The 144,179-nt window shown below is 43.4% G+C and overlaps 4 protein-coding genes across 4 annotated transcripts; all 4 read left to right on the top strand.

Moving 5' to 3' along the window:
• The first annotated feature begins 20,303 nt into the window (after nt 1-20,303).
• Nucleotides 20,304-24,322, top strand: agrp (agouti related neuropeptide). Its single transcript, XM_068049548.1, has 4 exons — nt 20,304-20,384; nt 20,581-20,760; nt 21,412-21,497; nt 24,007-24,322. The coding sequence occupies exons 2-4, from the start codon at nt 20,586-20,588 to the stop codon at nt 24,193-24,195; spliced, it is 450 nt and encodes a 149-aa protein (XP_067905649.1). The 5' UTR covers nt 20,304-20,384; nt 20,581-20,585; the 3' UTR covers nt 24,196-24,322.
• Nucleotides 24,323-45,966: 21,644 nt separating this feature from the next.
• On the top strand, nt 45,967-59,179 carry LOC137378984 (chymotrypsinogen A-like). The gene is made up of 8 exons (XM_068049547.1): nt 45,967-46,010; nt 53,355-53,475; nt 53,598-53,701; nt 56,134-56,213; nt 56,554-56,635; nt 57,768-57,948; nt 58,763-58,896; nt 58,989-59,179. The coding sequence occupies exons 2-8, from the start codon at nt 53,364-53,366 to the stop codon at nt 59,148-59,150; spliced, it is 855 nt and encodes a 284-aa protein (XP_067905648.1). The 5' UTR covers nt 45,967-46,010; nt 53,355-53,363; the 3' UTR covers nt 59,151-59,179.
• Nucleotides 59,180-90,399: 31,220 nt separating this feature from the next.
• LOC137379209 (chymotrypsinogen A-like) lies at nt 90,400-95,216 on the top strand. The gene is made up of 7 exons (XM_068049924.1): nt 90,400-90,457; nt 90,551-90,654; nt 91,265-91,344; nt 91,435-91,513; nt 93,561-93,741; nt 94,834-94,967; nt 95,048-95,216. Exons 1-7 carry the CDS (start codon nt 90,400-90,402, stop codon nt 95,207-95,209), a joined length of 798 nt encoding a protein of 265 aa, XP_067906025.1. The 3' UTR covers nt 95,210-95,216.
• A 19,375-nt stretch (nt 95,217-114,591) lies between these two features.
• Nucleotides 114,592-129,864, top strand: LOC137378983 (chymotrypsinogen 2-like). The gene is made up of 7 exons (XM_068049546.1): nt 114,592-114,659; nt 114,759-114,862; nt 120,871-120,950; nt 121,046-121,124; nt 123,219-123,399; nt 129,419-129,552; nt 129,664-129,864. Exons 1-7 carry the CDS (start codon nt 114,602-114,604, stop codon nt 129,823-129,825), a joined length of 798 nt encoding a protein of 265 aa, XP_067905647.1. The 5' UTR covers nt 114,592-114,601; the 3' UTR covers nt 129,826-129,864.
• The last annotated feature ends 14,315 nt before the right edge of the window (nt 129,865-144,179 follow it).

Below are 144,179 nucleotides of genomic sequence, written 5' to 3'. Positions count from 1 at the left end.
TAAGTCAAACAACATAATGCTCCATTCAACTCTGACAAACCTAGATCTATCAGCTCTGAGCACCAACTGGAATGAGCTGATAACAAATGAAAGATCCTTTATTCACAAAATGTTGTTTGAAATACCCATGGTTCTTAGCAACAACTCCTTTTGTTTTCCAAGAATTCATCATGATTATTGCAAATCCCATTCTGTAGCATTTTTAGGCCATTTTCCCGACATTAACTTTAAAGGAGGATGTCACAGTCCGAAAGGATGCAGTGTATAGTTTCCCAGACTGTATCAGTAGAATTTTCTCATTGGTGTTTGCCCTGTATAGAATTTGCAATGAACACATGCTATGTCGAATGATGATTTTTAATCCATCGGTTGGAAACCTGAATTAAACTTTAAAAAACGGGAGAAAAAAAACAGATAAGGTCACTGCTGGTAGCTAAAATGGCCACCACGATTTGCATCTAAATAACTTACATACCAAGGTATTGAGGTGGAGACACATGCCTGGACATTACTAAGGAGGGATCTGTCTTCAGAATATCATGAAGTAGAATCGGTTTGGGTGGAAATTAGGAATAGCAGGAATCAGAAAACACTGGTGGGAGTAGTTTACAGGCCCCCTAACAGTAGTTTTATTATTGGGCAGAACATTAAATGGGAGATTATTGGAGCATGTAAAAAAGGTAATGTATTAATTGTGGGGGGACTTTGTGGGGCAATCAAATGGGCAACAGTGGTCTTGAAGATAAATTTGTAGAATGCTTTTGTGACAGTTTCTTGGAGCAATACATTGTAGAACCGACTAGGGACAAAGCTATCTTGGATCTTGTATTGTGTAATGAAGCCGGGTTACTAAGCAATGTTGTAGTAAAAGAACCACAGGGAAATAGTGATCATAATACCATTGAATTTCATGTTAAACTTGAAAGTGACACATTTCAATCACAAATAAGAATCTTAAACTTAAACAAAGTCAATTACGAAGGTATGAGGGGAGAACTGGCTAAGGTTAATTGGGTAAATAGACTGGAAAGTATGGCGGTAAATGAACAGTGGGAAACGTTTAAAGAAACAATTCAAAGGGTTCAACAAAAGTACATTCCATTCAAAAACAAAAACTCATCAAGAAAGACCCATCCGTGGCCCACTCAAGAAGTTAAGGAGAGTATTTGACTAAAAAGAGAGGCTTTTAATGTTGCAAAAATTAGTAGCAAGTCTGAGGATTGGGAGTGTTTTAGAAACCAGCAAAGGACCACCAAAAAGTTGATAAAAAGGGAAAAAATAGAATATGAGAGTAAACTAGCCAGCAAAATAAAAACAGATTGTAAGAGCTTTTGTAAGTACATAAAAAGGAAGAGAGTAGCTAAAGTAGACTTTGGTCCCTTAGAGGCAGAGACAGGAGAAATCATCACAGGGAATGAGGAAACGACAGAGGCATTGAACAAATATTTTGTGTCTTCACAGCAGAAGACACAAGTTCCATACCAGAAATAGGCAGTAACATAGGGACTAATAAAAGTGAGGAAATTAAGGATATTGATATCAGCCAAGAAAATTATTGGCGAAACATGAGGGACTAAAATCTGACACGTCCTCAGGACCAGATATCCTACATCCTATGGTTCTAAAAGAGATAGCTGCAGAGATAGTGGATGCACTGGCTATGATTTTCCAGAATTCCTTAGATTCAGGAATGGTCCCACCAGATTGGAAGTTGGCAAATGTTATAGAGTCATAGAGAGATACAGCACTGAAACAGGCCCTTCGGCCCACTGAATCTGTGCTGACCATCAACCACCCATTTATACTAATTCTACATTAATCCCACATTCCCCACCACATCTCCACATTCTCCGACCACCTACCTACACTAGGGGCAATTTACAATGGCCAATTTACCTATCAACCTGCAAGTCTTTGGCTGTGGGAGGAAACTGGAACACCCGACAGAAACCCACGCGGTCACAAGGAGAACTTGCAAACTCCACACAGGCAGCACGCAGACCCGAACCCAGGTCACTGCAGCTGTGGTGCTAACCACTGCACCACTTACACTGCTTTTCAAGAAAGGAGGAAGAGATAAAACAGTGAACTACAGGCCAGTTAGCCTAAGATCAGTTGTTGGGAAGATGCTGGAAACTATTATTAAAGAAATCTTAATATTGCACTTGGAAAAGCATAGTATGATTAGAACAAATCAGCATGGTTTTACTAAAGGGAGATCCTGTTTGACAAACTTATTAGAGTTTTTTGAGGATGTAACTAGTAGGGTAGATAAAGGGAAACCAGTAGATGTTGTATACCTGGATTTTCAAAAGGCATTCAATAAGGTGCCACATAAAAGATTAATAGGCAATATAAGGGCTCATGGTGTTGGGGTAATATATTAGCATGGATAGAGGATTGGTTAACAGACAGGAAGTAGAGAGTGGCAATAAATGGGGCATTTTCAAGTTGGCAGGCAGTGAATAGTGGGCTGCTGCACGGATCAGTGCTGGGGCCTCAGCTATTTACACTCTATATTAATGACTTGGAAGAAGACACAGAAAATAATGTATCTAAGTTTGCTGATGATACAAAGCTCGGTGGAAAGGTAAGCTGCGGAGAGGATGTAGAGAGGCTGCAAAGAGATATAGCCAGGTTAATTGAGTGGGCAACAAGATGGCAAATGGAGTATAATGTACGGAAGTTTGAAGTTGTTCACTTTGGTCATAAAAATAGAAAAGCAGAATGTTTTTAAAAAGATGTGAAACTGGTAAGTGTTGATATTCAGAGAGACTTGGGGGTACTCGTACAAGGAACGCACAAAGTTTACATGCAGATGCAGCAGGCTCATGTTGGCCTTTATTGCAAAGGGATTGGAGTACAGGAATAAAGAAGTCTTACTAAAATTGTACATGGCTTTGGTGAGACCGCACCTGGAATACTGTGCGCAGTTTTGGTCTCCACATTTAAGAAAGAATATACTTGCACTGGAGGCAGTGCAGTGCCGATTTACTAAATTGGTCCCTGGGATGAGGGGGTTGCCCAATGATGAGAGGCTGAGTAAATTGGGCCTATATTCTCTGGAGTTTAGAAGAATGAGGGGCGATTTAATTGAGACATGCAAGATTCTGAAAGGGCTTGATAGGGTAGAAACTGAGAGATTGTTTCCACTGGTTAGGGAATTTAGAACATGGGGTCATGGTCTCAGGATGAGGGGCCAATTATTCAGGACTGAGATGAGGAGAAATTACTTCACTCAAGGGGTTGTGAATCTTTGGAATTGTCTACCCCAGAGGGTTGTGGATGCTCTATCATTGAATATACTTAAGGCTGAGATAGACAGATTTTTGACCTTGCAGGGAATCAAGAGATATAGGGAGCAGGCAGGAAAGTGAGATTGAAGCCCAAGATCAGCCATGATCATATTGAATGGTGGAGCAGGCTCAATGGGCCATATGGTCTACGTCTGCTCCTATTTCTTGTGTTCTTGTGTCTGAATAGCCCTAACCAGAAAAATAGTTTGAGCAGTTGAATGAGCTACCTGGTCTCACCTCCATTAGCAAGACATTCAAAGCCATCTTGGAATATTAACATTGGTGGAGATGAATCCCTCAAGGGATAAACACTGAAACAATGAGACAAGAGAGATTGAAATTCTTAGACTTGGATCTCATTAAGTGCAAATGAGAGAATACACTGGATCATCATGTGACTGCCCCTCCATCTGGGTGAAACCTTGCAGTTTCTTCTTGCTACAGGAGACAAGCTGCTGAGTTTTGACAAGTGCAGGACCTAAGGGGGGTGTCTCCCTCTCTCTCTCTCCAGGTGACCTTGGATGTCCAAACCCTATCTGCTGGCTGCAAAACATCTAAGTCTCCCATTGCTGCAGACAGAGACTCTGGGAAGAAAACCATCTGTACCACTGTCTCTAAAAAAACCTTGAACCAGTTGGCCACATTTTCCAGCCAGGAACTTCAGGACCACAAATTCAACTGGAAGACCACTGAATTACCAATCTCCACAGACTGAATATTTTTTATTTGTTCTGGACTCTAATCCAACCAATCTATTCTTCTCCACTCTGTGTGTGTGATTCTTGCATGTGTGTGTATGTGTGTGAGTGAGTGTGTGTGTGTGTGTGTGTGTGTGTGTGTGTGTGCGCGTATGTGTGTGTGTGTGTGTGTGTGTGTGTGTGTGTGTGTGTGCGCGTATGTGTAAATGTTGGAGCATAGTTTATTATTTTTACTTAGATCAGGTTTTGTTTAAATACATAAACTAACCTCTTTCTTGTTTAAACTCAAGAAAACCTGTCCGATTGATTCTTTTACGATCATTGCACAAAAAAGGGTCAAACACTCACTGAATTGGTGAACACATCCACAGTTTAAAATAAATAAACCCTGTTGTGGTCAAACAAGGAGAGGGACAAGAGGGGAGCCTTTTGACCCCTCCTCACCTGATCGTAACAAATTTCTGACTTTAGTTTGTTCAACTCAATCCAAAACACAGTTGAAGTATTGGATTTATTTATTTTTTGTCAGATATTGTTTATCTTTTAATTATAATCCATTGTTGAATGAAACTCACTTACCACAGCTATCCTTCTATTATCAGCCATGGTTCAGTGGTAGCACTCTTACCTCTGCATTGGAAATTTCTGGGTTTAAGCCCCATTCCAGAGATAGACACACACCTAGGCTCCAGTGCAGTAATTCACATTCTTAAAGCAACACTTCCACAACTAACCCTTCATGGTGTTCTCTCTTTAACAGAAGTGCCAACTCAGCATCTTGCAAAATGGCTACTCTGCTCCCTCCCTACTTATGTTCACAACCTGAAAACCACGTCCTTCACTTTTAATAGCCTTCCCAGTTATCCTCACCATGCTTGTGGGTTGCTGCAGCCTGAAATATCCAAGTGCTGGTGTGCTTCTCTGAAACATGCCATGGCCCCTTTAAACAGAAATCCTTCCTCTGATAAAATGGCCACGTCATCCTGTTCATCTCCCTAATTAGTCAGGGTGCCCGACGCACAGTGGCAGCAGTATGTACCATCTACAAGATGCACTGCAGCAATGCACCAAGGCTCCTTAGACAGCACCTTCCAAACCCGCGACCTCTACCAACTAGAAGGACAAGGGCAGCAAATACATGGGAACATCACCACCTGCAAGTTCCCCTCCAAGTCACACACCATCCTGACTTGGAACTATATCGCCGTTCTTTCACTGTTGCTGGGTCAAAATCCTGGAACTCCCTTCCTAACAGCACTGTGGGTATATCTACCCCAAATGGACTGCAGCGGTTCAAGAAGGCAGCTCACCACCACCTTCTCAAGGGCAATTAGGGATGGGCAATAAATGCTGGCCTGGCCAGTGACGCATACATCTCATGAATGAATTAAAAAAAAAATACAACTCCAATATGACCTCCCTGCTTTTGTAATCTATGCCTCGATTGATAAAGGCAAGTGTCCCATATGCCTTTTTCACCACCCTATTAACCTGCCCTTCTGCCTTCAGCGATCTATGGACAAACACGCTAAAGTCCCTTTGTTCCTCGGAACTTCCCAATGTCAGGCCATTCATTGAATACTTCCATGTCACATTACTCTTTCCAAAGTGTATCACCTCACACTTTTCAGTGTTAAATTCCATCTGCCACATTTCTGCCCATTTGACCATCCCGTCTATATCTTCCTGTAACCCAAGACACTCCACCTCACTTTTAAACACTGGACCAATCTTTGTGTCATCCGTGAACTTACTGATCCTACCCCCCACATAGTCATCTATGTCGTTTATATAAATGACGAACAATAGGGGACCCAGCACAGATCCCTGTGGTACGCCACTGGACACTGGCTTCCAGTCACTAAAACAGCCATCTGTCATCACTCTCTGTCTCCTACAGCTAAGCCAATTTTGAATCCACCTTATCAAGTTACCCTGTATCCCATGTGCATTTGCTTTCTTGAGAAGTCTCCCATGTGGGACCTTGTCAAAGGCTTTGCTGAAATCCATGTAAACTACATCAACTGCACTACCCTCATCTATACATCTGATCACATGCTCAAAAAATTCAATCAAATTTGTTAGGCATGACCTCCCTCTGACAGAGCCATGCTGACTATTCCTAATCAAATTTTGCCTCTCCAAGTGGAGATAGATTCTCTCCTTCAGAATTTTCTCCAATAGTTTCCTTACCACTGACGTGAGACTCACTGGTCTGTAGTTCCCTGGCTTATCTCTACAACTTTTCTTAAATAGTGGGACCACATTAGCTGTTCACCAGTCCTCTGGCACCTCCCCCGTGGAAAGAGAGGAATTAAAAATTTGGGTCAGAGCCCCTGCAATCTCCACCCTCGACTCCCACAGCATCCTGGGACACAAATCATCTGGCCCTGGAGATTTGTCCACTTTTAAGCCTGCCAAAACCTCCAATACCTTTTCACTCCCTATGACAATTTGCTGAAGAACCTCACAGTCTCTCTCTCTGAGTTCCATAAATACATCCTCATTCTCTTGGGTGAATACAGATGTGAAGTATTCATTCAACACCTTACCAATGTCCTCTGGCTCCACCCAGAGATTTCCTCCTTGGTCTCTAATGGGTCCTACTCTTTCCCTGGTTATCCTCATCCCATTGATATACTTATCGAGTATCTTGGGATTTTCCCTACTTTTACCAGCCAGAGCTTTCTCATATCCCCTCTTTGCTCTCCTAATTGCTTTCTTAAACTCCATCCTACACTTTCTGTACTCCACTAATGCTTCCGTTGATTTGCTCTCCTTGTATTTGCTAAAAGCCTCTCTTTTCCTTCTCATCGTACCCTGAATGTTTCTGGTCATCCATGGTTCTCTGAGCTTGTTGCTCCTAATACCCTAGAGGGAACATGTTGGTCCTGTACCCTCCCCATTTCCTTTTTGAAGGCCCCCCACTGCTCTTTTGTAGATTTCCCAACAAGTAACTCTTTCCAGTCTACCTTGGCCCGATCCTGCCTTATTTTACTAAAATTCGCTCTCCCCCAATCCAAAACCTTTTTTTGCAACTTGTCTATTTCTTTCTCCATAACAAGCTTAAATTGTACCATGTTGTGGTCGCTATCACCAAAATGCTCCGCCACCAACACATCAACCACCTGTCTGGCTTCATTCCCCAGAATTAGGTCCAGCACTGCACCCTCCCTTGTTGGATCCTCTACATATTGAGCGAAAAAGTTCTCCTGTATACATTTTAAGAACTCCACTCCATCTAAGCTAAGGGAAAAGGGAGGTGGGTGGCAGTACTGATTAGGGAAGACATTGTAGTATTGGAAAGAAAGGATGTCCTTGACGGTCAAGGATAGAATACATTTAGTTAGAGTTGAGAAACAAGAAAGTTACGATCACAGTACTGGGGCTCTTCTATAGGCCTTCAAATTGCGAGAGAGAGAGAGGAGCAAATCTGCAGAGAAATCACAGAGCTGTGCACAAACTATAGAGTGGTGATATTGGGGATGTTGATTACCCAAATATAGATTGGGGTAATGTAAGAGTAAAGGGAAAGGAGGAGGAGGAATTTCTGAAATGTGTTCAGAACTTCCTTGACTGGTATGTTCTCGGTCCAACCAGGAAAGAGGCATTGCTGGATCTGGTGCTGGTGAATGAGGTGGGCCAAGTGGACCAAGTGTATGTGATGGAACACTTGGGTAAGAATGATCACTGTACCATAAAGTTTAGATTAGTAATGGAGAAGAGCAAGGAACAATCTAAAGTAGAACTTCTAAATTGGAAGAGGGATAACTTCAATGGAATGAGAGGAGATCTAGCCAGGGTAAAATTGAACCAAAGCTGACAGGAAAAACAGTAATGGCATAATGGGTGATCTTTGTGGCGGATAACAAATATGATGAAGAGGATGAAAAAAGAGGGTGTATGATGCACGTCAGGTGAATTCTTCAAGCGAAAAGCAGGCCAAATACAATAAGCTAGGAGGGGAAGTGTAGAGGAAAGTAAAACTGGCAAAGAAAGAATATGAGAATTGAATGGCCTTTAACATAAAAGGGAATCCAAAAGTCATGTAAATAGTAAGCAGGTAGTAAGATTTACCGGAATGGCTCCAGAGATGAAGGATTTTAGCCACAAGGTCAGGTTGGAGAAGCTGGAGTTGTTCTGCTTGGAGCAAAGGAGATTGATGGGAGGTTTGATAGAGGTGTAGAAGATTATGACGGGTTTAGATAAGGTAGACAAAGAAAAGCTGTTCTCATTAGCTAATGATACAAGGACTAGGGGACACAGATGTAAGGTTTTGGGCAAGAGATGCAACAACAACAGCAATATCTTGTATTTATATAGCACCTTTAAGGTAATAAAACATCCCAAGGTACTTCACAGGAGCATTATAAAACAAAGTATGACACTGAGGCACAAAAGGAGATATTAGGCCAGATAACCAAAAGCTTGGTCTAAGAGGTAAGTTTTAAGGAGTGTCTTAAAGGAGGAAGGCAAGGTGGAGAGGTGTAGGGAGTGTATTCCAGGAAATTGGATGGGCACTTGAGGAAATAAACTTGCAGGGCTATGGGGATAGAATGGGGAAATGGGGCTGACTAGATTGCTCTCGAGAGAGCCAGCATAGACTCAATGGGCTGAATGTCCTCCTCCTGTGCTGTACTGATTCTATAACTCTATGCCTAGGCAGTTGAAGACATGGCCACCAATGGTGGAGTGATTAAAATCAGAGATGCACAAGTAGCCAGAAATTGAGAAGCACAGATATCTTGGAGGGTTGTGGGACTGGAGCTGATTACAGAGATAGGGAGGGGCGAGGCCATAGAGAGATTTGAAAACAAGCATGAAAATGTTAAAGTCAAGACGTTGCTTGACCGGGAGACAGTGTAGGTCAGCAAGCACAGGAGTGATAGGGGAATGGGATTTAGTGTGAGTTAAGATGTGGGCAGTGGGGGGATGTGAGGAAGAACATTTTTATGCGGCAAGTCATAATGACCTGGAACCCGCTACCCTACGAGGATGGTGGAAGCAGAGACACTCAATGATTTCAAAAGGAAATTGGATGGGCACTTGAGGAAATAAACTTGCAGGGCTATGGGGATAGAAAGGGGGAATGGGACTGACTAGATTGCTCTCGAGAGAGCCAGCATGGACTCAATGGGCTGAATGTCCTCCTCCTGTGCTGTACTGATTCTATAACTCTATGACTAATTGCCCGCCACAGACAGGGCATCAGAAGGGGCTTCCCTAACCCCAACACCTCATCCCTACAAGGAAAAACCAATTGAGTTTATGGGGAGTCAATCAGCTCTTGCTGTGGGGGAATGGCAAGATCGTCTACAACTTGTTGGCAGCAGGTTAGTGACTTAGTGCCTATGTTGTCACCATGGCCTTCCTGTGAAGCAGCACACAGCCGAAACCTTGCACCTCCTGCTCTGTCTCTTCAATCTCAAGGGGATAATGTTTATCCAATATTTACCCAAACTTTGCTTCTACTTTCTTTTCCTGCAGATCCACCAAAGGAGGAGGAAGAAGAGCTTTAGCTCCACAATACTGACATTGCTCAGGACAGTAGTGCATGCTCGACCTCCAGCCATCTCTGCGTGGCACTACATCAGTGGAAAATGAGAAGCAATGCCAACTTGCCAAGGAGCATCTGACACCAGACAAGGGCCACCTCAGGCCCGTGAGCCTTTGGTACAATAGGACTAGGCAATCATCTCCTGCCATCCTAGCCTTCAGGTGGCACCTAAAAACACGAGAACAGATGCCACAGGGAACCCCATACTTGTTCCTGAGAAGCCCTGACTGTGGGTGAAGACAAGGAGGCAGTGGATAGCAATCTTCCAGTGGCCTGAGCCTGTGAGAAGCAGTCAGATGATTTTGCAGAGTAAAAAAAATCAATATGAAATATTGGCACCCGGCATTTTGAATATCACTTGTACATAGATTGCTGATGATTAGTTTATTTTATATACATATTGTTAGAAATTTGCTCCGTTCTTAAGATGTTTTGAGAACTTGTGATAAAAAGTGTGGACATTGGTTCATTTGGAAACCTGAAAAGATTACATGGATGTGTTTTTTCTGCAAGGGTCATTGGGAAGACACTTGAGGTTTTGTTTGAAAACAAACCTTTACTGGATATCACATGCCTAAGCTAAATAAACAACAGAAGCCTTGGTGACTTGGGGGAGATGTTTATAGAGAAGTGACATGTCAAGATTTATGGTGGTCAGGAGTTTTTGACTTTCTGGATGGGGTGTGGACTGTTTTGAATGTCAGTTGGGTTTGTAGCCTGCTGAAACACCCAACTCATCTTTCTCCACCTCTTTGAGAGACGCTGAAAAAGATCCAATGTATGATAGCTAAAACCCCTAAAGCCTCATTTCTCCTGAGAAGCTCCTGGGAAGCCTGCCAGATTAATTCTGGACACCGCTTGAAAAAAACTGCTCCAGAAAAGATCCCAGTGACCCATCTATGTGTACTCATATGCCAGACTGTATGCCATTTGGGACACAACATATCTTATCCTTTTTCTTCAAGAATTAACAAGTATTTGGCTAAAGTTTTTTTTTTGTAAAAGACCTCTGCAGAGAATTTTTTTTTTATCTGACCGGTGTGCGTGTGTTTGTGTGTGTGCATGCGCACGCACGTGTGTTGGGTATCTAGAAGGGAATATCTATTTACAATCATATTTCAAACTGTGTTAATGCTTTGCTTTGTTACTGGATGAGTCTTGTTTTATAATAAACTGATAAAAGAAACCTGGCTGGTAAATTTTATTCTGGGATAAAGAGTAAAGTATAGGATTGACCATGGGTAAACATTTAAATATATGTTGTGGCCTGTGGAGAAGTGGAACTAGAAAAGACAGTGCACTCCTCCCGCCTCGGGCATAACTATATATATGTTTGCACACAGTTAGGTTAATTTGGATGCTCTGTTTAATTTTGTGCCTCTTTTTGAATTTTAAATAAAGAGGATGACAGCAGTAGTCAAATATATATTGGAACGGAAAAAATAGTCCTGAAAGTAAATGGTCTCATGCTGATGTTAACATTGCTCCTGACACCAACCACGTTGTATATATGCTGTGTTAAAGAGAAATCAATACACGCAAGTAAAACATATTTTACCAGATGAATCAGACCTTCAACATTTTGTTTAATGGATTTCAAAATGACCTGTACGATAACAACAAAGTACCTTTCAGGTCCTCTCTCATTAAACACTTACTTATCCACGTTGAGCGGGAAAAATAATTACCTCAGTCACATGCCTAGAGAAAACAAACTCCCTTTTCAGTTCTAAATGGATTTCTGATCATTTGCAATTTAAACGTTTTGGTCTAGCTGAATTGTTCAGAAAGCAGATGTACAGTGCCCTTTTCCACTTTATTTCCTATGACTTTTTAAACATATATTTGTCCTTCAGTTTCATGAAGGGAATTTATTGTGCCTTCAGTCTTCCCAGGTAAAGTAGTTCATCTAATTGTTGATATTTTACACTGAAATTTGTGTAACAATACCTATCAGAATAACATGAAGCAAAAGGGGAATCTTTAGCTATCAATCTGGCAGTGGACATGTTAAACTCTGATCATCCGATTGGATGGTTTTGATTTTAGTTTCTACAACAACAACAACAACTAGTATTTAAATCAAACCTTTAATGTAATAAAATGCCCCAAGGTGCTTCACAGGAATGTTTTGAAGTATAATCGGACACTGAGCCACATAAGACAATATTAGGACAGACAGCCAAAAGCTTGGTCAATGAGTTAGGTTTTAAGGAGCATCTTAAAAAGGAAAGAGAGGCGGAGAGGTTTAGGGAGAGAATTCCAGTGTTTACGGCCTAGACAGCAATGGTGCAGCAATTAAAATTGAGGATGCTCAAGAGGTCAGAACTAAATGAACGCAGATATCGCAAAGGGTTGTGGGGCTGGAAGAGATTACAGAAATAGGAAGGGGTGTGGCCACGGAGGGATTTGGAAACAAGGATGGGAATTTTAAAATCGAAGCACTGCTTGACTGGGAACCAATGAAGGTCAGTGGGCACAGGGGCGTTGGGTGAACTGGTCTTGGCACAACTGTACAGAGAGTAGAATGTCAGAGATCAGCCAGGAGTGCATTGGAATAGCTACTTCCAGAGGTAACAAAGACATGCAAGTGGGTTTCAGCAGCAATGAGCTGAGGCAGGGCAGAGTCGGGAGATTTTATGGAGGTGGAAATAAGCAGTCTTGCTGATGGCACAGATATGTGGGGGTCGGAAGCTCACCTCGAGCTCAAATATGATTGCAAACAGTCTGGTTCATCCTCAGAAAGTCGACATGTAATGGTAAAATAGGAGGGGCCAAGGCTAGATCCTTGCCGAGTCAAATCGTCAGCTGATTGAATATCTTGAATCAGCTCTCCACTGGCAGATTAAAGCATTATGGGGCATAATTAAGTGATAAATGAAATGATCAACAGTTACAGGCTACACTGGTATTAAATGATGGACAATTAAGCAGTCCACAGGAGGAGGTGGCCCTATGAACATCCCCATCCTCTATGATGGTGAAACTGATGCAAAAGGCAAGGCTTAAGTATTTGCAACTATCTCCAGCCAGAAGGATGATCCTTCTCGACCTCCTCCTGTAGTCCCCACAATCAAAGTACCAGTCTTCAGCCAATTCGATTCACTCCACGTGGCATCAAGTAGTGGGTGAGTATACTGGATACAGCAATGGCTACAGGCTTTGATAATATCCTGGTTGTAATGTTCAAAACTTGTGCTCTCGAACTAACTACACCTCTAACTAAGCTGCTCCAGTACAGCTACAATATTGACATCTGTTAATTGTATATCAATTATTTGATTATATACAGGTGGAGGATGTTAACTGGGGTCTTACTTGAGCACTTAAAAGCAGACACTTACTGAGCTTGAGTGAGGAGCTATATATTTGTCATCCTTTTACTCTGTACAATAAATGTGAAACTGAGTAAAGATAGGCTCCAGCATTATCCTTCCATAACAAACTTTCTGGAGTTTAACAGCATCTACTCATCAATGTGGAAAATTGCCCAGGTATGTTCTATCCACAAAAAGCAGGAAAGATCCAATCCAGCAATTATTGCCCTATCAGCCTACTCTCAATTGTCAATAAAGTGATGGATGGAGTCATCCAATTTCTATCAAGTATCAATTACTCACCTACTCATTGATGTTCAGCTCTGGTTCCATGAGGGTCACTCAGCTCCAGACCACATTAAAGCCTTAGTCCGAACATGGCCATAAGAGCTGAAATCCAAGGGTGAGATGAGAGTTACTGACCTTTACATCAAGGCAGCATTTAACAGATAGAGGCATAAGCAAAACTGAAGTCAATGAGATCGGAAGAAAGCTGACACAAAGGAAGATGGTTGTGGTTTTTGGAAGCCAATCATCTCAGCCCCAGGACATTGCTGCAGGAATTCCTCAGGGCAATGTCCTTGGCCTAACTATCTTCAGCTGCTTCATCAATGATCTTACCTCCATCAGAAGGATAGATGTGGGGCTGCTCGCTGATGATTGCAGTGTTCAGCTCCCCTTGCAATTCCCCAGATAATGAAGCAGTGCATGCCAGAATGCAGTAAGATCTGGGCATCATCCAGGGGTTTAGGATGATAAAATGGTAAGTAACATTAGTGCCACACAAGTGCCAGAGAATCATCATTTCTAACAAGAGAGAACCTAATCACCTCCTCATAACAGTCAGTAGCATTCTTTGGCCTCCTTGTCTCGAGAAACAATGGGTAAGCGCCAAGAGGTGGTCAGTGGTTTGTGGAGCAGCACCTGGAGTGGCTATAAAGGACAATTCAAGAGTGACAGACTCTTCCACAGGTGCTGCAGATAAAATTGGTTGCTGGGGCTGTTACACAGTTGACTCTCTCCTTGCACTTTTGTCTTTTTTCCTGCCAACATCTAAGTCTTTTCGACTTGCCACTCTTTAGCCCCGCATTTATGACTGTCCGCCAGCTCTGCCGATCACTGGCAACTGACTCCCACGACTTGTGGTCAATGTCACAGGACTTCATGTCGCGTTTGCAGACGTCTTTAAAGCGGAGACATAGATGGCCGGTGGGTCTGATACCAGTGACAAGCTTGATGTACAATGTGTCCATGGGGATCCTGCCATCTTCCATGCAGCTCACATGGCCAAGCCATCTCAAGCGCCACTGGCTCAGTAGGGTGTATATGCCGGTGATGTTGGCCACCTCCAGGACTTCTGCATTGGAGATACAGTCCTGCCACCTGATGCCAAGGATTCTCTGGAAGCAGCCGAAGATGGAATGAGTTGAGACTTCGCTCTTGGCTGACATACGTTGTCCAGGCCTTGCTACCGTAGAGCAAGGTACTGAGGACACAGGCTTGAAACAGTCGGACTATTGTGTTCATTACCATAGCTGAATCCCTCATCATTAATATCCAGGGAGGCAGGGTGTCTCAATTGACTAGAAACCCAACCAAACAAGCCACATAAATGCATAGATAATAGAACAGGCCAGAGGTTGGGTATTCTGCAGTGAGTGGTTCACTTTCTGACCCAGCAAAGCCTCTTCAATATCTACAAAGCACAAGTCAGGTGTGTGATGGAATACTTTCCACTTGCCTGAATGGGCGAAGTCGCTATAATACTCAAGAAGCTTGGCACCGTGCAGGAAAAAGTCATTCACTTTATTGACAGCCCATCCACCAGATTAAATATCTATTCCCTCCATCACCACCATATCGTGGATACAGCATGTACTATCTGCACAATTCAGTACAGCTACTCGCCATGGCTTCTTTGACAGCTGCTCTCAAGACCTCCACTGTCTAGAAGGACAAGACCAGTAGGTGTATGGGAACACCATCACCTCCAAGTCACACGCCATCCTGACTTAAGACATATACAAGCTGTTCCTGGATCAAAATCCTGGAACTCCCTATCTAGAAGCATTGTGGAACTACCTTCATCATAAGACCTGCAGCATTTCAAGAAGAAGGCCCACCACCACTTCTCTTGTGTATCTAGGAATGGGCAATAAATGCCAGCCTTGCCAGTGATGCCCATATCTGAAAAATTAATAATAATTAAAACAAAACGGGACATTTGGGGGGCGGGGAGTATTTCCAATGACATGGTGTATGAAATATGAAAGCAGTCATAGTGAGGATGTAAGGCAAAAGAATGTTCCGATTTGGTAGGTGAATTCACTTAGTGTTGCTGTGTCCCAGCCATTTTACAATAACACACTTTCCACTCTCCCCTGTAGCACTATTATCTGCAGCAACAGTAAGTTAAATAGCCAAGTTCTGTATGTGGCCAGGTTGACTCATCCTGGGAACATTGCTATTCTCACTTAACAGCAGCATGGAATGAGTCCAGAATAGTTTGTTCCGCTGAACATCTGATGGTGCGTTACAGAGAAATGCAGGCATTACACCCATACACTTCCTGGCTAACAGTAGATATCAGCTATCTGCAGAATATTTATTTCTAAGAGTATAAATGCCCAGTGGAACCTAAATGCAACTATGGACGGAATTGAAGTTTACAGAATTATGGGGGGGAATTTTATGCTCTTCCCCCGCATTGAGTTTGGAGGCAGGGAGAGCATGTAATCAGGCAGGATGGTGGCAGTGAGGGGACCCCACCATCTTCCCGCTTCTACCCAAATTAAGTCCGGGACGGGAAGGCTTGTGACCGGCCTTCCTGCCCAGCCATCAATTGAAGACCTTAAGTGGGCAATGAATGCCCAATTAAGGACCTCATCCCACCACTGGCTTTATTATCCCAGCGGCGGGTGGACCTGTCGTCACATGGGGGAGCACGCCAAGCAAACCTGTGCAGGTTGCTTGCCAGCTCCGGAGGGGAGGGTGGTCCCTCATTAAAAGGTACTTAGTGCATGTTCGAGGGGCCTGGCATCAGGAAAGGTGGCACCTGCTGAGAGCTACCCCCTCGCCCTTGCTGCCAACCCCGCTACAACCCTCTCACCCATGACCCCCACCCCACAAACCACTGCCACCCTGTCTTTTCTGTGGGTCCAGCACTTCCAACGGTCCAGTACCTGCAGCAGCCACCGCCTCCCCAGTGGCACTGCTTAGTTAAAGAGTTGTTGGACTCTGATTGGCTGACAGCTCTCAGCAGGCGGGACTACCATTTCCTGGGTCCTTAAGCCTCGGGTAGGCCTGCTGCTGTTCACATAAGTGCCTAATTGACATGTATTCTGGCAGGCCTACCCCAGAAGAGGCAACGCAGGGCTCTCGCGGCGCTGGATTTTAACTGTCCAACGTGCAACGGGGGTACCCAGTAGTGTGTAGGGAACCCGGGAGTTTCAGCAGCTTGCTTGGCAGTGGCTTTTTAACCCAGCCACTGCATTTGCACCTGACTTTCGGGTTTCCTGACCAATTAGTGCAAGCAGGCGTGATGATGACTTGCATATGTCTATTTCAGCTGAACTATTTAAAGGGACCACACACAAGGATGACAGTTGAAGGATTGTCCAGGTGTTTTAAGAAACTGCAACAATGGATTCACATCATTGCAAGGCTCCACTTTGCTTCACAGATGTTTCCCTAGACCTGATGCTGTGGTCAGTAAGGACCCACAGGGAGATTCTCTTCCTGATGGGACAAGGAAGCCTGCCTCACAGAGCAAGAAGGCACCATTGGAGATTGTAGTGACAGTTAGCAGCAGGAATGTGATGCCAGTGAATACAGTGCCAGAGGCAGTTTAATGACTTAATCAGATCAAGACAGGTGAGGGCAATGGCACAGAACACCAGGGAGAGATAGAGAACCAGAGGAGGCCTTCCAGCAATCTCCTTACTGACAGCTGCAGTGGAGGAGTAACGAGATAAGCTGAGTCTGAGCATGCCTGGCCATTGGGAATGGGGAGATGGGGGTCTCCCAGCTACCTGGTGACAGAATTAAATATCACATAGCCACATGGCATACAGCACTCACCCATGTTGACTTGATGATAGCAGTCAGGGAAAGATGATCATGTGCACAATAATGGCTTAACACATTCTTATCTTGCCAGTTCAAAATAATGTCTTATAAATATAAAATATAAATATAAAATATGAAATATAAATATAAAAATAATAGTAACATCTACCACACACCCATGAAGCATCCTACAAGAGGTGGTGCAGGAGGAGGATGAAGACTCCTCAGAGATCACGCGCTCCGAGGATGCACTGTCACAGGACTCATGCAGCCGAACACGTCGAAGTTAAAGGTTGAAGTAGGCGGGATGCAGCTGCTTCCTGATGCACTGTCAGACTTTTTAACTAGCCGCCTGCTCCCAAATCCAATTACTTTTTTAGGTCAAAATTCCCGCCTGCTCCCAAATCCAATCAATTTTTTAGGTCAGAATTCCCACCTGCTCCCAAATCCAATCACTTTTTAGGTCAAAATTCCCACCTGTTCCCAAATCTAATCACTTTTTTTAGGTCAAAATTCCCGCCATAGGAATATGTGCACTAAGAATACATTAATCAAAGTTAAAACAATCCAAAATAAAAACAAAAAATGCTGGAACCACTCAGCAGGTCTGGCAACATCTGTGGAAAGAGAAGCAGAGTTAACATTTCGGGTCAGTGACCCTTCTTCGGAACCCTTCTTCCGAAGAAGAGTGACTGACCCGAAACATTAACTCTGCTTCTTTTTCCACAGATGCTGCCAGACCTGCTGACTGGTTCTAGCATTTCTTGTTTTTATTTCAGATTTCCAGCATCTGCAGTATTTTGCTTTTATTAAAACAATCCAAGTTCAGTTCTAGGGTTCATTATTTTATGACAAAACTATCATTTCTACTCTAGCATGCGGCTTCAAAAAAACAAGTTCCTGAACCATTATGATAAATCCATCAATTAACACTGCCACAGAGGGGTCAAAGATTAGATACAACACAGACTATTATTAATCAAAATTAAATTATTACACATGGAATAAGAATAGAAATGGGTGGGTCACAAAAAGTGTGTTATGCTGAATGATGATTTTATAACCCACCAGCAAGAAACCTGAATTAATTTTTTTTTAAAGAAAAAGAAACAGATAAAAAGTGACTTTGCTAACATCTAAGATGGCCACCGCAATTTGCATCATTATACCTGACATTTCAAAGCATCGAGGTAGAGGCAAGTTGTCTGCCCAGTCCCCTCAAGAACAAGAATTTGAGTGAACGACCTCTCCTGCTCCCATTAACAAGACATTAAGGCAATCACTTGGGACCTTAAACTGGTGAGATGAACTACTCAAGCCTAATCACTTGAACAATGGGATCCTGGTTAAGAGAAAGGAATTTGTAGACATGAACTGATTAAGTTGCAAGAGGGAATGCACAATAGTCATCATGTTGAATCACTGGGTGACAGTCATGTGACAGGCCCACCATCTGTGTGTTTGAGCCGAGACAAGCAGCTAGACACCAACAAGAGAAGTCCCAAGTGGGGTCCCTCCTCCCTCTCACTCTCTCTGTCTCTCCAGTCCACCTTACTAGCTACGAACCCTGTCTGCTGGCCATAACCACCCAGGCCTATCGTTACTGCAGACAGAGACCTCGTGAAGGAAATCATCTGCGTCACTATCACCAGGAGAACCACTGAATCAGTGGTCTACATCTGAAAACCAGAAACCTCAGGACCACTGAGTTCAGCCTGAAGCCAGCTGAATCACCAAACTCCACAAACTGAATATCCCTTTTTATTGCTCCGACCAATCTATCCTTCCCCACTCTGCAACTTACTGTGTGTGTGTGTGTGAGTGTGAAGCTCGAGTGTGTGTGTGTGAAAGTTGGAGTGTAGTTTATTATTTTACTTAGATTGGTTTAAGTACAATAAAGCCAATCTTTTTCTTTGTTAAACTCGATTGGTTCTTTTTATGATCATAGTACGTAAATAGTTAAACACTCACTGAATTGGCAAGTATATCTACTTGAAAAAAAGAAATAAACTTGTTGTGGTCAAACAAGGAGAGGGACAAGAGGGGAGCCCTTCAACCCCTCCTCATCTGATCGTAACAGGTGTCATAAGTAATCCCTGAATGGTCTCAAAATAGCTGAGAGTGAAGTTGAAAAAGATCCAGAAGTATTCATAGAGTTTCATGGTGTTTAGCATCAATTAATAAGGCAAATAGAATGCTGCATTGTATAATCAAACAGAGAACAAGACTGACTTATTGTTCGTACCAAAATGCACAACCTCACACTTTGCGATGTTAAAATGAATGACTAGGTAATCTGTTTTAGTGACATTGATTGAGGGATAAATATTAGTCTGGACACTAGGGAGAGCTCCCATGCTCTTCGAATCATGCCACAGGACCTTTTACACTACCCAGTGCAGATGGGGCTTTGGTTTAATGTTTCATATGAAAGATGATGGGCTGGATTTTAAGGAACACTCGATGTCGGGATTTATGGCGGTGGGGGGGGGGGGGGGGGGGGAGGGGGGTCCTGAAGATGGCCCCGGGTGAGGCCCACTATAGATCTCGACGCTGGCAGGGCCCGGCCTGATATTACCGGCAGCAGCGAGGCCTGGTGGTGGCCATCCCCCACTCCGCTTGGCGACGGGACTGCAATTTAAATAGTTAAATAAATTAAAATAATTGAATTAATGAATCTCACACCTCCTCCTGATGGCGCGTCGCGATCTTCATCCCAGTGGCTGGCACTGCCACGCCTTCAGAATCCTGTCCGGGGAAACGAGGTGAAATACTTGTGGCGAGGGGGGAGGAAGTAAGTTTATCAGGGTGGGGGGGGTGGGAAATGGGGTCAAATCAGCATCATGGGTGTAGAGGACGGTGGGAAGGGTTGAAGTTGAAAGTTTGTGGATTTTGCAGGCGGGGAGGAGCTCAGATGGTAAAGGTAAGTGTTTGGGGGCGGAGGGAAAATAATTAATTTAATTGTTATTGGGGGTGGGAGAGGGGCAAAAGAGATGTTTATATTTATTTTAATTCAATTTCCCTTTAAATATTTAAATTTCCCGGTAGGGCTGAATGGCATCAGCGCCTGCGCACAGGCAGTTGACACCGTTGCTGGGGACAGACAGCCCACCCCCTCCACGTGATCGGCGGGGGTGGTGGTCAGCCTGCCCCGGCTATTTAAATGAGCCGCCGCGATTCCTTTTTCGCCGCGGGCTTATAAAATTCAGTCCAATGCCTCTGGCAGTGGAGCACTCCCTCAGTACTGTACTGAAGTGTCAGGCTGGAGTGGGGCTTGAACCTTCAACCTTTTGAACGTTGAGTGAGGTGAGTACAAATACCACTCCTCCTCCTTTAATGATGGCGTCATAGTGACGCTGAAGTGAATCCAGTGGATATAAACCCCAGGCTCTGAGCACAGCTTCCCAAAAGCAGAAGCATTTCTCAGCAACCAGTGTCTGGACAAAAAGTTTGCTTTTGATTTTTTCAAATATTCTTTGGTAACTGAAGGTTATTTATTGGAAGTGGTCTCTTAAATCAAACTTTAGCATATGCACTTTATGAAAGATAAATTAACCTTTTTATGCAGTGTTGTCGATAGAAATAGAATTGTGGCTCGGACTTGGGTGTTTCTTCCAGCTGAATTTTGTGCCTTTACCTCCTAGGTATCATGTTTAACGCCGTGTTGCTGTGCTGCTGGGTTCTGCAGATGGTTCAGATCGTTTTCACCTCTGGTTCTACCAGAACTTCAGCGGATGAGTTGGATTCCAGCGCCGTGCGGAATGCAGCTACATACACTAACCTTGCTCTTCTGAGCAGGGTTAAACCACAAATGTCAGCCGCAGGTGTGTTTTAACAGTTTCTATCGAACTCTGCACTGACTGCGTTAATCTTGGGGGCAGGCTGTTCAAGTGAGTAAATATCCACCGCTTAAAAAGGCTGTGGGAATGGAATTGCTTGTAGTTGCATTTTTGCAGTCTAAGGAACGCAGAACAGTGAATGGGTTCATGGCTCCAATGGGGGACCTGTATTATTTTTGTATTCTGTTAACTTCAAATGTATCAACTGACAACTAACCAAGTTAATTTACCAATTGGTGGATCTCCTATGCTATTGCACACAAGACGATACTGTCTCTCTTCCCCTCTGTTTTTTCCTCCGCTCTTCTGAATTTGTCAGTTTTTCTGATTTCATTCTGGCATTTTTCTCTTGCTTCTATCAGTCTTGTTTTGTGCCTTCCCATTTGTCCTTTTCGATTTCTCCCACAATATTCAGCTGGGAAAATGTTGATGGTACGAAACATAATTCTTTTATCTGGCTGTCATTATTTTAAGCTATAACAATTGTTCAAGTCGAGAAAAAATGAATGATTTGCAAGAGTTAATTTTTAGTAAGATTTATTGAATCGACCAAATCAAGTTTCAAATTTGCCCTTGCATAAACAAAAAAGTGCAGCATTTTACAAACGGTTTTAACGTTGTGAATCTGTAATTCAGGTCCACTGGCAGGACCTGTATTAGATGGAGCAGTAGATTTCCTTAAGGAGGGTCGTATGTCAGAGAACATCATGCTGGATCCTGAGGTAACTACAATGTTCATATACCAACAAAGCAAAATTCGATGACATTTGCTGTGTGATAAATTGGTTAAAATTTTATTACATATAAGTTTCGACTTTTCAGAACAAATTGCAGTTTTTAAAATTTCATGCAAATGGCTCATTTGTATTGAAAAAGAAAGCATCAGTAGCTAGAATAAGTTCTTCCATTATCCTTTTGTCTCCCCAACTGGGTACACATTCTTGTGATATTCTCTCTTTTAATAGTGATTTCTCTCGAAGTTATGCGACTTGGTTAAAAGTAAAGCAGAATTAAGAACAGCCCAGCTTTCAAACAGCTGAACATTTTCAGACTCTCACTTCATATTAGTAAAAAGGTGGATTTTAACAGGGTGTGTGATTAATGAGACAGCAAGTTTCTGAAGGATCAGGTTGAGATATTCTATGTAATTGTTTATTTATTTTTTTTTAAATCAGATTTATAAATGGCAATAATAGGAGATAGAGCAAGGTCAACATTGAAGGTGAAAAGTCTCTCCAGACAAAATTTCTGGCAAGGGAGCCAAAGCGGCTGTAATTCATGTGGCAACTAACAAGCTAGGCAAGTGTGGTTTAAATGTCCTACAGTCAGATATTCAAGAGCTAGATGCTTTTAAATATACATTGCAAGATTTATAAAGGAAACAACGGAGGTAGTGCATGGAATAAGGGTAAAAAGGAGTGCGCTCTTCAAATTTAGACCTTCAGATTCAGTGATAGATTACAAGGATAGGGTGAAGACTTTTTTCACATTTAATTCATTCTTGAGATATGGGCATTGCTAGCAAGGCTGGCATTTTATTGCCAATCCCTAGTTGACGTTGAGAAGGTGGTGGTGAGCCTTCCTCTTGAACTGCTGTAGTCCATCTGATGAAGGTACCCCCACAGTTCTGTTAGGGAGGCAGTTCCAGGATTTTAACCTACCAACAATGAAAGAACAATGATATATGTCCAAATTGGGATGGTGTGTGGCTTAGAGGGGAACTTGGAGGTGATAATGTTCCCATGTGCATTGTCTTTCTAGGTGGTGGAAGTCGCAGGTTTGGGAGATGCTGCTGAAGTCGCCTTGGGAACTGCAGTGTATCTTGTAAATAGACACAATAGAGCTACAGTGCACCGGTGGTGGAGGGAGTGAATGTTTAAGCTTGTGGATGGTGTGCCTAATGGGACGCCAAATTATATGGGTAAGAATAGATAGAGATTGAAGGGAATATAAAGGCAAAATCTAAAGGCTTCTACAAATATATCTGGAGTAACCAGCACCAAAGAAATAGTATTCTCTTTGAGAGGTATGGGCATGGGGTATTGGGATGGCAGGAAAAGGCAGATATCCAGAATAACCGCATTCATGGAAGAAGCCACTGACTCGCTCCTGGATGTAAGGATTGATTTTTCAGAGAAATGAGCTGAAAATATTCAGGACAATAGTAACTATTGAAAAGTAAGTGATGGAAATGGTGAAGATGCTGAAAGAGGATTTGGTCAAGGTCCTCGCCTGTACTCAAGAGTACGTAAGGAAACAACCAATGAAGTTGGTTATGTTCTTGTGGGAAACATCAGGGAATCATTGAATTGGGAGTTGTACCAAAGAATTGGTGTGAAAAAGGACAAAAGGGCTGTCCTGGAAATTAAAAGCTGGTGAACCTGACACCTGTACTGTGTAAAATTTTAGACACCATCCTGAGGAAGGGTATTGCAAAACACCTGGAGATGTATGAAATAATCCATGGTCTTGTAGCAGGAAGAACATGCCTGGAAAACTGGTTAGAATTCTTTGAGGTGGCAATAGAGCTTTTGGATAGAGGGAAGTCCATAGTGAACATTTTACCCAGACTTTTAAATGCAGTTTAGCATAGGAGGTTGGTCCTTAAGGTAGAAAAGCATAAAATTGATGACATTAATCACTGGGGGAAAAACACTTTCATTTAACATATAGACCACTTTTTGTCTGGGTGCCTTTTCCAAAACAAAATTTGAGAGAATGGACATTGTTTAGAAAAAAACAGCATTAAATGTAATTTTTCTTTTCAATTTTGTCCTGAGAAAAATCATCAAAATCCTGAAATATATTTAAGATCCTTATAGGTAGTAACAAGTTGAATCCTGAAAGAAATAATTATTGTGATAGCACTCAGTAGGAAGGGAAGTGAGTGGATAGAACAAATATTCAAAAAAAAAGCTGCAGAAGGTAATGAATGTTTGGAAGAGCTGCCCAGGGAGGCTATCAAGGCTGGTAAACATCAGTAATTTTAAGAAGGATTTGGACAGGCATTTGGTGAGAATTCAGAGATATAGGTAATGAACTGTGTGCTTTGTTTTTGGCTGACATGATGTACCAAATGATCTTGTCAGATCCTGTATATTTGTATGCTGTGTGTGTATGTATATTGTATGTGTTTAACTATTAAATGGAATTGTTAATTAATTCAGTGCTGCAGTATGAAGAAATGGTATGCAGCTGTGATTTCCTAATCTTTTAAATTTAATCTTGCAGGTAATATCCAATGCACTGGAGATAGACAGATCAGAGCGTTCACCCAGGAGATGTGTCCGACACTTGGAATCCTGTTTCGGTCATACTCTGCCTTGCTGTGATCCATGTGCTATTTGTTACTGCAGGTTTTTTAATGCTATTTGTTACTGCAGGAAAATTGGCAACAGCTGTCACCAGGGCAAGAATTAGTTTTGTACTCGTGCTGTCTGCTGGAATATGTTTCTGTAAAGTATATATGAACAGATTTGTGTTGTGGTGTTTTTAGTGTGCAACTTGTAATTTTACAGTTGAAATAAACTTACTATATATATGATAAAGAAAAAAAAACTTGTTTTTGGCGTACCACCTAGATCTTTATTTGTGACAAGTAGATGTCACAAACTTTAAATTGACATTGCAGGACTTTGTAACCCTTTGGGGGAGTTCTAAAGCGACATCTTTTAAATGTGGTTAAGAAGTGTCAAAGTTATCAGGTTTGCTGCAAATAGACATATCAATCTCAAGCTTTGTTACATTGCAGGATACCAGTGGAGGGATGCTTAACACATTGTATGAAATTACTTTCTCTGCTGTTTTAATGGAGGCTTTAAACCACTTCTTTTACACAGATTGGTAGAGGAAGGAACTTAAAGTCCTCAATTTCTACCATTCTTCCAATTTATGCAATATTTTATAGTCTCTTGGGACTGTTCAAATGTTCGAATCCATCTCCATATTGATAAGTTACGATTTTTATTCAAGCATAAGTAAGACATGCAGTATTTGAGGAGCAGTTTGCAAGGAACAATTGATAGTTATATTACCCCATTGGTTCTTGGTTAGGGCTATGACTTTGTTCCAGGCACCTTCTGCAACCTGTCATTGCACCCTCAGTTTAAGCCTTTACATTGAAAGTGGCCCAAGCCGCTACAGTTAGACCCCAAAACTAAATTGCAGCAAAATTCATCCAATCATGTATCTTCCACATGACCAATCATGGGCCTGGCATGTACATGTCCAGGCACAGACAATGCCTCCTAACCCCTAATCTTTGTTTTCAACCTTTCTAAAAGCTTCCCATGTTTCTGTGGTTAATAGAAATCTTAAAACTAGCTGTAAATGAATCTTAATCTTTCTCTTTACTAATTCTAATAAAAGAGAAATAAAAAGTAAAATAGTCTAGCAAAGTTTAAACTGAAAAATAAAAACGATTATATTTGATATTTCAACACATAACAAGAATTCTCAGTTCACATGACTGCATCTGAAAAGGAATAAGAGGTAATGGTATGGATGGCTTTATGTCTCAACTGGTCCTCCCTCTCTTAGTGCGCAATAATAAAATACTGTGCACATCAATCATCCTCCACTTGCAACCAGTTGAGTTGAAAGCCTAAAAGCAGTCCATTTTTTGCAGAACAATAATTTCAGGCAAAGCTTTAGTTATTTAACCCTTTCAAGCTTAGTCCCAATAAGTGCTTTCCTAAACCTATATTCTTACATGAGATTCTAAATATTGTTTTGTCCTTAACTGAAAGCAATGACTTGATTCTGCAACATGTGTTCACTACTCTGCTTTTGACTGAAGACGGGAAACAAAATACAAGGCTGTGGATAGACCTTAGTCTATGTTACAAACCTGGAGTCTGCAATAGATAATCTCATGGGTTCAGCATCACCAGTCTCTGCCTTCAGGAAACACCACAATCCTTATGATCAGTATAACTCTTCTTTGACTTTTTCTGAACTACCTTCGTGTCTTAGGGATTTGATGGCATTGGTAATTTAAGTTTCAAAACTTGAAGCTTTATTCACAACTGAAGTGTTATGAAGCATAAATAAAGTAGTGGAACAGCATTCCATGTAAAGAATTGGTTCGATGTTCGACGTAAGCCTTCCGCCCCTGATGTATGTCGGATGATCTGGCATGTACCTCGACATTCCCCTTTTCCTACTTGTTCTATCTCTCAGACTGATTATATTATCCATGAACTTCCTTAGTCTTGGTTGATCAATAATCACTGCTTTCCATCCATTTGTGGAGATTTTATTTCTGATTTAACACCAATAGCACAACACACTGAAGTGAAATAAGGGAAATAATTTCATCAGAGGCAAGGCAATTAAAAGCTAAAGCAGTAGAAAAATAAAAGGACTGGATTTTGCCATGGAGGCAGAGGTGGGTTGGTGAGTGGGCGAGCTGGCAAATTTGTGATGCAGTGCAGCGTGCCGGTTCCCCAATGTGTTGCTGCCTCAGTGCGATTTTCTTCGGAGGCAACTTCTCTGGGAGGGCGGCAACTCACCCGGTAGAAGCGGGCAGGCAATTAGGGTCATTAACCAAGTACTTGGGAGGTTATTAAAGACGGGAATGCAATTTTATCAGAAACGCACATGCCCCACGCTGTATCAGCATCTCATCCAAGCAGCTGAGGTGGCTGCACAACACAAACCCCTTGAATAAAGTGGCAGCCATTAAAACCTCTGTATAATTGGGGGATTCAGCAACCAGGAACTCATGCACAGCCAGTGACTTGCCATGGTTAAAGCAGAGCTCTAGAATTAATATTGCTGACTGAAAGGAGGGGGTCTTGGAGAATGGCTCATTCATCAAGGTGAAAGGGAAATTTGGCAGCTGAGGTCCTGGTGCCTGAGACTGTATCTGATTATGAGAGCCACCTACTCAGAGGTGGCCTGGTGCAATGGAGAGAAGCAGCATCCCCAGCAACAAAGGCAGTCTCCTGATGCACATGGATGCAGAGGGGCAGGAGGGGCCAGAAGGCGATATCTGCAGAATCGAGTACACCACCAGAGGATCGGCTCCCTGAGCATGTTGGAGCAGCAGTACCACCAACAGCTTCACCAGCAAGGCACATAGTGACTGAGTTGTGTGCACTCCTGGAGGACCACCTAATACTTCAAGGCACAGGGCGACACCCTATGCCAGTAGCTGGCAAGCTGACAGTGACCTTGAACTTTCTAGCTTTAGGCTCATTTCAGAGGTCAGCAGCTGACCTATGGGGAATCTTGCAATCGGCAGCTTACAGCTGCATATCTCAGGTGATGGATGCCCTTTTTCTGAAGGTATCTGATGTCATCACGTTCAAAACTGATGCGGCCAGTCAGACACATAGGGCCATGGAGTTTGCCTCAATGGCAGGACTTCCTCAGGTGCAGGGTATGATTGACTGCACCCATGTGACCATCAAAGCCCCGTTGTCTCAGGCTGGAGCATTCATCAATGCGAAGAGCGTCCACTCATTAAACGTGCAGCTGCTATGCAACCATCGTAAGTGGTTCCTTCCAGTGTGTGCAAGGTATCCAAGCAGTTGTCATGATTCTTTCATCCTGAGGCAGTCGCAGGTGCTGCAACTGTTCATTCCACCCCATAGTCTCCATGGATGGCTCCTGGCTGACAAGGGGTACCTGTAGAGATGGCTGCTGACCCCTGTGTGAAACCCCACAACTGAGGCATGGAAGTGATATAACCGCTGCCATCTTAATACAAGGGCCACCATTGAGCAGGCTATCGGCCTCCTGAAGATGTGGTTTTGGTGCCTTGATTGATCGGGTGGTGCCCTCCAGTATGCACCTTCAAAGGATTCCCATATTGTTGTGGTCTGGTGCACTCTGTGCACCATGGCCACTGATAGAGGAGAGGAACCTAAGGAGGTCCCAGGAGAGAATGTGTCATCTCATCGGTGGATGAGGATTTCGATGAAGACCAGCCGGGGATGAGTCGAGACCACCCAGATACACGTACATGTGGCGACACACTGAGTAGGATGGCAGGGAAGCCCAGGATGCCATGATCCAGGAACACTTCTCCTGAGCACAGAAAATCCTGCAATTGAAGAATCTAATCTGGACTGCTGGTTTATAAATAACATTCCCTAACCAGGATACAATGACTGATCCACTTCTCATGGAGTTTAGCAATCATTAAGCAGCAAGTTTTCTGTGAGTGCACATGGCCACATTGCACTCTCAAACCTCAAACACAGGCAAGACCTAGTGACGATGTTGCAACTTCCCAGAACATCTGACACGAGAAAATCTAGTTTTCGACTGCAGCCATCTTACCTTAAAGTGCATTCATTGAACAAAAGGTGGAGGCCAATGTACTGCTATTGTCACTCCGCTGCCCACTTGCGAGAGTTCTTCCGTGGTTCTCCCCAGTATTGGAGTTGATGTGGAGGCAGGCGGCTTGAGAGGGTGAGCTGGTAGCTGAGATGCCCATGGTGCCCTTCCTTGGGGTCACATAGCACTTGATGGCACTGCGCCAGCCTGCACCAGCCGCATTTGTCCAGAAATTGCCTCTGTCATGGGTACATGAGGCTTATTGTGTGTCTCAGTCAGAGAGGTTGGCTTCAGAAGACGGGGTCTCTTGGGTAGTGGCACAATCTACATCATCCCTTCCTGGCCCAGCTGCACATCTGCGTTTACCAGGTACAGGAGAACAACTGAAATAAAACCAGGTATTTCTAGCACCTTTTGGCTTTATTACCTGATTGGCTGCCCATGCATCCACACACCATCACTGCAACAGACCGCTCAATGCTACAGAATGCATCATACAATCTTCTCATGCCAGTTCACTACTCCGGCATCCACTTGGCGGACTGCCACTTATGACTCTCTGTGAGAGTCACCATTCTTTCAATGGAGGAGCTCGTGCTCATATGCCTGAGAAAATGCAGTGCTCATGTCATGAATGGACTCTTCCATTTTTTGTGCACTGCCTCAGGAAACTCTTACAGATGTTCACAAACCTCCCGTTGCTGCTTCACAAGAACCTGCTTTGTATATAGCCCCCAAGGCTCAGCATCTCCAGCTAGACAAGCATGCCTGGAGTTGTCCTTCAACCTCCAGTGTGGACTGCCATAGCAGCCTCTGCCTCTATCACCTGCTCTTGTGTGCTGTGATGCTCACCTTGTGCCAAAGTTACCTGAGACTCCACTGAGGTGCATGTATCTGTGCTGGTAGAGGGTGTGCTTGACTTTTTTTCTATTCTTTCATGGAAGTGGATGTCGCTGGCAAGCCTTAATTGCCCTTGTCAATGGAACGGTTTGCTAGGCCAGAGGGCAGTTAAGAGTCAACCACATTCCTGTGGGTCTAGAGTCACATGTAGGCCAGACCAGGTAAGGACAGCAGATTTCCTCCCCGAAAGGGCATTAGTGAACCAGATGGGTTTTTATAACAATTGATGATAGCTTTCAATTCCATTAATTACTTGAATTTATTAACTGAATTTAAATTCCACCAGCTGCCTTGGTGGGATTTGAATCATTGCCCCGCCACGCCGGGCATTTGCCTGGACCTCTGGATCATTAGTCCAGTGGCATTACCATTACGTCACTGTCTCCCCACTGTACCAGTGGTTCTTCAGAGTGCAAGCCATCCTCTGAGGTTGCTGCAGCCTCCACACTCAGCTGCTGTCGATCCTCTGGCATTGGCCCTATGTAAGAGAGAAAACATCAATTACTCGTCCTCCTTTATCTCAGCAGATGCTTCATCAGACATCTATCAGCATATCAAGTGGCATCTACTGGAAACAACAGGGCTTACAATACCATCCTCCCAAGCATACACAGCTTTGATCCCCTCCCTTGGCTGAAGGTTGGCACTGGGCACTCATATCCTCAGTGTTCCTGTACATTGGCTGCCTTGAGGCCATCCTGCTCACAGGTGTTCTGTCCTTTAAGACCCTCATGGCTGATAGCTTGGCTTTGCATCTGACTCACCTTGCCAGGAACCAGACGGTCGTTGAAGCACTTCCTGCACCGGACCCAAGTCCTGCTAACCACGCTGCAGCTGCTGACCTCTCTGACAACCTCCAGCCATGCCTACTTTGTTTGAATCGCATGCCTCCTCCTGCCCTTCTCCATAAACAAAATGTTCCACCTGGCTCGGACCCCCTCTAGCATAACCTCCAAGAAGGTGTTGGTGAACCTTAGGCCTGCCCCACCATGACAGCCTGCCATCTTATCGATCTGAAAGTCTCTTCCTGAGGACTGACACCCTCTGGCTACATCCATTCTAGAGGTACCGGAAGACTGGAGGATAGCTAATGTTATGCCTTTATTTAAGAAGGGCAACAGGGATAAGCCAGGGAACTACAGGCCGGTGAGCCTTACATCAGTGGTGGGAACGTTATTGGAAGGGATTCTGAGAGACAGGATTTATATGCATCTGGAAAGGCATGGTCTGATTAGGGATAGTCAGCATGGCTTTGTGCGTGGGAAATCATGTCTCACAAATTTGATTGAGTTTTTCGAGGAGGTGACCAAGAGGATTGATGAGGGCAGGGCGATGGACGTTGTCTACATGGACTTTAGCAAGGCCTTTGACAAGGTCCCGCATGGTAGGCTGCTCCAGAAGGCTTGAACACATGGGATCCAGGGTGAGCTAGCAAATTGGATACAAAATTGGCTTGGTGAGAGGAGGCAGAGGGTGGTAGTGGAGGGTTGTCTTTCAGATTGGAGGCCGGTGACCAGTGGTGTGCCGCAGGGATCAGTACTGGGCCCTCTGTTGTTTGTCATATATATTAATGACTTGGATGTGAATGTAAGGGGCATGATTAGTAAGTTTGCAGATGACACCAAAATTGGTGGTATAGTGGACAGTGAAGAAGGTTGTCTAAGGTTACAACAGGATATAGATCAACTGGGAAAGTGGGCAAGGGAGTGGCAAATGAAATTTAATGCAGACAAGTGTGAAGTGATGCATTTTGGGAAGCTAAACCAGGGCAGGACACATACAGTGAATGACAGGTCCCTGGGGAGTGTTGTTGAGCAGAGAGACCTTGGGGTGCAAGTACATAGTTCCCTGAAAGTGGCAACACAGGTAGACAGGATGGTGAAGAAGACGTATGGCATGCCTGCCTTCATCGGTCGAGGCAGTGAGTACAAGTGTTGGGACGTCATGTTACAGTTGTACACAACGTTGGTTAGGCCGCATTTGGAGTACTGCGTGCAGTTCTGGTCGCCACACTACAGGAAAGATGTGATTAAGCTAGAGAGGGTGCAGAAAAGATTCACAAGGATGTTGCCTGGTTTGGAGGGCTTGAGTTATAAAGAGAGATTGGATAGGCTGGGTCTGTTTTCCCTGGAGCGAAGGAGGCTGAGAGGGGACATGATTGAGGTATATAAAATTATGAGAGGCATAGATAGGGTAGATAGCCAGAGTCTGTTTCCCATGGTAGGGGTGACTAAAACTAGAGGGCATAGATTTAAGGTGAGAGGGAGGAGGTTTAAAGGGGATCAAAGGGGTAAATATTTCACACAAAGAATAGTGGGTATCTGGAATGAGCTGCCTGAGGAGGTGGTGGAGGCAGGAACAGTAGCGACATTTAAGAGGCATCGGGACAGGTACTTGAATGAGCAAGGCATAGAGGGATATGGAATTAATGCAGGCAGGTGGGATTAATATAGATAGGCATTATGGTCGGCATGGACGCGGTGGGCCGAAGGGCCTGTTTCTATGCTGTACGACTCTATGACTCTATGAGAGGGAGACATCCATTACATGGACTAATCTTTGAAGGGGGTAGGACAAGTTGAGAAGATCCATGGCTTTATAAATAGAGGAATTTTTTTTTATATTCATTCCTGGAATGCGGGTGTCGCTGGCTAGGCCAGCATTTATTGCCCATCCCTAACTGCCCTTGAGAAGGTGCTGTTGAGCTGCATTCTTGAACTGTTGCAGTCCTTGGTGTGCAGGTACACCACAGTGCTGTTAGGAAGGGAGTTCCAGGATTTTTACCCAGTGACAGTGAAGGAACGGTGATATAGTTCCAAGTCAGGATGGTGTGTGGCTTGGAGGGGAACTTGCAGGTGGTGGTGTTCCCATGCATCTGCTGCCCTTGTCCTTCTAGTTGGTAGAGGTCACAGGTTTGGAAGGTGCTGTCTAAGAAGCCTCGGTGCATTGCTACAGTGCATCTTGTAGATGGTACACACTGCTGCCACTGTGCGTCGGTGGTGGAGGGAGTGAATGTTTGTAGATGGGGTGCCAATCAAGCAGGCTGCTTTGTCCTGGATGATGTCAAGCTTCTTGAGTGTTATTGGAGCTGCACCAATCCAGGCAAATGGAGAGTATTCCATCACACTCCTGACTTGTGCCTTGTAGATGGGGGACAGTCTTTGAGGAGTCAGGAGGTGAGTTACTTGTCGCAGAATTCCTAACCTCTGACCTGCTCTTGTAGCCATAGTATTTATATGGCTACTCCAGTTCAGTTTCTGGTCAATGGTCACCCTAGGATGTTAGTGGGGGATTCAGCGATCGTAATGCCATTGACCATCAAGGGGAGATGGTTAGATATTCTCTCTTGTTGGAGATGGTCATTGACTGGCACTTGTGTGGCATGAATGCTACTTGCCACTTATCAGACAAACTGGATATTGTCCAGGCCTTGCTGCATTTCTACACGGACTGCTTCAGTATCTGAGGAATTGCCAATGGTGCTGAACATTGTGCAATCATCAGCGAACCTCCCCACTTCTGACCTTATGTTTGAAGGAAGGTCATTGATGAAGCAGCTGAAGATGGTTGGGCCTAGGACACTACCCTGAGAAACTCCTCCAGTGATGTCCAGAAGCTGTGATGATTGACCTCCAACAACCACAGCCATCTTCCTTTGCGCTAGGTATGACTCCAACCAGCGGAGAGTTTTCCTCCGATTCCCATTGACTCCAGTTTTGCTCGGGCTCCATGATGCCATACTTGATCAAATGCTGCCTTGATGTCAAGGGCAGTCACTCTCATCTCACTTCTGGAGTTCAGCTCTTTTGTCCATATTTGAACCAAGGCTGTAATGAGGTCAGGAGCTGAGTGGCCCTGGCGGAGCCCAAACTGAGTGTGAGTGAGCAGCTTACTGCTAAGCCAATGTCGCTTGATAGCACTGTTAATGACACCTTCCATTACTTTACTGATGATTGAGAGTAGACTGATGGGGCAGTAATTGGCCGGGTTGGACATGTCCTTCTTTTTGTGTACAGGACATACCTGGGCAGTTTTCCACATTGCCAGGGAGATGCCAGCGTTGTAGCTGTACTGGAACAGCTTGGCTAGGGGCGCAGCAAGTTCTGGAGCACAGGTCTTCAGTACTATTGCCGGAATATTGTCAGTGCTCATAGCCTTTGCTGTATCCAGTGCCTTCAGTCGTTTCTTGATATCACACAGAGTGAATCGAATTGGCTGAAGACTGGCATCAGTGATGCTGGAGACTTCAGGAGGAGGCCGAGATGGATCATCCACTCGGCATTTCTGGCTGAAGATGGTTGCAAATGCTTCAGCCTTGTCTTTGCACTGGTGTGCTGGGCTCCCCCATTATTGCGGATGGGGATGTTTGACGAGCCTCCTCTTCCTGTCAGTTGTTTAATTGTTCAACATTATTCATGACTGGATGTGGCAGGACTGCAGAGCTTAGTTCTGATCCGTTGGTTATGGGATCGCTTAGCTCTGTCTACCGCATGCTGCTTATGATGTTTGACATGCAAGTAGTCCTGGGTTGTAGCTTCACCAGGTTGACACCTCACTTTGAGGTATGCCTGGTGCTGCTCCTGGTATGCCCTCTTGCACTCTTCATTGAACCAGGGTTGGTCCCCCAGCTTGATGGTAATGTTAGAGTGCAGGATATGCCAGGCCTTGGGGTTACAAATTGCGGTTGAGTACAATTCTGCTGCTGCTGTTGGTCCAGTTTTGCATTGCTAGATCTATTCAAAATCTATCCCATTTAGCACAGTGGTAGTGTCACACAACACAATGGAGGGTATCCTCTATGTGAAGACCAGACTTTGTCTCCACAAGGACTGTGCGGTGGTCACTCCTTCCAATACTATCATGGACAGATGCATCTGCAGCAGGCAAATTGGTGAGGGTGAGGTCAAGTATATTTTTCCCTCTTGTTGGTTCCCTCACCACCTGCTGCAGACCCAGCCTAGCAGCTATGTCCTTTAGGACTCGGCCAGCTTGGTCAGTAGTGGTGCTCCCGAGCTACTCTTGGTGATGGACATTGAAGTCCCCCACCCAGAGTACATTCTGCACCCTTGCCACTCTCAGTCCAACTGCTGTTCAGGGGAAAGAGCAAGGGAGTGGGACTAATTGGATAGTTCTTTTAAAGAGCCAGCACAGGTACGATGGACCAAATGGCCACAATAGAATTTGTAAAATTCTATGATTAGCATGTGAGTTATTAATGAATGGCATATACACTTTGAGGAAATCCTTGGTTTTCAGCAAATAACAGGACTGAAATTTCAGATAAACAGAGGTTGAGCCTAATACTTGTGATAGGCTAAGGCACCCAACTAAATGTTAAAGTTATTCAACGCCAGCTCTTCAATGAAGTCTATTATGTTAATAAATACATATAAATATAAGATGATATGCAACAGGAAGTAAAAGACTAAATTGGGGGACAGGAATCAGAGATAAGCACAGAGGACTATTTCCTTCCATGGAACAAAATTGTAAACTTGTTCTTTAGAAACAACAACAACCACCTTCATTTGTATAGTGCTTTTAACATAGTAAAACATCCTAAGGCACTTCAGAGGAGCCTTATCAGACAAAGTTTGACATTGAGCCACATCAAATAGATATTAGGACAGATGTCCAAAATCTTAGTCAATGAGAAAGCTATTAAGAACAGAAGAAATAGGAATAGGAGTAGGCCATATGTCCCCTCTAGCCTGCTCCACCATTCAATAAGATCATAGCTGATCTTCTGCCTCAATTTCACTTTCTCGCCCTATCCCCACCACCCCTTGATTCCCTTAGTGTCTATTGATTTTATTCTTGATTATACTCAATGACTGAGCATTCACTGCCCTCTGGGGTAGAGAATTCCAAAGAGTCACAACACGATGAGAGAAGAGATTTCTCCTCATCTCAGTCCTAATTGGCTGCCCCCCTATCTTGAAACTATACCCCCTAGTCCCAGACTCTTCAACTAGGAGAAACAGACTCTCAACATCAACCCTGTCAAACCTTTTAAAAATGTTATACGTTTCAATGAGATCACCTCTCATTCTTTTAAACTCCAGAGAATATAGACCCATTTTATTCAATCTCTCCCATACGAAAACCCTCTAATCCCAGGAACCGATTTAGTGAACCTTCGTTGCACTGCCTCCAATATCCTTCCTTACGTAAGGAGACCAAAACTGTACACAGTACTCCAGGTATGGTCTCACCAAAGCCCTGTACAATTGTAGAAGGTGCTCTTACTCTTATATACCAATCCCTTTGCAATAAAAGCTAACACACTATTTGCCTTCCTAATTGCTTACTGTTAACTTTCTGTGATTCACGTACAAACAGTGACTTAAAGGAGAAGAAAGAGGGGGAAAGGTTTAGGAAGGGAATTCAGACCTTAGGGCCTAGATGGCTGAAGGCATGGCTGGCAATGGTGCAGCAAAGGAAATTGATGATGTGTAAGAGGCCAGAATTGAAGTAGGGCATACAAGGGAAATTGTTCTCCTGCACAGCTCTGATGGCTAGTTACTTCACTTAAATAATTCTTAAAATGCAATGCAACATTTTCTGAACTCAACAATGTTACATACTCCAGAGAGCTAATCCTATATAGACCATGATAGCAAAACAGCTAACACAATATTGAAAATTATGGAATGGCTCCATAATTTCATACTGTGAATATCATATCACCAACCTCAAAAGGAATTGTGAGAAAGCAAACTGATTTCAATATTCAAATTTCCAAAGACATGAAAGAGGTTCAATTAAAAAAAAAACATTTGTGATATCAGACAATGTGACCACAAACATTGTCATTGAGCAAAAGCACATTCCACAAATTCTAAATGTTCACCCTTTAAATTTATGTGAAATGTAATTTTTAGTAGCGCATTATGGACCTCGTATTGCTTGACAATCAGATTATATAAAGGCACCATTATAGTACAGGACCTGATGGAGCTTGGTACCTATTGAGAGCAATATGGAGTTGACAGACTTAAGTTATACCTGTCATGCTCTAACCAAAAGAAACATGCTCTGTAAATTTTATGTTTTCCCAGAACTCTGCTCACAGGCATTTATACAATTTAAGTTTTAGCATTAGAGAGCCAACTGTTCTGTTAGTTCTAAGATTAAAACTGAAGTTCTGGGATAGGCCAATTGAGAATTTTTACATTTTTCTTCATGCAATCTTGTTATATATCAGTGGATGTAAAACCTAAGCAATGTGGAAGTACCTTGTGTTGGTGGCCTCACACTTCTTGTCCAAAGTGGCCACATGATATGGGGCATTCTGAGGGTGCATTGATGCCCGTGGAGGTATTCAGTTGGATACTTTAGAGCAGTGGATCTCAAACTGGGGTCCGCAGACCCCTGTCGGTCCGTAAAGACTTTCCAGGGCAAATAATCTCTCCAGTGGGAAAGAGAGGGAGAGAAAACAACAAGGGGAGCTGGGGAGAAGAAAATAAATAAAGACAATTTAGCCACTATGTGTGAATTAACAGTAGTTAGTGTAAGTCCTGCTCAAGTTGCAGGCAAAATGTTCATCCTCAGAGCTCCCAAACGCTCGCTGTTCTTCACAATGATGGGCACCTCGGCTGCCGTAGTCTTGCATTTACTTTCAGTGGGAGGAGGGGAGGTGGGAGGCCAACTGCTGCTGCGATACTCGGGTGCATTCAATTTGGACTCATGCAGTGAACAAGGCAGTGAATGCCTTTGTACAACATCTTTTATACCTTTTTTCCAGAGGTGGGCCTGAATGTTACATTGTTCTTCCTAATACAAAATATTCAATAGTAGGTTGAGTTTTTGTTGTCTAAAATCATGAAATAAAAGCCCGCCCTCAAGTTCAGTTCCCAATGAATATGAGTAACGGTCAAGAGTTGTTTGCCAGATATTCTCATCCACCTTATTAGCTTTAGGAATATCTTGTGCCAGTTAAAGTCTCAGCAGTCCACTCCTGCCCCAGGTCTTCCTTATCTGTGAAAAACAGCCTGAAGCATTCAGCAGTTCAGTTTGAAAAGGTCTTTTGACCATTGTGAAGTATGCTGGTAAAATCTGGTCAATTTTTGAGTTTAGTCAAGCTATATCAAACCTGTATTCTTACGGCACTCTGTAATAGAATTGAAGGGAAGGAAACTCGTGTATCCAGGATGTTCTTTGTTTTTAAATTAAAATAGTAACCTTCTTTGAGTCTGTTAAACATCCAAATAGGATGAGACTGCTGCTAATACTGACTTGAGCAATAGCTACTTGCATTGGATGTGATCTGTGAACTGATTGTGTGTAGATGCCATTAACAGAAATCTTTAGCCATATTAAAAGTAGTTAAATTGACATGCACCAGAGTTACACTTATCCTTTACCTCTGGTTTGTCTGGTTGGTCTTATCACTGCCTATATCAGTAAAATAGTCCTCAAATTGCCACTCTAAATAATTACCTGTTTTCTTAAATTCATTATTTAAACACTCCTTACACGCAGCATTTTCGTATTATAAGTGTTTTATAATTTAGATGACTAATTTAGATTACTGATCCATTTGAAAAGGGGTCAGTCAACCAAAAATTTTGAGAACCACCGCCATAAGGGACACTAAATCCATGTGGTGTGAGCTCCTCAGCAGGAGGATGCCTCACATTAGTTTGAATTTGCATTGAGTGCTATATAGCACATCTTTGGATGATCTCACACTTGAATCACAGCTTTTGTCAAAGCGAAGCTGAAACCACTTTTTTATTTATTTAGAGATACAGCACTGAAACAGGCCCTTCAGCCCACCGAGTCTGTGCCAACCAACAACCACCCATTTATACTAACCCTACAGTAATCCCATATTCCCTACCACCACTAGGGGCAATTTACAATAGCCAATTTACCTATCACCTGCAAGTCTTTGGGAGGAAACCAGAGTACCCAGCGAAAACCCACGCAGTCACAACTTGCAAACTCCGCACAGGCAGTACCTAGAATCGAACCCGGGTCCCTGGAGCTATGAGGCTGCGGTGCTAACCACTGCGCCACTGTGCCGTCACTTGACACTGATACAAACTGTAGTATAACGGACATTAATATAATTTCCTGGTCTTGATATGATTAAAGTGGTCCTGTTACTTCTGTAATGTGATCAATGTGGCAGTTTGGTTATGTTGGAATGTAGGAAAAGACCAAAATGCCTTCAGTGACTAACATCACTGGATTGTGTCAGGACCATTCTGCAAACACAGAATTTAGTATCTGGACTAAATCTTTAACAAAATTATAAATGTGTTGACAAAACAGAAAATGCTGGAAATACTCAGCAGGTCTGGCAGTATCTGTGGAGAGCGAAACATTGTTCATTTTTCAGGTCAATGACCTGTTATCAGAACTGCCCTGTCACTTTGTTACCTTATGCTCACTTCCCAAGTACATATTTTTGATGCTGATTTTAACTTTCAGCAGCAGAAGAAAAAGGGCAGAAGCTGCTCAGATACACATTGTACATCTCACCCAATTTGCATTTCCTGTGCCCTGGCTAATATTTATCCCCCAACTAACCACTAAAAACAGATCATCAATTATCTCATTATTGTTGGTGGGACCTTGCTGTGCGCAATGTGTCTGGCACATTTGCCTACATTACAACAGTGACTGCACTTCAAAAAAGTGCTTCACTAGTTGATAAGTGCTTTGGGACGTCTTGAGATTGTGAAAAGTGCCATAAAATGCAAATTCATTCTTAATTGGTAAAATGGTAAAATTGGTAAAATGTCATAAAGGTGCATGTTGGGTACTTTTTCAAGGTTGGAGCTGACGCATGTTGTTCAATTGGAGAAATAAAATCAAAAAGACTTGCATTTATATAGTGCCTTTCATGATCTCAAGACATCCAAAGTGTTTTATAGCCAATGAAGTAATCGAAGTGATTGTTGTAATTTAGATAGAGAGAGCTTTGCACTTCTAAGGAAGCATTGCACTGTCAGAAGTGCTGTCTGTCAGATGAGAGGTTAAATGAGGTCCCCTACCTGCTCTTTAAGCTGGACGTAAAAGATACTATCACACTATTTCAGAGAAGAGCAGGGGAGTTCTCCCTTGTGCCTTGGCCAATATTTATCTCTCAATCAGCATCATCAAAACAGATTATTCGTTCATTATCACATTGATGTTTGTGACAGCTTTGAGTTGGCTGCCATGTCTCCTACATTTCAACAGTGCCTACACTTCCAAAGCACTTTATTGGCTTTAAAGCAATTTGAGATGTCCTTGAGTCATGTAAGGTGCTATAAATGCAAGTCATTTTTTCTTTTTTTTATTAGCATAAAATTCATGAATGTTTTAAATTCTATCGTTGCCCAAATACGTGGTATTTAATTAAAGCTGCCACCAGATGGCACTCTAAAACAATTTAATATGGTCATTATTCCTCAGGTCCATCAAAGCCTCTTCAGTGCACTTTGGAATTTAATTACCTTCAACTGCCTTTTTTGCCAACTTTTTGAGATAATTTATACATTTTATGCAATCCTGTATACTCATTGAAATTTAGATATTTTATTAAGTAGATTTATTTTGCTTCTGGCACGTCACTGGCCCACACAGGGGACTTCTCTGGATTTTCTACTGTCCCTCTTTCACACAAATGTGCTCTCAGTGTGATTTGTGTCAAGCCCTGGCTAACAGAGTCTGTGGGAGGAGGCTGTTGTGGCGGTGGTAAGAAGCAGGATCTCCTTCACAGCACTGTAAAAGTCCTGGCACAGCTCCTTAAAGCTCCACTTGCATTTTCTGCTCTCTGCAACTGGTTGAATTTTGCTCTTTCTTGTCCCTATTGTGCTGAGAGAAGTAAGGAGCTCCCCAGTTCACAACAAAGAGAGGGAGGACAGCTCCTGTTTCTGAGGGAGCCTGGCAGGACATGCTGAAGAGTTGGTAATGACAAGGAGGACCTGGTTGCCTGCTTCGCCCTCCTCAGTAGAGGCTTCCTGGGAAGAAACGCAGTCTCAGCAGTAAAGGAATCGTCTTCCTGGATGAGGGAGAAATTCAACAGCTCAGTGAAACTTGCTGATAAGTGAGTCCTACACTTATCTATTAAGACAGTTCTGCAATGACATGCCTGCAACACGCACATGCAACACGCACACATAGTTTCCCCTCTACCCGCTGCACATTCACAGGGCATGTTTTCTTATCTTTATACAACCCTTTGAAAGAAGAAGGAAAGGCAGACTTGCATTTATACAGACAACGTTTCCTGACCTCAAGACAACCCAAAGTACTTCACAGCCAATGACATCAAGCACAAGGCAATACCTATTCATGCAAGACATACACTTCACCTTCCACAGACAGTGGGGGCGGCCGTTAACCCTCCCCCCCTCCCCCTGGCAGTACTCAATTTGCATGCTGTTTGCTTGCACACTTCTCTTTGGAAGCAAGTGACCCCTCTCCACCACCCCACCCCCACCCCCCACCCCCCCCCCACCGGGTAACTACTGCAGGCTTCAGGCCACAATCAGCATTTCAGCAATCTCTCTCTAAATAAAGTCCACAAAAGAACAACAATAACTTGTATTTAAACAACACCTTTTACATAGTAAAACACAGATGTCAGTCTTCAGCCAATCCGATTCACTCCGTGTGATATCAAGAAACAACTGAAGGCACAAGAGCTCTAATTAGACACCGAGCCACATAAGGAGACATTAGGACTTTAGGAGCATCTTAAAGGAGGAAAAGGGTAGAGAGGTGGAGAGAGAATACCAGAGCCTCGGCACTAGGCAGCGATTAAAATAGAGGATGCACAAGAGACTAGAACTGCAGGAGCACAGATATCGTGGAGGGTTGTAGAGCTGGGGAAAATTACAGAGATAGGGAGGGGCAAGGTAATAGAGGGATTTGAAAAGAAGAAGAACTTTAAAATTGAAGCATTATCAGCAATGTTCCCTCTAATTGCAATGTCCCAGACACCACCATCACCATCCCTGGGTATGCCCTGTGCCGCCGGCAGGACAGACCCACCAGAGGTGGGGGCACAGTGGCATACAGTCAGAGAGAGTTGCCCTGGGAGTCCTCAACATTGACTCCAGACCCCATGAAGTCTCTTGGCATCAGGTCAAACATGGGCAAGGAAATCTCCTGCTGATTACCACCTACTGCACCCCCCCTAACCACATCCCAACCCCCCCAACCGCCACCACCCTTGGCTGATGAATCAGTGCTTCGCCGTGTTGAACAATTAGAAGAAGCACTGTGGGTAGCAAAGGCATAGAATGTACTCTGGGTGGGGGACTTCAATGTCCATCACCAAGAGTAGCTCGGGAGCACCACTACTGATCAAGCTGGCCGCGTTCTAAAGGACACAGCTGCTAGACTGGGTCTGCGGCAGGTGATGGGGGAACGAACACGAGGGAAAAACCTACTTGACCCTGTATTCACGAATCTACCTGTCACAGATGCATCTGTCCATGACAGTATTGGTAGGAATGATCACCACACAGTCCTTGTGAAGATGAAGTCCCGTCTTCACAATGAAGATACCCTACATCGTGTTGTATGGCACTACCACTGTGCTAAATGGGATAGATTTCAAACAGATCGAGCAATGCAAAACTGGGCATTCATGAAGCGCTGCGGGCCATCAGCAGCAGCAGAATTGTACTCGATCACAACCTGTAACCTCATGGCCCGGCATATCCCCCACTCCACCATTACCATCAAGCTGGGAGACAACCTGGTTCAATGAAGACTGCAGGAGCAGCACCAGGCATACATAAAAATGAGGTGTCAGCCTGGTGAAACTACAACACAGGACTACTTGCATGCCAAACAGCAGAAGCAGCATGCAATAGACAGGGCTAAGCGATCTCACAACAAACGGATCAGAACCAAGCTCTGCAGTCCTGCCACATCCAGTCGTGAATGGTGGTGGACAATTAAACAACTGACAGGAGGAGGAGGCTCCACAAATATCCCCATCCTCAACACATCAGTGCAAAAGATAAGGCTGAAGCACTTGCATCCATCTTCAGCCAGAACTGCCAAGTGGATGATCCATCTCGGCCTCCTCCTGAGGTCCCCAGCATCACAGATACCAGTCTTCAGCCAATCCGATTTACTCCGTGTGATATTAAGAAATAACTGAAGGCACTGGACACGGCAATGGCTATGGGTCCTAACAACATTCCAGCAATAGTACTGAAAACCTATGCTCCAGAACTAGCCACGCCCCTAGCCTAGCTGTTCCAGTACAGCTACAGCACTGGCATCTACTCGGCAATGTAGAAAATTGCCCAGGTATATCCTGTGCACAAAAAGGACAAATTGAACCTGGCCAATTACCGCCCCATCAGTCTACTCTCGATCATTAGTAAAGTGAGGGAAGGGGTCATCGACAGTGCTATCAAGCGGCTCTTGCTCAGCAATAACTTGCTCAGTGACGCTCGGTTTGAGTTCCGCCAGGGCCACTCTGCTCCTGACCTCATTACAGCCTTGGCTCAAACATGGACAAAAGTGCTGAACTCCAAAGGTAAGGTGCTCTTGACATCAAGGCAGCATTTGACCGAGTATGACATCAAGGAGCCCTAGCAAAACTGGAGTCAATGGGAATCAGGAAAGCTCTCTGCAGGTTGGAGTCATACGTAGTGCAAAGGACGATGGTTGTGGTTGTTGGAGGTCAATCATCACAGCTCCAGGACATCACTGCAGGAGTTCTTCAGGGTAGTGTCCTAGGCCCAACCACCTTCAGCTGCTTCATCAATGACCTTCCCTCCATCATAAGGTCAGAAGTGGTGATGTTCGCTGATGATTGCACGATATTCAGCACCATTCACGACTCCTCAAATACCGAAGCAGCCCTTGTCCAGATATAGCAAGACCTGGACAACATCCAGGCTTGGGCTGATAAATGGCAAGTAGGATTTGCACCACACAAGTGCCATGCAATGACCATCTCAAACAAGAGAGAATGTAATCATCTCCGCTTGATGTTCAATGGCATTACCATCACAGAATCCCCAACTATCAACATTCAGGGGGTTACCATTGACCAGAAACTGAACTGTTCCAGCCACATAAATACTGTGGCTACAAGAGCAGGTCAGAGGCTGGGGAGTTCTGCAGTGAGTAACTCACCTCCTGTCTCTTCCCAAAGCCTGACAACCATATACAAGACACACCTCAGGAGTGTGATGGAATACTCTCCACTTGCCTGGATGGGTACAACTCCAACAACACTCAAGAAGCTCAGCACCATCCAGGACAAAGCAGCCCGCTTGATTGGCACCCCATCCACCTTCTTTAAGATTCACTCCCTCACCACTGATTCACAGTGACAGCAGTGTGTACCATTTACATTATGCACTGCAGAAACTCACCAAGGCTCCTTCAACAGCACCTTCCAAACCCACGACCTCTACCACTTAGAAGGACATGGGCAGGAGATGCGTGGAAACACCACCTGCAAGTTCCCCTCCAAGTCACACACATCCTGACTTGGAACTATATCACTGTTCCTTCACTGTCACTGGGTCAAAATCCTGGAACTCCCTTCCAAACAACACTATTGGTGTGTACAGGACATACTTGGGCAATTTTTTCACATTGTTGGGTAGATGCCAGTGTTGTAGCTGTACTGAAACAGCTCAGCTATGGGCACGACTAGTTCTGGAGCACAAGTCTTCAGTACTATTGCCAGAATGCTCAGCCAGATTGCAGTTCTTGGGTATCTGAAAGGAGAAATGCACACAAGGGTAGGGTTATGGCCACATGGTTGGAGGTGGGCTGGGGGGTGGGGGAAGTAGCTTGTAAGTCAGATTGTGGGATGAGAGGGAAGTGGAATGTGAAAAGGAGGATTAAGCATGAGGATACACTCATCTTCCAAGGTTTCAGCCCTACCATGGGTCCACAACCTTAGCTATGGGGGCCTTAATAATGGCGAGCACTGTCTCCTCCATGGGGGTAAGGACATGTAGCTGTGCCTGTTCCCTCACCCCAGTTAGCACCTGCTGCCTTTGGTTGTGCGCCACCTTGTCCTGTGAGAGAGAGGGAAGAATGTCTGAATGTGGAGCAATCTGTTTGGGTGATGTGACTGTGTGTACAAGCTGTGAGGTTTGTAGTGGTGCTATGTGTGTGAGGGTGAGGTGAATCGATGAAATTGAGGTATGAGTCTGACTGATAGAAATAATTGGTCAGTGAGTGATGGGGATGTGATGCATTGAGCAGTCTGTGAGTCTGGTGATGCAGTTGGTAATATATGGCATTTAAAGATGCATTCACTGAACTTGATCATTCGTGTGAGGTCATTGAACTTTATCCATGTCCTTGTGGCTTGACTCCTGGCATCGAGTGCCATGGCTATCTGGTCCCACTGTTTTCCAAGAGTTTGTCCAGAAGGCCTCCTGGCCCCCTGTGGATATACATCTCTCCTCCATATGCCTCCAGTTCACCGTTGGAAAATTTTGGAGGCACTCTCTCCCTTGTTGTGCTATTGTTGAGTGTTTCCCAAATCAGAATTAATTGCAGAATGGCTTCCAGCACTTGCTGCAGAGATAATACACCTCTCCTTTAAGCAGGCTAGCTTTAACTGGTGCTGGCCTCTAATGATTTCAGACCCTTGATGAGGTGTGCAACCACTCAACAGCCTGTCTTGCACTGGCTGCACACTGCAATCATGTTTATTAGCAGGCAGCATGAAGTAGGTGTGCATCCCACATCACATCACAAACCTCATGCCCATTTGCAGAGGCTATTGAATTTTGGCACCAGTTACTTTGTCTTTCCGAGACAAGTTGGAGGAAATTTCTGCTTATTTAGTACTGGATGTCAGAGAAGGAAGCTTGGCAAGCTGAAGGAGGCACACCAGATTCCAAGCCCTTGGAAATCCTGGTAGAACCTACCTTGGACATAGTGGTCTGCCATTCTGAGGTTCTCATTGGAAAGTGGCATGCTGAAGTGCCAACTTTATTTTCATTCATGGGGTGTGGGCACCACTGCTAAGGCTAGCTTTGTTGCCTCTCTCTACTTGCCCTTGAGAAGGTGGTGGTCACTGACAGCTTTCTTGCATACAACTGAGTGGATTGCTAAGTAATTTCAGAGGGCAGTTAAAAGTCAACCACATTGCTGTACCTCCTGAGTCACATGTAGGCCAGACCAGGTAAGGGCAGCAGATTTCCTTCCCTAAAGGGCATTAGTGAACCTGATGGATTTTTAATGACAATCTGGTAAGCTTTATGGTCACCATTACTGACACTAGCTTTTTAATTCCAGATTTTATGTAATTAATTGAATTTAAATTCCCAATTGCTGTGCTGGGATTTGAACTCATATCTCCAAATCATGCCCAGGACTCTGATTACTAGGCCAGTAACATAACCACTAAGTTACTGTACCCACCATCTGCCTCTGTTACTAGCTATAAAACTCCTCCTCCACTGTCTCCTTAATGGCATGGGGAAATCCCAAAAGGAATGCCCATGCTACCCACAGGGTGCTGCTGCTTATTTCAAGCAAACTATCTTCAATGGTAGGGAAAAAAAAATCTCAATTCCATTCAAAGAAAAGGCAACTATTTAAAGATCAACATAAACAATAAGCCACCAAAATTGCAACAAAGTGAGCTTTGTGCCAGCTTTGAAAGGCACACAGCATTAGTAATGGAGCAAAGTTTCAGAATTCTTGGGAGTACAAGCACCCACACCCGCAAATGGGTAATGAATAAAGCCACATCTGAAACCCTCGGGCTGATGTAAATCAGAGCAAAATGGGTACAAGATTAAAGCCTTTACTTTTTTAAATCTCCTGTGCACCTGGCACACACCCAAGCCATGGTCTGTGCATAAGTTTGACATCTGGTTGTTATCACAGATCCCATACTGAGGTGGCTTGGTGGGACTAATTTCCCAGATTCATTTCCACTGATTACTCCCATCTGCAGTTTTATTACGTTCCTGGTTTTTGTGACCACAATGGTTTGGCTCACAGTCGCTTTCACCTTTGAACGATCTGGAGCCATTTGTTGCAGGAAGCTGAAGACAAAATATCGCACCAAGAGAAGGGCAACTGTGGTTATTGGAACAGTGAGTGTGGTGGGCTCCTTAGAGAGTGTTCTCTGGTGCTTTATTTATGTACCTGAATATATAATTGATACTGTTCCAGGGGCTGGTATCCTTAAATCGAGCTACTTTACTGCCACCGTTTGGACTGCTTTTGAACTGTTTCACCGCATTTTAACTCCTTGTATCCCGTTCTTTCTGATTTTGGTGCTGAAACAATGTTTAGGACGGATTTTTTTTTATTTCATGGACTGTTTGATTAGAGAACACAATTTTAATTCAGTAAATGACGGTCATCTCTAACCACCTCCCCCATTCGCAACACCATTCATTAGTAGTTAGTTTAGATTAGCAGTCATAAAGTGGCCCCTTAAACTGGTATAGTCAAATAATTCCCCCTAAGTTCTGTTTATTACGTTCACCATCATACAATCTTTTTCCTGCATGGAGGTGAATAAAGTGGCATTAATGCAACTTGGAACAGGCCTGTATAAACTATATTTATTAAACAATGAGAAGAATTGGGCCATTCCAAAGAACACATGGTTCCTAACTTCTATTTAATTAAAATGTGCAAGAAAAACATCTAGTCATTTATAAAAGACAAGGCCATACTTATCAATCTGTTTACAAAGCTGTGGGTGAAGGATTTCTTCCTGCAGCTCTTTGGGAACTGACCATATGTGTGGAATATCTAATATGTTAATGATTCAATGAAGAATATATTTCATTCCCTTCCAAAAAGAGCAAGATTCCATCCACTTTACACCACTTCTCATCTAGTTGATGTTTTTGTTCATTTCATTTTTTTAAGACACATTCTGATATTGTCATGAGATAAAAGCTGGTACATGGTAATAGATATAGAACAGCTGAACGTTTGGCCATGAAATTCCTGGGAGTTTTCCTGGATGACTGCTGTGACTTCAGTGGAAGACTGGCCTAACCCCAGGGATATGTTAACAATCATTTACACAGGTTCCCTGGTGGTTCCGCCAGTCTCCTGCTGAAATACTGACAGCAGACAGGGACAATCTCAGTGAATTTCAGGGCCCAAATGTCCACAACCAAAGTGCCTTCAGGTATAAATGCCGAGTTGTGTTACTGGATCTCAGTTTGGGCAGTGGTGCAACCCTCAGTTGTCCCTGGGCTAAGGGAGAGGATAAAAAAATCTAGTTTCTATCCAACAACACTTTCTAGAAAGGGTGCAGATGTGAATGATGGATTAGACCATGAACAGGTTCAGCTGTAAAAATTATATATATAGAGAAAGTGCAAATGGGGGACACCTCTGTTCATGTCTCTCTTGAAAAACACCTATCAACAACTGCACTGTTTTTTGTCCTTTAACCAAATTCCTACCAATGCTGTCATGCTTCCTTATATATTGTGCACCTCAGTTTTGTTAACAAGTGTCCTACGTGCCTCCTTTCCAAAGGCAGTTTTAAAACGACATTCGGGCTCTCTCAGAAATCACCAGGGTTGTACTTGTGAGATACATTCTCATAGTCCTGCGTGTCTCCAGAAGAACATGTATGTACAATATAAGTTTAAAATGAAGTTCTGAAAGAATATTTTTATTCCTCGTGGAACTCAACTCTTACCATTACTTATAAACATTTACTTAAAAAATGGAGTTTTGGGCACAATTGGGAAATTCAGTTGCTTGAAATTGTGCTGGTTAGGTTGTAGTCCAAATTTCCACTAAAATTCATTTGCATAATCACAGATGTAAGATCTTCCATGAGCCAGCACAATTAGGCAGTGTAATACAACCTAATTGTTTCTTTTTTGCATTTAAGAATGGGAACCTGTTGTATTTCTATTAATACAACTGAAAATGGATTTATCACCAAAAATAAGCATTTTTAAGGAGGGTGGCAAGTCCTCCACCCATGAGTAACCCAATTTAAAATGACTGAAAATGACAAAAGAAAAACTATACTGAACTATTTCATAGTTTTGTTTGGTTTAGACTGGTAAATTTCTTAGAAAATAAAACATTTGTTGATATAAAAAACATTCAACATTCTAGTGCGCCGAAAAGAATGATTTCAATTTGAGGAGTCTTCCTGAATGAGCACAATGGTTAGAATCTTCCAATTTTGTCCTGGGGCATGACCAATTTTGTGGGTGGGCCTTCGGGCAAACTGAATCATGAACCAGTGTAAAAAATTGGGGGAAACATGAATGTAAGTGTTTTTGGGCATTATTTAAGTTTAAAATTCTCCAATCTTCTGGGTTGGTTTGGCCGATTCTGCCCGGATTGCTGTGATATTACAAACATAAAGTGGAGTCTCAATGCCAAGGTTTAATTTATCAAGTTTCCTATCAAATGAATGGTGTGAAGAAAAGTTCTTTCTGTAGTTGTTTGATAGCATGCCAAGTGGTGGAAAGCCTTTTGCTTTTCATTAATGAGCTAACGTATATCACATATAATTCCTTTTTCAGTAATAACAGAAGCAGATAATTTTACTTATGAGATTATACTGTAAATTATCTATTTTACTGATCTTTTTAAGTTCTTAGGTGCAAGTACAGATGTTTTGAATTCTATATTGACATTACTCCTGAAAAACTAGTATGCAATACCAAATATTGTAAAGACTGAATGAATTGAAATGAAATATTATAGACAGTGATACCATTTTAATTGATTGAAGTATTTAATTTAATCGGTACTAGTTTTGCTAGGGCTCCTTGATGTCATATTCGATCAAATGCTGCCTTGATGTCAAGGGCAGTCACTCTCACCTCACCTCTGAAGTTCAGCTCTTTTGTCCATGTTTGGACCAAGGCTGTAATGAGGTCAGAAGCTGAGTGGCCCTAGTGAAACCCAAACTGAGCGTCAGTGAGCAGGTTTTGCTGAGCAAGTGCCGCTTGATAGCACTGTCAATGACCCCTTCCAACACTTTGCTGATGATTGAAAGTAGACTGATAGGGTGGTACTGGCTGGGTTGGACTTGTCCTGCTTTTTGTGATGGGACATACCTGGGCAATTTTCCACATTGCTGGTAGATGCCAGTGTTGTAGCTGCCCTGGAACAGCTTGGCTTGGGGCGCAGCTAGTTCTGGAGCACACATCTCCATTACTATTGCTAGAATGTCGTCAGGGCCTTTGCAGTATCCAGTGCCTTCATTCGTTTCTTGATATCATGTGGAGTGAATCAGATTGGCTGAAGATTCAAGATTCTGGAAAGGTCCCAGCGAATTGGAAAACCGCAAATGTGAAACGTCTGTTCAGGAAAGGAGGGAGACAGAAATCAGGAAACTGTAGGCCAGTTAGCCTAATGTTTGACATTGGGAAAATGCTAGAATCCACTATTAAGGAGTTAGTAGCAGGACATCTAGAAAATCACAACACAATCTGGCAGAGTCAACATGGTTGTGTGAGAGGGAAATTGTGTTTGACAAAATTTACTAGAGTTCTTTGAGGATGTAAAAAGCAGGGTGGATGAAGGGGAACCAGTAGATGAAGTGTATTTGGATTTCCAAAAGGCATTCGACAAGGTGTGACATAAAAGGTTACTACACAAGATTAGAGCTCATGATGTTGGGGGTGATATATCAGCAAGGATAGAGGTCTGGCTAAAAGGAAACAGTGAGTCGGGATAAATGGGTCATTTTCAGGATGGCAAACTGTAACTAGTGGAGTGCCACAGGGATCAGTGCTGGGACCTCAACTATTTACGTTCTATATTAATGACTTGGATGAAGGGACCAACTCTATTGTAGCCAAATTTGCTGATGATACAAATATAGGTAGGAAAGCAAGTTGTGAGGAGGATACAAAGAGTCTGCAAAGGGATATAGATAGGTTAAGTGAGTGGTCAAAAATTTGGCAGGTGAAATATAATGTGGGAAAATGTGAGGCAGGAAGAATAGAAAAGCAGAATATTATTTAAATGGAGAGACTGCAGAATGCTGCAGTACAGAAGGACCTTAGTGTCCTTGTACATGAATTACAAAAAGTCAGCATGCAGGTACAGCAAGTAATTAGGAAGGCAAATGGAATGTTGGCCTTTATTGCAAGGGGAATAGAGTATAAAAGAAGGGAAGTCTTGCTACAACTGTACGGGGCATTGGTAAACTGCACCTAGAGTACTGTGTAGAGGGTCACTTTATTTGAGAAGGGACATACCTGCATTGGAAGCAGTTCAGTGAAGGCTTACTAGGCTGATTCCTGGGATGAAGGCTTTAACTTATGTGGAAAGGCTGAGCAGGTTGTGTTTACACCCATTGGACTTTAGAAGAATGAGAGGTGATCCTATTGAAACATAAGATTCTGAGGGAGCTTGACAGGGTAAATGCTGAGAGGATGTTTCCCTTCATGAGGGAATCTAGAACTAGGGGGCACAGTTCCAAATTAAGGTGTCTCCCATTTAAGACAGATGAGGAGGAATTTCTCCTCTCAGAGGGTTGTTACTGTTTGGAATTCTCTTCCCCAGTGAGCAGTGGAGGCTGGGACATTGAATATATTCAAGGCTGAGTTCGACAGATTTTTGATAAACAAGGGCTTAACAGGGTTATGGGGGACAAGGCAGGCAAGTAGAGTTAAGGCCACAATCAGATCAGCCATGATATTGAATGGTAGAGCAGGCTCGAGGGACCAAAAGGCCTGCTTCTGCTCCTATTTCTTATATTATTATCTAACAAAGCATTTTGGAGCAGTACATCAAGGTATGAGACAAAAATATAACCATAATTTCATTTGTTCTGAGAAACTTGCTGACAAAATGTATTTGTAATCCTTTAAAACAATAAGACTTGGTTTAATTCATTCCAATGAATCATACACTTGATTCTCATTTGAATGGTTCAACCCTAATTCATGCCATTCCTGTTTGTTTCATAACAATTGTATGATTTTATAAACTGTCTCCCATGCAGATGATACTATAAAGAGAATAAAATCTATCTGCATGTTTCTGTAACTGTTAATGTAACATTTAGAAGTAGATTGGTGATATTTCTCCTTTCTGTACTGAGAATTTTTCTTTGCTGTACTATAGCATTGTCTTTCAGTTTGTGATGGTTCTTTAATGCTTAATGCTATGGTGAGATATGAATATTGCTACAGTATTGAACCATGTAGCTGTAATGTGCAGTTCCTCTAATACAAGCCATTATATCTTTTATTTTGTTGAAGTAAGACCAGACATCACATGGTCCTTGGTGAGCATAACAGAAACTCCTCCGATGAATCAATTCAGATTAAGGCCATTATCAAGGAATGTACAAATTTTTAATGTATTATTCTCGAAGAGGCCTCTAATTGGGATTTAGTTCAGATCCTAAAATTTGGGCCTACTGAATCAGAATCACAATGTGGACTCCATTTAGTTGTGATTTGGGATCGCAGTCACGAATGATTGATGGCACTTACAAAGATAATTTCTTGCTCTACATTCTGTGGCAGTTTGCAGCACTGTTTGGTCTGTAGAATAGTACCAGCAGTGTAATGATTGTTTTACAGTGTTTCATGGAAGGTGGTTTTAACTGTCGTCTCAGAAAAGAATGCCAAGCTAAAAAATGTGAGGCATTTCCATTCTCTACATTATCAGCCCTTGGTACTGGGACTACTTTTTCCCATCTAGAACAGGTCCTCGCTCATCCTGGATGGAACTGGTAATCAACAAACAGTGATATTATTTGACTTAAACGACACTCGCCAATCTTGTGTCTCCCATTTGTTTGCTTGGCACAACCAATCATGTCCCAGAGTCCACACAGTAACATTGTGTTGTGACAAGACCTGCCACAATGGTTGACACTTTAAAAGAAAGAGTTACAATTTTATAGCATCTTTCACAACCACAGGACGTCCCAAAGTGCTTTATAACCAGTGAAGTACTTTTGAAGTAAAAACAAGAAATGCTGGAACCACTCAGCAGGGCTGGCAGCATCTGTGGAAAGAGAAGCAGAGTTAACGTTTCGGCTCAGTGACCCTTCTTCGGGTAACTGACCCGAAACGTTAACTCTGCTTCTCTTTCCACAGATGCTGCCAGACCTGCTGAGTGGTTCGAGCATTTCTTGTTTTTATTTCAGATTTCCAGCATCCGCAGTATTTTGCTTTTATTTCATTACTTTTGAAGTGTAGTTACTGTTGTAATGTTGAAAACATGGCAGCCAATTTGTGCACAGCAAGCCCCCGCAATCAGCAATGGAATAAATAACTAGATTACAGTTTCAAGGTTCTGGGAAACAATCGCTAAAAATTTCATCTTTGCTGTTGTAAAATGTGCATTAGAGGATCACCCACTTGTTACCAATTTTCCTCTCCCATTGACTGTTACTTAAAGTATGTTTCCAAATATTTCTCATTTGTTTTCCAGCTTTTACTCATTTTGTGATGCACGAGGTGAATTTGAATATCTATTAAAATGGGCAATATAGGAAGAGTTTAAAAAAAACTGTGAGGATTTGTGTACATATTCCCTGGATGGCTAGAGGGGTACGATTAGAAATCTGATTTAACTCATGGGGTTGAAATGAATTTGATCCAGTGCAGTACAGAAGAAATACCAAGTAATGGTTCTTTTTAAAGTATGCTCAGCATATGTGTTCAGAGTGAATTCCCACTTCTCTCCTCCTTCCCTCCTTTTGGTGCTCCCACTGAAGGAAAGGCAGGAGACAGTGAAACTCTCAGAAACCAATGGGACATGATTTGAAGAATGTTGAAGATACAGAAAAAACTGTTGAGTGGTACTTAGGAGAAAATGTCATCAACAAGATAATGTCAGAGACTTTGGTGAGGCTGGACTGTAGTATGGCCCCTGATCTATCTGGACATTTGAATTCCCGTGCTGTGTTTGATGCTGACCACCACAAACACATGCACCTCATTATGCTTTTGCTCGGTAGGTGCACGTGGCTTCTCCAGAGGTATCATGAGGCAGGGCTACGGAATGTTGCCTTGGTCTTTTAAGAGCTAACTTTGCATGCTTCTTTATGGATAAACTAATGGGGATGCAGTGAATTGGATTAAAATAAAAATATTATTACTGTTGTCCAGGAAACAGCCATTGCTCTGCATTATGCTGTGCAGATGCTCACGGACCAGTTGTGCGTTGATGAAGTGATAGCCCCCCCCCCAGGTTGATGAATGTACAGTTACTGTGTACAGGAGCACATAAGGCTGCATGTACAAAATCAATGATACTCTGTATGTGGGAAAATACAAATATATAAATATTCTAGACGCTTACCACTTTTCTCAGAATTTCAATAACCTTGTACATTTCATATTCCATTTGTTTACCTTGGAAAGGATTAAGCAGCATGTGCACTTGCTAATTTGCTTTAATGGCATTTTTTAATCTTTTTAAATACTTTTCGTTATCTGTTTGACATTCCCACTGTACGACAGCTAAAGTTCATGGCAATAGAAGTATATAAAACCCATCACCGTTTTCTAAGATTCACAACAATAGAAAGCATGGCGTTCCTCTGGCTTCTCTCCTGCTTTGCCTTCATTGGAGCCAGTTATGGTAACTCGGTTTTAAATCAAAGTTCTAGTTTTAATCATTGAAATTGAAGATATTGGTTTGGATAGTCAGACACTGTTGATAATATGAAATTGTAACAATTGCTTCTTTCTACCTGGACCCAGGCTGTGGCTCTCCGGCCATCACCCCTATTGTCACAGGCTATGCTCGAATTGTCAATGGTGAAGAAGCTGTCCCAGGATCCTGGCCATGGCAGGTTTCCTTGCAGGTGAACTAATGTTATTGAGCTGGATAGAAAAGTAAATGGATTTATAATTGTTCTGTTGAACTTCAAGCAATTAACACCATCCTGTGCTGTAACTGTAGGACATGCTCTTCCACACTTCTATTGAATCTACTTTAATAGTTAAAAGCTCATAGACCATATGCAATAAGGGGAAATAAAGAACTATTTGGTGTGTTTTTCTCACATGATTGATATGGATGAAAAAGGGTTGTAGCCCATTCTAGTTCATCCAGATAAAAAGTACCTCTGCATATAGTATTATCCAATGGTTTTTAAAAAAAATAATTCCAGGATTTTTAATCTACATCCTCCAAGTGAGAGACCATTCCATGTATTCCTCATTTTCTGCGTGAAGAGGAATTCCTAATGCCAGCCTTATGTTAGAACGTGAACAGAGCGTTGAGCTTTAGGTACATCACTTCCAACTCTGCTCCAATCCAAGCAACATCCGGGTACTCTCAACTCTTTCTTTTCTGTCCATCAATTACTTTCTATCCATGCTGCTAACATTCTAATTTTAACATATGTGTGAAGTTTTCTAATAATCTTCTGTGATACACCATGTCATAAACCTTCTGAAAACCCATACACTTACTGCATCCCTTTATCTATTCAATCTGTCACTTCTTCAAAATACATGACTTGCCCTTAATTAACGCAATTCTAAATACACACTAACTTTATTTTACAATATCAATTCTAAGAGCTCGCCCAGAAATGAAATTACACTAATTGATCTATAGTTACCTGGGGCTGAAATTTATACTCCCGCCGCATTTCGGCAGTGGCCGAAAACAATGGCGGCCCACCTATATGGGCTGCATGTTCTGTAGCTGCCGTAATCTTCCAATGATGTGGAGGGGCAGGCTATCCTTCCCTGGCAATGGCTTCAGCTGCCTGTGCGCAGGTGCTGACGCTATTTTTAAAGGGCTTTGGTTCCTACTGTTTAATATCTAAAGAGACATTTAATAAAAAAAATTAAATACATTTGTTCTGCCCCTCTTCCACCCCACTAATAACAATTAAATTAATGACTTGCCCTCCCCCTCCCAAAAACATTTACCTTGTCCACCTGACATTCCCCCCTTCCAAAGTACATAAACTTTAAACTATAACCCTTCGCACCACCCCTACAGCAATGACATTACTTTGACCCCGCTTCCCCCCGCCCCTGCACTGAGAAACATACCTCCTCCCCGCCACCCCCCCTCCCCATCTGTGTTTCGCCTCAGTTCCCCAGACGGGGATCCGAAGGGGTGGGAGTGCCGGCCTGCGGCATGAAGATCACACCGGGACAGACAACGGGAACGTAAGTCTCATTAATTCATTGATTTTAATTAATTTAAATAGCAGACCTGTCGCCAGGTGGTGGTGGTGCGGAGGGTGCTGCCGCCACTAGGCCTCGCCACTGCCAGCAATATCGGGCCAAGCCTTCCCAGCGTTTGGGTGTGTGGCGGCCCTCTCCCACAGGAATTTTCAAGCCCCCCCCCCATCGCCCCTCCAACAACCCCCAATGTCGAGGAGGGTCTGTAAAATCAACCCCTGGTCTATTTTTCCCTCCCTTTTTGAACAAATGTGGTACATTGGTCACACTCCAGTCCCATTGCAAAATTTTCAAATTTAAGGAGAATTGAAACATTGTCGCCAGAGCCTTTCTTACCCCCTTTCTGACTTCAATAGCCCCAGGTGCCTATCGTCAGTGGTCAGTGATTTATCCACATCAAATTCTCCCCGTGTTTTCAGAACTAATTCCTATTCTACAATCACCTCTAACAATTTCTCCATATCCACCTCTATTACATCTCTATTCCCACTTACACCATCATTTGTATAAAAAAGCACATATTCAATTAATATCCTGCCACACCTTAATCCTTCACGATTAGACTCTGACCTTCATCCATGTCTTTAAATATTTAAATAAAACCTCTTACATGTCTCTAAAAGCCATTAACATTTATTTTTATATTAGCTTATTGTTTTTCATATTCCTTTTTAGTCATTCTAATATCTTTTTACTTCTCCACCTCACTTTCTATATTCTTGTCAATTGTTTTTAGTATTATTAGCCTGAATGCTATCATATGCTTCGTTTGTAAAGTTTCAGTTTAGTTTTAATCTCCCTGTGTATCCGTGGAAATGTATTCCGCAATGCATTCCTTTTCGTTCATAGAAACACATTTATTTTCCACTCTATCACAAATTTGAAGATCTCCTGCTACTAATCTGATGATCTATTTGCTAACTTCCCTGCCCAGTCTGTTGGGTCCAGGCCCCTTCTTACAGAGAAATCTAGCTTGCATTTCGGACCCTGCATTGTGCACCTTCCAGTAAAATTAGGCCCACTTTAGAATGAGCAAAAATTTAAGATGTTGCCATGGTGTTACTGAGCATTTGCTTTCTTTGTGTAACAGACCAAATCTGGCTGGCATTACTGTGGCGGGTCTTTGATCAATGAAAACTGGGTTGTCACTGCTGCACATTGTGGTGTGAGGTAAGTCTTAAAATAAGGCCTGCAAAAAGAGAGAAAAAAATTGGAATTGTAGCTCTAAATTGCAGCTTCATTCAAGGAGAATAAAGCAGCTTTGGCTAACATTTTTGATCAAAGTAAAACCTAGTGCAATATGTAAATTGCAGGCGGAGGAAGAAAAGTTTGGAGAATATCAAGATCCTTCCCTGAATAAAGTAGGGAAGTGGAAGATGGCTGGGAAGTGACAATGACAAGAAAGTACAGTTTTCAGTTTAAAATCCTAGTGCCTTGAGGCCCAGAGTTGCTGACATTTTGCTACAAATGTACTCACTGTCACCTCCTGTTTCTCTGTTGTCTACTTTAGTACTGCAGATTTTGTTATTGTTGGTGCCCATGACAAAAGTTTAATAACAGAAACAAGCCAGAAAGCCATGTCTGTTGCCAAGGTATGTATGGATCACTCGGTAAACCTAGGATCCTATTTAAATTCAGTTCAAGTTTGGATTAATCCCCTGTTAAGATCCAAAATAATTGGGGGAATGGGGTGCTCCAGAGAATGACCACACTTGCTGATGGCTTTGGATGTCCAAAATAGAAGTGTTCCATCTCCCAATATTAATATTCCTCACATTTTTGAGCATTAAAACATTATAATTCTGACAACAGAATTATCAATCACCTTGAAACGCATTGAAAACAGAAGTTACTTTCAAATGCTCATTGAGGCAAGAAAGAAGAATGGTGGGCACCGGCCTTAGCATTCCACATGCCCCTATCCTTTGGGCCTTGGTTTCAATCCATTTCTCTCTCCAATATTCCAGCCCACTGAGCATCCAGCAGTATTTACTATGTAATGAACTATTAGTGAAATTACTACCATTACTGTGAGTGAAGAGACAAGTTCATGCATATGTATATATACACGTCACGCAGGGTTAGACCTTTCATTTTTTGTACATGAAATTGAGAGACTGAAAAGACCGCAATTGTCAGTGCTGAGCTAACGTTCGGATCAAGGCTGAGAACCATTTCAGTACTTGCAGCTGGGATACTTTTAAGCCCGAAAACCAACAAAAGAAATCACTTTTTTTTTAAATAAGTGAATCTCATCTAGAATGAATGTGAACTGATAGGTCTGAATCTTTAAAATTCACTTATTGGTATCAATGGATGTTTTAGTTTTAATTTACTAAGAATGTAAGAATCCTATTAACTGGTTGAAAGCTCTGTAAAGAATATCAAATTTCGAAAACAAAGATTAAGATGTATTTCACACAACTGTTTATAGTGAGCCACCATGAGAGTCAATCTGCTTCAGTCTTTATTTTGCATATCTATTTGTTTTCCATTAACTTGTTGACTGATCACTCTTATATCCAGTGATGTGTTTTTAACTTGTATTATCAATGAGCAATGTGCCCTCCATAGGTGCTGCTGCACACTGGTACTTGTTTGAGCAGGGCTTTCCCCTCTGATGCCCAGCAAAGTCTGCAGCTATTTGTCAGAATTAACTGCGCACCTGTATAAACATAACCAGAGTAATAAGCAGAGCCACCATTTCTGCTCTTACTATTACAGGTCATTACTCATCCTAAGTGGAACTCTTACACCATTAACTATGATGTTGCTGTGGTGAAGCTTGCATCTGCTGCAGTTTTCAATACACGAGTATCCTCAGTCTGTCTCTCTGCTGTAACTGATAACTACTCAGCTGGCACGAAGTGTGTCACAACAGGATGGGGAAGGACCCAATCACACCGTACGTCAATTTAAAACCTTACAAAAAGATCTGATATGACACAGTTGGGTCTTTCTCTGCTATTGGTTATGGTTTCATATCTTCATTCTCTTCCCTCGGAGAATGGTGTAAAAGTAGTGGAGAGATTCAAAGGCTGACTGACAGTTTGACAGGCCGAGATGTGTATCTTCTTCCTTGGCTGTAACCATTGTTATACCAGCTGATACGATGGTTAGTCCTATATAACGATAGGGTTTCCACAACCCATGATGGGGGACAACCTGCACCCACCAAACACAAGTAACTCATTCTGGTCCCTACTTGCTGAGACTGTAGAGCAGGATTTGAACCTTGCACCTTCTGACTCACCAGTGAGATGTCTACCACTCAGCTAAAGGCTATAATGACCAAAAGTCACTTTTCACTAGCTCATATGGAATATCAATATAGCTGCATTTTCAAAAATTAATTTGCAGAAATATTGTTTTAATGAATCAATATGATTGACAGCAGAGGACTAAATTTCTGCTGGTTAGTGGAAAGCATTCCGGAGTTATTTGAGTTTTTGCTGTCCTGATCTGTATTTGGGAATAATTATAGTATCACAGGACACTGTTAACCAGATTGATCAAATGGTGGGTTATAATGAGTAAGTAACATTCAAGAAGCCAACTGTGGAGATGAGCAAATCCTGATGCTAAAAGAACACAGTTCAGTTGCAATAGTCCGAAAACAAATCTAATGATTACGTTACAATGCAAGTTAAAAAAATAATGGAGAAAAGCAAGGCAAAATCTTAGCGAAAAATTGATTCAGACATCATATTTACTTGCAGCTGCTGAGCGCCCTGATAAACTGCAGCAAGCAGTCCTCCCTCTCCTTACCAATACAAACTGCAAGAAATACTGGGGTAGCAAGATCAGCGACATCATGATCTGTGCTGGTGCAGACGGCGCCTCTTCTTGCATGGTATGAAACTGTTCAGAGGTAATTAAATCTTTCTTTAACTGTAATAAAATAGAAACTAAAAGTCTGGGGTGTATTTTTCATCCCATTTACAGGGTGACTCTGGTGGACCTCTTGTCTGTCAGAAGAACAATGTCTGGAATTTGGTTGGCATCGTTTCTTGGGGCAGTGGCTCCTGCTCCACCACGTACCCTGGGGTCTACGCCCGTGTGACTGAACTCAGAGGGTGGATTGATGCGACCATTGCTGCTAACTGATTGCAAAACAAAAACCTGAAATGAAAATTAAAATAAATGGATTCATTAAAAATGCATTTTAACCTCATCTCTTTCTTAATGGTCCTGTCGTGTGATTAAATTAAAATCTATTCAGACTTTTAAAAAAGTGCTTAGTTTTGGATATCAATTTTGCTGGCAAGGGCAGCATTTATTAACCATCTTTAGTTGCCCTTGAGAAGGTGGTGCTGAGCTGCCTCCTTGAACCACTGCAGTCCGTCTGGTGTAGGTACACCCACACTGCTGTCGGGTGGGTGTTCCAGGATTTTGACCTAGCGATGATGAAGAAACCACAACTTATTTCCAAGTCAAGATGTGTGACTTGGTGGAGAACTTGCATGTGGTGGTGTGCCCATGCGGCTGCTTCCCTTGTCCTTCTAGATGGTAGAGGTTGCGGGTTTGAGAGGTGCTGTGGCAATAAAGTTTGTAGTCTATTATCTTTTATATAGGGAATTAAGATATTTGCACCAATTGGAAAAATACAGTAAAGTTGCACTTTCATTATAACACTGAAATGCCACAACCTCTAGAACTGCTCATCATTCACTTGTTAATATAGAAAAAACATACAAAACACCACCTCAAATCAGATTTTTTTTGCATCTCATTCATCTGAAGTTTTCAAAAGGGAACTGGATATATACCTGAAACTGAAAAAATTGCAGAGCTGTGGGGAAAGAGCAGTGGGGTGGAACTAATTGGATAGCTCCTTCAAAGAGTCAGCACAAGTAGGATGGGCTGAATGGCCTCCTTCTGTGCTTTGAGTCCATAATTTATTGTTCAAAAATATAATAAAAAAAAGCTTCTTCAAATACCCCCTTATAATTAAAAAGAAAATGCAGCACACAGTTGTGTACACAATGTAAAGTTTACGGGCTAAAAATTGGATTGCGCCATTACTTGGGCACAGGGGACACTATTTACAACCTGCCCACCTTGGTTCCACTGGAAGTGGGCAACATGCAAATTTGGTTCTGCCACCTAATTTACCAGATAGCAGCATAGGGCCAAGCGGCTCCTGTGCTGCTGGCTGCCTCTACGCTCAGCAGGGAGTGTAACAGCAGTGTGCTGATAGCACATGTGCAGCCAATTTTCTGTTCTTAAAAGCAGTTTGTCCCTCATAAATAGGGAAGCTGCACTGTATGACACGAGGCTGCTGCTGAATACTATTGCTGCAATTCTAAACAAGGAAAATGGAACACCAGAGCAGAGAGGAAGATCCAGAGTCCTAGATGTGACACTGAAGACCTTAGTGGTGGAGGTGGACAGAAGAAGTGACGCCATGGTTCCACGGGGGTCTGGAAGCCCTCAAGGACAAACCTCAGAAGGAACTGGGAGCAGGTGGTCAGGGAGGTCAATTCACAGCATCTGGACCCGAGGTCCTGGCAACAATGCCACAAGGGGTCTAACGACCTCACTTGGGAGGCCAAGGTCCGTGAATGCATCTTCACATGACATCTCTTACCCACCAATCCACCAGCCTCTCACATTGCTCAGTGCAACACACCCCCATCAGCAGCCCCTGGCGTTCAGGACTCAGATACTCCACCTCACCCTCACACACCTACTAATGTTGCCAGCATCACACCCACCTCTCACCACCTCCACAAACTTCCAGCTATTCAGCTGTGGCCGACATCACCCAAACACAGTGCAAAACATTCTGCACCCTCTCTTGAAAATACAAGGTGGCGCACCCTACAATTCATGTACTTATTTAATTACAAGCATGCATCATGTTATGTGTGGTGGGCAGAAGACTTTGTATCCCAGTAGCTGGAGAAGCAAGGACTTAAACCCCAAGCTGGACACTGCCTGACCATTACAGTTCTGTGATTGATCTGGTTTTCCCTCCCACTCTTCAATATTGATACTGTTTTGCATTATGAGCTTTGGCCCTTCAACGAGGTCTTTCAGTTTAATAAAAATCACTTTTGCTGACTGGGTTTCAGAGCAACTATATTAACTAGATTGCCGAAACAAACCGATTCTCTTAACCCAATGAGCTGCGCCCTACAATGCACAACTTGTTCCTAAATTCCTTTTGTGTTTTTCAGACACAAATGTTGATGCCATCTTCAAAATGCTCTCAAATTTTCCTTGCCACGGGTAGTAGGCTACCTAGGTCAATAATTCTGACTTCATTTCTCACTTTTTTTTAATACCAGGATGTCATTTATCAACCTACAAGCCTCAGTTGTAGCTCCTCAATTCGCACAATGCGAAAAATACCAATCAGAATCTTCTTCCTCTCTCACTCTTGTACGGATTCTATGGTGTATACTATCGCGTTCAGGTATCCTGTGCATGTGGAACTTGACTAAGCTTGACTGGGTTTTAAGTTTCTAAAATACACTGAAAAACCGTTGAGTGGTTGTGTACATTTTTGGATTGATATTCTGCAATAGAAATTTAGAGAAGCTCTACCTTTCCAATCTCTTTTGAGATAGAAACCTATATCTATAGTCAAAGCTGAAAAAGATACACTCACAGTGAAGAGATTTAACATAACGCCAAATTGTATGCTGAAAAAATCTAATTGGGATCATGTAACGTTATAAAAACTCATCTGTATTCAACAACAATTTTAATGTTGATTCTTTTTCCAAAGGGGTTTTACAAGGATGAACACAAGGGTGAAAATGATGAACACATAACGAATATTGTTTTAAAATTCTATATCTAGAAACTGTGGTACATATCTACTCATATTTCATTGAACATTAATATTTTGGATGCCAGTCATGTTCCTGATAGTTTGAGACTGTGTCTCAGTAGATGTAAATCTGAGAGATTATTTTCTTACAGTATTAAAAATTAAACAATGAATGGGGAAAAAAATCAAGGTGGGATGAGGATATAAGTGTGTATGTTTGTGAGGGGGTTGGAGAGATAAAAATGCTTTGGTTTCTCAAAGATTTAACTGAACTCATTTTGACCCTTCCCTCGTTCTCATGTAAAATAATTAGGAGTCAATTTAGATCTTACAAGGGCCATTTTCTAATTATAATTGGAACTTACCTTGTCAATCACCGATGTTACATTTCTTACCACATAACTTTTTCATCCAGAACACCGAGACCACAACACTCACTCCATACAATCCAAAGAATGACCCAGTATGCAAAGTAATCTGGGTCATTGTGCAGTAGTCAAATGATGGACCTTGTCTATTGACAATGGATACGACATGTAGGATTTCCACTATATGCACTTATTTTGAGGACAATTAACACAAGATTCCTTCATATCAGGTATAGAATATAAGAGCAGGGAGGTTGTGCTGGAACTGTATAACTCATTGGTTAGGCCACAACTTGAGTACTGTGTGCAGTTCTGGTCACCTCATTACAGAAAGGATGTAATTGCGCTAGAGAGGGTACAGAGGAGATTTACAAGGATGTTGCCAGGACTGGAAAAATGCAGCTATGAAGAAAGATTGGATAGGCTGGGGTTGTTCTCCTTGGAACAGAGAAGGCTGAGAGGAGATCTGATTGAAATGTACAAAATTTTGAGCAGCCTGGATAGAGTGGAGGTGAAGGCTCTGTTCACCTTAGCAGAGAGGTCAGTGACGAGGGGCATAGATTTAATGTGATTGGTAGAAAAATTAGAGGGGAGATACAGAAAAACTTTTTTACCCAGAGAGTGGTGGGGGTCTGGAACTCATTGCCTGAAAGAGTAGTTGAGGCAGAAACTCTCAACTCATTCAAATGGAGTCTGGATATGCACCTCAAGTGCTGTAATCTGCAGGGCTAGAGACCAAATGTTGGAAGGTGGGATTAGAATAGGTGGATCGTTTTTCAGCCAGCACAGACACAATGGGCCAAGTGGCCTCTTTCTGTGACTTAAACGTTCTATGATTCTACGATCAGAATAAATTATCAGATTTATTCATGGGTGTTGTTCCAATTGTGTGGATTATAGCAGGGATTTAACTAGTGCTTGTTTTACTCCATTCCTTACAGATTTCATGTATTACAATAATTTTAATGTTTCAGGTGATTAAATTCTTAGATTATAGCTTTTTTGTGTATTACTTTATGTTAAAAGACATACATTTGAAATTTCCTGGGGGCTTATCTCCCTTACCCACTGTTTCTGTGCCTAAATGGGTTTCCTACCAAACTTCATCCGAAGTTACACCAGCCAGAGAGAGGCCCTGAGGAAATTCACCCTCGTGGCTCTTTCTAGAGGAGCTACCCTTAAAGTGGGCTCTGTGACTGCACGCTGGGAAATTTTCCTTCTCTAACCTGTCTGGAGTTGATCAGAATTAAGCTGGTCAAGCTGTTTATTGCTAAAGTTCCAAGTGCTAAAAGTTTTTAACATGTATCACAAACAGAATTAATCTATGTCATAGTGTCTCAAGGTCAAATCAGCTTGGACTGCTTCCCCCAGAGGCGACTCACTGGCTGCTCTTTACTGCTACATCCGTGACTAAATCTGATAATTGTTCCCATTGTCGTGAAGACCCCACCTGTCACGAATGAGGCATATTAATTTCATCATTTGAAGCATTAATTTTAAACTGTTGCTGGACTGAAGAGATGAATTGTTTAAAGAGATCAGTCATGGCTGGAAAAATTTGCATTCTAAGAGACAGTTGCCTAGGAAACGACAATGGAACTGCTCCCTGATCCAATTAACCCAAATGGATTTTGATCACCAGACATTGAAGGTGGAACAAGCCAGCATTCCATCCCCCCCACCCGCCCCACCCCCCCAACTGCAGGTGTCTGCTAAGATGAAAGGAAACCACAAAAACGCAGGAGAGTTTGTTAAAAAACAACTAGTCACATCACTAACCTGCTGGCCCAGGGTTTTTGAATTGTGCTCACAGGATGGGTTGAGCACAGAGACTGCTTTGAAGACAACAGAGAAGGAAGGTCTCTCTCCCTGGCCCCCTGTCTCTCTCTCAAATTTCCAAATCCACTGAAGCCACTTAAACCTCAAGAGAGAAGACTCCTACATTGAAACAAGTTTGAAAGCTTGTAGTGGGCTTCAATGAAATGGCAAGATTTAATTGCAATCAAAGGCGCTACATCAAACTCAAAGAACACTAAATGAATTCCAGCTATTGCTTCAAACTTTTCCCCTTTATTCTTACTCCTTTTCTATCTCTATCTGCGGTGTCTTTATCGTGTATGCGTGCTAGTGTGGTCGCGTCGCGTATTCGTAGTAGTTTAACCGAATTAGAGTTTTAAGGTTAATAAACTAACAACTTTCTTGTTTAAATCCAAAAAAGCTGTCTGGTTGATTTCTTTGCCTTACAATTGGAAAGCAGTGAACAAAGATTCACTGAGGGGAGCTAAAAACACAATGTTTTAAAAATTGAACGCTGTTATGGCAAACCAGGCAAAGGCTGAGAGGGAACCCCTAGACCCCTTTCTCACCCGGTCGTAACACCATTAACTCCAAAGTGGGGTAAAATATTAAACCCAGTCTGAAAATACCCAAATTTCACTCAGGGCTTTGCACAGCTTGTAGTCTTTATCATATTATTTTTGTCAAATTATTTACAATACACTGAATTAATTCACTGGGCTGAAATTTACTCACTGCCACGGATCTTGGCAGCGCGCTTTGAAGGGTGGACCGCCCATTGTGGAGCCGCCACGATATTCAGCCCGGCGGCGCATTAGCATTGGTGCAATGCGCCACCCCCCGCAAATTACGTGGTGGGGGCGGGACATCCAGCGCTGTGATTGGTGTCGGGGCAGCCGACGAGCAGGTGCTGGGGCCCTATTTAAAGCACTCCAGCACCTGCTTCCTGACAGCTGCCAAAATCTCATCACAATCTGACAGAAAAGCAGAAAGTGCTGGAAATACTCAGCAGGTCTGGCAGCACCTGTGGAGACGGAAGCAGAGTTAACGTTTCAGGTCTGTGATCAGGCGGTGCGCTCTGATCTCGGCAGTCTGCCCGTGTGGATCCGCTGTCGCTGAGCCCCCGCGATATTTCATGCGAGGGCTCATTTAATTAAGGTGCTGCTACCGAACGTCAAAGAGGCCGCTTTGAGGTCCCGCCGCCGCTGGCAAAATGGGGTGGGGCCTTCCTGGCATCGGGGAGTGTGGCGGACCTCTCTCTGAAGTATTTTCCAGGACCACCACAACCCCGACGTCAGGAGCTGGTAAAATTCAGCCCACTATGTCCACAGGCTACAATGATTTACTTCCAAAGCATTCCGGAAACAAAGTGCTCCAACATGCCGTGCTGTAGCACTGACAGGCAGGGTGCGGGATGGTGCTGGTGGTGCAGGGGGAAGGAAAATGTGTGCCGCAGCAGGGGAGTGGACGAGTACAATGACCTTTTACCTCTATCAGCCTTAGCCTTGTTCCAGTGATAATATTCTCAACTCGAAGCTCCACTCCAGCATTTGAGAGACATGGAAAAAATTGTACCAGGCCCCTGAAGGTGGATTTGGAGGTGGGGGGGGGCTGGTGGGGGAGTGGTTGATGGGGAGAGCAGAATTGGTGAAAAATGGGTCAGGCTGATTTGTCGATATGTTCTCACCTCCAGGCACTTTTCCTGAGACAGACTGAGTCCGATGTCAGAAACCCGCCCAGCAGTGGTGGGTGAACAATTGAGGTGGATGATTAGGAAACTACCTGCAATCTTGCAATTTTCCCAGTGCTGCACAGGCCTCACACTGTGTGAGCACCTCCTGTGAGGCAGCTGCACAGCAGGAAGTCAGAGTGGTGTGACAGTTCAAGGTTTTCTAACCTCTAACGGCAAAAAATGACAAGGCTGATGACTTCCACTGTCAGAGGCTTGCCATTGTCTCCAGCTGGGGGTGATGCATTGGCAGCTGCTCTCATTAGACTGATCGTGCCTACATTGCATCCCTCCAGCTCCTGCTGTATTCCCCCCTCAGTCTCCCAGAAGAGATTTTTAAACTGAGGTTCTGTCTTCCCTCTTGGGTGGATCTACTGGGTGCCAAGGCACTCTTTAAAGACTCCCAGTCTCCTGATGAACACTTATCACTCAAACAACACTGCTAAAACTATTTAATTGGTGAATGATTTCATTGTAACACCTTGCTGTGTGCAATCTTGGCTGTCTGGGTTTCCCTACATTACCACAGTGACAATGCTTGAAAGGTATTTCATCGGATGCAATACAATATGGGATGTCCTGAGATCGGGAAGGGCACGATATAAATCTGTCTTTCTCTCTCTGAGATTTAAATTTGAATTTAGCTCAGATTCGTGGAAGGAAGACTTCTCTGTCTAGTGGCTGTGAGGATCCTGAGAGAGCTGGTGAGAGTCCTAACCAAATGCAAAACTAAATTGGCTAATAGAACCATAGAAAAATTATGGCACAGAATGAGGCCATTCAGCTCATTGTGTCCATGCTAGGCGAAAAATCTAGCTGCCCAATCTAATCCCACCTTCCAGCACCTGGTCCATAATCTTGCAGGTTACAGCACTTCGGGTGCATTTCCAGGTACCTTTTAAATGAGTTGAGGGTTTCTGCCTCCACCACCGTTCCTGGTAGTGAATTCCAGACACCCACCACCCGCTGGGTGAAAAAGTTTTCCTTGTGTTCCCTCTAATCCTTCTACCAATCACCTTAAATCTGTGCCCCCTGGTAATTGACCTCTCCAGTAGGCGATAAAGCTCCTTCCTGTCTACTCTATCTAGGTCCCTCATAATTTTGTACATCTCAATTAAGTCTCCCCTTAGCCTCCTCTGTTCTAAGTAAAACAACCCGAGCCTATCCAATCTTTCCTCATAGCTGCAACTTTCAAGCCCTGGCAACATTCTTGTAAATCTCCTCTGTACTCTCTCCAGAGCAATTATGTCCTTCCTGTAATGTGGTGACCAGAACTGTGCGTAATACTCCAGCTGTGGTCTAACCAGCATTTTATTCAGTTCCAGCATTGCATCCCTGTATTCTATACCTCGGCCAATAAAGGAAAGCATTCCATATGCCTTCTTCACCACTCTATCTACCTGTCCTGCCACCTTCAGGGACCTGTGGACATAAACTCCAAGGTCTCTCACATCTTCTACCCCTCTCAATATCCTCCCATTTATTGTGTATTGCCATGCTTTGTTTGCCCTCCCCAAATGCATTACCTCACACTTCTCCAGATTGAATTCTATTTGCCACTTTTCTGCCCACTCAACTAAACCATTGATATCATTCTGGAGTCTACAGCTATCCTCTTCACTATCAACTACACGGCCAATTTTTGTGTTATTAGCAAATTTCCCAATCATACCTCCCACATTTAAGTCCAAGTCATTAATATATACCACAAACAGCAAGGGACCCAAGACTGATCCCCGTGGAACGCCACTGGAAACCGCTTTCCATTCGCAAAAATCCGTCGACTACTACCCTTTGTTTCCTGTCACTGAGAAAATATTGGATCCAACCTGCCACATTCCCCTGTATCCCACGGGCTTTCATTTTACTGACCAGTCTGCCATTTGAGACCTTGACAAATGGCTTACTAAAATCCATGTAAACCACATCCACTGCACTACCCTCATCAATCCTCCTTGTTACTTCCTTAAAAAACTCTATCAGGTTAGTAAGACATGACCTTCCCTTAACAAATACATGCTGATTAATCCATGCCTTTCTAAGTGGCAGTTCATCCTGTCCCTCAGAATTGATTCTAATAATTTACCCATCACTGAGGTCAGATTGATCGGTCTATAATTATTTGGCCTATCCCTCGCACCCTTTTTAAACAATGGAATAACGCTCGCAGACCTCCAATCCTCTGGCACCTCGCCCATATCCAGTGAGGATTTGAAGATGATCCTTAGTGCATCCGCTATTTTCTCCCTGACTTCCTTTAACAACCTAGGATGCAATCCATCCGGCCCTGGTGATTTATCCACTTTCAAGGATGTCAGACCCTCTGGTACTTCCTCTCTCATTATGCTTATTGTATCTAATATTTCACACTCCTCCTCTTTAACTACAATGTCTGCAACAACCCTCTCCTTTGTGAAGACAGAGACAAAAATCTCATTAAGAGCTCTGCTCACATCTTCTGCATCCACACATAAGTTTCCTTGTACATCTCTGATATGCCCTACCCTTTCCTTAGTAATCCTTTTGTTCTTAATGTACTGATAAAACATCTTCGCGTTTTCCTTGATTTTTACCTGCCAATAATTTTTCATGTCCTCTCTTTGTTTTTCTAATTTCATTTTTTACTTCATCCCTGCACTTTCTATACTCCTGTAGACTTTCTGAGAAATTAAGTTTTTGTGATCGTCATAAGCTTTCTTTTTCTGCTTTAACTTACCCTGTAAGTTTCCAGATAATCAGGGGGCTCTAGATTTGGCAGTACCACCCTTTATGTTTGTGGGGACGTGCCTACACTGTGCCTGTAGTATCTCGCTTTTGAATGCCTCTCACTGGTTTGCCACTGATTTTCCTTCAAGTAGCTGTATCTAGTCCACTTTCGCCAGATCACCTCTCAATTTCGTAAAATTTGCCTTCCCCCAATTTAGAACTTTTACTCCTATTTTATCTTTGTCCTTTTCCATGATTTTGCTAAAACTAACTGTATTATGGTTGCTAACTCCAAAATGGTCACCCACTGTTACTTCATCCACTTGCCCAGCTTCATTACCGAAGACTAAATCTGGAATTGCGCCCCCTCTTGTTGGGCTTGTTATGTGCTGGCTTAAAAAGTTCTCTTGAATGCAGTTCAAGAATTTTGTGCCCCATGTACCCTTCACACTGTTTGTATCCTAGTTTATATCAGGGTAATTGAAATCCCCAACTATTATTTCCCTATAGTTTTTGCACTCAGGAATTTGCCTACATATTTGTTCTTCTTTCTCCCTCTCACTATTTGGGGGTCTTATAGTACACTCCTAGTAGTGTGGCTGCCCCTTTTTTATTTCTGAGCTCCACCCATATGGCCTCATTTGATGATTCGTTTAGCATATCATCCCACCTCAAAGCTGTTATTGATTCCTTAACTAATAATGCTCTTCCCCCTCCTTTTTTATCTCCCTCTCTATCTCGCCTGAAACCTCTATATCCAGGGATGTTAAGCTGCCATTCTTGCCCCTCTTTAAGCCAAGTTTACGTTACAGCAATGATATCGTGTTGCCATGTCTCATCTGCTTTATTTACTATACTCCTTGTATTGAAATAAATCGGTAATCAATAATCTTCACATTAATCTGATGAATTATATGTTTTGTCCAATAGGTGCAAAATTTGTTTTCATTTTCTATTTGGTGGTAATATTGATATCTGCCACAGAACTCAGGGAAGCCCAGTGCTTAAATAACCCAGGCCGGTAAGATTCTTAGGGATGGCAAGGTGCCACTGTAGGTGATATGGCACTTAGACCTTTCAGTGACATTCAGTCTCCAAGCTCTTATGATAGTTTTTTTTGTATCTAAAGATTCTCTTCACTTTGTTTTCTATGAGAAATGCCAAAAATTGATTAAATGATTTTCTTCATCACTGATGCGACTGGTGCCTTTCACTCTCGTTACAAACAATTGGTCCACCATTTACAAGGCACAAGTCAGGAGTGTGATGGAATACTCACCACTTGCCTGGATGGGTTCAGCTTTAACAACACTCAAGAAGCTCAACACCATCCAGGACAAAGTAGCCTGCTTGATTGATATCCCATCCACCAACTTAAACATTCACTTCCACCGGCATCAACGCACAGTGGCAGCAGTGTGTACCATATGATTTTAGATTTAGATTTTAGATTTAGAGATACAGCACTGAAACAGGCCCTTCGGCCCACCGAGTCTGTGCCGACCATTAACCACCCATTTATACTAATCCTACACTAATCCCATATTTCTACTACATCGTCACCTGTCCCTATTTTCCCCTACCACCTACCTATATTAGGGGCAATTGCTAATGGCCAATTTACCTATCAACCTGCAAGTCTTTTGGCTTGTGGGAGGAAACCGGAGCACCCGGAGGAAACCCACGCAGACACAGGAAGAACTTGCAAACTCCACACAGGCAGTTCCCGGAATTGAACCCGGGTCGCTGGAGCTGTGAGGCTGCAGTGCTAACCACTGCGCCACTGTGCCGCCCCAAAGAAGATGCACTGCAGCAATTTACCAAGGCTCCTTCGACAGCACCTTCCAAATTCGCGACCTCTTCCACCTAGAAGCACAAGGACAGCAGATGCATGGGAATACCAACATCTGCAAGTTCCTCTCCAAACCACACACCATCCTGACTTGGAACTATATCGCCGTTCCTTCACCATCGCTGAGTCGAAATTCTTGAACTCCCTCCCTAACAGCACTGTGGGCATACCTAAAGCACATGGACTTTTTATAGTCCTCTGGCTTTCTGCAGTATTGAGCCATAAGCTTTCCTTTTTTTCTTTATCCTCTCCTTTAAGCCCCTAAGTGCTCAGTAACTGTCCTTAATTATAGATTAGAATCACCTGCCCACAACAAATGTTAGGCCAACAGGCTATAATATCATGGGTTCTCTCTCTCACCTTTCCGAAATAATGGAGTCACATTTGCAATTTTCCAGTCTAAAGGAAAATTCCTGGATCGAGAGTGCTTTGGAAGATTATAGCTAAAGCACTTGCAATTTCCTCACCTATTTCCTTTCAAACCCTGGGTTAGGAACCATTTTTAGTTTCATCATATCTTTTGACCTCAAGTCAAATTTCTTTAGCTCCTCCATCACTAAAGCTGCCTTCTAGAAGCAGTTTCCTCTTTTGTGTCTTACCTTCAACTAGTCTTCACTTTCTGTAAAGTCCAAATCTGTCCATGGCTTGAATATACCTTCCACATCCAGGAAGACTCTTCTAGCGTCTCCCCCTCACTCCTGGACAACATACAAGAATAAAGCTGTGGACCGCATCACTTCAGCATGCTTTATATATTTTACTGCGTTGAATCCTTATTAGAAAATGTAGCTTGTTGATGCTGTAATCATAGCAGAGAGGTTTGGAAGTTCAAGGACATAAATCATTTAAAGCTAGTAGATAGGTGCAAAAAATAACCAGAAAGGCTAATGGAATGTTGACCTCTATCTCAAGGGGTTTGGATTACAAAAGGAGGGAGTTATGCTTCAGTTGTTTAGAGCCTCGGTCAGACCCCATCTGGAGGACTCTTCTGTTTCGGGCACTGCACCTCAGGAAGGATGTGCTGGCCTTGCAGTGGGTGCAGCACAGATTCACCAGAATGATACTGGGGCTAAGGGGGTTAAATTATGAGGACAGGTTGCAAAAACTTGACTTGCAATCCCTTAAGCATAGAAGATAGAGAGGTGATCTGATCCAGGTGTTTAAAATGTTAACGGATTTTGATAAGGTATATATGGTGAAACTATTTCCTCTGGTGGGGGTATCAAGAACAAGGAAACATAATCTTATATTACAGCCAGACCATTCAGTAGCAAAATCAGGCTGCACTTTTTCACACAAAGGATAATAGAAATCTGGAACTCTCTTCCCCAAAAGACTGTGATGCTGAGACAATGGGAGTTCTCAAAACTGAGATAGGTAGAATTTTGTTAAGTAAGGGTGTCGAGGGATATGCTGTAAAGGTGGGAAAATTGAGTTGCTGTGCAGATCAGCCATAATCTAATTGAATAGCAGAGGAGACTTGAGGAGCTGAGTAGCAATCCCTATTCCTAATGCTCCCATGCAATATTATTAGACATATTCATAACAAGGTAGTTCGCAATTTCAATCTAAGCCCAGGTAGACAGTAACACCACCACCTATCCAAACATTTCCTCTCAGTACTTGAAATCGGTGATTGAAGTGTCGATTGTAGGAGTGGGGAAGAGAAGTGGCGATTGAGGCGTTGATTACAGGAGGAAGCGGGGTATTGTTGGAGAGGATGGAGGTGGCATTGCAGCTATTGAGGGGTGAAGTGATACTCGGACATCATTACGTGATGATGTTGAGGCGCACATCCACGGACCCATACTGGCAAGCTGGCAAATGTTCGGATGCACTGATGACGTCGGCGATCGCTCTGCGCATGCTCTGCATTGTCAGAAGACCCTCCGAATCTTTGGCATGACAGATTCTATTATGTGGATGCAACGTCGATCAAAAATTCCCTTGACAGTTTACCTTCAAGATCTTTTCAAACCCCATATGGCACCCAAGTAGCATGAGAAAATTGACACCTTAAATGTAACCTTCAGAGTAATTTGTTCTGTCACATTTTCCTATACATCAATCAGTATAATTTAGATTTCCATAATATAGAAATCAAAACAGAAAACATACAAGCATATCCATTAATACCGGTCCTATCCACCAGTTTACTGCTTTATAATATTTGAGTTACAGTAAGTGATTGTGCAGAACTTCCCCTCACGAAGTTAAATAGACGGGATATAGTCTGGAATAGGGCAGACTAGACATGGCTATAGAAAGCATAGGCTTAATGCGTCAAAATAACTTATTTCAGTCCTTCCTTTCTTCTGGCATGTGAAATGGTGCTTGGTACAGTTGAGGAATGCAGCATTCCAAGGACAGAGGAAAGCATTGCTTTACACTCCCAGGCATATACCCATTAAAAATATACTCCATAACAATTGCAAAAGTTCAGTCACTTACTACTTGGCTAACAAGGAGCAAAACATGGCCACTGTAGTACCAGAATTTTGTTATTTGAATATATTATGTATTCAAATTAAAGATAGGGGTAGGGTTGATATGCTATAATGTCAACTAATATGCAAGAAAATTAAATTAACAGCCTTTAAAGTAATAGCGGTATTGAAATAAATGATGTATCTAGTGTGTGCATGTTATTATTATATTTTACTTGACTTATTCCCAAATGCAAGAAGCACTGCTATGACCGAGGCAGGAGGAGTGCACTGTTTATTTTAGTTCCACTTCTCCACAGCTCACAACATATATTTAAATTTTCCCACTTACCAATACGGTCAATCATGGACTCTATTTTTCCCAGAATAAAACACACCAACCAGGTTTCTTTAATAAACAACAAAATTATCAGTTTATTATAAAACAAGTCTTAACCAGTAATGAAGCAAAGTATAAACACACAAATTGAAATATAAAAGCTCCTTTTTTTTTACCTTAGCCCCTCACACACACATACATACACACATACACTGGTCAACCGGAAAAATAAAAAGGAATTTTTGTTTAGAGCTGTGATACAAAAAAAACCAGACAAAAACAAACACTTAGGCTGAATGCTTGCAAATTCTTGAAGAAGAATGAGAAGATATGGAAAGATGTCCTTTGTTTTGGTTTGGCGTCCCAACTGCAAATAGACGTCTGTCACTGGGATCTTCCTAGAACAGTTCTTTTCAGGCGATGTTAAAGATCAGTTTGGGTACGCTTTCCAAGAAATGCAGCTACAGAGGCTTCAGACATGCCTTACAGCAGAAATGCAGCAACAGGGATTTCCGTTCCCACATATTCGATAGGCAGGATTTCTTCAAATACAGGAGGAAAGAGGAGACTGACACATTGGATATGCAGTGTTTCTTTCCAAGGGAGAGAGAAAGAGATGAGCAGGGTTTTCTTGGCAGGCAAAAAACAACTGTCTTTTTTTAACAATTCAAAGTGAAACCAAAAACATTCCAGAAGTCAAGCGCCTGACCTTTATAAATCTTGACCTGTCACTTCTCCGTAAACATCTTCTCTAAGTCAAAACAACAAGCTCCATACTGGTATTTCTGAAAACAGGTGCCTTCCAGTAAAGGCTTGTTTACAAGCCAAGTCCTGAAAGCTTTCTGGTGACCTTTCTAAAGAAAAACTCAAAAGTTCAGCATCTCTTCAAGCTTCCAGATGAATCAATGTTCATAATTCAACTATAAGGCCATAAAACATATTTTACAAAAAATAGAAGCACTCACATAACAGCACACAGCACAAAATGATTCAACAGAATTACAGTGCAGAGATAATTACAGTCAGAGAGAAGGATACCAAGCCATACATTTGCCAAGTGTTAGGACAGCTTACAATTGTAGGAGTGTGTAATCCAACAGAAACACAGTATGTAAGTCAATCTCCAAATTTATATATTCATAGAACACCAAGCATCAACAAATGCATGGTTTTATCCTTTGAAATTGCAGAGACACAAGTATTGAGAAATATTTGGCCCAATGGATCGCAGGTTAATGATTCAGTTCCCCCCCCAAAATCTAAGATGAACATGCTCTGCTCTGAAGAATGTCAGTCGACAAGTCTCAGTGTGAGGAACTCCATTCTGTTACCACTCTTTGGGCCAGTGTTTTAATAATCCAGCTATGGGATTGTCATTGAATGATTTATATCTTCCAGGATATACATTTATAGCCAACTATGTAATCAGTGCTAAACACATTTGGGTAAAACAAGTTCTTAATGTTCATAAGCCAATGTCCTGCGGGTATGGTAGCATTGTGTTTATGCTACTGGACTAATATTCCAGGGACATGAATTCAAATCTTACCAAGGCAGTTGGGAAATTTAAATTCAGTGAATTAAATAGAATCATAGAAGGTTTATGACACAGAAAGGGTGTCGAAGGAAATAAGGGAGGCTATCAAATTGAAAAAGAAGGCATACAAAGTGGCCAAAAATAGCATGAAACTAGAAGATTGGGAAAACTTTAAAGGTCAACAGAAAGCCACAAAAAGAGCTATAAAGAAAAGTAAGATAGAACATGAGAAAAAACTAGCACAGAATATAAAGACAGATAGCAAAAGTTTCTATAAATATATAAAATGAAAAAGAGTGGCTAAAGTAAACATTGGTCCTTTAGAGGATGAGAAGGGGAATTTAGTTATTGGATATGATGAAATGGCCGAGGCATTGAACAGGTATTTTGTATTGGTCTTCACAGTGGAGGACACGAAAAACATGCCAGTAATTGATAAAGAGACGAACGTAGGTGAGGACCTGGAAACAATCATTATTACGGAAGAGGTAGTGTTGGGCAAGCTAATGGAGCTAAGGATTGATAAGTCTCCTGGCCCTGATGGAATGCATCCCAGGGTACTAAAAGAGATGCACTGGCGGTAATTTTCCAAAATTCGCTGCACTCTGGGGTAGTCCCAGCAGATTGGAAAACAGCAGATGTGACGCCACTGTTTAAAAAGGGAGGTAGACAAAAGATGGGGAATTATAGACCTGTTAGCTTAACCTCTGTAGTGGGGAAGATGCTTGAGTCTATTATCAAGGAAGAAATAGCAGGGCATCTCGATAGAAATTGTCCCGTTGGGCAGACACAGCATGGGTTCATAAAGGGCAGGTCATGTTTGACAAATCTTTTGGAATTCTATGAAGACATTACGAGCAAGGTGGACAATGGGGACCCAGTGGATGTGGTGTACCTAGATTTCTAAAAGGCCTTCGACAAGGTGCCGCACAAGAGGCTGCTGCATAAGGTAAGGATGCATGGCGTTAGGGGTAAAGTATTAGCATGGATAGAGGATTGGTTGACTAACAGGAAGCAGAGTGGGGATAAATGAGTGCTATTCTGGCTGGCAATCAGTCACTAGTGGCGTGCCTCAGGGATCGGTGTTGGGACCGCAATTATTTACAATTTATATAGATGATTTGGAGTTGGGGACCACGTGTAGGGTGTCAAAGTTTGCAGATGACACTAAGATGAGTGGCAGAGCAAAGTGTGCAGATGACAGTGAAACTTTGCAGAGGAACATAGATACATTGAGTGAGTGCGCAAAGGTCTGGCAGATGGAATACAATGTCAATAAATGTGAAGTCATTCATTTCGGTAGGAGTAACAGTAAAAAGGATTATTACTTGAATGGTAAAAAGTTGCAGCATGCTGCTATGCAGAGGGACCTGGGTGTCCTTGTGCATGAATCGCAGAAGGTTGGTCTGCAGGTGCAGCAAGTAATTAGGAAGGCAAATGGAATTTTGTCCTTCATTGCTAAAGGAAGGGATTGAGTTTAAAAGCAGAGAGGTTATGTTGCAGCTGTATAAGGTACTGGTGAGGCCGCACCTGGAGTACAGTGTTTGCATTTTTGGTCTCCTTACTTGAGAAAGGATGTACTGGCACTGGAGGGGGTGCAGAGGAGGTTCACTAGGTTGATTCCAGAGTTGAGGGGGTTAGCTTATGAGGAGAGACTGAGTAGATTGGGATTATATTCATTGGAATTCAGAAGAATGAGGGGGGATCTTATAGAAACATATAAAATTATGAAGGGAATGGATAAGATACAAGTAGAGAGGATGTTTCCACTGGCAGGTGAAGCTAGGACAAGAGGGCATAGCCTCAAGATTAGAGGGAGCAGATTTAGGACTGAATTGAGAAGGAACTTCTTCACCCAGAGGGTTGTTAATCTATGGAATTCCTTGCCCAGTGAAGTAGTTGACGCTACTTCAGTAAACGTTTTTAAAGCTAAGGTAGACATCTTTTTGAACAATAAAGGAATTAAGGGATACGGTGAGAGAGCGGGTAAGTGGATCTGAGTCCATGAAAAGATCAGCCATGATCTTATTGAATGGCGGAGCAGGCTCGAGGGGCCAGACGGCCTACTCCTGCTCCTAGTTCTTATGTTATGTTACTCTTTCCTTAGTTATCATCTTCTCTTAATGTATTGATAAATGATCTTTGGGTTCACCTTGATTTTGCTTGCCAATATTCTTTCATGCCCTCTCTTAGCTTTCCTAATTTCCTCTGATTTCACCCCTCCACTTTCTATACTCCTCTCAGCTTTCTGTAGCATAGAGTTCTCAGTGTCGGACATAAGCTTTCCTTTTCTGCCTTATCTTAGTGTGTAAGCTCCTTGACATCCATGAGGCTCTAGATTTGGCCACCCCACCCTTTTTCTTTGTGGGAATATGTTTACTCTGAACCCCTTGAATCTCCCCTTTGAATGCCTCGTGCTGCTTTGACACAGATTTACCTTCAAGTAGCTGTTTCCAGTCCATTTTCGCTAAATCACTCCTCAGTTTAGTAAAATTGGCCTTGCCCCAATTGAGAACTCTAACTCCTGTTCTATCCTTGTCCTTTTCCATAATTATGTTAAAACTGACTGTATTATGATCACTACTACCATAATGCTCTCCCACTGCCACTCCTTCCACCTGCTCATCTTCATTTCCTGGAACTAAGTCTAAAACTGCGCCCTCTCTTGTTGGACTTGCTACATACTGGCCAAAAAGGTTCTCCTGAATGCACCTCAAGAATTCTGCTCCCTCAATTCCTTTCACAGTAAAACTATCCCAGTTAATATTGGGATGGTTAAAATCCCATACTATTACTGCCCACTGTTTTTGCACCTCTCAGAGATTTGCCTACATATCTGCTCTTCTATCTCTCTCTGACTGCTTGAGGTCTCTAATACACTCCCAGCAGTGTGATTGCCCCTTTTTTGTTCCTTAGCTCGATCCATATGGCCTCATTTGATGAATCTTCCAACAGATCATCCCTCCTTACAGCAGTAATAGTTTCCTTGACCAAAATTGCCACTCCCCCTTCTTTTTTATCCCCCTCCCCATCGCGTCTGAAAACCCTGCAACCAGGAACGTTGAGCTGCCATTCCTATCCCTCCTTAAGCCAGGTTTCTGTAATAGCTATGGTATCATACTGCCACATGTCTATCTGTGCCCTCAGCTCGTCTGCTTTATTTGCTATACTCCTTGTATTGAAATAGATACCCTTGAGCACTGCCAAACTCTTTTATTTATTTTCTAACCTTTGTTTCCTCTGCCTAGCAGACTCATCCACTAATTTTCTGCTTTTCATTTTCATTTCTGATTTTATCCCAGCTGAGTCCACCCTCGGGTCCCCATCTCCCTGCTAAAGTAGTTTAAACTCCCCAACAGCACTAGTGAAACGTCCCGCTAGGAACTCAGATCTGGCTCTGTTCGAGGTGCAGCCTGTTCAGCCTGCACAGGCCCCGTCTGTAGAGTATAAAAACTGGCAAGTCATGTTGCAGCTGTACAGAACCTTAGTTAGGCCACACTTAGAATATTGTGTGCAATTCTGGTCGCCACACTACCAGAAGGACGTGGAGGCTTTGGAGAGGGTACAGAGGAGGTTTACCAGGATGTTGCCTGGTCTGGAGCGCATTAGCTATAAGGAGAGGTTGGAAAAACTCGGATTGTTTTCACTGGAACGATAGAGGTGGAGGGGCGACATGATAGAGGTTTACAAAGTTATGAGCGGCATGGACAGAGTGGATAGTCAGAAGCTTTTTCCCAGGGTGGAAGAGTCAGTTACTAGGGGACATAGGTTTAAGGTGCGAGGGGCAAAGTTTAGAGGGGATGTGCGAGGCAAGTTTTTTACACAGAGGGTAGTGAGTGCCTGGAACTTGCTGCCAGGGGAGGTGGTGGAAGCAGATACGATAGTGACGTTTAAGAGACATCTTGACAAATATATGAATAGGAAGGGAATAGAGGGATATGGGCCCTGGAAGTGCAGAAGGTGTTAGTTTCGGCAGGCATCAAGATCGGCGCAGGCTTGGAGGGTCGAATGGTCTGTTCCTGTGCTGTACTGTTCTTTGTTCTTTGTTCTTTGTCTCCCCCAGAGCCAGTCCCAATGTCCCAGGAATCTGAAGCCCTCACTCCTGCACCAACTTTCCAGCCACACATTCATCTGTCTTGTCCTTCTATTCCTGAACTCACTTGCACCTGGCCTGGGAGTAATCCAGAGATTACTACTTTTGAGATCTTGCTTGCTCATTTCTTAGCTAGCTCAGTGAACTCTTTCTACCAGACCACATTCTTCTTTATATCTATGTCGTTGGTACCAATGTGGACCACGACTGCTGGCTGTTCACCCTCTCCCCTCAGAGTGCTCTGGAGCCATTCAGTGATATCGTTGACCCTGGCACCAGGGAGGCAGTACACCATCCTGAATTTACATCTGCGGCCACGGAAACGCCTGTCTGTTCCCCAGTCTATAGAATTTCCTATCACTATGGCTCTTCCAGTCTTCCTTGTGACACCCCCCCCCCCCCCACCCCCGTGCAGCTGAGCCACCCATGGTGCCATGGCCTTGACTCTGGCTGCCCTCCCAGATGAAGTATCACCTTGCTCAGTATTCAGAGCCGAATTCCTGTTGGAGAGTGAAATGTACTCGGGGTCTCCTGCACTTCCTGCCTGTTTCTTCTTGACTGTCTGGCAGTCACCCATTCTCTCTCTCCCTCCATACTAAGCTGTGGGGTGACCACATCTATAAATGTGCTATCCACAAAGCTCTCATTCTCACGAATGCACCGCAGTGTTGCCAACTGCTGCTCAAGTTCCAAAACCCAGAGCTCAAGCTGCTGCAACTGATGCCACTTCCTGCACATATGGTTATCCAAGATCCAAGAAGTGTCCTGGAGTTCCCACATTGCACAGGATGTGCAATGCAGAGGTTGGAGCTGCTCTGCCATTCCTTTATCTGTTAGATAGATAAATCTGGAATAAGAGAGTTAGTACCATTAATGGTGATCATGAAACTACTGAATTGCCATAGAAAATCCATCTGGCTCACTGAGGACATCTACCGTCCTTACACAGTCTAGTCTATGTGTAACACCAGACCCACGACAATATGGTGACACTCAGCTGTCCTCTGAAGTGACCTAGCAAGCTACTCAGTTGTATCAAACATCTACGAGAAAGCACAATAAGAATAAAATTGGATGGACCACCCAGCATCGAACTAGGCTTTAGTGGACCCAGCAAAGTTTTCTTCACTAACATCTCGGGATGTGTGCCAAGATTTGGAGAGCTTTCTCACAGATTAGACATATGTACAGAATCATACTTTCAGCCAATGTCCCAGATTCCTCCATCACCATCCCTGCATACGTCCTGACCCACCTTCGAGACATAGCCACCAGAGGTGGCGGCACAGTGGTATACAGTCAGGAGTGAGTGGCCCTGGGAGTCCTCAATATTGACTCTGGACCCAATGACATCACACGGCATCAGGTCAAACATGGACAAGGAAACCTCCTGCTAATTACCACTCCCTCAGCTGATGAATCAGTACTCCTTCGTGTTGAACACTACTTGGAAGAAGTACTGAGGGTAGCAAGGGCACAGAATGTGCTCTGGTCCAGGGCACTTCAATGCCCATCACCAAGAGTGGCTCAGTAGCATCACACAGCTTGAAAATGGGCAATCATGAGTTGTGGTAGGTTATCAGCAGCAGCAGAATTGCACTCAATCACAATCTGTAATCTCATGGCCCGGCGCATCCCCCACTCTACTATTAAACCAGGTGACCAAATCTGCTTTATTGAAGAGTGTAGAGGAGCATGCCAGGAGCAGCACCAGGCAACCCAAAAAAATGAGGTGCCATCCTGGTTAAGCTACAACACAGGACGACATGCATGCTGAATAGCGTGCTATAGACAGAGATATGCAACCCCACAACCAATGAAGCAGATCAAAGTTCTGCAGTCCTACCACATCCAGTCATGAATGGTAGAGGGCAATTAAACAACTAAAGGGAGGAGGTCACTCCACAAACATCCCCATCCTCAATAATAGCGGAGCCCAGCAAGTCAGACAAAAGCCAAGGCTGAAGCATTTGGAGCCATCTTCAGCCAGAAGTGACGAGTTGATGATCCATCTCGGCCTTCTCTTGAGGTCCCCAGCATCACAGATACCAGTCTTCAGCCAATTCGATTCACTCCACGTGATATCAAGAAACGGCTGAAGGCACTGGATACAGCAAAGGCTATGGGCCCTGACAACATCCTGGCAGTAGTACCAAAGACTTGTGCTCCAAAAGTAGCCAGGTCCCTTGCCAAGCTGTTCCAGTACAGCTACAACACTGGCATCTAACCGACAATGTGGAAAATTGCCCAGGTTTATCCAGTCCACAAAAAGCAAGATAAATCCAATCTGGCTGATTAACGCCCCATCAGTCTTATCTTGATCATCAGCAAAGTGATGGAAAGTGTTATCGACAGTGCGCCAAGCAGCACTTACACAGCAAAACCTGCTGACCGATGCACAGTGGATTCTGCTCGGGTCACTTGGCTCCAGCCTCATTCCAACTTTGTCCAAAGATTGACAAAAGAGCTAAATTCTAGAGGTGTGGTAAGAACCATCGGAACGTGGAAAAGTTACAGCACAGAAAGAGGCCATTCAGCCCATCGTGTCTGTGCCATGCTGAAAAAACTAGCCACCCATTCTAATCCCACCTTCCAGCACCTGGTCCATAGCCTTGCAGGTTACAGCACTTCAGGTGCAGGTCCTGGTAACTTTTAAATGAGTTGTGGGTTTCTGCCTCCACCACCAATTCGAGCAGCGAATTCCAGACACCCACCACTCTCTGGGCGAAAAAGTTTTCCCTCATGTCCCCTCTAATCTTTGTACCAATCACCTTAAATCTGTAACCCCTGGTAACTGACCTCTCCGCTCGGGGAAACAGGTCCTTCCTGTCTACTCTATCTAGGCTGTCATAATTTTGTACACCTCAAGTAAGTCACCCCTCAGCCTCCTCTGTTCTAAGCAAAACAACCCTAGCCTATCCAATCTTTCTGCAATTTTCCAGCCCTTGCAACATTCTTGTAAATCTCCACTGTACTCTCTCCAGAGCAATTATGTCCTTTCTGTAATGTGGTGACCAGAACTGTACGCAATATTCCAGCTGTGGCCTAACCAGCATTTTAGTTTAGTTTAGAGATACAGCACTGAAACAGGCCCTTCGGCCCACCGAGTCTGTGCCGACCATCAACCACCCATTTATACTAATCCTACACTAATTCCATATTCCTACCACATCCCCACCTGTCCCTATATTTCCCCACCACCTACCTATACTAGGGGCAATTTTTTATAATGGCCAATTAACCTATCATCCTGCAAGTCTTTGGCATGTGGGAGGAAACCGGAGCACCCAGAGGAAACCCACGCAAACACAGGGAGAACTTGCAAACTCCACACAGGCAGTACCCGGAATTGAACCCAGGTCCCTGGAGCTGTGAGGCTGCGGTGCTAACCACTGCGCCACTGTGCCACAGTTCCAGCTACAGTTCCAGCATTGCATCCCTGCTTTTGTATTCTGTACCTCAGACCATAAAGGAAAGCATTCCATATGCCTTCTTCACCACTCTATCTACCTGTCCTGCCACCTTCAGGGACATGTGGACATGCACTCCAAGATCTGTCACTTTCTCTACCTCTCTCAATATCGTCCCATTTATTGTGTATTCCCTTGCTTTGTTTGCCCTCCCCAAATGCATTACCTCACACTTCTCCAGATTGAATTCCATTTGCCTCTTCTCTGTCCACTTAACCAAACCATTAATATCTTTCTGGAGTCTACAGCTATCCTCTTCACTATCAACTACGCAGCCAATTTTTGTGTCATCTGCAAACTTCCCACATGCCTCCCACATTTAAGTCCAATCATTAATATATACCACAAACAGCAAGGGACCCAGCACTGAGCCCTGTGGAACGCCATTGGAAACTGAATTCCATTCGCAAAAACACCCATCGACCATTACCCTTTGTTTCCTGTCACTGAGCCAATTTTGGATCCAACTTGCCACATTCCCCTGTATCCCATTGGCTTTTACTTTTTGACCCAGTCTGCCATGTGGGACCGTGTCAAACGCCTTACTAAAATCCATGTAGATAACATCTGCTGCACTACCCTCATGAATCCTCCTTGTTATTTCCTCAAAACATTCAATCGAATTGGTAAGACATGACCTTCCCTTAACAAATCCATACTGAGTATCCCTGATTAATCCGTGCCTATCTAAGTAGCAGTTTTTCCTGTCTCTCAGAATTGATTCTAATAAATTGCCCACCACTGAGGTCAAACTGACCGGCCTATAATTATTTGTCCTATCTCTCGCATCCTTTTTAAACAATGGTACAACATTCGCAGACCTCCAATCGTCTGGTACTTCGCCTGTATCTAGTGAGGATCTGAAGATGATCCTCAGAGCATCCGCTATTTCCTCCCTGGCTTCCTTTAACAGCCTGGGATACAATTCAGCCGGCCCTGGTGATTTACCCACTTTCAAGGATATCAGACCCTCCTCTCATTATACTTATCGTATCTGATATTTCACACTCCTCCTCTTTAACTACAATGTCTGCATCATCCCTCTCCTTTGTGAAGAGAAAGACAAAGTACTCATTAAGAACCCTGCCCACATCTTATGCATCCACGCATAAGTTACCTTGTACATCTCTGATAGGCCCTACCATTTTCTTAGTTAGCCTCTTGCTTTTAGTGTACTGATAAAACATCTTTGGGTTTTCCTTGATTTTACCTGCCAATATTTTTTCATGTCCCCGCTTTGTCTTCCTAATTTCCTTTTTTACTTCACCCCGGCACTCTCTATACTCCTGTAGGCTCTCTAAAGTATTAAGCTTTTATTGCTGTCATAAGCTCTTTTTTCTGCTTTATCTTACCCTGTATGCTTCTAGATAACAAGGGGGTAGTGGAGAAACTTGAGGGTCTGAAATTTGACAAGTCCCTGGGACCAGATGGCCTACATCCTAGGGTTCTAAAAGAGATAGCTGCAGAGATAGTGGATGCGCTGGCTGTGATTTTCCAAAATTCCTTAGATTCAAGAATGGCCCTGTCAGATTGGAAGTTGGCAAATATTATGCTGCTTTTCAAGAAAGGATGTGGAGAGAAAACAGGGAGCTACAGGCCAGTTAGCCTAGCATCAGTCATTGGGAAGATGCTGGAAACTACTATGAAAGAAGTCTGAACATTGCACTTGGAAAAGCATAGTATGATTAGAACAAATCAGCATGGTTTTATTAAAGGGAGATCCTGTTTGACAAATTTATTAGAGTTTTTTTAAGGATGTAACTAGTAGGGTAGATAAAGGGAATACAGTAGATGTAGTATATCTGAATTTTCAAAAGGCATTCAATAAGGAGATTAATAGGCAAGATAAGGGTTCATGTAGTTGGGGGTAATATATTAGCATGGATAGAGGATTGGTTAACAGATAGGAAGCAGAGAGTGGTCATAAATGGGACATTTTCAAGTTGGCAGGCAGTAAATAGTGGGCTGCTGCACGGATCAGTGCTGGGGCCTCAGCTATTTACACTCTATATTAATGACTTGGATGAAGAGACAAAGAGTAATGCATCTAAGTTTGCTGATGATACAAAGCTTGGTGGAAAAGTAACCTATGGGGAGGATATAGAGAGACTGCAAAGAGATATAGACAGGTTAAATGAGTGGGCAACAAGATGGCAAATGGAGTATAATGTAGGGAAGTGCGAAGGTGTTAACTTGGTCACAAAAATTGAAAAGCAGAATATTTTTTTAAAAGGTATGAAATTGGTAAGTGTTGATGTTTAGAGAGTCTTGGGGGTACTCGTACAAGGAATGCACAAAGTTAACATGTAGGTGCAGCAGGCTATTAGGAAGGCAAATGGCATGTTGGCCTTTATTGCAAGGGGATTGGAGTACAGGAATAAAAAAGTCTTACTAAAATTATACAGGGTTTTGGTAAGACCGCACCTGGAATACTGTGTGCAGTTTTGGTCTCCACATTTAAGAAAGGATATACTTGCATTGGAGGCAGTGCAGCAAAGATTTACTAAATTGGCCCCTGGGATGAAGGGGTTGTCCTATGATGAGAGGCTGAGTAAATTGGGCCTATATTCTCTGGTGTTTAGAAGAATGAGAGGTGATCTAATTGAGACATACAAGATTCTGAAAGGGCTTGATAGGGTAGAAGCTGAGATTGTTCCCACTGGTCAGGGAATCTAGAACACGTGGACATAGTCACAGGATAAGGGGTCAATCATTCGGGACTGAGATGAGGAGAAATTACTTCACTCAAAGGGTTGTGAATCTTTGGAATTTTCTACCCCAGAGGGCTATGGATGCTCCATTGTTGAATACATTTAAGGCTGGGAGAGATAGATCTTTGGTCTCGAAGGGAATCAAGGGATATGGGGAGAGGGCAGGAAAGTGGAATTGAAGCCCAAGTTCAGCCATGACCGTGTTGAACGGCGGAGCAGACTTGATGGGCCATATGGTCTACTTCTGCTCCAATTTCTTGTGTTCTTGTGTTTAAATGGTAACCACCTACCCACTACTGGTATTTTAGCTTCTACTTAGTGGATAGACTTAAATGTAGGAGAAAATATAAAAATCAACAGAAAAAGGAAAAGTAAGAAAGAAAATACCCACCAGATACTCACCGATGAGCTCCCTGTGCTTCGCCACTCTCTCTCCCCCCCTCTCGTGCTGTTTGTAGCTTCGAAGTCTCACCCAGCCAATCATCTACCTGCTTCCCTGAGATGTCACACCTCAATTTCTCTTTTGATCGTGTGCTCTGTTCTTGGACATGTGGAGATGTGCTCTGCCGCTGGGACTCTGCCAGTGGTCCTCGTGCTCTTTTTAAACTGCTCTCTCCCCAAGTGATCTGCTACTGTGTCTCTGCAAGTGGTTCCCACTCTCTTTTAAAACTCCTCTCTCCTGATGTGCTCTGTCGCTGTGACTGCCCTTAATATCAAGGCAGCATTTGACCAACTGTGGCACCAAAACTGAAGTCAATGGGAATCATGGGGAAAACTCTCTGCTGGTTGGAGTCACAACTAGAACAAAGGAAGATAGTTGTAGCTCTTGGAGGCCAAACATCTCAGCTGCAGGACATTGCTGTAAGAGTTCCTCAAGATATGTTCTAGGCCCAACCATCTTCAGCTGCTTCATCAAAGACTTTCCCTCCATCATAAGGTCAGAAGTGGGAATGTTCGCTGATGATTGCACAATATTCAGCACCATGCACGACTCCTCAGATACTGAAGCAGCCCGTGTCCACATGCAGCAAGACCTGGACAACATCCAGGCTTGGGCTGATAAGTGGCAAGTAACATTCGCACCACACAAGTGCCAGGCAATGACCATCTCCAACAAGAGAGAATCTAAACATCTCCCCTTGACATTCAACGGCATTACCATCGCTGAATCTCTCACCATCAATATCCTGGGGGTCACCATTGACTAGAAAGTTAACTGGACCAGCCATATAAATACTGTGGCTACAAGAGTAGGTCAGAGGCTGGGAATTCTGTGGTGAGTAACTCACTTCCTGACTTCCCAACGTCAGTCCACTATCTACAATGCACAAGTTAGGAATGTTATAGAATACTCTCCACTTGCCTGGATCGGTGCAGCTCCAATAACACTGAAGAGGATTGACACCCTCGAAGACAAAGCAACTCGCTTGATTGGCACCCAATCCACAAACATTCACTCCCTCCACCACTGACGCACAGTGGCAGCAGTGTGTACCATCTACAAGATGCATTGCAGCAACTTGCCAAGGTTTCTTTGACAGTTCCTTCCAAACCCGCAGTTCTACCACCTAGAAAAATGAGAGCAGCAGATGCCTGGGAACACAAGTTCCCCTCCAAGTCACACACCATCCTAACTTGGAACTATATCGCCGTTTCTTCACTGTCACTGGGTCAAAATCCTGGAACTCCCTTCCTAACAGCACTGTGGGTGTACCTACCCCACAGTGACTGCAGCCATTCAAGAAGGCAGCTCACTACCACCTTCCCTAGGGCAATTAGGGATGGTTAATAAATGCTGGCCTAGCCAGCGATACCCAAATCCCATGAATTAATTTTAAAAAAGGAAAGAAGGTGCATGGGAACACCACCACCTTCAATTTGCCCTCCAGTTGCATGCCATCTTAACTTGGAACTCTATCACTATTCCTTCAGAATCGCTCGGTCAAAAAACTAGAACTTCCTCCCTAACAGTACTGTGGAAACGCCTTCAGCACACTGACTGCAGCAGTTCAAGAAGGCAGCTCACCACCACCTTCCAGGGCAATTAGGGATGGGCAATAAATGCTGGCATTGCCAGCGATGCCCACATCCCATAAATGAATTTTTTAAAAATGCATCCTCTGCACTATGGAAGTCCAGTCTCTCTACACCTCCATCCCCCGCCAGGACGGTTTGACGGCTCTCCACTTCTTCCTTGAACAGAGGCCCAACCAGTCCGCATCCACCACCATCCTCTTCCGTCTCGCTGAACTTGTTCTCACATTGAACAACTTCTCCTTCAACTCCACTCACTTCCTTCAAGTAAAAGGTTTTGCTATGGGTACCCACATGGGTCCTAGTTATGCCTGTCTTTTTGTGGGATATGTCGAACATTCCCTGCTCCAGTCCTACTCAGGCACCAACTCTTTTTCCGGTACATTGATGACTGTATCAGTGCCGTTTCCTGCTCCCGCCCCAAACTGGCAAACTTTATCAACTTTGCTTCCAATTTCCACTCTTCTCTCACCTTTACATGGTCCATCTCTGACACTTCCCTTCCTCGACTTCTCTGTCTCCATCTCTGGGGATAGGCTGTCTACTAATATTCATTATAAGCCCACCAACTCCCACAGCTACCTCAACTACACTTCTTCACACCCTGCCTCCTGTAAGGACTCCATTCCATTCTCCCAGTTTCTCCGCCTCCGACGCATCTGCTCTGATGATGCTACCTTCCACAACAGCGCTTCTGATACGTCTTCCTTTTTCCTTAACCCAAGGATTCCCCCCCACACTGTGGTTGACAAGGCCCTTGACTGTGTCCGGCCCATTTCCCGCACCTCTACCCTTACCCCTTCCCCTCCCTCCCAGAACTGCGACAGGGTTCCCCTTGTCCTCACTTTCCACCCCACCAGCCTCCACATCCAAAGGATCATCCTCCACCATTTCTGCCATGTCCAGCGTGATGCCACCACCAAACGCATCTTCCCCTCCCCTGTCAGTATTCCGAAGGGATCGTTCCCTCCGCGACACCCTGGTCCACTCCTCCATTACCCCCACCACCTCGTCCCCTTCCCATGGCACCTTCCCCTGCAATCGCAGAAGGTGAAATACCTGCCCATTTACCTCCTCTCTCCTCACCACTAAGGCTCCAAACACTCCTTCCAGGTGAAGCAGTGATTTATTTGTACTTCTTTCAATGTAGTATACTGTATTCGCTGCTCACAATGTGGTCCCCTCTACATTGGGGAGACCAAACGCAGATTGGGTGACCGCTTTGCGGAACACCTCCGCTCAGTCTGAAAGCATGACTCCGAGCTTCTGGTTGCTTGCCATTTCAACACCCCCAAACCCCCCCCACCTGCTCACATGCCCACATATCTGTCCTGGGATTGCTGCAGTGTTCCAGTGAGCATCAACGCAAGCTCGAGGAACAGCATCTCATTTATCGATTAGGCACGCTACAGCCTGCCCGACTGAACATTGAGTTCAATAATTTCAGAGCATCATGGGCCCCCCTTTTTATTTGTAGTTATTTTTTCTTTTTTATTATTTATTATTTGTTTATTTTGTTTTAGTTTGTTTCATCATTCATTTTTTTTTACCAAGTGCCTACCCACTGTTTCTTTTCATGTTTGTGCTTTGGGCCAGGGCTGTTCATTTTTATGTCCATTAACACCCTCTCTGCACTAACGCTTTGTCTTTCAGCACGCCATTAACATAACATTTGCCTTTGCTCCATGACTTTCTGGTCAGTTGCTCTGTGACCCTCTGTCCTATCAACACCTTGCCCTTTGTTATCTTTTGACCACCCTCGCTTTATTTGCTTAAAACCTATTATATTTCTAACATTTGCCAATTCTGAAGAAAGGTCACTGATCTGAAACATTAACTCTGCTTCTCTCTCAACAGATGCGGCCAGACCTGCTGAGCATTTCCAGCATTTCTTGTTTTTATTTTGGATTTCCAGTATCTGCAGTATTTTGCTTTTATATAAAAAAAATAACTGCTGATCCTTAGCCAGCACAGTGAGGCCACATCTCATTTTGAAATATAGCATAACATACACAAATAGAACAACTCCATGATGCTGCTCTCGACATAAAATTAAGTGATGTCGTTCACATTAAATAATAACCTTGCTATAAGGAGCAATATGAGAGCTCAGGATTATGATCATCCTTTTCCCCTGTAACCATGGCCAGGTAGCCAGATAGAAGCCACAGAAAACTGCAACAATGAAAGCCTGCACTGTCTGCAAGTTGCAGTGGGAAAGAGAGTGAGTGAATGAAACAGTGAAATCCAATGCACAACTGAGATGACCATTCTTTAGAGTATAGCATTGCTTATTTCATTCCAATCACCCAAAGATCAGGTTACTGAAGATCACATTAAATTTTGTTTTTGGACCTGTCCTGATAGTGAAGATTATTTCCACAGATTCTTGCTTGCTGGTCTTGATCAGGCTGTGAAGTAATGATTCAAAGTGAATTGAGGCATTTCTCCACAGGAAAAGGGGGAAGTCAAGTCATGGTCAGTTACACAGTATCAAAGACAGAAAGGAGTCTGGGAATACAATCACTAATATTTCGAAACACAAAAATCACATAGCCTTCTCACTATTATATTGCTATAATTACTATTTTCCCTTCAAGGAATAGTACGAGCTTGGCTCAGTGTCGCACTGACCTGTGAGTTAGAAGGTTGGGGGTTTAACCCTAATACAGGGATGAGCACACTTCAATGCAATATTGAGGGAGTGTTGCATTATTGGAGGTGCAGTATTTTGGATGCTCAGGTGGAGGGAAGAGATCCCATGGCACCATTTAAAGAAGAGTTGAGGAATTATCACTATAACACCACCAAAAAAGATTAACTGGTTGTTTATCTCACTGCTGCTTGTGGGATCTTGCAGTGCAAAATGGTTTTGCATACATAACGACAGTGATGAGACTTTTTTTAAGAAGTAGTTCATTCCCTGCAAAGTGCTTTGGGAAAAGCTGGAGACATGAAAGTTGCTTTATAAATGTAAGTTCTTTAATTTCTATCTACAATCTAGGTCAATCTCTTTACGAATGCCTTTCTTGCGATCAATATCCTTTCATCCATCCCTTTGTTTATTCTTCCTGCATACAAAATTTGAGGGGAAATTAAGGTGAGTCTGTGGTAATTGCAGAACAAATTGAAATGTTCCCAGCAAATTTGAAATTTGCAACCTTCAAAATACTCGTGAGTATTAGTTGAGTTTATTTGCTGGCAAACATGATGGAAACATTTTCAAAGCCATATGATTACACACCTGTTTAGACACATTATTTCTCAGATATGTGCCTTTGACTTTTAATCAATCATCTATATTTCGTCTGTTGAAATCATGGAAGTACACAGTCTTTTTACCTAATGATGTTTAGACTGAACTGCTCATGTACATTGCAATTAGTTATTTTGGAAAGAAATTCTGTTACATGTAGATAGGGTAAAAGCTCAGACTTTTATCTGTTAGATAACCTCATCATAGTTCAACTATATAAAGTCATAACCATAACCATCGATCACCGACAAGAACCATGGCTTTCCTTTGGATTCTCTCTTGCTTTGCCTTCCTAGGTGCAGCTCATGGACTGAGTAAGTTAAAACATCTATAAAGTATTTTAATTTCTATCTTACAAGGAGTTGCATGGTGAGATTGACTCATTTGTACATTGACTTCCAACACAGACTGTGGGGTACCGGCCATCTCTCCTGTCATCACAGGCTATGCAAGAATCGTGAATGGTGAAGATGCCGTTCCAGGATCTTGGCCCTGGCAGGTCTCCCTGCAGGTAGGTTAAAGCTAAGATTCCAGGTCTGAATAACTCCTAGTCAGGTAACTGTTACATTATTAGCACTTCACTCTGTTTAAAAAGGCCACCTTCTGGCAAAGGCCAAACACTCCTGGTCAATTTTCACTGGCGGCCCTGTGGTAATTTTGATGAGTATGGAATCTCTGCCCATAGTGAAGCTACATTTGAAGAATATATTACGGGCATACATTCATTTTCCATATAATGTTGATAAAACAAAATAATGCTAATGGTACATTGTCAATAGAAATTTGCTGCCTGGAGCCAAAGATCTTGCGTGAATCAACAGCCAGTTTCAAGAATGCAAAGTGGCCGCTGTAATCACTACGTGAGCTAGTTTAGACGTTTAAAAGTCAGGCGTAATCTGATCAAAACAGGTATTTGTGAAAGTCACATCTCTGAACCACTGATGGAACACATCCATTGTGCTGCTGATTCTTATTTCTGTCAATTTTGAGTTTGCAAACTGGCCCTTTTTCATACAAAAGCAGGTATGTAGAGATTAACACTTGCGAGACAGATAATCCTAACAATAATGGTTCAAATATTGGATTTTCTGTACTGATTAATACTTTGCTTTCTGCACTAGAAAAGTAATGGCTTTCATTTCTGTGGTGGCTCCTTGATTAATGAAAACTGGGTTATTACTGCTGCCCATTGCAGTGTGAGGTAAGGTTACAGCATCAGCATCTTCACAATCTCTGTTAAATATACAAAGGGATATGATATTTACTGAGTCTAATCTTTTATTTTCTGTAGCAAACGCCACATTGTAGTGATTGGAGAGTACAACAAATGCACATCAGATGTAAAAACTCAGGCCATTACAGTTGCTAAGGTAGGATGCTCCAATCTTTAAAATCAATTTTATTCAAGGTTTTATCAATTCAGTTTAAAAGTAGAAACTGAAATCAGTAACTGTTATTAAAAGCACTTAAGGCAGTAGAAGAACATTTCCAGCACTGTTTGATTAAATATGTCTTATTCTTTCTGTGCTAGTTTTATATTATCCCTCTCTTTTAAAGTAAACTCCTGTCACGATATAATGTACTGTATTTGTTGCAATTGATTTTTCTCCCAAGCTCAAATACGCAACTTTACTTCTTAATTGAGAAACCCAAATTAAGGCCTGAGACCCATAATGCAGGACATTACCAGGGGAAGGCCGAGGCTCATAATACAGGAGATCACCAGGGGAGGGCTGAGGTTCATAATACAGGACATCACCAGGGGAGGGCTGAGGTTCATAATACAGGACATCACCAGGGGAGGGCCGAGGTTCATAATACAGGACATCACCAGGGGAGTGCCGAGGTTCCTAATACAGGACATCACTAGGGGAGGGCTGAGGTTCATAATACAGGACATCACCAGGGGAGGGCCGAGGTTCCTAATACAGGACATCACCAGGGGAGGGCCGAGGTTCCTAATACAGGACATCACCAGGGGAGGGCCGAGGTTCCTAATACAGGACATCACCAGGGGAGGGCCGAGACTCATAATATAGGACATCACCAGGGGAGGGCTGAGGTTCATAATACAGGACATCACCCATGGAGGGCTGAGGCCCATAATACAGGAATTCACCAGGGGAGGGATGAGGCCCATAATACAGGACATCACCCATGGAGGGCTGAGGCCCATAATACAGGACATCATCCGGAGAGGGCTGAGGCCCATAATACAGCAATTCACCAGGGGAGGGATGAGGCCCATAATACAGGACATCATCAGGAAAGGGCTGAGGCCCATAATACAGGAATTCACCAGGGGAGGGATGAGGCCCATAATACAGGACATCATCAGGAAAGGGCTGAGGCCCATATTACAGGAATTCACCAGGGGAGGGATGAGGCCCATAATACAGGACATCATCAGGAAAGGGCTGAGGCCCATAATACAGGAATTCACCAGGGGAGGGATGAGGCCCATAATACAGGAATTCACCAAGGGAGGGATGAGGCCCATAATACAGGACATCACCCATGGAGGGATGAGGCCCATAATACAGGACATCATCAGGAAAGGGCTTGAGGCCCATAATACAGGAATTCACCAGGGGAGGGATGAGGCCCATAATACAGGAATTCACCAGGGGAGGGCTGAGGCCCATAATGCAGGACAGCATCCGGGGAGGGCTGAGGCCCATAATAGAGGATATCACCCGGGGAGGGCTGAGGCCCATAATACAGGACATCATCCAGAGAGGGCTGAGGCCCATAATACAGGACATCATCCGGGGAGGGCTGAGGCCCATAATAGAGGATATCACCCATGGAGGGCTGAGGCCCATAATACAGGACATCATCCGGAGAGGGCTGAGGCCCATAATACAGGACATCATCCGGGGAGGGCTGAGGCCCATAATAGAGGATATCACCCGGGGAGGGCTGAGGTCCATAATAGAGGATATCACCCGGGGAGTGCTGAGGCCCATAATAGAGGATATCACCCGGGGAGGGCTGAGGCCCATAATACAGGATATCACCCGGGGAGGGCTGAGGCCCATAATACAGGACATCATCCGGGGAGGGCTGAGGCCCATAATAGAGGATATCACCCGGGGAGGGCTGAGGCCCATAATAGAGGATATCATCCGGGGAGGGCTTAGGCCCATAATACAGGACATCATCCGGAGAGGGCTGAGGCCCATAATGCAGGTCATCACTAGGGAAAGGCTGAGGCCTATGATCAGTGCGCCCCCAGGAACTGCCAGTAGTACTGAACATTGTCAGGGCAAGGGCCATGACCCATGATACAGGACATCACCAGGAGAAGAGCTAAGAGTCCTCATGCAGAGCACCACTGAGATTGAAAGCAACAGCAAAGACAAGAAAAATCAAGACGTGGTTGGGAGGACCTAATCCCAGTCTTGTGTCTTACAGGCTATTACCCACCCCAACTGGAATCCGTATACCATCAACAACGACATCACTCTTGTAAAGCTGTCATCACCTGTTAAGTTCAATCCACGTGTGTCCTCTGTTTGTCTACCTGGTGCAAATGACAACATTAGTGCTGGCAAGCTGTGTGTCACTACAGGATGGGGACTGACTAACTCCAATGGTATGACACCTCAATTGCTTTGGAGACAGCAAAGTTATGTTGACTGCTGTAGCTGGATCTCAGTTGGACATCAAGCTCTTGGTTGCTTACTGTATCAATTAAAAGCTTCACACAGGAGAATGCAAAATATTATTACAGATAAGAGTCTAGGAAATTCAAGCATTACTTCTGAAAGATACAAATATTGTAAACAGAATGATGTATTGGGTTCAAATGCTGAATGACTCCCTCTGTGCTTAATTTTAATGCATTACTGCAGAGTTTCTACATCAGCCCACATTGCAAAGGGATAGACCACTGCAAAGGGATAAACACACACATGCTTAGTGCTAGCAATGCCATTTCACTACTGTAGCCTCCTAACTGGGGTAGCCCGTCCCGCAAAACAATATGTGTCAGAGAAATACTGCCATCCCTCCCAGCGAGCTGTCCAGCAACCAGTTACAAATCACTGATGTGCCCTTGTACAATGTAAACCTCATTTAGCTCAGTTGCTGCCCTACCACATTCGTAGCCCTGGAGAACTTGCTGAGCCAGGAAAGGAGGCATTTGCAAGGTGATCTTACAGAGGTGTATAATATAATATCTGGTGTGGTAAAGGATTATCCACCATATAATTTAAAATAAACTGTGGGAAAAGGATAAGGAGACAGCAATTTAAATTAGTTAAAAGGTGTCAAGGAGCTTCTTCCTGCAGAGAATGATCAACACTTGGATTGGACTTCCAAGCAGAGTGGTGCAGGAGACAACTCTGGAACCTCTGAAGAGAAAACTATGCACCAGGAGTGGAGGGTTGCTCCTGATTAAGATGAGCTAAATAGCCTTCTTCATTATGGAGTAGCTTCTGATCTTGTTCAAAACACAGGAATGTGAGCAATACTACCCATTCCATTTATCTATATTTATATAGTGTTCATGAGACTCATCAAAGCATTTAAAACCAATGTAACTTGCCTAAGAATAAGCACAATTAAGTTTGTGCACAAAAGTTGCAACAAAGGCCCCAAATTTTCCAAGAACAAGTGCTGTGCAAACACAGATAATATTTTACTGTTTCAGGAAAACCTAACAATCCTTTCCTCTTCCCTTCAGCTTTTGGAACACCTTGCATTCTGCAACAGACGTCTCTTCCTCTCCTGAGCAACAAGCAATGTCAGAAGTATTGGGGCAACAAGATCTCAGATGTGATGATCTGTGCTGGGGCTTCTGGTGCTTCCTCCTGTATGGTATGTAAACACGCCCATTGGGAAAGGTTCGTTCAACGTCTTTTAGTGCCTCCCATTAAATCTAATTTATTTGTTTACAGGGTGACTCAGGTGGACCTCTTGTCTGTCAGGAGGGAGGAGCCTGGTATCTAGTGGGAATTGTTTCCTGGGGAAGTGGCTCGTGCTCCGTTAATTCTCCTGGAGTTTATGGCCGTGTGACCGAGTTCCGCAACTGGATTGATCAGACTCTTGCCAATAATTAAAAGAATATCTATTATACGGTGCAATTCAAATAAAAATTAATGACCAGTTATTTATTGTTTGTCTGACTTTTTCTTTTAAACATCTCACATGCTTCAAACATAAGTGTTATTATGAATGCCTTTGAACAGAAAACTTAATATTTTACAGGGAACCAGATGTAAGGCTGATGTAGTGACATTGTGGTGTCTCATCACCAATATGTGATACTATGGGGAAGGGAGAAATGAGCCTCTACCAATAAACGTAGCCCCAAACTTTGAGTTCTTCATTCCAATATATCACCATCTGAGAGAGTTGAGTTGGTGCCAGGAACTTCCACACATGTGGAGGGACAACAATTAGAGGCAGACTCATCGACAAACCTAGGATCAGGAGCAGGACATTCAGCCACTTGAGCCTGTTCCACTATTCAATTCGATCATGGCTGATCAGTATCTCAACTCCATTTAACCACTTTGGTTTCATATCCGACAATATCTTTGCCTAAGATATATCTGATAATCTCAGTTTTGAAATTTTCATTTAGCCTTGCCTCAACAGTGATTTGATGGAGAGTGTTCCAGATTTCCACTACCCTTACATGAAAAAGTGCTTTCTGACATCATCTCTCATCATTCCAGCTCTGATTTTACAATTATGTCATCTTGTTCTGGATTCTCCCACTAGAGGAAATAGTTTCTCTCTATCAACTATATCAGATCCTTTAATCATCCTAAACATATGAACATCACCCTTTAATCGTTATGATCAGGTGAGGAGGGGTCAAAGGGTTTCCCACTTTGCCTCCTTGTTTGACCACAACAGGTCTATTTCTTTTTTCAAGTAGATATACTTGCCAATCCCTTTATTTTAGGAAGGAGATTATTGCCAAAGAGGGAGTGCAACAAGGGTTCACCAGACTTGTTCCTGGGATGGCGGGGCTGTCCTATAAAGAGAGATTGGGGAAACTGGGCCTGTATTCTCTAGAGTTTCGAAGAATGAAAGGTGATCTCATTGAAACCTACAAAATACTTAGAGGGATAGATAGGGTTGATGCGGAGTCTAGAACCAGGGGACACAATTTCAAAGTAAGGGGGAAGCTGCTTAGGACTGAGATGAGGAGAAATTTCTTTACTCAGAGGGTTGTAAATCTTTGGTATTCTCTACCTTAGAGGGTTGTGGAAGCTCAGTCATTGTGTATGTATAAAGCAGCGACTGACAGATTTCTAAATACAAGTGGCATAAAGGGATATGAGGATAGTGTGGGGAGAAAGGTATTGAAGTGGGTGATCAGCCATGATCATATTGAATGGCACAGCAGGCTTAATGGGCTGAATGGCCTACTCCTGCTCCTATGTTCCTATGTAATTCAGTGAGTGTTTAGCTGTATATGTGCTTGATCATAAAAAGAGCCAATTGGACAGGTTTTCTCGAGTTTAACAAGGAAAGAGGTTAGCTTTATTGTACTTAAACCAATCTAAGTAAAATAATAAATTATGCTCCAACTTTCACACACACACACAAATAGGTTACAGAGTGGAGAAGGATAGTTTGCTTGAGTTAGAGTCCAGAGAAATAAAAGGGGTATCAGCCTGTGGAGGTTGGTGACTCAGCTGGTTTCAGGCTGAATTCGGTGGTCGTACAACTTTCCTTTGATGGTTCTTAAGCTTCCAGTTTGAGGATGTGGATATTGATTTGGTGTTCTCCAGGAGGCAGAACTGTACCTGATCTCTTTCAAAGGGGTCGCTCTCTCTTCTTTCTGGAAACCTCTCTCCTCTCAATAGCTATCCCCCAGGCTTAAGTAATTAAGCACAGTCAGCATTGATCAGTGAACAGACTAACACAATCAAACACATCAATTAAATCACTGAACACTACGTCTGCAGCAGAGAATATTTCTCAGTGCTCACGATCAGCATGCAAAGTTTGAGTAGTTCATCCACACCAGTTTAATATTCAGGTTTCCAGCTGGTGTATTTTTAAAAAATCATCATTCGACCTAGCACATTTTCATGACATCTCCACCGCATGTGAAATGAAATGTGACAATAGGAGCATTTCATTATAAAGTTGTAAATAAAAACTGTACACACACATTCATCCTCAAACACTCACTTATTAATCTTACACTGCCATAACTGTGCTCTGGTCTAGTTTTTATTCGGGGTGATGCTGTGCGGAGTTAGACTCTGGATAAAGCATCAGCGATCACATTGTTTTTCCCTACAATGTGGATAATCTTTGGGTGGTAAGGTTGAAAAAGCAGGCTCCATCGAAATATCCTCTGTATTTTGAATTTCTCCACAAACGTCAAAGGATTGTGGTCAGCATAAGCTACCGTCTCTCTATGTCCATTTTGGACATATAATTAAATGTGCCTGAGAGCCAGTAACAATCCCAAAGTTTCCTTCTTCACATAGAGTATCACTTTTGATGTCTGTTTAATTTCTTGGAGAAATACCTAACTGGTCTCTTAATGCCTTTCTCATCATCTTGGAGCAGGACAGCACCTATCCCCAGGTCACTAGCATCAATTGCCACTTTAAATGGTTTATTAAAGCTTGGAGCTGCTAGCGCCATCTCATTGGTTAAGATGGCTTTCAGTCTCTAGAAAGCTGTTTGGCACCTCCCTGACCACACTACCTTTGCTCTTTTCTGTAACAAGTCTGTCAGTGGGACAGCTATAGTGCTGATGTTTGAGACAAACTTACGATAAAACCCACACATCCCCAAAAATCACATTATTTCCCATTTGGGCGTGGGGATGGGAATATCCATCAGCGCCTGTACCTTCGCTGCTTTGGATAGCACCTGTCCGTGACCCACAACATGTCCTAGGTAGGTTACCTGAGCTTTAGCGAACTCACATTTTGTAAGATTTACCACCACGTCAGCCGACAGAAGCGTGCTTCTAACTGGTCTAGGTTGTCCCCCCAGGTGTCACTGTACACTAACAGATCATCCAGGCACACTATGACAGTTGGGTAGGCCAGCCTTTGGAAGGTGGCTGGGGCATTTCTTAATCCAAATGACATCAGCCGGCACTGGAATAAGCTGTCTGGGGTGAGCAAAACCAAGATCTCTTTAGCTCAGGTAGTTAAGGGAACCTGCCACTAACCTTTTAACAAGTCTATCTTTGTTATATAAGTGGCATTTCCTACTCCATCGATGTAATCTTCCAGGCGGGGAATTGGATAGGAGTCAGATCTGGTCACTGCATTAACCTTCCTGTAATTAATGCACAGCCTTGTTGAGCCATTGGGCTTGGGCATCAGCAAAACTGGGGAACTCCAGCTGCTCTGACTGGGCTCAATCAGCTTGTGCTCCGGCATTGTACTGAATTTCCTTCCAAACCTGGGTCAGTTTCTTGAGACTTAGGCGATAGGAATTTTGCTTAATGGGAGGGATCTCTCTCACATCCACACTGTGCAGGTTTATGGTTTGTCCATGCAGATCTTTTTAATTGCTGTGAGCAGCCTTGTTAGTTCTCCTCTGTTCTGCGTTTAAATAGGAGAGTACAGTGCCTAATCACCCTAACATTTCAGTGTTGGCTAACCCGATGGTAGGGGGCCAATTTGGGAATCCTCCAGACCTCCCTCTAACTCATCCTCACTATCCCTTTCACCCCCTCTTTCCTTACTGCCTGAAAGACCTGTGCTTGCTTGTGCCCTTCCCGACAGTGATAACGTTTTAACATATTGATGTAGCACAGCCTTTGCTTTTCCCTACTTTCTGGAGTGTCAATTAAATAATTCACCTCGCTAACCCTCTTCACTACTCTGTATGGGTCACTGAACTGGACTTTCAGCACTTCACCCTGTACTGGGAGTAGCACGAACACATGGTCTCCGGGCTGAAATGTTCTGGCCTTGGCATGTTTATCTGCTTGCTTTTCAATTGCTGTCTAAAAGGTTTTTAGGTGTTCCTGAGCCACTGCACAGGCTTTCATGAGTTACTCACTGAACACAGAAATGTAGTCTAACATGGAAGATTCATCCCTGTGTTCTAAAAACCTCTCCTTGATTAGTTCAAGAGGACTTCTCACCTCATGTCCATAAACAAATGCAAAGGGACTAAGGCCAGTGGACTCATTGGGTGAGTCCCTGGTAGCAAACAGAAGAAATCACAGCACCTTTCCCAGTCGTGGGGGTACTCATAGCAGTAGGCCCTGATCATTGTCTTTAGGGTCTGTTGGTACTGTTCCAAAGCGCCTTGTGACTGTGGGTGGTAGGCTGAGGACTTTAGTTGAGTTATGCTCAGATTACCCATGACCTTTTGAAAAATACTGGGCATAAATTTGTGCCCTGATCTGTCTGGATCTCAGCAGGCAGCCCATATCGGGTAAAGAATTGGGTTAGCTCCTCCACCACAGCCTTGGCAGAGATAGTTCTTCGGGGAATGACCTCTGGGAATCAGGTAGTCACATCCATAATGGTGAGTAGAAACTAGTAGCCCCCTTTTGTTTTCAGCAGGGGCCCCACACGCACTCTGCTGAATGGTTCCCCAAAAGCTGGTATGGGTACCAGTTGGACCGTGCCGTACCACCTATCCTTTGTGGAAAGGTTTCTGTGGAAGAACACCCTTGACCACCAATCCATCAGGCAGTGGTCTGCACGGAATGTCCTCAAGGCCCTACAGGATAAGGAGAAGGTGCATCCTGTCGGATGGTTCCCCGAGCAGACTGCCAAAGTCATTTGGCAGAACGTCTCATCACCAGAACTTTCAAACAAGCACCAAGGTGGAGCTTGGCTGGTGATGAGAAGGGCCCTCCACATCAGAACCTTCCTGCATGCCTGGAGTCTCACCTCCTCCACACATTGCCCTCGAGGTGGCTATGGTGGGGAAGAGATTGTTTCCCACCTCCTTCTGGAATGTGTCTTTGCAAAGTAGGTGTGGAAAGAGATGCAGTGGTTTTTGTCGAGGTTCATCCCAAGCAGCTCTGTAACACAGGAGTCTGTGCTCTACGGGCTGTTACCGGGGATGCACATTGAGATAAACATCAACTGCTGCTGGAGGACCATCAATTCGGTGAAAGACGCTCTTTGCTCTGCCCGAAACTTGTTGGTCTTCCAACGCAAAGAGTTGTCCACGACCGAATGTTGCAGACTGGCACATTCCAAGGTCCAGGACTACGTGCTGATGGACGCAGTAAAGCTTGGGGCAGCCACTGTAAAGACTCAATGGGGAAAGACCACTGTGTAAGGTCCTCCCACCAAAGTGAAGTGAGGAGCTGGACCCATGGGAAACCCCTCAGCCTGTATATACCAAATATGGGTTTGCTGTAAAATGTACATTGTATGTAAAATGAAATGAAAGGGTTGTGAGGCAACTCACTCCTGTGTTGAAGAAAACGGATTTCCTTTGCACTTTTTGGAATGTCGACTTGGTGCTGTTTTGAATTGTTTTGTAATGAATTTTTTTTACAGATTTTTATAAATAAAGTCTATTTTGGGGGTTAAAAAAGCTGGTATGGGAATTAGGGGTGCAAATTTTACTGCAATTTGGGGCTTCCCCACAACCTGTCACGTGTGGCAGGTTTTACAGAATTCTACCACATCCTTGTGGAGTTGTGGCCAGTAAAAATGCGATCTTATGTGTGCTTGGGTTTTTTGGATACCGACATGTCCACCCATTGGAATTTCATGGGTTATCCTCACTATTTTCCTGTGGTACCTCAGCAGCACCATTGTCCACACTTTGTCCGCAGGTCTGTGAGGAGGTCTCCCCTTCCTCATCAGCACCTCATTCTTTAAACAGTGGCACTCTGGAGCTCCCTCTGCCTCAGCTTCAGTTTGGGCAGTCTGTGTTAACTGTTTTAACACTGGGTCAGCTTGCTGAGCCTCGACCAAGGAAGACCTGCCTAACACTTCCTTTGGTTCCTCTAAATTTCAGGAGGTGGTTTTGGATAACCAGACAACAGGGTCATCCGTCTGCAGTGCCAGTTCTGCCTCCTCTGATGGAACTTGATTGGCTATGAGCTAGGTCACCACACAATCAGGGAGAATGCAGAGACCTTCTCCTGCAACTGCTCTGTCTCCCTGACTCGTTTGGCCTCTCTAAGACCACTGGGAAAGCTACTACCAGGTCATTACCAAGGAGCAGGTCAACCCTGCCCACAGGTAAACTAGGGACAATTCCCATTAATACAAGTCCTGAAATAAGGTCGCATTCCAGGTGCACCAGTATAAAGATACTTTCCCTGATACCATTTACTAATACTTTGGTATTCAATGCATTCTCTGGGGGAAAGGTCATGCCTTTTCTCAGCAGAAGGGATTGGGTGGCCTCTGTATCCCCAAGTATGGCTTATGGGCTTACATGCCTCACTCAAGGTGTATGGGGTCACTTTTCCTTTGAACACAAAATCCCAGAGAGTTACCAGGATTTTAAGTTCTCCCGCACTCACAGTGGTACGTTTACAGGGACTTACTGCCATGGTTAGAGCCACAGCCTAGTCTGCTGTGCTTTCCATCAGGGCCCCTTTTCCTGCACTGGTCTGATGTACCTTCTTATCGGTTTTTCCAGTAACTTCCAGTAGTCAGCTCTAAGGTGACCTGCCTTGTTGCAATGAAAACATAGGCTTTGGGGTGTCACTGCTCTCAGAACCTTCCTTTTTGGCCTGAGGAGAGTCCCTTGTGTTTCCAGCTCTCCCTTCTCGCTCATGGCTCTTCATCCTCCTATCACCCTCCCACCTTCTATCCTTTTCAGGTTTTTGGAGCTAACTAGGGAAGGGTTTCCCTTGGGGCAAGGGCTTTTGTGGACAAGCTCATAATTATCAGCCAGGGTTGCTGCCTGCCTGGCTCTTGGAACCTTTTGTTCCTCCATGTGGGTTTTTATGGAAAGGGGAAGCGAGTTTTTGAACTCCTCGAGGATCATCACCTCTCTAAGGTCATCGTAGGCATACTCTATTTTAAGTGCCTCTATCCATCGGTCAAAAGCAAGTTGCTTAACCCTCTCAAACTTGATGCAAGTTCATTCAGGTCATTTTCGGAGAGTTTGGAATTATTGGTGGTACACCTCCGTTACCAGCTCATATATGCTCAGGAGAGCATTTTTGGTCATCTCATAGCTTGATGTGCTCTTGTTAGACAATAGGGTATAAACCTCATGGGCTTTCCCGGTTAATTTGTTTTGCAGTAGCAGGGTCCAGCCCTCCGCTGGCCACTTCAACTGCGAACTTTGGTATCAATTGGGAGAACTTTAAGAGCTCAGCACTTGGTCCTAGGGGTAGTTCCCTCACTAGCGGTGCCTTCACTGGGTACATTGGGTCTTCCCCTATTCAGTTCAAGCTGCCTTAACTCTCTTTCCTGCTTCTCCTTTTGGAAAGCTCTTTCTTTCTCCCTTTCCTGAAATTCTCTCTCTCCTCCTTCTATTCCTGGAATTCTCTCTCTTCCCTCCATTCCTGCGTCTGCCTTTCCCTTTCTTCTTCTTGGAATTTTAGCCATAGTCCACTGTTCTAACTACATCTTGGCTAATGCTAGACTGTCTGTTTTAGATTCTATGCTGTCTCCAGTTCTTCAATTTCTATTTCAAAATGGTTGGCCACACGTTTTAGAATTTTGTGTTTTCTAGCTTTTGGATGAATATTCATCTCTAAATGCCTAGCTATACTCCTTAACTCTTCAACGGATAGGGCTTTTAAACTGTCCCACGTTACTTCACTCTGTTCAGGTACTGGTCTCATATGTGGACGTGTTTATTACTCTAGCACTGAAAACCATAAGAAAACCTGTATTGAAATTTTTAAATTATTGCTGGGGATCAATTTGGTTTCCCACTTCCAATTTCTCATTTGTCTATGGGTTTGATCTCGCATATAGAGCCCACAAATTTCTGTTACGATGAGATGAGGAGGGCGAATGGTTCCCCTTTTTTCCCTCTCCTTGGTTGACCGCAACAGGTTTACTTCTTTTTTGTAAAGGATACACTTGCCAATTTAGTGTTTACCTGTTTACACATTTGATTATAAAAAGAACCAAGCAGGTTTTCTTGAGTTTAACAAAGAAACAGGTTAGCTTTATTGTACCTAAACCGATCTCAGGAAAATAATAAAACAATGTGATTCTTGACAATGCAGCCGGCCGCTAACGTCATCAGACTGCACCAAGCTGTGCACATGCAAAAACGGGCTCCTGCTCTCTGTGTCTGTGCTGCGTACAGGATTGCCAGGACTAGTTGGCGCATGCGCATTATGACGTCACCGCATTACGCGGGGAAGCGGGGAGAGGGGTGGGGGGTGAGCAGCCGAAGACCTTGGTGGCGGCAGGTGCGGGTGCGCTCTCCACCCCCCACCCTCCAGCCCGCTCTCCCACTCTGCTCCCCCTGCCCGCTCGCTCTCCACTCCCCCTCCCGCTCGTTCGCCCGCCACCCCCCCACCCACTCGCACGCCACCGCCTGCCCGCCTGCTCGCCACACCCCCCTGCCCGCTTGCTCACCACCCCCGCCCGCTCGCTCGCCACCCCACACCCGCTCACTCGCCACCCCTCCGCCCGCTTGCTCGCCAGCCCTGCCGCCCGCTTGCTCGCCACCCCACCACCCGCTCTCTCGCCAGCCCTGCCGCCCGCTTGCTTGCCAGCCCTGCTGCCCGCTTGCTCGCCACCCCCCCACCCGCTCTCTTGCCACCCTCGCCGCCCGTTCACTTGCCACCCCCCCACCCGCTCGCTCACCACCACCCCCCCCCCCACTCGCTCTCTCCAGCCATTGTGTGCTGCCATGTGTTTACTTTGCCTTTGTGTGATTACTTGAGCAGCGCCATCTTTAGTCCTGGCAGCTGCCTGAACATCGCAGACTGTGATGTTTTAGTGGCACAGGCTGAATTTGTGCATGTGCTCATGCACCGCCACCTAGTGGTTGCATTGTCAGCAAATGCAGCCATAATAAAAAACACTCTGACTTTCACACATACACACGCATGCACACAAAATTCACAAAAACACTCAAATAGATTACAGAGTGAGGGGAAGGATAGATTGGTCAAATTAGAGACCAGAAAAATAAAAGGGGTATAAGTCTGTGGAGGTTAGTGACTTAGCTGGCTTCAGGCTGAATTCAGTAGTCATGTGACTTTCGTTTGGTGGTCCCGATGCTTCCGATTTGAAGATGTGGACAGCTGATTTGGTGTTTCTCCTGGAAACATCAGTGCAGGGTTGATTTCCTTCAGGGAGCCTCTGTCTGCAGGAGGGGCATCCATGGGTGACCATGGTCAGCAGACAGGGTTTAAAGCTTGCAAGGTGGGTTGGAGAGAGAGAGAAAGGAAGGAGGTACCCCACTCGGGTCTTCTCTTGTCAGTGTCTAACTACTTGTCGACTTACTACAGAGAAAACAGAAGCATAAGCACACGAAAGGTGGGCCTGTTACATGACCATCACCCATTGATTCTCTAGTATATTCTCTAGTGTATTCTCTCTTGCAACTTAGTCTTTTTCTAGGAAACCTCTTCTCAGAGCTAGGATCCCATTGTTGACGTGATTAGGTTTGAGTGTTCATCTCTATTAGTTGAATAACTCAGGAGATGGTCTTGGTGCCTTGTTAATGGGAATAGGATATGTGGTTCACTCAGGTTCCCCAGGTCATTGTCCTTGATGGGTCTGTGCAGATATGCTATCTCTATCACAATGTATTGGAATGTGGAAGGTACAATGATGCAAATTAAGGTAGCCATCTTTATCTGCACCTTTATCACCTTTAATCTCTTTTTTAAAATTCAATTCGGTTTCCAGCCAATGGATTAAAAATCATCATTCAACATAAAGCACATCTTCATGACAAAAAACAAACTGAAAGCTGAGCTGAATACTACGGAGAGGCAAGGAATTATTCAGCGTGTTCAGCAGCACATGGACTGGTGCAGCTCTATAACAGCTGTGATCAAAAAAGACGGCACCATCATTGTATGTTTAGACCCTAGAAGGCTGAACCTGGCATTGAAATGATATCCTCACTTTGGAAGAGTTAAATCCAAAGTTTGCGAGAGCCAAGTTCTTTTCAAAGCTAGATGCAAACATGGATATTGGTTGTCCATCTCTCTGAAAGTTCACAGGAGCTAACTTTCAGATCTCTGTTTGGAAGATATTGTAATTTGCACTTACTGTTTGGTCGATCAGTAAGCCAGGATTTATTCCAGCAACATATGTGTCATATTACTGAAAATGTTCTAGGGTGTGTCGATATTACAGATGACATAGCAGCATGGGCAGCACAAAAGGAAAGCATGACAGGAATCTGCACATCTTAATGGAAACAGCCAGAAAAAAGGCCTTGTTTTCAACAGCAAGAACTGTGCCATTAACGTGAGCCACCTCAGCTTTTTCGGCTCAATTTGCTCTTGCTATGGGCATATAACTAGATCCCAGCAAGGTAAAGTCCATGCCTAGTCCACAAACAAGGAAGACTTACAGAGATATCTAGGTCTATTCAACTTCCTAGCTCCCTACATCTCAAGTTTTTCCGAGAAGCCTTCATCTTTACAGGAACTCCTTAAAAAAGATGTGCCATACCTGTGGCACGAGGATCATGAGCATGTATTTGATTTGCTGTAGCAATCACTGTCGATGGAAGCATATTTTCAGTATTCTTTTCTTTTGGGCCTCCTTATCTCGAGAGACAATGGATACGCGCCTGGAGGTGGTCAGTGGTTTGTGAAGCAGCGCCTGGAGTGGCTATAAAGGCCAATTCTAGAGTGACAGGCTCTTCCACAGGTGCTGCAGAGAAATTTGTTTGTCGGGACTGTTGCACAGTTGGCTCTCCCCTTGCGCCTCTGTCTTTTTTCCTGCCAACTACTAAGTCTCTTCGACTCGCCACATTATAGCCCTGTCTTTATGGCTGCCCGCCAGCTCTGGCGAACGCTGGCAACTGACTCCCATGACTTGTGATCAATGTCACAGGATTTCATGTCGCATTTGCAGACGTCTTTAAAGTGGAGACATGGACGGCCGGTGGGTCTGATACCAGTGGCGAGCTCGCTGTACAATGTGTCTTTGGGGATCCTGCCATCTTCCATGCGGCTCACATGGCCAAGCCATCTCAAGCGCCGCTGACTCAGTAGTGTGTACAAGCTGGGGATGTTGGCCACCTCGAGGACTTCTGTGTTGGAGATACGGTCCTGCCACCTGATGCCAAGTATTCTCCAGAGGCAGCGAAGATGGAATGAATTGAGACGTCGCTCTTGGCTGACATATGTTGTCCAGGCCTCGCTGCCATAGAGCAAGGTACTGAGGACACAGGCCTGATACACTCGGACTTTTGTGTTCCGTGTCAGTGCGCCATTTTCCCACACTCTCTTGGCCAGTCTGGACATAGCAGTGGAAGCCTTTCCCATGCGCTTGTTGATTTCTGCATCTAGAGACAGGTTACTGGTGATAGTTGAGCCTAGGTAGGTGAATTCTTGAACTACTTCCAGAGCGTGGTCGCCAATATTGATGGATGGAGCATTTCTGACGTCCTGCCCCATGATGTTCGTTTTCTTGAGGCTGATGGTTAGGCCAAATTCATTGCAGGCAGCCGCAAACCTGTCGATGAGACTCTGCAGGCACACTTCTGTGTGAGATGTTAAAGCAGCATCGTCAGCAAAGAGGAGTTCCCTGACGAGGACTTTCCGTACTTTGGACTTCGCTCTTAGACGGGCAAGGTTGAACAACCTGCCCCCTGACCTTGTGTGGAGGAAAATTCCTTCTTCAGAGGACTTGAACGCATGTGAAAGCAGCAGGGAGAAGAAAATCCCAAAAAGTGTGGGTGCAAGAACACAGCCCTATTTCACGCCACTCAGGATAGGAAAGGGCTCTGATGAGGAGCCACCATGTTGAATTGTGCCTTTCATATTGTCATGGAATGAGGTGATGATACTTAGTAGCTTTGGTGGGCATCCGATCTTTTCTAGTAGTCTGAAGAGACCACGTCTGCTGACGAGGTCAAAGGCTTTGGTGAGATCAATGAAAGCAATGTAGAGGGGCATCTGTTGTTCACGGCATTTCTCCTGTATCTGACGAAGGGAGAACAGCATGTCAACGGTCGATCTCTCTGCATGAAAGCCACACTGTGCCTCAGGGTAGACGCGCTCGGCCAGCTTCTGGAGCCTGTTCAGAGCGACTCAAGCAAAGACAAATATTTTCAGTATTATGACCCGAATAAAGATACCATACATAAGAGCCACTCCATCCTCTCAATGTTCCGTCACATCCTGGGTTAAGGATAGCCACCGACCTCTTCTCTGTTAAAGACGATGATTTTCTATTGATTACAGACTACTTCTCCAAGTTCCCCATAATCCGCCAATTGAGGGACACATCAAGCTTATCAGCTTCTAACACAATCAATGCAACTTTCAGTTTATTTGGTCCCCCAGAGGATGTAATGCCAGATGTCCATAATGCACTGCCAAACCATTCAAAGCGTGTAAGACGTGGGCTGTGAACCATGTTACATCATCACCACATTACCCCAGGTCGAACAGCTTAGTAGAAATAATGGTACTTACAGTCAAGTGATTGATTGTGAAGTGTTAAGAAACTAAACAGGATCTGCACGTAATCTGCACACATGTTGCGTTTAAGGGCAACACCAATCAACACAGGATTACAATCGGCTGTGGAAATTATATTTGGAAGGCAAGTTGAGACAACTCTTCCAAGTCAACATTTCATGAAATCGTCATCAATCCAGGATAAATTGTTGGTGAAACAAGAAAAAAATGAAAGTTGCACATGATAAGCATGCAGACGTGGAACTATCGCCTTTACAGATTGGACAGAAGGTCAGAGTGATCCTTCCGCAAGAGAAGATGTGGTTCCCCGCAGAATTGTCCAAAATCTGCAATGAGCCACGGTCACGTGAAGTAACTACCCTTAATGGAGTAATATTAAGAAGAAACAGATGTCAGCTGAGGGAATTAGCTAACAACATTGTGTGTGACAATCCTATTGCATCGACAGAACGTAGCAAAGAAAAGTGACAGGCATAACCCTCAAGCACAGGATGACTGCCAGAACACACACCGGTCAAGAGAAAAAAGTTGAAATATCTAGTTCTCAACCAAACTACGCAGTGACAAGATCAGGTTGAGTCAGTAGACCACATGTACATTTCAAAGACACTTGAATAAAGGACATAGGAGTCAATGCATATTTAAATATTGTTCACAGCTGTCCTGTTTCATTATGTACATTGTTGATCTTTTGTGTATTTCCATTTAGGGAAAGGGGGATGTTGTGATATCACTTTAATAGTTTGAGTACTTCATACATCATCATAGGAAGTGACATCAAGCAAAATGTGATGTAGCAGTTGGAGTCGTGTTCATCACCTATTCGCACGTGTATGATAGAGCTCTCTTGTAAACTTGTTACTTCATAATAAAGAACTTAATCATTAACAACCATTCAGCTCAAGATTATTTGGTACCGTATTTCTTAATAAAGCAATAACATGACAAACTCAATCTGCCACAATTTGTTCACTCACATAATCTATCAATGTCCCTTTACAATTTCCTGCACCCATTTACCTTATTTACTGTGCCAACTAACTTAGAGTCATCATCAAACTTAGATATACAGCTCTCTATTCCTTCATCCAAGTCATTGATAAATATAGTGAAAACTGAGGCCTCAGTACAGATCCAGGGGGGCACCACTCATCACACCCTGCCAATTGGAGTATATACCCATTATCCTCACACTCTGTCTCATACCGCCTAACCAATTCCCTGCACTCTTATTTTTGAAAGCAGGGCATCTCCAGACAGTCAGTTTCAGAGATGTGCTGGATGGTAATTCGGAATGGGTAGATCACATATTGGTGGTTCACACCATCAAAAAGCTATCATGCAAAAAGAAAAGCTCCTCTGCAAATCCACAACAGTATTATGAGTTGTCTACCATTGTCTTCTGTGAATAGGGCACCTGATGCCACTTCTCTCTGATGCATTGCTTTCTAAGAATGAAGTGGCAGTATCTGATTAAATTTAGCTTAATTGGTGGACTATGATGTATTATAATTTTACAATTACAGTGACTCTAAAAAAAAACAAATTTCAAATACCATCTCTGGCATAGGTGGAAAATTTGCTGAAGTGATAGCCACAATTTTAAGTTAGGGCGTGAGTTCAGCAGAGGCTCGACAAGGCGGACATCAAGCTTCACGTGGCCCATCTGGAGTGAGGCCTGGACCATCTTAATTCCCAGGCCTCATCTTCACCCAGCAGGAGTCAGACCTTGGCAGATGGGCAGGAGCAGGATGACTGGCAGCAGGAGGCTACGAGTGGTGATCCTCAGGAACAGTTCATGACAGTCAGGTGAGTAGGTTGGGTGGTGGGGGAATCTGGAGGTGCTCATGTCTGGGGAGAATGGAGAGGGAGAAGCCAATGCTTTTCTGGTGGGGCCCAGAGGCACTCCTGTTTGTCCCGGCCACGTGGAAGCATTAAAAAAGTTAAACATTACCTTCTAGGCATGATTGGTGTCAGATTTTTTCTGGTGTGGTCAACACTGGACTCCAAATGTGTAACTGCACATTAAAACCATGTCCAAGGCATTCGACCCTATTTGCATATTTATAAGGCTCTCATCTGCCTTGAGCAAGAGCTGCCATGACTACCCAAAAGCATGCTGTTAAAATAGCATGAAGTGCAAGTGTGACACAAACATGGCAATTGGCACACTGCCCCGATACAAAACACCAAAAACGTCACATTGTTGGGGTGGGATGATTTGAACATTAGAATACATTGCACAAAGGAGCAATGGTGCCTCCCAGTAAAAAAAAAATGCAATGCTTCACAAAACAGCAACAAGTTAGAGAAAATGCCAAGATTAGTAAAGTATTAAACTGGACATTTTTTGCATGCTATTTGTCCAAAATCTACTATACAGTGTACTACAAATTATATAATTGCCATTAACAAAATGAATGGGAAAATAAACTCCTGTAATTTGACAGAAATAAGAGGCCCCGATTACCTCATGTTCACCTGTAATGGATACAATTTAAATCAAATGTCCATATCTAAAAGACACTCAGCTCAATGTGTTGCACACTACCCACTAGTTTCATTGTATATAGAGTTGTCTCTAATCACGATTCTCAGTCTCCTATCTCTGAAAAACCTGTCCACACATAAACTCAACAATCTCTCAAGGACTTTCCATTAGCAACAGGGAAAGTGGGACTGCCCAACCTTTTGCTGAAAGGAACATGTGTGACCCTCCCACAGGCTTATACTGTATTTGCTCAGCCCAGTGCCATCATTTAGGCTGCTTTGTTGGATATGCAACTTACATTATTTTAATTAATACATAACGGGCAAAATATCTCTGCAAATGATATCAAACTCCAAGGTACAATATTTAGCTCAGGACGAGGTGTTGAATTGAATACAAAATTTCTACATAACGTCTCTTGTCAGTGTCAAAGAAGATTTATATTTATTATATATTATTTATGATAATAGTTGACTGATAGGGGTGCAGACTGTTTCTATTGGAGCAACAAAGCAGGAATATAATGTAGGTACATTTTTAACTCACTGGGTTACATAAAGAACTTGCATTTATATATGACCTTCCACAATTTCAGGACATCCCAAAATGCTAATGACATACTTTTGAAATGTAAGGTGGAATGTTATCACCTTGGTCTCTGTTGGAGCGGTGGGGCCATTTTCAGGCTGGGATCCCAAATCCCCAATTTGCACGCTTTGTGGTTGCTCTTTCCCAGAGCAGACCAATCAGCAGCTCACCTCCAAATTCCCCAACCAATCAGTGAGGGCGGGAAGGATGATGTGCCAAATGCAGCAATGAAGGATCTCTATTTAAAGGGACCCCGGCAGGACTCACAATGGCAGCAGTGCCTGGAGGGAAAAATCCAGTGCGTGAAGAAAGATCTGCAAGATGAATGCCAGATGTGGAAAGACTGCTCTCACCAACCTCCATCCCCAGTTCACAGACTCATCCCTGGAGGTCATGATTTAAGCAGTGAGGGCACAGAGAAGTCCTCTTCATGGAGGATGGCAGAGAAGACCAGTCTGCCTCACCAAGCAGGCATGGCTTCAAGTTGCAGAGACTGTCATTAGCTGAAGTGTGGTGCCGAGGACCCAGATCCGGGGCTGGAAAAGGTTTGATGACCTCATGAGGTCTGGCAAGGTGAGGGTCCTGCAACTCTCAGCTGGCAGCCATCACTGTCTCACCTCCCGAGCATGCTGCTACACAGCACTCCTCTGACCAACACATCTTGCTGTCACACACATTACTTTCTCTCCAACCTCCTCCTCAAACCTCCATCTCAACAGACAACACTCACACATCCTATTGTCCTCTCACACCCATTCCTCAGAGTCACCCTCCTCAAATGCCTACCCACTATCCTCAGTTATCAGTTCAGTCTGGGCCTGTATTCTCTACTGTTTACAAGAATGAGAGGTGATCCCATTGAAGCATGCAAAATTCTTACAGGGCTCGATAAGGTCGATACAAGAAGGATGTTTCCTCTGGCTGGTGGGGGGTGGTGGTGGTTCTAGAACCAGGGGACACAGTCTCAGAATAAGAGGTAGGTCATTTAGGACAGGGATGAGGAGGTACTTCTTCACTTAGAGGGTGGTGAATCTTTGGAAGTCTCTGCCCCAGAGGGCTGTGGAAGCTCGATCATTGAGTATATTCAAGACAGAGATTGACAGATTTCTGGATATTAAAGATATCAAGGGATATGGGGATAATGTGGAAAGTGGCATTGAGGTAGATCAGCCATGATCTAACTGAATAGCGGAGCAGGCTCGAGGGGACAAATTGCCTACCCCTGCTCCTATTTCCTATGTTCTCTCCTAACTTTCTGCCTTTTCTCATTGAAGGAAGAGAACCCAGGGAGAGGCAGAGAAGCGGGGAATGGAGCTGCAGCCATGTCCACCCTGACCACGATGGAGGAGGAAGCCCTGGAAATCGGAAGGGTGTTAGCAGTACATGCCATTGGCGATGGAGAGATGGGGCGGCTCAGAGACCTAGTGATAGCATTAGCTATTATTCTGCCACTTGGTTCTTAACTGTCACTCATGTTGAATCAATGTCACCAATTCATTAAATATCATGATCTGCGCTATGCTAACTTGTAACCCTATTTCACCTAGGTAGTCCTGTGTTGTAGCTTCACCAGGTTTACGCCTCATTTTCAGGTATGTCTGGTGCTGCTCCTGGCTTGCTCTACTGCGCCTTTTATTGAACCAGGATTGATCACTAGGCTTGATGGTAATGGTAGAGTGGGGGAATATGCCAGGCCATGAGGTTACAGATTGTGGTTAAGTACAATTCTGTTGCTGCTGAAGGCTCACTGAACCTCATGGATGCCCAGTTTTGAGTTGCTGTTCTGTTCAGAATCTATCCCATTTAGCATGGGGATAGTGCCACACAGCACAATGGAGGGCATCTTCACTGTGAAGATGGGTCTTTGTCTCCACAAGGACTGTGTGGTGGTCACTCCTACTAATACTGTCATCTTTAACAGTTGAATGGTGAGGACAAGTTCTAGTAGGTTCTTCCCTCTTGTTGGTTCCCTCGCCACCTGCCACAGGCCCAGTTGAGCAGATAGCTATGTCGTTCAGGACTTGGCCAGCTCATTCAGTAGTGGTGCTACCGAGCCCTCTTGGTGCTGCACATTGAAGTCCCCCGCCCAGAGTACAGTCTGTGCCCTTGTTACCTCCAATGTTTCTTTCAAGTGATGTTCAACATGGAGGAGTACTGATTCATCAGCTGAGGGTGGGCAGTTAGTGGTAATCAGCAGGAGGCTTCCTTGTCTATGTTTGACCTGATGGAGAAACTTCAAGGGGTCCGGAATTAATGTTGAGGACTCCCAGGGCAACTCCCTCCCAACTGAATACCACTGTGCCACCACCTCTGGTGAGTTTGTCCTGCCGGTGGGACAGGCCATACCCAGGAATGGTGATGGTGATGTCTGAGACATCAGATGTAAGGTATGTGTTGCTATGAGTATGATTATGACAGGCTGTTGCTTGACTAGTTTGTGGGACAGCTCTCCCATTTTTGACACAAGCCTCCAGATGCTAGTAAGGAGGACTTTTCAGGGTCGACAGGGCTGGGTTTGCCGTTGTTATTGCCGTTTCTGGTGCCTAGGTCGATGCCGGGTGTTACGTCTGGTTTTATTCCTTTTTGACTTTTGTGTAGTGGTTTTGTACAACTGACTGGCTTGCTAGGCCATTTTAAAGGGCAGTTAAAAGTCAACCACCTTGCTGTGGCTCTGGAATCAGAAGTAGGCCAGACCAGGTAAGGACAGCAGATTTCCTTCCCTAAAGGGCATTATTGAACCAGATGGGTTTTTATGACAATTGATGGTAGTTTCATGGTCACCATTACTAAGACTGGCTTTCAATTCCAGATTTTTATTAATTAAATTTAAATGCCACCAGCTGCCATGGTGGGATTTGAATGCCAGAGTATTAGCCTGGGTCTCTGGATTATTAGTCCAGTGACACCATCTGGTATGATGAGATAATCTGTTTTTTAGTGGTGTTGGTTGAGGGATAGTATTGGGCAGGAAATTGGGGAGAACTACCATGTTCTTTTTTGAATAATGCTGTGGAATCTTTTACAACCACCTGAGAGGGCAAAACGGGGACCACTGAGCAACTGGTGGTGCCCTTTTTAATATTTACTCAACCCGAAACGTTCTACTATCTCCGCTTTTCAGATTGAGAAACTTGCTGTTTATTTCCAGTACTTCAGGTCTCAATTCCATCATTCCCATTTTTAAAATCTCCCTGGTTCGCACACATTGGTTATATCACAAGCGTAGGAAGTTTCTTGTTATTTATCAATGGGATACAAACTGAGGAACTGTTCACAACACAACTTAAACTTCTTCAGATGAAGGGGTAAAATAAATTCTTCAGTGAACAGAAAGGTTCCCACAGCACAGGCTACTCTGCAAATAGACTGGGCATTCTTCTGTCAGTCTAGCACTGAATTCATACTACATTTATCTAAGCAGAAATCATTATCCAAATCAACAATGAAACCCATTGTTGTGAGATGGATCCAAGCAACTTCAGAATCACTGACATTGGTTAGTATTTCTTTGGGATGAGGGAGTAAAATATGCATTTCTCCATATTTTTTCCTGTCATTGTATTTAGATCATATCGAGTCATTAAACGGGCAAATTACAAAGGTTGGCAAGAAACTTCTTTTGCAGAAATCGTCACCTGTGTTCAACATTTCCAGACACAAAGTAAATTTATCAGCAGTCAGTTATTTATATTCACTATTTCAGGTGTACTTTCTACATCATCAATTTACTTTGGAAAGAAACGCTGTCAGGTACACATGGTTATTAAGCTCAGACTTTTATCTATTCTATAGCCAGCGTCACAGTTAGGCTATATAAAGCTTTAAACCACAATTCTCAAACTCAAAGCAACAGCCATGGCTTTCCTCTGGCTTGTTTCCTGCCTCACTCTCCTCAGTACAGCTTATGGAGACAGTAAGTTACATTTTAGAGCGACTATTTTAGCTTCTGTTTTACTTGGAGGCAAGTTTCCTAAACTAATTCCTATCTGTGTATTGACTACTTTTAATCCAGGTTGTGGGGTCCCAGCCATCCACCCTATTGTCACTGGCTATGCACGGATTGTAAACGGTGAAAATGCTGTCCCAGGTTCCTGGCCCTGGCAGGTCTCCCTGCAGGTACGTTGATATTACTGTTAGAGATTAGCACAACTCCAACCCCATGTGACAGATATATCATCATTAATGACAGACTCCATTTATAAAAGAGCCATCAATATAATTAAGTCCAACACTCAATAGTACCGATATGTTGCATGACCCTCCACTGCTTTGAATTTTGTTTCTGTTCTTTTTCCTATCAATTATATTTTTCGTTGCTGGTCAAGATGACGGATGTTAAGTTTGGGAAAATTGATGTATTTTCTCTTTCTGGTCATCCAGTGCCAAAAATCAAACACCCCAGAATGGTCAGAAGCTCCCTTCTGCTCTGCTCAATAAGCCTTAACCCCAACCCCCAAAAGATCCCTTCTAATAAAACAGTTCAATTTTTTGCATGACCCACATCACCCATTGGCTGCTGTGTGTGAGACTGCCAATTTGTACACATTTATGCCATGAATCCAAGCTGAAGTTCCCCAAACTCAGTTCAAGGGTCACTTGTTCACCTGGCAGAGACAGAGACCTGTCATCTGATGATTCTGGCCTGGATTCAAATCCAGATAAGCCTGACATAAAAGTCAAATGAGCCAAATCTTCAAAACTATAATTTGGGATGAACTGGCAATTCAAGAAGTCATGTGGAGGACAAGTATAAATGTGGCACTGGTGCAGTGAGGGACACTTTTCAAGGTATGTTCCTGAAGTGGAATCAGGAAAATTTCAGTTGACATCTAGTCCCCTTCATATCTGGCCTGGGAAGACTCATTGCTGGGTGCAAAATAAATATATATATATATCTAAATCATTACAAGTAATCTTTCAACGTATCATATGAAGAGATTAAGATCAAAGGATTCTGAGGAAACCAAGAGCTCTCTCAGTGAATACACTGAGGAGGAGGAAGGGAAGGAGAAATGATTCTGATTATTCAAACCTCTTTGGGATTTTAGGTTCTTGTAAACAGGCTAGGATCTATGATGGGGGTTGTGGGAAATGTTGGGAGAATCTCTCTTACAAAGCTCACAGGCTAACGAAGACTGGTTGATGCTAGATTTACAACCAAATGTAACATTAGCAGCTGGGAATACAAATCTAGATTTTTTTTACACACAAAACACAGTTGGAAACCAGTGGACAACGTGTGCATCTGAAATCCACCCAAGTCTAATTTAGTGGAAGCACCAGCCCATAAATTTGAAATGGGCTAGCATCCTTGTCGAAAATAGCAGAGGGAGCAATTTCACAGAAATGCATTAGATCAGGGCATAATTTCAGAGCCACTGAAATTAAAATGGTGCAGCACCCACATGGAACAATCTATAATCATATGAGGGTTTTTTTTTCCAGAAGTATCAAGATTTAATAAATTGCTTTAAAAGTGTAGAGAGCTTCCATCACATTTTCAAATTGCCAGAAGTGTAAATTCAAAGAAAGAAAGAAACAGTCATTTCATATTGTTTTTTTCTCATCTGGAGACTTACAAGCCTTATCTGATCTACAGACTTCCTTCACTAAAAAAACAATTAAACTCTGGCTAATCTTAGACAATGCTTAGTTACAATATTTGCGGTGTGGAACTCAGAACGGTTGCTCCCTTTGTTTGGGCACAACAGGTGTTGTTTGAGGTCCAAAATGGTGTCTGAGCCGTACGCACACAATTCTGGGGAGTCATGCCAACCATCATATTGGTGAATGCATTGAACATCTTCTGGAACTATGCAGAGTAGACAGATCATGCCACCAAGTAGCATGCAATGCTGATTTGATGCCATGGGTGTCATTTTGGAGCTCCAGCTAACACTGTTTCTTAACCACATGTGGTTGAACATGCATTCAGCAGCAGGAAGGACAACCCACCAGTGGTATTTAAAGGGATCATCAATTACTTACGGGTTAGTTACTGCTTGATTTCTGCTGGCAATTTTTAAAAATTCATTTATTGGGCTGTGGACGTCGCTGGCTAGGACAGCATTTATTGCACATCCCTAATTGTCCTCGAGAAGGTGGTGGTGAGCTGCCTTCATCAACAGTTGCAGTCCATGTGGTGCAGGTACAACAACAGTGCTATTAGAAAGGGAGTTCCAGGATTTTGACCTAACAACAGTGAAGGAACAGCAATATAGTTCCAAGTCAGGATGGTGTGTGGCTTGGAGGGGAACTTGCAAGTGGTGGTGTAAACATGAATCTGCTGCCCTCGTCCTTCTAGGTGGTAGAGGTCATGGGTTTGGAAGGTGCTGTCGAAGGAACCTTGGTGAGTTGCTGCAATGCATCTTGTAGATGGTACACACTGCTGCCACTGTGAATCAGTGGTGGAGGGAGTGAATGCTTAAGTTTGTGGATAGGGTGCCAATCAAGCAGGCTGCTTTGTCCTGGATGGTGTCAAGCTTCTTGAGTGCTGTTGGAGCTGCACCCAACCAGGCAAGTGGAGAGTATTCCATCACACTCCTGACTTGTGCTTTATTTATGGCAGACAGGCATTGGGGAGACAGAAGGTAAGTTACTATAAGCAGAATTCCTAGCCTCTGACCTGCTCATGTAGCCACAGTATTTATGTGGCTGGTCCAGTTCAGTTTCTGGTCAATGGTAACCCCCAGGATGTTGATAGTGGGGGATTCAGCGATGGTAATGCCATTGACCATCAAAGGGACATGATTAGATTCTCTCTTGTTGGAGATAGTCATTGCATGGAACTTGTGTGGCGCGAATGTTACTTGTCACTTATAAACCCAAGCCTGGATGTTGTCCAGGTCTTGCTGCATCTGAACATGGGCTGCTTCAATATGAGGAGTTGCGAATGGTGCTGAACATTGTGCAAGCATCAGCAAACATGCTCACTTCTGACCTTATGATGGAGGGAAGGTCATTGATGAAGCAGATGAAGATGGTTGGGCCTAGGACAATGGCCTCCACTCCCCCATCTTCCCCTATCCATTGCTTCCCTTGGCTGCCTTCCCATTGTGGTACGGAGGCCTTGCCTCCATGCCATCACCTTTCAACGGCCAGGAATAGAAAGGCATGTGAGGGCAACTGTCCTCTACTTAATTCCAAGCTCCTCCCCCCATTGTATCACTATCAGTTGCATACAAATGTATTATAACTATCTGCTTTACAATTTACATTACACTCCCATTGCGTTGGGGCAGTGATGCTGCCTTGGTGCTTACCTGCTGCTGACTAAATCCGGAACCAAAGTCATGACGTCGTATTTCCGGGTGGATGCGTCCAAAGCTATTCTCCAGCTCCACACCTCCATTCCCGCTCCAAACGGCTTCACTAAATTGAGCCCACTATCTCTACAGCTACCGCTTTTAAAACCCCATTAATTTCTCCAGTACTATTGCTTTACTTATACTGATACCAGGCTCCTCAGTCTTGCGAGACCTGTGACTCCCCTTTATTTCCGAAATGTTTTTGTGTCTTTTACTGCGAAGACAGACAGAAAGTATTTGTTTAATGTTTCTTTCATTTCCTTATTTCCCATTCTAATTTCACCTGTCTCTGCCTCTAATTGGGCCCATGTTTATTTTCATTAATCCCTCCCTATTTAAATACCTATAGAAATGTTAACAATCTATTTTTAAGTCTTTTGCTAGTCTCTCATTTTCTTTTCTTTCATCATTAATTTCTTGGTTCTTCTTTGCTGAATTCTAAAATCCTCAGGCTTACTCCAGCTTTTGGTAACATTATAAACCTCTTCCTTTGATCTAATACTATCTTTAACTCCTCTTGTTAGCCACAGTTGGATGACTTTTTCTGTGGGGTTTTTGTGCTTTCAAGGAATGTATATTTGTTGCAAATTATGTATTAATTCTTTAAATGTCAGCCACTGCTTGCCTATAAATTCTTTTAATGCAGTTTCCTAATCTACCTTAGCCAATGCCCCTCGTACCTACATAATTTACTTTGTTTAGATTTAAGTCCCTAGTTTTGGACTTAATTAAATCACTTTCAAACTTAGTACAAAATGTTATCATATTATGATCGCTCTTTTCTAGACACCTCTTCACTACAAGGTTATTAATTAATCTTTTCTCATTGCACAATACTAGATCTAAAATAGTGTTACCTAGTTGATTCCTTGATATACTGAGCTAGAAAACTATCTTGTATCCATTCCTTGAACTCGTCCTCCACACTTTTACTGCAAATTTGGTATGCCCAGTCTATATGAAGATGAAAATTTCCCATGATTACTGTATTCCCTTATTACATGGGCCTCTAATTTCCTGATTTATTCTCTGCCCTACACCACAACTACTGTTAGGGGCCTATAAACTACTCCCACCCAATGTTTTCTGCCCTTGCTGTTTCTTAGCTGCTGCCAAACTAATTCTACTTCTTGAATTTCTGAGATAAGATTCTTTTTCTCTATTGTCTTTATCTCATGCATTATAATCAGAGCTAGCCCTCCTGCTTTTCCATTTTGTCCATCTCTTTTAAAAATTAAGTATCCTGGAGTATTTGTTTCCCAATCTTAGTCATTTTGCAACCATGTCTTCGTAAAGACTATCACATCAAACCCATTAATTTCTCTGTGCTATTAATTCATCTAATTTGTTGCGAATGCTTCACACATTCAGATATCATGCCTTCAGCTTGGACTTTTTTCTAATTTCCCCTGACATCACCTTAGTCACTAATGTCCTTACCATTATTACTCTCACTGACCCTTCCTGACCCACTCTGCTTATTTTTTCTTTACCCCAAATGCTGCTCTGCTCTAGAGCCTTGACATTTCCCTTGTTGCTTTTGAATTTACCCTTTCCTGAATCCTCGACTCTCCCTTTATTAGTTCAAAGCCCTATCAACTGCCTTAGTTATTCAATTTGCCAGGACACTTGCCTGAGCCCGGTTTAAGTGCAGCCCGTCACAAAGGAACATCGTTCTCTTTTCCCAGTACTGGTGCCAGTAACCTATGAAGCAAAGCCCCTGCCTCCCACGCCATTCCTTCTGTCATGCAGTTAACCTTCTAATCTGTTTATCCCTATGCCAATTGGCAAGTGGCTCAGGTAACAATCCAGATATTATTACTTTTGAGGTTCTGCTTTTAAATTTGGACCCTTTACTGTAAAAACCCTTGAGAAAGTTATGCCTTATTGAATGAGGTGTAATTGGATTTTTAATGGTGTCCTAAATAATAATTACTGTTGAGCAACCTCTTTGGTCCTGAAAAACTCATTTTATATTTGTGGGATGTCAAATTTTTCCATTTCAATTAATTTCTTTTAAAATTTGTTTATGATATTTCTGCTTCTACCCCATGTGTATATCTTAATCTTAAATTTGCTTTTGGTAAAATTACAAAAAGTGAAAGGTAAAATTTGCTTGTTACTTTCTGGGTTGTTGTCTGTGAGAATTCTTCAATGTGATGGGCTGTTTAACCTGCATGATAACATTACTGCTGCTGGATACCTGAGACACTTGATATCTGGCGCCACATTGAAATTAACATTGGGAAAGATGAAATCCATGCCATAGAGATCACTCAGTCTTTGAGGTTAGCAGCAAACCAGCCAATCACATTGAAGAATTCTCACAGACAAAAACCCAGGAAGTAACAAGCAGATTTTACCTTTCACTTTTTGTAATTTTACCAAAAGCAAATTTAAGATTAAGATATACACATGGGATTAAGGTAGCAGCAAACCTTGCTGCTGACTGCAAAATCTGTGCCAACATTTCTGTCCTTATACAACAGTGTATCAACTTAACTCACTTGCATTGCAATTTCTGCAACAGATGTATTGCGGACAGTTTTAAAGACTAACTATTTTATGTATAAAACCTTAGTTAAAGAAACAATGATCAAACCTTTGAGACTGTCCAAAAAATGTGGCAAATCTGCACTGGACTCAAATTTTTGTCAATTTAAATCTTCCAAACTGGCTGCTACTTGTACATGGCAAGGTATGTGGAGATGCTTGAATGTTTCCAACATTTTGATTGGTGTTGTTGGATCTTTGCATGGTGACGGCCAAAGGAAACTGATTTTTCCTTTCTCTATGCTCATCTCCTCTGTGTAATAGGACTACACTGGCTGGCATTTCTGTGGAGGCTCCTTGATCAATGAAAACTGGGTTGTGACTGCTGCCCATTGTGGCGTGAGGTAAGGATCCCACTCAGCTAGAATCTTCAGAATCCATAAGGACAGACTCTTGGATACAAGTCCCTTACTCTGAGTGATGTATTGCTTTCTCACAGCACAGCGAATTACGTGATCGTAGGAGCATCCAATAAATGTTCAGATGCAGATGGCGTCCAGACTCTGAAGATTGAAAAGGTACCCTGAGATCCTCTGATGTCCACATTGCCTGTTACTTATGAACTTTGCAGAAATAAATCATAGTTACAGTTTGGGGTAGTGTACTGGCTATGTTGCTGAACTAGGAATCCAGTGAACGCAAGTTCACTGAGGCAGTTTGAGAATCTGAAGTCAGTTTTAAGAAAATCTGGAAATAAAAACTAGTATTAATAAAACTGACCATGAAGCTGGTGGATTGTTGTCAAACCCTACTGGTTTACTAATATTCTTTAGGGAAGGAAACCTACCATCCTTACCCAGTGTGGCCTATATGTGACTCTGGTACATGCCAACATGGCTGACTCTTAACTGCCCTCTGAAGTGGCCTAGCAAACTACTCAGTTGTATCAGAGGAAGCCCCACTCCCAGCTTCTCAGGGCAATAAGAGATGGGCATTAAATGCTGGCCTTGCCAGTGATGCCCAGTTTCCCATAATGAATTAAAAAATTAAGTGAATAAACCCCTCAAACTCCGCAGAACTTGGAGAAACTTTCCTAGTGTTACAAAGGCACAAGATTTCTGTCTGACCTTATTTATTATCTTCACTCTTTAACTAAGTATAATTGCCCTTACATCCGAGCTCACAATAGCATTAATTAGTTTTCTCAAGTGATTCATAAATCTTATTTTGTTATTTAATTTTATTCTCCATTGGCTGCATCAGTTTGTGTTTCTAAATCAAGAGGCCATGCTGACACAAGAGCACCCAAGCTTGCTTTTCCATTGATCTAAATTATGAAAACTTTATTTGCTTTGATTTTATTAAAGGTATCTGCCCTTTAACAGATTTGTTCACAGAGATTGGTGATGTGATTGACAATATAATATGGAGCTAGTCATGTTTTGTATTGATACACATGTAGCATTGACCACAACTTAAACTTGCACTTCCTTCAGGGAAAAAATATTAATTTGCCTTAAGGCCAAATCCACAATTTAAATTGATTTTGTTGCTTGTAAACATGGCCTTTATGTAAATTAATTAAGAGTATGTTAAAGGCAAGAAAGGCATCATCTCAGTGGTATTTCTACCCACAAATGTGTGGAGGGACAAGATGGTCAAATTTTCAAAGCAAGTTGTTTCCATCTGTTCCACATGTAACAGCCTGAAAATATCCCCAACATAAGACAAGGCTGTTTCAAACAAAAAGCAAAATATTAGACTTGTTTGTAGTGTTGTGCTGTGTTCTTAAATCTCCATTAAATGATAACTGCAGGCTTTATATTCAAATTCAACACAACCACTATTCATTGTCTCACTTATTTACATTGTATAATCTCAAGTCCAGTTCTTTTCCTCACTGGTGTGTATTCTGTAAACCACATGCTGAGTGTGCATCTCAAAATTGTGTCCGCTCTTTATATATGTATGATGATGTCATCAGTTGAATCAGTGGCCTGGTCTCTTAAAGGTGAAGTCACCACTACACTACATTACAATACTGAAAACTTGAAATAAAAAAGCACAAAATACTGGAAATATCTGGCAGCATTTGTGGAGAATATGGAGAATTTATGGAGACAGAAAGCATTAATCTTTTTCTTAGATGCTGCAAGGCCCTTTAAAAATCTGGTAATGGACCCCACATAAGGCAAAAACATAATTATAAACAGCCTGTTTTTTAAACAAGTACAAAGACTTTTACCCCCAAACAGCCCCTCAAATCCGACCAGTACAGGATTCTAAAGGTGATTTAGGGATCTGTTTGTAGTGAACTATGTTGCAAAAACAAGACTATTCTTGGAGGATTAGACATAATTCTATGCTGCAGCCACATCAATCCACAAAGAATTTAAAGCAAAAGATTTGGGTACTGGTGCAACCTCTTGGCGGTAACTGGGTAGTTCCTTGGAGTTGTTCACATTCAGCTGCTGCGACTTTGCTGTAATACCCCTTCCCCATGCCCTGCTCCTTTATAATGTAAACAGGATTATTGCCTAAGTGGCAGCGGCTGAGCTGCTTTACTTATGATCTGCCTAACTTGAGAGAAAGTATCGTTCCTTCTGCAAAACAGGATGGAAGCTTAGTCATCCCCAGTGAGTTAGAACTAATCTTTGCCTTCTCTGTTGCAGGCGATCACCCATCCCAACTGGGATTCATATAACATCAATAATGATGTGACGTTAGTGAAGCTCGCAACCCCTGTTCAATTAACAGCCAGAATATCCCCCGTTTGTCTGGCAAGCAACGCTGCCAATTTCCCAGGGGGCAAGTTGTGTGTCACTTCAGGATGGGGACTAACCCAATCGACTGGTATGGGACTTTCATATATACTCTGCAGATAAACAGTGTTGTCTATGTTAGAATACTGCAGGTGGATTCAAATAACAGTAATTAAATTGGCAAAAGTTCCTTTTTGCAAAATGCTTGCTGCAACAATAACATATATTTCCAGAGTGATCATGACAACAATTCGCATTTATACAGCATGCGTAATACAGTAAAATGTTACAGGCACTTCACAGGAGCATTATCAGACAAAAATAGACACTGAGCCAAAAGAAGGAAACATTCGGACAGGTGACAAAACGTTTGGTCAAAGTGGCAGATGTTAAGCATTATTTTACAAAAGAATATAAGACCATAAGAAATAAGAGCAGGAGTAGGCCATTCGGCCCCTCAAGTCTGCTCTGCCATTCAAAAAGATCATGGCTGATCTGATCATGGCCTCAACTGTACTTTCTTGCCTACCCCTCATAACACTTGACTCCCTTGTCGATCAAAAATCTGTCAAACCCAGCCTTTAATATTTTCAATGACCCAGCCTCCACTGCTCTCCCGGGTAAAGATTTCAAAAGATTAATGACCCTCTGAGAGAAGAAATTCCTCCTCATCACCATCTTAAATGGGAGACCCTTACTCTGAAACTATGCCCCCTAGTTCTAGATTCCACCACGAGGGGAAACATCCTCTCAGTATCTACCCTGTCATGGCCCTCAGAATCTTATATGTTTCAATATCATCTCTCATTCTTCTAAACTCCAATGAGTATAGGCCCAATCTGATCAACCTTTCCTCATAAGACAACCCCTTCATCCCAGGAATCAACAGAGTGAACTTTCTCTGAACTGCCTCCAATGCAAGTATAGTATATCCCTCCTTAAATAAGGTGACCAAAGCTGTACTTAGTACTCTAGGTGTGATCTCACCAACTCCGTCTACAGTCGTAGAAAGACTTCCCAACTTTTATTCTCCATCCCTTTTGCAATAGAGGTCAACATTCCATTTGCCTTCCTAATTATTTTCTGTACCTGCATGTTAACTTTTTGTGATTCATGTACGAGGACGTCCAGATCCTCTGTAACACAGTATTCTGCAGCCTCTCTCCATTTAAATAATATTTTGCTTTTCTATTCTTCCTACCAAAGTGGATAACCTCACATTTTCCCACATTATGCTCCGTCTGCCAAATTTTTTCCCACTCACTTAACCTACCTATTTCTCTTTGTAGACTCTTTGTATCCTCCTCACAATTTGCTTTCCCACCTATCTTTGTATCATCAGCAAATTTACAATACAAGTCATTAGTATAGATTGTAAATAGTTGAGGCCCCAGCAGTGATCCCTGTCGCACCCCACTAGTTACAGTTTGCCAACCTGAAAATGACCCATTTATCCCAACTCTATTTCCTGTTAGTTAGGCAATTCTCTATCCATGCTTTTCTATCACCTCCGACACCACAAGCTCTTATGTTGTGCAGTAACCTTTTATGTCGCACCTTATTGAATGCCTTTTGGAAATCCAAATACACTACATCCACTGGTTCCCTTTTATCCACCCTGCTTATTGCATCTTCATAGAACTCTAATAAATTTGTCAAACACAATTTCCCTTTCATAAGACCATGTTGACTCTCCTTGATTTTATTATGATTTTATAAATCCCCTGCTACTACTTCCTTAATGATGGATTCCAGCATTTTACGAATGACAGATGTTAGGCTAACTGGCCTATAGTTTCCTGTTTTCTGTCTGCCTCCTTTCTTGAATAGGGGTGTTACATTTGTGGTTTGCCAATCCACTGGGACCTTTCCAGAATTTAGGGAATTTTGGAAAATTACAACCAATGCATCCATTATCTCTGTAGCCATTTCTTTTAAGACCCTAGCATGCAGGCCATCAGGTCCAGGGGATCCCATTAGTTTTCCTAGTACTTTTTCCCCAATGATTGTTTTCAAGTTCCTCCCTCCCTTTTTCCCCAAGAATTTCTACTATTATTGGGATGCTTTTAGTGTCTTCTATCATGAAGGAAGATACAAAATATTTGTTTAAAATCTGTCATTTCTTTTTTTCCCATTATTAATTCCCCACACTCATCCTCTAAGGGACCAATGTCTACTTTAACTACTCTCTTCCTTTATATATACTTGTAGTAGTTCTTATTGTCTGTTTTTATATTTCTGACTAGTTTACTCCCTTTTTTCTCCCGCTTTTTTTAGGCATCCTTTGCTGGTTTCTAAAATTTTCCCAATCTTCTAGCCTACCACTGATCTTCGCAGAATTGTACACCTCTTCTTTCAGTTTGATACCATCTTTAACTTCCTTCCTACACTCTATGAACTCATCCTCAAGTCTACCTTTGCCAATTTGATTTGTCCAATCTATATGAAGAATAAAATTGCTCACGATTATTGCAGTACCTTTCTTACAAGCCCCCATTATTTTTTGATTTATACTCTGTCCTACAGTGTAGCTACTGTTAGGAGGCCTATAAACTACTACCATCAATGACTTCTTTCCCTTGCTATTTGTTATCTCCACCCAAACTGATTCTACATCGTGATCTTCCGAGCTAAGATCATTTTTCACTACTGCATTGATCTCGCCCTTCATTAACAGAGCTACCCCACCTCCTTTTCCTTTCTCCTTATCCTTTCAAAATGTCAAATACCCTTGAATATTCAGTTCCCAGCCTTGGTCACCTTGCAACCAAATCTCTGTAATGGCCATCATATCATATCCATTTATTTCCATTTGTGCTATCAATTTACCTATCTTATTATGAATTTTGCATGCATTCAGATAAAGAGCCTTTATTCTGTCTTTTTACTATTTTTCCCTGCTCTGACCCTATTTGCTGGTGCAATCCTATGTTTGTACACTCTGTCCCTCCCTGTCACACTCTGGTTATCATTACCCATGTCACAGGCACTGGATAGGCAAAGAAGATTGGGGAGGGAATTCTAAAGCTTAGGGCCTAGATAACTGAAGGCATGACTGCCAGTGTAAGGGTGAAGGAGTGACATATGCACAAGAGGCTAGAGTTTATTACAATGAAGAATGTGGTGGATAGTGAATGGGCTCTGAGTAGGACAAAGAAGAAAACATTGAAGATCAGGAGGGGTTAAAAACACAGTCGAACAGTATCCTATAGAGGCTTTCTAAAGCAAGAAGGGAGGCGAGAGGGTGGTGAAGCAAAGGGGAGAAATCTAGAGGGCAGAGACAAGTTGGCTGAAGGAGTGGAAAGAGTTGGGAATAAGGCACAAAGTCAGTGTTGCCAATGTTGGAGAACTGGAGGGTGCAAGCAGGAACATAATCTGGGGAAGATCATGAAAGTGGAAAGGAGCAAAGATGTGGGGGGATTTAAAACTGAGGACCAGAATCTTAAAGTCAATTCTCTGGGCCATAGTAAGACTGTGAAGCTTGGCAAGGGCAGACTTAACAAGCTTTGATGTTATTTGAGAATAGAAGCTGCTGGAGAGAACAATGATTCATGAGCAATGTATAACTAATATTTTATTGTGTTTAGCACAGCCACCTTCCTTATGTTTGGACCCCGCCTGGCAGCATGGTAAATTTTCTTCCCCTTCCAGCTATAGAGATCTCAACCAACTGATCCTTGCACAGCCCTTCTCACCCAGTATCCTCTGACTTTTCCCATTATACTGCACAATTTTGGATGGTGTAGTAGAAGAAAATCCAGTCCTGTTTATTTAAACATCAACAAGGCTTATGATACCGTATCACATAAGAAAAGCATGGAGTAGCAGAAACTGTTATTTTTATTGCTGTGCAAAACCTGGCTGCCATTTCCACCTATTTGACCAGACTTTGAATGCAGTTAGTTGTAGGTGAAACGTCATGGGACGTTTCAAAGAGATGTGATGAGACTCTACATTAATACAATCTTCCTCTACATTTAGTGAAAGAAATATTTAAGCTATTTAAAAATAAATTGCAAACATTTGGAAGGAGGTAATTAATAATAAAAAATAGTTTAGTGTGCTATTTATAATGTTCATAGGAATATTGATAGTATTATGTATGGCAATCAAGATTACTTTTTCTCTATTATAACGGAAGGGCTTCATAACCAGCTGATTAATTTTAGTTTTGACGTATAGATGTGAACACAATCTTTTTTTAATAAGATGATCGTGGTTCCCTTCACAAGATTGGTATTCAAGCCTCTCTATTCAAATTTTGTCAACGAGTCGGCATTTCAGGTCCTAACCAGTCAATAATTTTTCTTCCAATAGATTCTGCAGAGGAAGCTCAAATATTTGCTTGAAATGAGGGATATTTCTTCCCCTTGGGTAATCCTCGACCATTAACTCTTTCCTTTTGATCAGGAAGATCAGAAATTTGTGGATGTTAACTCATTTACACTAGTCCCAAGTGAGAATTCAGGAGCTTTTTTCCCCCAATTAGACTAGGAAGTTTCAACAAGCAAACCTAAAATGCTAGGTCACAGGAATGATCAAATACACGATTCTTCTCAATTGTGCATTTTTCAGGATATTGTAAACTGTAACACTGTAAACAAAATCCATATTTATTGACTTCAAGGTCCTAATCATGCCTGGTCCAAAATCATAGGCCAATTGATTTCAAAAATTGCAAATTTAATACAAGTTCCTTGCTCGCACTTAGTCACGTGTTTTCAGCTATCCAATTTACTCTGTTTCCTGTCTTTATTCATGACTGCCCCATCTTCCCCTTTGAACCATTTCACTTGAGTTTATCTTAATTAATTTACTTTTCTTAAGAGGAAAGTAGGTAAATCCCAAGGATCTGTGTTAAGCAGTCATTGTTTAGAATCATCGGATTACATAGGATGTATGGCACAGAAACAGGCCATTCAGCCCAGCCAGTCCATGCTGGTGTTTATACTCCACTCAAGCCTCCCGTCATCTTTTTTTGTCTAAATTATCATCATAACCCTCTATTTCCTTCTCCTACAAATGCTTGTCTAGCTTCCCCTTAAATGCATCTATACTATTTGCTTCAACCACTCCCTGCGGTAGCAAGGTCCACATTCTCACCACTCTTTGGGTAAAGAAGTTTCTTCTGAATTCACTATTGCATTTCTTGGTATCTGTCTTATATTAATGACATCTGGTTATGCTCTTCCCCACAAGTGGAAATATTCTCTCTGTATCCACTCTATCAAAACCTTTGTAATTTTAAAGACCCCTCTCAGCCTTATTTTTTCAAGAGAAAAGAGACCCAGCCTGTCAATCCTTTCCTGATATTTATACCCATGCATTTCTGGTTTCATCCTTGTAAATATTCCCTGCACCCTCTCTAAGTGCTTCTATATCCTTTTTATAATATGGCGACCAGAACTGCACACAGTACCCCAAGTGTGGTCTAACCAAGGTTCGATACAGTTTGAGCATAACCTCCCTACTTTTCAATTCTATCCCTCTAGAAATAAAGCCGAAGGCTTGGTTTGCTTTTATTAATGGCCTTGATAACCTGTGGTGGAACTTTTAGTGATTGATGTATTTGTACTCAGAGATTCCTCTGTTCCTCTACCTCAGGCCAGTAAGAGATACTGCACCCATTATGCAGAACATACATTTTTACCAAGAAAATTAAATAGGGATATAGGAACAGGTGTAAAACATTCAGCCCCTCAAGCCTATTCCACTATTCAATTAAATCATGAATGATCTGTACCTCAACCTCTTTTAATTGCTATTGCTTCATATCCCTAACAAAAATCTATCGATCCGAGTCTTGAAAGCTTCAATTAGTCCAGCATCCACAGCAATTTAGAGAAAGAGAGTTCTAGATTTTTCTTATCTTTTGAGCTTCCTGATGTTATTCCTGAATGGCTTGGCTCTAATTTTAAGATTATACCCCTTGTTCTGGATTTGCCCCAGTAGAATATATAGTTTCTCTCTATTTACTCTATCGAATAGCTTGCTGTGATTGTCAAATTGCTCATTGTTTAATAATTTTACAAGCATTTGAAAACTTAGAATTGTCTCAATAGTTCCAGATAACCTAACTATATATTAAGAGCTCTTCCATGATCCCTCAGCGAGCAATACTCCATGCCAACTGCAGCAGGCGGCCCTTCCTCTCCTTACCAACAATAAGTGCAAGAACTATTGGGGCAGCATGATCTCGGACGTTATGATCTGCGCTGGTGCTGCTGGTGCTAGCTCCTGCATGGTATGGACAATATATGTGAAATATCTCACAGAAAATATTGCTCTGTATTGAAAAATATTTTTTTTAAAATTTGTAGCAATTACATTGAATCGTGTTGTTCTCTTCCTACAGGGTGACTCAGGTGGACCTCTCGTCTGCCAAGATGGAGGAGCCTGGTATCTGGTGGGCATCGTTTCCTGGGGCAGTGGTTACTGCTCCACTAGTACTCCTGCAGTCTATGCTCGGGTGACTGAGTTCTACCCCTGGATTATGGAGACAATTGCTGCCAATTAAATGTAATTTTAAAAAATGTAATTGGTTTTAAAATAAAGAACTGGCAAATATCAAATGTCCTTTTATCGTTCTCCTAAGTATTTGCAAGAGGGACAGTCAGTTGCATACAGCTAGAATAAGACAAAATAAATCTTTGTTGTTTCCCCTGCAGCCCACCCTCCAAAATAATTGGGTTGAGTACTTTGTTTTTAATTTGTTACCTCACAAGGTGATCTTTATAGAGCTTTTCACATCATAAAATACTGTTTAACATTCGGACAAGCACCATTATTGCTTTTGCTGCACATTACAGACTTTGACTATAGATAATACTTTTATTATCTAAAAACATGTGTGACATTCCATTTCCTCATACTCTAGCTTCTGTGCACTGAGGAATGGGTGGAAACAATATATTAAATGTCTGCATGTAACAGGCATCACCCTTTCTAATATAACTGATTCAAACCCAGCTACTAGCAATGTAAGTGCAATCTCCCAAAACTGACGACCATCACTGTTCCTTTCATACACATTGTGTATCATACTACTAGTACGTTAAGTCAGACCATATAAGTTTATCACTTGCTATAAGAAATCAGTCTATAAGTAGCTGCAATGACATTATTATCAAGAACTTTTTTTTTTACAATCATAGGTTTTTAAAAACAATTAAAATACCCTTGATACTTTCAAAATCAGAAACAAAAATGTACTTAGAAAGCCTGCCACTTATGAATATCTCACCTGCCATCTTTTGATCAGAGAGAGGAAGGGCACCAGGGAATATGCTCCCAGCTTGGAGTTTGCAGCAACATCTCTCAGTGACTGACAGGACACCTTTTAAAGCTGTCCTAACAGGCCTTATAAACATACCTGCTAAATATTTTGACAAATCTTCCTTTCTGGTTATTATCCCGTTATTAAATAACCATTTGTTTAGAAAAACTCTAATTTTCATGAATAGTTGGCATAATGATCCATTTAGACTGTGCCTTTCAAAGTTTAGCCACAGTCAGTCAGTTGGGGCTTTATTTTTAGAATTAACTTTTTTAAAAATTTCATTGAATAACCGGGCATAAATAAGAACATAAACATACACACAATGTTCAATGAGGAGAAAATTAAAGAACTGCAAATCTAGGGGCCATAAATATAAGATAGTCACCAATAAATCCAGTAGGAAATTCAAGAAAAACTTAAAATCCAGAAAGTGATTTGAATGTGGAATTTGCCACCACAAGGAGTAGTTGAGGTGATTGGCATAGATGCATTCAAGGGGAAGCTCGATAAACACATGAGGGAGAAAGGAATAGAAAGATAATCTGATAGCGTTCAATGAAGTAGGGTGGGAGGAGGCTCCTGTGGAGAATGAATACCTGTTGGAATGAATGGCCTGTTTCTGTGCTATACACTCTATGTAGTTGCATGTAATTATACCAGGAAGGGAGCTACAGTGGAATCTAACCAATGGACATCTAACCTAGTCCTTTGATTGCACAGCATATGCACATAACCCCTTATCCCTTGTAGACTGTGTTGGTGTGTACAGATAATTTGAACTAGATACGTTAGGGAAAATAAGAGTTATGCATACAGCATATACAAGCATAGAACTAGGTTAGAAATATTAGAACCTGAACCATAGATAAACACAAACCATAATCACACTCACAAAGAAAATGCCCCCATGTGAAATGTGAGCCAGGAGGGACCTGAAGGCAGCGAGGACTGATGTGATTATATGCTCGAGACATTGGGAAGAGAGGGGAAGGGATGAAGGAAGAAGGGAATGAGCAAACCAAACAAGGTTCAACAGGGGATCTACATACAATTATCGAGGAAAGGCCTTCAGTTACATTTTCCTAGCAGGCCAGATATCTCAAATACTTACCTGTGACTTCTCTACCTCCTGAACCTTCACCAGCAAAGCATCCAGAATTGGAAATGTAGAGACTTTCAGCTAAAAAGAATACTCCTTCTGGCAATTATACGACCATATAGAAAGGATCTAGCTTTACATTCGGGCGCTAGAATCAAACCAAAATCACCCAGATTGCCTGAGTGAGGGAGATAGGGGTCCTTTACACGTTATGATTTCAAAGGGAAGTTTCTCCTCCAGAATTTCAGAATGGTGACTATGTGGTACGGACAGAATTGAGAGAGGACTGAAATCCGTTCCTTTCCTCTTTTCTGTCCAAAATCAGTGTGTTTTTGAAAAGTAAGATGTGTGTGTTTCTTAACCCCTGAGTGTATGGCCAATTTGTGTAACCAGCAGCATGCTTTTCGTGGGTTTAAATAAAGAGGATTATTTTTATTCACACATTCATCCCAAGAGTCTAAAGCTACTCGCTCACCACTCACCACTCACACACACACGAGAAAGAAAGCTGTCAAAAAGGAAAGTGCACTTTTACAAATTACAAGCAAAGGAATAGTTCATACGTCATGTGATTTGACTCATCTTGGAAAAAAGGCATGCGTTGCAGGCCCAGTGAAGAAGGCGTTTTCACTCCTGAAATGTAGTTAGGTGGATTCAGTAGCCGGAGTTGTATATTGAAGTCGTTGCAGGACTCTCTCGAAGAGGTAGGTTTTCAGCAGGTCGCAAAGTTAGTTGCTTGTAGACTCATCACTAGGAGGTTGGTTTCTCTACTGGCGGATTTGAAAAGAAACATGTTCGGAGACTCGAAGATGTTATAGTCTCCAGTTCTTTTAAGGCACGATGGTGCTGCCTTGTTTGCTTTCTGCTTTTCCTGCCGTCTGTATTTTAAAGATTTTAAAAATGAAACCAACATGGCTGCCCCACTATGTGACTTTTCATAGTTCCTTTTCCAAATATAGCAGAGGTCTAGGTTGATTAGCCTCATTCTGTTTATTGTTCTAAGACATTCATCCCAAAGAGCGTTAAGGCAACAAAGTGATTGATGACAACGCTACCTCATCAGGATGCGCCGCGGTGCACACATGCGCACACGGTCTCAGGCCCTCTGCGCATGCGCTGCGGTCTGGATTGCCAGGACCAGTTTGCGCATGCGCAGATGACGTCATCGCGTAACGTCATCTTCCTCGGGGAACACGCCAGGTTGGCTTCTGCGCATGTGCAAACTGGTCCTGGCAAGCCGGACTGCAGCGCATGCGCAGATGGCCGGAGCCCGTGTGCGCATGTGCGTCAATCTTCCGAAAGCTTCGGCGCGAGTTTTTGAAAATGGAAGGAGGAGAGGTTTCGTCGGGCATTTTATCTCAATTATTTAGTCATTTTGGACATTTGCTTCATTTTTATTAGACAGAGGAGATTGTTCCAAGGTAAGTTGCTCTGAAAATATTTACATTGTCTGGGGCACCGCATGTGCTCCAGTCCCTGTTGTTAAGTTGGTCTGAAAACATTTCAAGGGAGGGAAGGGAGGGGGGGAAAGGAGGGAAGGGAGGGAGGGAAGGAGGAGGGAAGGGAGGGAGGGAAGGAGGAGGGAGGGAAGGAGGAGGGAAGGGAGGAGGGAAGGGAGGGAGGGACGGGGGCAAGAGAGGGAGGGGAGGAGGAAGGAAGGGAGGGAGGGACGGGGGGAAGGGAGGGAGGGACGGGAGGGGGAAGGGAGGGAGGGACGGGGAAAGGGAGGTCGGGGGGGGAGGGGGGAGCAGCGGAGCGGAGGGGGGAGTGCCTTTTTCTGTGCATGCGCCATAAACACAAGGACTGGCTGATGAGATGGAGCCAATTAATTTGTCCAACAATTGCCCGGAAGCACCTTCGGATGGAGGTGGACATGCACTGGACATCCGTCACGTGCCACAATCCATGGATCCTGAGCGTTTCACCCCCTGGCCTAATGATCTGATGGACCATACATACGCTTGCCTGTTCAAAGCTCCACTTCCCCCACCTGCGGTACCCTCTCCTTGCTGTTCAGTTACACAGTCACCTGTTCCTGCACCCATCCAAGCAGTGCACGTGGACACACAGCCACATGTTTCCCCATCCGCCCTTGAAACAACCATGCAGAGCCTTGTGAGACTCCGCAATTGCCAGCTGCTGCCTGTCAAGCAGAGAAGGCGTCCAAAGGGGTCAAGCACTTGGGGAACATTCAGCAAGAAGAGACTGAGCACTAAAAGAAACAAGCATGCTGTGTCCAGTGGTAGCACAAATGTGAATGCTTTTGCTGCGTACACAACTGGTGAGGTGGGAGTGCAGCCACACCATTCTCCATCCTCAGTGTTGCTTTAAGGCAAAGGTAGATAAGAGTGAAAGAAATGGAAGATGATGCTGATAGTAGTAGGCAGGATTAAATGGGAATGGATGGGAAGACGCACGAGTAGCATAACCACTAGCAGGGAACAGCTGGGCTAAATGGCCTGCTTTATGTTCATAGTCCAAAAGAAATGTGCTTCTTTTTCCAGCACCCTCACATCATTCATGTTTTCCCTGAGAGCAGCATTGAACCATCACGAGATAGGGGCAGTTACATCATCCTGACTCCTACAGCTGAGGTGGGTACTAAGTGATTCATTGGCCTATACTGCAGAGCATAAAGCATGCGCAACAGTAATTTCATTGGAGGGAGGGAAGCTCTGACACTGATGTTCTTTCATTATTTCCTTTCATGTAAAATGTGCCCTTGAGAAAACAATCCTTGACACTTAAAGACGGCATTCCAGCAAAGGAGGCAGTGCAGGAGATGACGCAAGGATGTGATGATTCCTGCATCTGAGGTGGGTAGTAAGTGCTTCATTGGCGACGTTATCAATTGGTGCCTTCACTGCAGAACTTAAAAAGGTGTGCACAACAGTAATTTCAGTGGATGGAGGGAGGCAAGCTCTGACTCTGATTTGCTTTTCTTCTTTTCATGTAAAACATGCCGTCGAGAAAACAATCCTCGAGACTTAAGGTCAGCATTCAAGCAACGAAGGCAACTGGATCATGCTGCGGAGCTCATCACGATGTGGAAAGGAACATTGCATTTATGGATGAATTGGGAATGCACATTGGGATGCGCTTGGGGAACATTCACCAAGAATAGACTGAGCTCAGACTCTTGTGACGTTGTCTTCTTCACATGGACAATACAGTAGTGGAATAGAGAGCCAAGCGTTCATTCACCACAAGGCTCTCCAGGAACAATCTCTTTAGCTGTGCATAGCAGAGACTCGGCCGGTCTGTCTAACGGGAATGCTGGACACAACACTCATGTATCCATGCACAGCAGTTCCTCGGATACTTAATGAACTTAATAAAACTTTTCAATAATTAACCCCAGAATTGTTGAGGCTTTGTTTTGCATGCTATTTCCCTGACTTTGCAACTGCACTTCAGATATTCAACTATGGTGGAGGGGTGGAGGTAGGGGGGGTAGAGGGCGGGGTGGGTGAAGAGGGGGAGGGGTGGGGAGAGCAGGGAGGGGTGGGGAGAGGGAGCATGCAAAATGCAGGGACCAGACAGTTGCAATGCCTGAAATACTGTGGAGAAGGGGAGAAAACAACTGGATTGGGCATCCGCAGCTGGAGGGAACGGCTGAATGGAGAGGGCCGGAAGCGAGAAGCCGTAGAGAGCTGCGGGGAGCGAGTGTGCAAAGACCTCGGTGTCACCGGGTCCAGGGACTGGCCAGTAAGTCTTTTGCTGTTGTGTTTATGGCGCATGCACAGAAAAAGGCACTCCTCTTCCGTTCCGCTGCTCCCCCCCACCCCCACTCTCTCCCCTTCCTCCCTCTCCCTCCCCTCCTCCCCCCCTTCCTCCCTCTCCCTCCCCTCCTCCCCCCTCCCCCTCCCCCTCCCCCCCACTTCCCCAGCTCTCCCCCTCCCCCCTTCTTTACCCCTCCCCCCCTCCCTCTTTCTCCCCCCACTCCCTCTTTCTCCCCCTTCCCTCTTTCTCCCCCTCCCTCTTTCTCCCCCTCTTTCTCCCCCTCCCTCTCCCTCTCCCTCTTTCTCCCCCCTCCCTCTCCCTCTTTCTACCCTCCTCCCTCTCCCTCTTTCTCCCCCCCCTCCCTCTTTCTACCCCCCTCCCTCTCCCTCTTTCTACCCCCCTCCCTCTCCCTCTTTCTACCCCCTCCCTCTCCCTCTTTCTCCCCCCTCCCTCTTTCTCCCCCCTCCCTCTCCCTCTTTCTCCCCCCCTCCTCTCCCTCTTTCTCCCCCCCTCCCTCTCCCTCTTTCTCACCCCCTCCCTCCCTCTTTCTCACCCCCTCCCTCTCCCTCTTTCTAACCCCCTCTCTCTCCCTCTTTCTCCCCCCCTCCCTCTTTCTCCCCCCCTCTCCCTCCCTCTTTCGCCCCCCCTTTCTCTCTCTCCCCCCCTTCTCTCTCTCCCCCCCTTCTGTCTCTCCCTCCCCCCTCCCTCTCCCTCTTTCTCCCCCCCCTCTCCCTCTTTCTCCCCCCTCCCTCTCCCTCTTTCTCACCCCCTCCCTCTTTCTCACCCCCTCCCTCTCCCTCTTTCTCCCCCTCCCTCTTTCTCACCCCCTCCCTCTCCCTCTTTCTCCCACCCTCCCTCCCTCTTTCTCCCCCCTCTTTCTCTCTCCCCCCCTTTCTCTCTCCCCCCCCTCTTTCTCTCTCTCCCCCCCCCTTTCTCTCTCTCCCCCCCTTTCTCTCTCTCTCCCCCCCTTTCTCTCTCTCTCCCCCCCTCTCTTTCTCTCTCTCTCCCCCCCCCCTCTTTCTTTCTCTCCCCGCACCCCCCCCCAGCACCGCTACCGCTGGTCTCCCCGCGCTGCTCTCCCCGCCCCCCGCGCTGCTCTCCCCAGCCCGCTCCACTCTCTCACTCCGGCCATTGTATTCTGCCATGTGTTTGTTTGGTTTCATCTCTGTGATTCTTTGAGCAGCGCCATCTTTAGTCCTGGCACCTGCTCCAGTCGCAATCTGTGACGTTTTCGTGGCACATGCTGTATTTGCGCATGTGCCAAAACAGCGCCACCTACCGATCGCGTTGTCAACAATTGCGGTCTTAAGACAATCACATTCTTTGTTTCTGGAGAAAACCATTCAATTAAGGAATGTCTCCCTATGGTTTCAGGATGGGTATTGATGACACCTCTGTCTGGAAGGCATTCTTTGGTCCTTTCAGCTCTTAAATACACAAGTCAAGGTCAGCTGACCCTTGGTAGCCATGTTTGCAGCCCATGTCCACTTTTAATGTGGTTCATTTAAAACAAAAGGAAAATTCATTTCCAAAAGTTGCTATGCAGAATATAGTCCATATTTAAAGTTATGAATAGGATATGCCTGTACTGGGCATGACAATAACTATCTAAAAAAAAACACCACCTCTTTAAAAATGCCATTATAATATACAAACACATCACTACTTTAGAAAAGTATAGGCTTTGAGGAAATGTAATTGTGTTTAAAATTATGAAAGGACTAGACTGAGCTGGATCTTGAGTTCGGCCCGCGTTGGGTTCAGTGGAGGGGGCGGGGTGTTGCTGGAGAATTGGAGCTGCAGCATCCACTAGGTAACCCAATGCTGGGATTGCCAGGCCCGATCTTCCCGGGTGTAGGGAAGCTTCGTGGCAGGGCCTCCGCTGCTTTGCAACAGGACCTTAGTTTAAATATTTAAAATACCTCACTGCATAAATTTCAATATCATCCACTGCGATCTTCCCATCCGTTCCCGATCTTGAGCTCAACGCGCAGCATTCAGGCACCTTCATGTCCATGAGAAGCTGGCACTACTGAGGAGGGGAAGGGGTCGACTCTGCATTTTGTTTGCAGGGCTGGCAGCCTTTTAAAAATGGAGCCAGCACCTGCTCCCACATCAAGTGACGCCGTTCACGGGTTGCTGATGCCGCCCTGCCACGTGATTGGGTTGGGGGGTGGGGGGTGGTGTGGGCCGGCCACCATCAGTATGTTAAGCAGTCACCCACCACAGAATTGCGCTGGCACGGCAGGGCTGGTCCCATGCAAGGTGGCTGCCATTTTCTACACCCGCTGCCGCTCCTGGTGGCAAGACAACAAAATCCAGCCCTATAAGTGAGAAGGTACACTGGATTGCAACTGTTTGAGTCATAGAGTCATACAGCACAGAAACAGGCCCTTCAGCCCATCATGTCCGTGCCGGCCATCAAGCACCTATCTATTCTAATCCCATTTTCCAGCCCTTGGCCCGTAGCCTTGTATGCTATGGCTTTTCAAGTGCTCATCTAAATACTTCCCTTCAGGCAGTGCGTTCCAGATTCCAACCACCCTCTGGGTGAAAAGATTTTCCTCAAATCCTCTCTAAACCTCCTGCCCCTTACCTTAAATCTATGTCCCCTGGTTATTGACCCCTCCGCTAAGGGAAATAGTTTCTTCCTATCTACTCTATCTATGCCCCTCATAATTTTGTACACCTCAATCTTCCCTCAGCCTTCTCTGTTCTGAGGAAAACAACCCTAGCCTATCCAGTCTCTCTTCATAGCTGAAATGCTCCAGCTCAGGCAACATCCTGATGAATCTCCTCTGCACCCTCTCCAGTGCAATCACATCCTTCCTATAGGGTGCTGACCAGAACTGTACACAGTACTCCAGCTGTGGTCTAACTAGCATTTTATATAGCTCCATCATAACCTCCCTGCTCTTATATTCTATGCCTCAGCGAATAAAGGCAAGAATCCCATATGCCTCCCTAACCATATCATGCCTCCCTTATCATATGTGCTGCTGCCTTCAGTGGACAAGTACACCAAGGTCTCTCTGACCCTCTGTACTTCCTAGGGTCCGACCATCCACTTTGCCTTGTTAGTCCTCCTAAAATGCATCACCTCACACTTCTCAGGATTAAATTCCATTTGCCACTGCTCTGCCCATCTTACCAGCCCTTCCATATCGTCCTGTAATCTAAGGCTTTCCTCCTCACTATTTACAACACCACCAATTTTTGTGTCATCTGTGAACTTACTGATCATACCTCCTATAGTCACGTCTAAATCATTAATGTACACTACAAACAGCAAGGGTCCCAGCACCGATCCCTGCGGTACACCACTCGTCACAGGCTTCCAATCGCAAAAACAACCCTCGACCATCACCCTCTGCCTCCTGCCACTAAGCCAATTTTGGATCCAATTTGTCAAATTGCCCTGGATCCCATGGGCTCTTACCTTCTTGAAAAATCTCCCATGCTGGACCTCATCAAAAGCCTTACTGAAGTCCATGTAGACTTAATCAACTGCTTTACCTCATCCATACACCTAGTCACCTCCTCGAAAAATTCAATCAAATTTGTTAGACATGATCTCCCCCTGACAAAGCCATGCTGACTATCCTTGATTAATCCCTGCCTCTCTAAGTGAAGATTAATCCAGTCCCTCAGAATCTTTTCAAATAGTTTCCCAACCACTGATGTTAGACTCACTGGCCTGTAATTACCTGGTCTATCCCTGCTACCCTTCCTGAATAATGGTACCACATTTGCTGTCCTCCAATCCTCTGGTACTCTCCTGTGGCCAGAGAGGATTTGAAAATTTGTGTCAGAGCTCCTGCTATCTCCTCCCTTGCCTCACATAACAGCCTGGGATACATCCCATCTGGGCCTGGAGATTTATCCACTTTTAAGCCCACTAAAATCGCTAATACCTCCTCCCTTTCAATGCTAATTTGTTCAAGTATATCACAATCCCCCTCCCTGATCTCTACAACTATATCATCCTTCTGCATAGTGAACACAGATGAAAAGTAATCATTTAAAACCTCACCTACGTCCTCCGGCTCCACACACAGATTGTCACTTTGGTCCCTAATGGGCCCTGCTCTTTCCCTGGTTATCCACTTGCCCTTACTATACTTATAAAATGCCTTGGGTTTTCCTTTATCTTGCTCGCCAGTGTTTTTTCATGCCCCCTCTTTGCTCTCCTAATTACTTTATTAAGTACACCCCCCCCCCCCCCAACCCCCCACTCCCCACACACTTTCTATAGTCCTCTGGGGCTACAGCTGTTTTCAGCCCTCTGGATCTGCCATAAGCCTCCTTTTTTACCTTATCCAATCCTCTCTATCCCTTGACATCCAGGGTTCCCTGGACTTATTGGTCCTACCCTTCAGCTTAACGGGAACATGTTGGCTCTGAACTCTCACTATTTCCTCTTTGAATGACTCCCACTGGTCTGATGTAGACTTTCCTACAAGTAGCTGCTCCCAGTCCATTTTGGCCAGATCCTGTTTTATCATATTGAAATCGGCCTTCCCCCAATTCAGTACCTTGATTTCTGGTCCATCGTTGTCCTTTTCTATAACTACCTTAAATCTTACAGAGTTATGATCACTATCCCTGAAATGCTTCCCCACCAACACTTCTACCACTTGTCCAGCTTTATTCCCTAAGATTAGGTCCAGTACTGCCCCTTGTAGGACTTTCTACGTGCTGGCACAAAAAGCTCTCCTGTATGCACTTTAAGAATTCCGCCCTCTTTAAGCCTTTTGCACTCAGACTATCCCAGTTGATATTCAGGAAGTTGAAATCCCCTACTATTATTAGCCTATTATTTTTACACCTCTCTGAGATTTGTCTACATATCTGCTCCTCTATCTCTCCCTGACTGTTTGGAAGCCTGTAGTACACTCCCAGCCAAGTGATTGCTCCCTTTTTATTTTTAAGTTCTACCCATATGGCCTCATTTGAGGAACCTTCTGAGATATCATCCCTCCTGACTGCAGTAATTGACTCCTTGATCAAGAGTGCAATGTTACCTCCTCTTTTACACCCAGCCCCGCTCCCCCGCCCAGCCCCCATCACACCTGAAGATTCTATACTTTGGGATAATGAGCTGTCAGTCCTGCCCTTCCCTCAACCATGTCTCTGTGATAGCAATAATATCATATTCCCATGTGTCAATCAATGCCCTCAATTCATCTGCCTTACTTGTAAGACTCCTTGCATTAAAATAGATGCAATTCAGCCTTGCATTATTCACTTGTGCTTTAACAAGTCTGTATTTGCTCTGCCTTCCAGATGGATTTAGTTTCACTTCTACATTTCACTGTGCATCACCCACTACTGTACACCCATTCTGTATCCTATCCCTCTGCCAAATTAGTTTAACCACCACCCCTCCCCCCTCCCCCAACAGCATTAGCAAACCTCCCAGCAAGGATGTTGGTCCTGTTCCGGTTCAGATGCAACCCGTCCGACCTGTACAGGTCCCACTCTTGCCAGAAACAGACCCAGTGATCCAAGAGAGTAAAGGCCTTCCACCTGCACCATCTCTTCAGCCACACATTTATCTGTTCTATTCTCCTATTCCTATACTCACTAGCACATGGCTCTGGGAGTAATCCAGAGATTACAACCTTTGAGGTCCTGCTTTTTAATCTGCTACCTAGCTCCCCAAATTCTTGTTGCAGGACCTCATCCCTTTTTCTACCTATGTCTTTGGTACCAATGTGACCCACAACCTCTGACTGTTCACCCTCCCCCTTATGAATGTCCTGCAGCCGCTCCGTGGCATCCTTGACCCTAGCATCAGGGAGGCAACACACCATCCTGGAGTCACATTTGTGGCCACAGAAATGCCTATCTGTAACCCTTACTATAGAATCCCCTATCACTATAGCTCTCCCACTCTTTTTCCTCCACTCCTGTGCAGCTGAGCCACCCGTGACTTGGCTCTTGCTGCATTCCCCTGAGAAGTTATCTCCCCCAACAGTATCCAAAGCAGAAAATCTGTGAGAGAGGGAGATGGACCCAGGGGATTCCTGCACCACCTGCCTCGTTCTTCTACTCTGCCTGGTGGTCACCCATTCCTTTTCTGCCTGAGCAGTCTTTACCTGCAGTGTGACCACCTCCTTGTACATGCTATCCACGATGATCTCAGCCTCGCAGTTGCTTCACAGTATCTCCAGCCGCTGCTCCAGATCCAAAATGAGGATTTCAAGTAGCTGCAGCTGGAGACACTTCCTGCACGCATGTTCGCCCTGGACACTGGAAGTGTCCCTGACGTCCCACATTGCACAGGAGGAGCACACCATGTTGCCAAGCTGCCCTGCCATAACTTACCTTTAATTTACTCCCTTAAATTACTCCAAAATTAGAGATTATTTACACTAGAGACCTTGAGTCCCTAAAAAAACACTACTTACTATATAAAAAAACTAGACCTTTCTCTTTACTTTAGTTACTAACCCACTTTACTTACTTTAGTCACTTACCAGATACTCACCAAACAGGTAGTTTCTTCCCAAACCAATCACCTACCTGCTTGCCTGTGATGCTTGATGCTACGATTGATTTAAATTAAATTAAATGAAAGTACCTGCTTAAACAATCAATTGTAATTTATACTTCTAGTCCTGCTCTATGTTTATACTCATTATAACATTTACTGTTACTCTACCACAATTGAAAAAAATTTAATTACCCAGCTCGTAATTTGAACCAATACCTTCTCTGCTGGTCCCTCTCTCTCTATATATATGGTAAATGATAAAATCCACCTTCGTTTTTAGTTTTTATACGAATGAATCGATCAAGTCTTATTTTATATTTGATTAACTTAGATTAAATTAAAAGCTTACCGATTTACTCACCCCAGCCTGCTTTCTGTTTCCCCGCGCTCTCTGTTGATTGTGGGCGTCACTTTTCGATTTGCCTCCGAACCTCCTGCTTCTGTCCGAATCTCCGAGGTTCTGGTGCGCTCTATAATGCTCTCCTCTCCCTCTGCTGGAACAACTGATGGGCCAGTTGGATTTTCCTTTCCATATGTAGGTTTACATTCAAAAAATAACTTTGAAAAAAAATCTTCCCAGTAGGGTTGCCAACCCTCCAGGATCGGCCTGGAGCTTCCAGAAATTATAGATTAATCTCCAGGATATTAATGCAAGCAAGCAACCCAGGAGAAAAATCATCGCGGAATTAAAAATTGTGCTTCTTTAATGTTCTTGGAACATTTTTGTTTATTAGTTATAAAAATATGGGACATAGGACGAAAAAAGCTGCTTGGTTGTCAGTCAAGAGTCATCCAATTGGCTCGTCAAGAGTCTATTGGCTTTCTAATTGGTGTGGGAAGACCAGTGCGGGAATGCAGCAGTTGGAGGCAGGTGGTCATGTGATGATACTTCCAGGAATATGTCCAACCAGAGTCAGCAACCCAGTACTCCAGTGTAGGACTCTGTGTAGGACTTTCACCCTCTCCACCTTCCAGAACACAATATGGATGTTTGAAACTAGCCCTGGGTGCCAGATGTTTCTGGAGCTAGGAGCTGGGATAACTCCCCCCCCCTCAAATAAAACTGATAGGTTTATGTTACCTATCAGCCCACAGATGATGGGGAGGCCACATCCTTATGGTGATGGATCAATCATAGAACCTCTGCACAGAAGGAGGCCATTTGGCCCATCGTGCCCGTGACAGCTCTTTGAAAGAGCTATCCTATTAGTTCCAATACCTTGCTCTTTCCCCATAGCCCAGCAATTTTTTCCCTTTCAACTATTTATCCAATTCTTTTTTGAAAGTTACTATCGAATCTTCTTTCACCACCCTTTCAGGCAGTGCATTCCATATCTTAACAAAACAATCCATAAAAAGTGTTTTCAAATGTCACCTTTCGTTCTCTTGCCAGTCACCTTGAATCTGTGTCCTCTGGTTACCTACTGTTCTGCCACTGAGAACAGTTTCTCCTTATGTACTCTACCAAACCCCTTCATGAATTTGAACGCCTTTGCCAAATCTCTTCTTAACCTTTTCTGTTCTAAGCAGATCAACCCCAGCTTCCCCAGTCTCTCCACATAACTAAAGTCCCTCATCCCTGGTACCATTCAAGCAAATCTCTTTGTTACCCTCTCCAGGGCCTTGACATCCTTCCTAAAGTGTAGTACTCAGAAATGGCCACAATACTCCAGTTGGGGCTTAACCAGTGTTTTATAAAGTTTTAGCATAACTTGTTTACTTTTGTACTGTTGTTTTGTAAGGTTTGTCCCCCTTACTGGTGCAGGAACTCACGTGGCAACAAAGTTCAGTTGTGAAACTATTTTATTGAGACAAAGTCAGAATAAGTTTAATAAGTTTCATGCAAACTAAGGCAATAAACCCGGGCAGCAATTTATAGTTTAACATGGGCTATACTACCCGTTTTAAGTCTGGACGGAAGAGTGCACGACTCTTCTTGCCACTTTGGTCTTCAGTCTTCTTTCTCTTTCTGTCTCGTCGCTTGTCTTCTGGTCTCTGGTTCTTCTCCGCCATGCGGGCTCGATCGAGAGGGTCTCCTTTATCCTGATTTTTATCCAATTATCCTCTTTCAGTGCATAATCATGCTCTTCCCTGTGGTGGTCATGCCCTGTGCATGCTTTTCTCGACCAATCATATACTTTCCATGTTAACTGTTTTAGCCTGAACATGATCATATATGGACAGTTTGCAAAAACAATTCCAGTCATTGAGATCCTCAATCCTTCAGCAAGCAATAAATGAAAATTAAATTACTCTTCTCTTCATTTAATA

The sequence above is a fragment of the Heterodontus francisci genome, chromosome 17 (assembly GCF_036365525.1).
Source record: "Heterodontus francisci isolate sHetFra1 chromosome 17, sHetFra1.hap1, whole genome shotgun sequence".
In the NCBI taxonomy this organism is placed as follows: Eukaryota; Metazoa; Chordata; class Chondrichthyes; order Heterodontiformes; family Heterodontidae; genus Heterodontus; species Heterodontus francisci.
This window is presented reverse-complemented; position numbering and strand designations above follow the sequence as displayed.

What these genes read in the sequence shown, in the direction of transcription:
- agrp (XM_068049548.1), top strand. Translation starts at nt 20,586, where the DNA reads ATGTTTAACGCCGTGTTGCTGTGCTGCTGGGTTCTGCAGATGGTTCAG. An exon ending in ACCACAAATGTCAGCCGCAG is followed by an intron (nt 20,761 to 21,411) that starts GTGTGTTTTAAC and finishes TCTGTAATTCAG; the next exon opens with GTCCACTGGCAGGACCTGTA. An exon ending in ACATCATGCTGGATCCTGAG is followed by an intron (nt 21,498 to 24,006) that starts GTAACTACAATG and finishes TTAATCTTGCAG; the next exon opens with GTAATATCCAATGCACTGGA.
- LOC137378983 (XM_068049546.1), top strand. Translation starts at nt 114,602, where the DNA reads ATGGCTTTCCTCTGGCTTGTTTCCTGCCTCACTCTCCTCAGTACAGCT. An exon ending in AGACTCTGAAGATTGAAAAG is followed by an intron (nt 121,125 to 123,218) that starts GTACCCTGAGAT and finishes TCTCTGTTGCAG; the next exon opens with GCGATCACCCATCCCAACTG. An exon ending in GGGACTAACCCAATCGACTG is followed by an intron (nt 123,400 to 129,418) that starts GTATGGGACTTT and finishes ATGATCCCTCAG; the next exon opens with CGAGCAATACTCCATGCCAA.
- LOC137378984 (XM_068049547.1), top strand. Translation starts at nt 53,364, where the DNA reads ATGGCAATAGAAGTATATAAAACCCATCACCGTTTTCTAAGATTCACA. An exon ending in CTTCATTGGAGCCAGTTATG is followed by an intron (nt 53,476 to 53,597) that starts GTAACTCGGTTT and finishes ACCTGGACCCAG; the next exon opens with GCTGTGGCTCTCCGGCCATC. An exon ending in AAGCCATGTCTGTTGCCAAG is followed by an intron (nt 56,636 to 57,767) that starts GTATGTATGGAT and finishes TTACTATTACAG; the next exon opens with GTCATTACTCATCCTAAGTG.
- LOC137379209 (XM_068049924.1), top strand. Translation starts at nt 90,400, where the DNA reads ATGGCTTTCCTTTGGATTCTCTCTTGCTTTGCCTTCCTAGGTGCAGCT. An exon ending in AGGCCATTACAGTTGCTAAG is followed by an intron (nt 91,514 to 93,560) that starts GTAGGATGCTCC and finishes TGTGTCTTACAG; the next exon opens with GCTATTACCCACCCCAACTG. An exon ending in CTGGTGCTTCCTCCTGTATG is followed by an intron (nt 94,968 to 95,047) that starts GTATGTAAACAC and finishes ATTTGTTTACAG; the next exon opens with GGTGACTCAGGTGGACCTCT.